The sequence below is a fragment of the Anas platyrhynchos genome, chromosome 2 (genome assembly GCF_047663525.1).
Source record: "Anas platyrhynchos isolate ZD024472 breed Pekin duck chromosome 2, IASCAAS_PekinDuck_T2T, whole genome shotgun sequence".
NCBI classification, from domain to species: Eukaryota; Metazoa; Chordata; class Aves; order Anseriformes; family Anatidae; genus Anas; species Anas platyrhynchos.
This window is the reverse complement of record NC_092588.1, coordinates 7254250-7398428: the sequence shown is the minus strand read 5'-3', so window position 1 is coordinate 7398428 and position 144179 is coordinate 7254250. Positions and strand designations below refer to the sequence as shown.

Sequence of the window (144179 nt, the reverse complement as noted above, 5' to 3'; positions counted from 1 at the left end):
AATTCCCATGGAAGAAAAATTTTCAGTAATTTGTTCTACACTTGACACTTAAATAATGACCAGGGCATATTTTTCAGTATAGCAGGTTGAATTTTACTTCTTACTGTCTTTCTCTATTCACCTTATAGCAGGGATTGATGATGGCTGCTCTCAATCAAAACACACTGAAGGTTGTAACAATATCTCCATGATTTTGATATCAGAACAAGCAACTTGCTTGGCTTCTAAGACTGTTGGTTTCTACATGTATTTCCTTACATTTCAGCACAAGGTGGCCAAATGTGCTTTAAAATGATTAGACCCTTCTCTCAGGCATATAGATTTATTTTGGGCAGGCAATTGAATATGAACATTTTAAACAAAAACTAAGGGCAAATATTTTAAAACTGCATCTTTGAGCCTGTGTTTTGGCAGCCCTTCATTGCTACCCCTGAATTCCTTAGACTGTTGCAAACTTTCTCTCCACCTGTGTCTCATCTCTGATTTTAGTAATGTAGATTGAACTCTAGCACTCCTATAGTTAATTGCCTTGTTGGCCTACCAAAATGAAGGCTTGGAGGAGGCTTGACAGATCACCCCAAAGGAGGCAATCACCAGGGTGTGAAATGAGATAGATAGCATTATTGTCATGAAAATAAATGAATCACAGGAAAACAAGAAAATGGTCAAGACAGCCCTGTGCTTAGTGGTGATGACAGCTGCTATCTTTGTTGCTGTCACTGTGGAGGAATTTGAAGCACTGAGATTGTTATACTGTGGGGGAGCCTTGTTATAAGAGCATGGCAATAAATAGAAGAACAGCACGAAAAAAAATGGAAATATCTGTGAACATCTAGAAGACAATGAAATGGCAGATGACTATGGACTTGGATTTGCCATGTCACTTCAGAGTAATCTAACACTTTTTGTGAACGACCAAGAGGTCCGGGCTGAAGGAGAAGCAGCAGGCACCACGTATCCTGACTTTACAAGGTTTTTTTTGATGGTGCCCTGCACAACATCCTAAAAAGGAGCTAGGGAAGCATACTCCTCAATAAGTCCTCCCAGCGTTGGCCTCAGAAAACACTACCCAACCAGCATGAAACAGTAGCTCACTGCTTAACTGGGAGTAAGTATCATGATCCCACCACCCCATCCCCTCCCCTGGAATCACATCATTTTTCCCTCATGTCCCGATGTCACAGAGAATACTATTCCCAAAGACTTCAGAAGTAGATTGCACATCACTATTCCCTCATCTACATTGTCTTAGAATAGGTTTCTGACTCTTCTCAAAGGATAAGTTTATTTATCAGCTCCACAGGTCTCCAGGACTCTCAGGTTGTTGTTGCCTTTTCATCTTTTTTTTTCTCCTATGCCAGTTTCCTAAGAGATATTATATGGTGTTTGAGAACAAAGTGTTTTGGGAGTCACACTATGGAGCTGTATTCTCAGATCTTCACTTTATGAACAGGGAAAAATATTATTGTCTGTGTCCTGGTTTCCCAGTGTCTAAGCAAGACCTACTAATATTTCTTTTGGCAAGGGTGAGGTTTTGTTTCTGGTTAGTAGAAGAGGCATTTGTCCATTTAAAGCCAAGAAATGGTAGATGTTACTCACCCTTTCCCTTTTTTTGTACATAATGCACAGCCCAAGAAGAACAGTTTTGCTTCAAGATTTCCTCATTGAAAAGCCACCGAACCAGATATGCTCTAGAAACTAAACTTTGGCCACTTAAGGAAACTTTTCATTCACTCCCAACAATAATTCCTTGGAAAATCCTTTTACCAACTGGCTTTTGAACTTTTCTCTTTTCTTAAACCTGCTTAGTTTAATTTTGCTTCAAACCTTTGCTTAGCTGAGGAAAAAATATCTTGTTTGGACTATCTGTAAAAGTTGAGTTAAAAACATTTGAAGTCTGTAGAAGCTTTTATGCTAAGTTTGGTCAGTCTTTGATTAGGTTTCCTTTTGGTCTACATCCTTCTTCTTCAAGAAGGAGTCATTCTCCTTTAATGACCTTCAATCCCAGGCTCAATATTTAACTTATGTAGCCTTTTGGGTCTGTTATCAGTACTCCTCACACTGCATGAAACATCTTCTCCTTTGACCTGACTTTCAGACACTCATAAGATTCAACAGATTCTGCATAATTTCTCTTCACCCGAGTGTAGTCAAAAAGACCAACCTCATTCATTCCCAGACATAAATAAGCAAACAGAAACTTAAGGCAGTCACAGTTGAGAGCATTTATCAATGTGGCAACAAATATTCAAGGAAATTTCAAGTCTATCATAAGCTCAGTGATACTAAGGAAGTTAATAAAACATATTTTTATGTGACTATCAGGGAGTGTAGTGAAAGGACAAGGAGTAATGGCTTTAAACTAAAAGTGGGTAGATTTAGATTAGATATCAGGAAGAAATTCTTTATTCAGAGGATGGTGAGGCAATGGCACAGGTTGCCCAGAGAAGCTGTGGATGCTCCATCCCTGAAGGTGCTCAAGGCCAAGCTGGATGGGGCTTTGGGCAACCTGGTCTGGTGGGAGATGTCCTTGCCCATGGCAGGGGGCTTGGAGTTGGATGATCTTTAAAGTCCCTTCTAACCCAAACCATTCTGTGATCCTTTATACCGGTTTTAATATGTGGATAAGGACAAACCTTAATGCTGCCCTTCATGCAGTCCACATAAAAATCTTTGACATTCTATTAGACTAGAATAGATTAGATGTGATTATATAGGTGAAGCTACTTTTCTAATATCATGCTCATATCAAACAGTACTCATATAAAACGCTGTATTGTGGAAATAAGAGTTTAAGTTCCCTTTAGATTTTTTTTTTAAAGTCCTTATTCTGCTTCAGAGTGGTATTTCACCATAAGACTTCAGAGTCCATTTATTTTGTGGGGTTGCATATTCTCGTAACAGACACACATTATTTACTTGACACCAGAGAGGCAAACACAGATATGCTGCATTTAATTAGGAATGAGCCTTTTTTAATGATTCAGTGCCTACCCTGAATAAATAATCTTGCATATATCATTTGCCTGAAGACGGATGAGCTACTACACCAATATTAAAGATAGTTAAGAATTGCCCTACAAAGTATAAATCATCCAGTTGCTGTGGGGGATGTCACCTTGTATGACAAAAGTGGGAGCAAAGGAAATTACAAAGGAGATTAATGTCATGTTCTGATGCTCTTGCATAGAAGTTATATATAGTTTGCATCTCTACCGCTTGATCTTTCTATACCTAATGTAAATTGCTTTATGAAACATCCAGATACACGTAATGAACGATTAGATACAGTAAACATTTAAATTAATCTGTCTACTGAGTGTGTCCAGAATCAATACAAGGATGTAGATTTTTAGCATCTGGAGCAAACTTTCTCACCAGTAAGAGGTTTATTTTTCATTTAATGGAACTCTTCTGAAAAGCAAGTGTCTGCCATCTCATCTGATCACAGCAAATGACCTTCCTCTTTAAAGATAACTTAAGCTTATCGGATTTAAACTCAAAATCCTCTCCTAACAAAGATCACCGATAAACACTGGAGTTGCCTGGAAGGAGACACTCTAGTGTGGCAGCCAGTGACACTACACAATATGCTTTATGAAGACACGACTGTTTTCTGCCTCTGCTTTGAGTTGACCAAAACCCCTTGACCATTTTAGAGTGGCTCCAAGCAGAAGCAGGTCAGGCCCAGTATTGTGTTAATGTAGACACACAGCTATTACAGGTCATCTGGGCTGGTGCCCTGGGGCTCGGAGCACAGACAGTTCATTGCACCATCATGCAAGCACAGTCACTTTCTGGATGCATTATAAAACTACTGGGAATGTGTCTAAGTGCTAAAGCCAAGGAGGGCCAAGAAATCTGGCTGGTGTTTGGGGCTAAAGTGCTGTCTCAAAAGAAACCATTCTCTAAGCTTTGCCTTTGTACTTACAGCTTGCCTCTTAAATATGCAGGAGCTGCACTCCAGCGTGACGTATCATACAATCTGCCAGATGCTACCCTGAGGAGAGAGACAAATCTGTAACACAAAGGGAAGAGTTCGTTTTCCAAAACAGTTTTACTTTTTAGTCCTTAGATACATTTAAATTAAGTTCAGTAAATGCCCATAAAGAATGAATTGAGTCAAAAGCTTGTACGTCCTCTCTCTAATTCCTTCTTGTTGAATTGGTCTGGTCTACCGAGTAACTCCATTTGTAATAGGACGTGGTCTGATGTGGCAGAAACTGCCTAGAAGGCTGTTTTAAATTGGGAATTATTTTAGAACTAGGATACGGTGGCCTTATCTATCTCAGATCTGCTTGGATCTGTAGTTTAAAATAAATTGGATCATTCGAATGTGTAGTATGGTTAATGCTAATGAGCTGCTTGGTTTAATTACATAAGAAAACAGTTCTAATTATTGGAGAGCTTTTTGTTTTGTTTTAAGCCAGGAGTAGCGAGGCTACTAATGTTCTCTGTGCTAAATGTCTTCTCATAACAGATTTACTATTTATCAGGTCTGATGATACAACCTTCAAAGTGCTAAAGAGAAAGAAATAAAGCCACACTGAAAAGCAGTGCCTGGTGCTGATTTCCTGAATAAAAACATTTTCTTATCTGTCTTCCTTGTCAGATGGAAAGCAATACCTAAAACTTCTAAGCTCAGAAAAGTCATGGAGATATGAGCTAACACCCTGGTCTATTTTTAAGTGGAGAGAGTGTTAAATGTCATCTAAGAAGGTGAAGCCTACTTATCATAGTACAGCTAAGCTGTTCACTGTCCACCTTTTTCATTGCATAGTGAAGTTCTTTTGAGTTATAACTATCTTATGAATATTAGAAAAGTAAGTAGAAATCATAAACATACTACAAAATTATAATAATGGGCTACCTGATTGCTAGAAGACACCTTTGTCAGCCACCTGGTGTCCTTGTGATGAAATCCACCAATAGGTGCACCTGCACTACACCTGACAAACTCTGTAAGCCCCATCCAAGCTAATGAAATACTGATGAGCCAAAGCAGTCACACCTGCTCCCTTAACAAATCAGGCCTATGTGAGAAAACATAAGGAAGCACCTAACACAATTATAGAATGGTTTGAGCTGGAAGGGGCCTTATGGATCAGCCAGTTCCAAGCCCCCTGCCATGGGCAGGGACACCTCCCACCAGACCAGGTTGCCCAAAGCCCCATCCAGCCTGGCCTTGAGCATCTCCAGGGATGGGACATCCACTGTGTCTCTGGGAAACCTGTGCCAGTGCCTCACCACCTTCTAAGTAAAGAATTTCTTCCTTATAGCTAGTCTCAATCTCCTCTCTTTTAGTTTAAATCTGTTACTCCTTGTCCTGTCATTGCATACCCTGGTAAAGAAAATGGATTAGGAAAGGGCAACTTGCCATGTACCCAGGTGCGATGCTGAGTCAAGATAAGCCTGTAGGCAGATGGGGATGACTAATGAACATGAGCAGAGAGGTGAGGTCACCTGGAAGTGAGGAACTAGGAACTTTCATCTAACATTGGTGTTCACTTTCATACCAGGGGTCAAATTATTTAATCTGATGGTCTAATCTTCCTTTAAAAAGTGTATAAATTCATTAAAATTCCTTATCCAAAGTAATGGGGGAGTATGAGTGCCTATGGCAGCAGCTGTGGTTTGCAGGGTCAGGCTACTCCTCCCAAGAGGCTGAGTTCTGATTTGCACTGCCTGCCCTGAGACACGTGAAACAGCACACAGCACTGAACACACAGTGTTGATGTTATCATGAGTCAGTCTATATCACTGGGGTTCCCCAAGAAAATAAAATTTGCAAAATTTGTGAGTTGTTCAGCCTTAGCCACCACTCTATCTTACTGGTCTCATCTCTAAATGTATCATTAAAGTTGTTATTATATGGTACAGACTTTAGAAATATGAATTATAATTACTACGTACTATGCCAAAAGGAGTATTAATGGTTATATTTATTCTGTATGGGAAGTGTTGGACACATACACCTCATAAAGTTTTCACTCAGCAGGGCATTAGGTAAACACTAACTACCTCAACAGCAGAGAGTATTAAATGTTAATCCTTGTTTGTGCTTATTAGACCATATGCTTGGCCTGTTGGGGAGCATGGAAGTAGCATGCTTCAGGGCTGAGGGCAATAGTCCAGCTGCTAATGCAGCTCCACAACAACTGACTCATATTTTTCATATGGACCGAGTTCTGAATGTCAGCAAGATCTCCAGTGCCTTACCAACAAATTAACAACTAACCCATCAGTGAGAGTCTCATTGTTTCTAGGATGTAGGCTTCTATCCAGAGTGTTTATTATACCTATATAAAGTATATACAAAGTGTTCTAGCTTTTTAGTAGATCAAGATGCATAACAGACCAGCAGCAATATTTTATGTAGTGTTTTGTTTTTAATACTTCAGAAGCAAAAGTGAAGGTTAGGAACTGATTGCTGAAGGAATTAAGTGTTTTGAAAAATGTTTTCTATACATCACATTTGCTGCATGTAGGATGGATGGATGTATATTTTCACTGAAATAGAATATGCAGTGATACATTTATTTATTTCAGTCAAATGTGGATGTCTAGCCTGCCATTATACATGATTAGAAAGCTGTATTTACTGCTTTGGAAGTATTCTTAATAACATCATTGCTTTCAACCTGCTTTTTAGTTCCAGAAGGGAAATTGGTATTGCAGCTAATTATTTTCAGCAATTCTGAATACAGTAAAACTGCACACACTGGAATTGCAGGTTTTTTATTCATTAAGGTACACACCCCACTGGTATAGAACAAGAATTTTTTTAAAAAACAGAAATCCCTCCTATTTTATCCTTATTTTATTACCTATATTAATGATAGGTATATCTGTGATGAACAGGGTCAGGAATATCTTACTTTTCTTAGCAACTGCTTTACTCACTTACTTTTAGAATACAATTCTTGCTAAAAGGAAAGAAAGGGACACCTATTCACCCCCATTCCCTTGTCCCCCCACCCTGGCTATTGAAATAAAATAGATTCCTACTTGTCATTTTCATTGCAGTGTAGTTAATTAAGGAAGAGATGCTGAAAGGTAATTTCTGAGTTGACATCTGACCATGAGACTCTCAAAATTGTAAGCATAGTGTTTGCGGTATCCAGCAGAATATGCCTCACATGCTCCCTCTGGAAACAGAGCTGGTCTGCAATATCCAGTGGGCTACATCCAAAGACGGATGAGCCAGCTGAAGTCAGAATTAATAACCTTGTTCATTTTTGGGGTCTTGGAACTTTCCAATTTAGATAATCTTTAGCTTATTTCAGGAATCCCAGAGTTGAGGACAAAAACTACCTTCTTCTGGAACAGGATAGATCATTTTTCTTCCTCTCTGCTGGTGTTGACACAACACATGGGAGCTGCATAGATTGGTCCCTTATTGCCCACTCAGACAAACTGCTAACACTGCTTGGTAAAGCATAACCTGCACTCCTGTATCTGTTCTGCATGCAGCTCCATGCTAAGCCAAGAGAAAGCTGCTAGGGAGTGCCAAGTCCCTCATGTGTTACCATGCAGAGGAAAAGCTGGAACAAAGAGGCACAGCCTGAATAAATAATAATAATAATAATAACAACAACAACAACAAACTGGAAAACATGTTTTCTTTGATCTGGATATTATTTTGTTCTGTTAACAAAGTAAAGGTTGTTAGTGGATGGGTCCAAACACGGACCTCTTTGGCCTGGATCTAACTTTATAACTTACAAATTTGACTGTTTGTTTGTTTGTTTGTTTTCTTTTCAGATTGTTCTGTAATCAAAGATAATTCCTCCCCTAAAACAGGTTTCCCTGAATGGCAGCTTGTTCCCTTAGTCATTTTATGTCATGTAGTTAATTGCATGCTGTTTTTTCTAAGAGACGGATGAGACAAATGCCACCGCTGGGGATCTGACCCACTGCAAATGAACCAGCAACAGACAAATCAATGTCATTAAAGTCCTTTGAATTTCTTTCTTAAAAATTCTTAACAGTAAGAGAGAACTACATAAGCTTAGAAATAACATTTTTACTTGTAATTATAAAGATGCAAAAATGATGCATTTCATGTAAGCCACCTGTTCTTGTGGAGTGGTTCATTTCCCGTACTTTCCCAACAAAAATATTTCAAGTTCCCATCTCTTCTCAGCACTAGATGGTAAGTTTGATAGTAGATATACTGTTTTATTTTTGTTTTTGATTTTGCACAAGTAGATGCATTCATTTATAAGGCTTTAAAATAATTTGTTTAGCAGCTTGATGTAAGCTGAAAGTATATGCATATTACCTATTCCTAGTCAACAAATACAAGGTATATAATTTACACAACGAGGGCAACATCTGGCACAATCCTTGCTGCTGGGAATAGTAGAAACTGCACAAGGTATCCCCATTATCCTATCAGCCTAATTTTGCTAAGCTCATTTTAATGAAGCACAGAAATGTGACTGCCTATTCAGCTTCTCATTGAGAACATATTGTAATTAACTGCCTGAGCAGCTGTACGGTGCTAGGAGAAGGCTTTAAATGATGTGACTCTGTTGATATTACTCGGGTTAAAATGATTTTGGAGATTGGAAAAGAAGCTCTGATTGCCTTTTATGGCAGTGTCTAAAGCCTAAATGAGTTCTGACACCTGAAGGAAGAAGAAAAAACCTGCTTAACATCAGTAGTCTGTGAAATGTATTTTGGGAGCTGGATCACTGTGACCCAACCCTAGCAATTATTTCAGCCCCTCCAGTTATTATTACATATTTGATCCTGAAATGTTCTTTAATTGATACTGTGAATGTTAACATAAACTCTACGGCAAAGGAACACCCATTCACTGTGTAAGCCAATATCTTCATTATCACAAGGAATGAAGATGCCACCAATGAATTTTCTCCTTCAGTAAGCAGCAATGGTTCATTCACAGCCTGTAAAAATGTACCAATAGAAACTAACTATTCTAATGTTTTACTAGACGGGAGCAAGTTGACTTAGTCATGCAGACAGGTACAGTCTGTAAGGCAACAACAGGACGACCCTTGAAGAATACATATACGATATTAATGAGAATGCTTAAAAAGATTATCTTCTGTGGGATGACATAATACGAGATGATTGCAATTTTTGTTTCTAAAAAGTAGATGGAGAGATTAAGATAAATTATGGAATAGAGTCAATCATGGTGAATTATCACTAAATTCAGCCAAAAGTTTGCTTGAAGTCTGTTGCACCTCTATGTTCTGTCCAAGTCACTTATGACAATAAAATGAGATTTGAACAGAGGAAGCTTTTCAGGTTACTTTCCAACCAAATGACAATCCAAAACTACTAAACTTTCACTGCAAAACAGTGACAGCAGATCATGAGAAAGCTTTATGTAGCCAGGCATAGGCTTCCCTAGGAGTGTCTGGGACATGCTCCTTCATGTTACTAGAGGCATGTGCTTTGCATGCCCATCAGGTCTGCGAAAGGCAGAGAGAGTGAGCTGGGGATGTCAAGTATGTGCTTCCAAGTGCATGATCAAGGGGAGGCTGGGGGAGCTTCAAGAAAGAGCATTGGAAATTTCATCCATCTTTAACACTGCAGATGCAAGCCTGCATCTTATTTGGGGGGCTAATCCAACCCAGAGGGTGTCAACAGCACATGCAGCTCTTCGTGATCCTGGAGCAGGAGCAAGCAAATCTTGGTAAGGCTTGAACATCTTTATGTTTGTTTCTATTTGTAAATTCAAGACATTCTTGAAACTCAGATTTACAGATAGCCTCATAATCATGTGTATTTGTTTCCTTTGGTTTGCCTCTGTGAGTACTTGTTTGCAAAAGTCACTTAATGCATCTTGTTTAAGAACATACGGTCCCCTGTGCAGAAACCATTTCTCACAAGCTAGTTTTGTATTGTTCAATCCAGAAGCTTCTGGGCCTTATTAGCGTTATTATTTGTATTTCAGAGAGCACCACGGAGATTTGAGAACAGTTGTTCTTTGGACGGTAGAATGGGTTTCCCCATGAAAAGTTGCTTCAGGGACATTAAAACTGGAAATGGAAATGCCGCAGCACAAAGCACACAAAGTGGCGTTCTGACGTGATTATGGGCAAATATATATTACAGCCACATTAGTGCTAAGTACTAAATATCAGCATAAATGTTTGTCTATTCCAGCTGCAGATTCTAACAGAGATTTAGACACATAAGCGCCTAATAGTACCACAGCATTTGTTCTAAGAATATGGATTCTCATATTTGTGCTGTTATGAGCAGTATTAATTCTTCATTTAAAGTACATTTGTCTTCATCATTCAGAGTATCCCTTTTCATTAGCACTGGAAATTCAGTCAGAAACATGCTGTATTCATTCCACTGATTATGATCTAAACTACCCTCTTGGGTGAGAAATGCAGAATACATTTATTCTGCTTTAATTAGATCTCTAGCAAATCCTTGGCAAATGGCAATTTCAAGCAGAAGATGAGAAAGCTATTTCCTCTAGCTTCTCTCTACCATGATAACAGGATGACAGAAGGAGCTAGGAGTTAATAGGGAACATTAACCAAAATTTGCCCTTGTAGCAGCTAGCAGTTCAGCTGTTGTTTCATATTTCTTCCATGACATCACACACACTTCCAGACTTCAACATTTGTCCGTGGCCTTCAGGGAACACATACCATGGCAATAAGATGAACTGCTTTTAAAAGATTGTGCTAATACCATCAGGGCTGACTCAGCATTGATGTCAGTGGAGGTAAGGGAGAGTGCTGAACTCCTCACCTCTGTTCCCATCGCAGGGAGGATGAAAAATACACACCCTGATGCTGCCAGCATTGCAAGCTGTCTCCAGCTGCCCACAAGCAGCTACTTGTTAAAAAAAAAAAAAAAAAGTGAAAGGTGGGGAATGCCAGGGCCCCACATCCAGAGTGCTCACGTTTTGAGCACTGGGATAGAGGAATAGAAATGGGGTGTAATGGGATAAAGAGAAGAAGCAACACTGAAATCTCACCCTCACTCTTTCCTCAAAAACCTAGATCTGGCCATCAGAATAAAAATGAAGCTTGCCAGGGATACAGGCATTTTCCAAGATTATTAAACTGTATTGGACCACCATAGTGGTCCTTTATGGATCTTATACGGTATGTTGATCTCCTGCATGAGAGCTGGCCATTGACAGGTTAAAGGAACACATAGTTTCTCGGCCACAATACTCTTTGTCCTAAAAAAGGACGCTAGCTGTTGTGAAAAGCAGTGACTAAGACACCACTGAGATATAATTCATTCCCAGGCCTGCCCTTTGCTGGCCCCATGACTCGAGATGAGTCACTGTCCTTTATCCTCTTTCTCTTGGATGCTGCATCTATTCAGTGCAAATCTTTCAGAGCAGGAGCACCTACTTAAATGGGTTTATCTAGCACCAGACACGACCCTGTTCCCCAAGTGCAACTGCAGTGTGTAAATAAGAAAGAGGCCAGCTGGCTACCAGTGTAAAAGACTTGTCTTCTGCATTGTTTGCCCTTTCCAAATTGTGTAAACTTATAAATACCAAAATGAAAGAATCCAAAGGCAAAGGAGGAAGGCATGAGGAGGAGGAGGGAGGAAGAAAAAGCATGTACTAGTGTATTATGATAAATCACTAGGCAATTCGTCATCTGGCTTCTTTGAGATAAAAAGCCAATATAGGGAAATCAAGAGCAATTATGTCCCAGCTTATGAAATGTCTTAGGCTATGCTCAAGCTGTCATTTTTGATTCTATATATTTTTCACTTGGTGTGTTTTGCCTCTTCTGTGAATAATGGGTTCTATCTTCATCATTAGTTATTATCTTCATTACAGTATTTATTACACTCTTGAAAGTAAAAGATATAGCTGAAAAGCTATAGACTTTTAACCAGACTGCAGTTGTAGAATATATCAGATTTTACGGAGTTCTTTCATGTCCCTAGTGAAGATATAATTGGGATCAGAGGGCTGAAAGCTGAAACTTAAAAATCCAGTCTGGAATTTTTTTAAATAACTGCTGCAGAAAATTCCCACTGGAGCCAAGAGAAATAGAGAACAGCTATCTCTCTGGGCTTATCAGACCAAACAGAGCATGTTTCCCAACAGCCCCATGGCCTTGACGACATTCGGCATAGCTGGGTGGAATATTGCTATCTTGGTGTGGGTTGCAGCAAAGGTCAGTCTAACTCATTACAGGCATCGTTTCTGGGCTTGAAAATAAAATACACATGGCAAAATAAATGCCAAGCCAGTAGAGCTGGGAATATGAGAGAGCTGTTATAAAAAATTAGGCCTCTTTTAGGTGTTGGTGTAAGGAAAAGTACATGCCTTATAGCAATAAGGTGAGCATTTTGTGCATAGGGATGCGTACAATGAATAACATGGAAAGACAACAGAAGAAAATGGATCCTGCCTTAGCAGAAAGAGCAAATGTCTGCCTGTAGGATATTAATTTAGTTTGAGAGTACTTCTGTCCCAGTCTTCTTCCTGCAGTTAAATCAGGCATGAAGGGGAGCTCCCTGCCCTGCAGAGCTCACATCATAAACGTAAAATGAGAGGCAAGGGGTAGACAGAGAAAATACAAGGAAATAAGCACACACTGTTGGTCAAGATGATAAGGCCACTGGTTTCAGGAGGGAAAAGCACTGCTCACACAGCAGACAGCAGAGAGGGATTTCAGAGAGGGATTTCAGAGGATATTCATAACAGAATAGCTTAAGAGCTATTTTTCCTGCCTAGCACAAGTGGCAACATCAAAGAAGGCATGGAGGAGCTTGCATGAAAGCTTTAAGCGAGCAACAGAGCCAGTGCCAAGGCCCAACTAAGGACAGGAAGGTTGAGAAAGGAAGTAAATGTCATCTGTGAAATATCTTCAAGTGAAAACAACTACTTTTTGTTCGATATGCTGCAGAGAACAGCATAAGTAGTGGGAAGAAAGAATTGATGTCATGAGCAGTAGGGTTTTGAATGAGTAGAGGGGGGAAAGGGAAGATGCCCAAGTAATGATGAAGAGGCAGATTAACGATGACATCTCCGTGATGAAGACAAGAGATGGAGCAGGCAAGAGGGCAGAAACAGGGCCTAGATTCAGGGCTATAGTGAGACTGCCAATCCACAGAAGAGATACAAGAGACAGGCCAAGATGTTTAGGTATGAGGTTGATTATGGTGTAGTATCCATCAACTGCCCAGCACAGGATTTATTCTTAAAGCAGCAGATAGGTCAGATTTGCTGTTGGCTGCTCTTTTTGATGGTTTTATAATACGTACTTCTGAAGTCTTGCAGCTAGCCAGCTGATTCAGCCTCCACCAGCCATAGGAGGGCCGTTGGCTCATTGCAGCAAGCAAATGCAACTCTATTGATTTAAAGATGTATGAGTCTCCTGCTGGAAAATCATTGCATTCAATGGCTTCTTCATTGCATTTAATCATGAGAGAAAGTTCTCCATTATATTCAAATGAATTTTTTTTTCCTTGCTAGGAGACAGATGGAAAAGCACATAACAAATGCGTTGAGAAAGGCACTTTTGAACAAGTCTGCACAATAGAAGCAAACTTTAGTGACAAGAAAGGTCAGTCTGCCAGGTCCTTTTCACGCATGGGTGTCCAGTAAAGAACTGTCCAGCTGCTAAACCATCATGATAGCAGTGCTCATGACTTCTGCTCTCTCCTTCAACAAGGTTTGTTAGCCCAAACAGAAACTCAGCCTGCCTTTCTCAGAGTAGAGATGTTATTGTTTCTCTTTCTGTTCTTCTCCTGGTGTGGCGTATTTTGAATTCCTAGTTGTGCATCTGGAGGGATGGACTGCATTTCCATGGAGCACAGTGGCTGGGGATGTGAGAGACAGAGACTCAAAACTTCTCACATCAAGGAGTTTTAAACCACTGCTTCCTGCTTTACCACCATGGGTCTGAACATCTGTGGTCTGCCAGTGCTACGGATGTATACATGGCAATGGGGCCCTACCAATACAGCAAAAGGGGCTAGGAGCTCTCCAAGCTCTTGGAATTAGGCATTGGTACCCAAACCTGAAAGGCAAAAGGGGTCTAGAAGGGTACATGGGCACCAACTTGATCTGAATGGCTGACAGCAGAGGTGTGTAATGTTTGCATTTATATGGGTGGGGAATTTGTGGACTGACCAAAGGGACATGTAGACAATGGACAGCAAAGAAAATATCAAGAGAAACGCCTTTTTGAAACAGTGATCTGAGCTGATGGCATCCAAATTCTGCAGTACATCAGTCTAAATACATTCTAAATTTAGATAGCTTCAATCCCCTCTTTGCTGCAATTACATGGAATTGAACAGTTTCCAACACTTACTTCTGCAGTAAACTCCTCAGGGACACCTAGGTCTTAGGATGGTATCAAAACACATTTATCATCCCTCTGTATTTTCATTAGTTTGGTGACGGTGCCTTCCTAATCTGATACACTGCATCCATTAGTCCTGACACAGAAAGAGTTGATCTGACAGAAGAGCCCTTGCCTATCTTCTTCAATATATATGTATATCTATATACATATTACATTTCTAGATCTTGTACTTGTTTTAACTTTGGAAGATAATTATTTGAATCTGTTCTTTCTTAACCTATTGTTATTTTTTTTTCATACGTAGCTCTCAGTGAAATTGTAGCAAAGAACCTCAGACTTGATCAAATCTGTTTGCCCTTCTCCCCCTGATCCTCTGGAGCAGTAATTGGATTGTTGTATAAAACTAGTGAAAATAGCATTTTCCATTTTCAAGCATCAAAGATCTTCACAAGTATTTATTGATTGCTGTCTCTCATGAATCATCTTTGAAGCAGGCAAGGTCTGTTACATCTGTTTAACCAATGGATAAACAAGCCTTGGGGTCTCTCATAGAGCTTGAATGACATTCTGGCATCGATATTTCCATTAAATTCCATCTTTCATGTCAAACTCTTACAGAAGACTTCATCCTACTCTGCCAAGCCTGGATCTGGACTCCACAGTCCATGACTATTACTACTGTCAGTGTTAGCTCAACACATTGCAGCAGAGTGCAGACACTGCACAACCAAGGACATGCACAATGATGGTTTTCTTCTTATCTCTCCATGCTGTCGTAGAGGTGTCAGCAAACTGCTACTGGACAGGCTTTCAAGCATTGGCTGGGATGAGCTGCACAGGGTGACACAGGCCATAAAATGTACAAGAAAGCCTTCAGCTGAAGTAAGTTGAGGCAGTCCCTCTGCACCCTCATGCAGTGAGAGACCAAGCAGCTGGGTTCCCATATACCTACTTGACCTCCCTTACCTCCTGCAGTTTAATAATTTCCATACATTACATAATTGTCCAGGAACTTTCAAGGGGAAATTAAACATTTTGGACTTTACACAACTGAAATAATTTGTTGGAATGATTTGAAATGTTTTCTTTTGAACCATTTTGGCTGTTATTCCCTCCCAGGTACACATAACTGAAGATGACCTACCAGTCTTCTCCATCAGGAACCATGTTACTTGGGTGGGTGCACACATATATCACAGATACATCACCAGAATTTTATCCATGTAAATAAATAAATAAATAAATAAATACATTTTTTGGGGAGGGGGTTCTCTCCAATAGAATAAACTGCCAGGTTATCTTTCTTTTTACCTGCTTCATTTCATCTTTCTTTCTCTTGGGCAGGGGAAACCAGAGTTCCTATGTTATTCTGGATAAATCCCTTGACTGTCCTGTATTTCCATATCTCTATAGGAAGCACCTTTCCTGGAAGTCCAAATCTTGGAATTACATGTGAGCGGATAGCTGTGTATGTCCCCTTTATGTTAGATGATGAGCTTCCACTCTGCAGCCAAAATTCCTGTTATCAAGGTCTGTGTGACTTACATCTCATTTTGATACATTTTAGGCCATTTCCAACTTTATGGCCATCTAACTCCTCCTGAATTATATTACTAGCCTCCTCTGAGATGAAAGTGCTGCCTAATTTTTCTCACAAGCAATTTTCTTCAGCTTATCCCTGCTTTTTTTGTAGAGGTTATTAACGCCTACTTCTAAATATTAGTTTCCAAAGCCAGAGACTTTTTTCCTTGGGAGAATTTAACTCTCATCACAACATATTGTTATATATATATATATATATTTATATATATTTATATATATATTTATATATATATATATATTTAATCCCAGATCTTTCACAGATCTTTACCAATAATCAGTTTATTCATTTTATATCATAATTTCATGTCATGTCAAGACAACATCTCAAGAGAAAAATCATTGTTGATTTATTTAGAGTATCCCATGTATTATGAAAACAGGCTTCAGATTATTTGGGGTATCCTGTCATCCTGTCTTGGAAAATGTCTTGTAGCATATTAATAGATTATGCTGTACATCTATGATCTATGATTTCCTTATATATATATATATAGCTGGCAACTGGCATCAAACTAATTGGGTTTTAATTGGTCAGTTCTTTTTTTTTTTTTCCACCTACTTGAATAAATGTCTAATCATCTAATTGGACAAGATCAAGAGATTTGCAGAGAAATTGTGCGGAGGAAAAGCACTTATCACAGTACCCACAGTAGGTCAGAAATTTTTCATTAGTCCATTGAAATCCACAAGGCTGATGAACGTGGGCTTGTGAATTCAGAGCCAGGTATTACAATCCTGTCCTTAAAGACATCTCTTTCACAAGATTTGGCAGGTCAGGCTGAGGAGATTTAACAGCCTGCCATCCCCAAATGTCCCTGCCAGATTACTGATTAGGTGATTTCACTATGGCCAGTAAGTGTAAACCACTATCAATCTCAGTTTACATTAGAACACCAAGCTGTAAACTGCGCAGGCTGACAACTCGGCTGCACAATCATCTCTGATTTAGCTGCATCAGTTGAAGAGCTTATCTTCCAGGCTGGTAACCTCTTCAGCCACTGCAGCTAAATCCAATATGAAACAGAGTCTGAATTGCTCTTGTTTTCTCAATTATCCAGCTATCAATGCACAAAGAGTCATGAGAACTACGCTCCAAATCTCTGCCCTCTGCTCTGTAGGTGTAAATCTTATCAGAAAAGACATGATTCAAAATACTGTGGGTAGTTTTCAGTTATTCCAAACATCTCCTCAAGCAATGACTATGCATTATTATTAATAACAATTTTATCAGATTACTGTATTCCAAAGCCTATGAAAGAAATATGTCAGGAAACAGATCCCTACTGTTCATCATTGAGGGAAAATTGTGACTGGGTATTGTTGCAGTTAATGTTTTTGTTGGCAGTTACATCAATGTCAGGCTGAGAGAGGTGAGAGCTGTTGCTCTACAATTAGACCACACCTCATGGATTTAGCCTTGGTGGGATCTGGGAGCTTTGTGTCTGCTGCTGAGTGAATGGATTAGCTCATAGCTGAGCACAGAGGTGATCTTGACATGCAGGAGGCAGGAAAACAGTCAGGATTGAGAGTGAATGTGGATTGCAATAGCTGAGATTTGAAATGGCAGGAACCACAGAGTAGCTGACAAAAGCAGGGAAAGGACATTGTGGGGTACACCGGCTGCCTTCAATTACAAATAAATGTTCCTGGACCTTGAGGTTCAGTGGCATAGATCAGCCCACATCCATGCTACTTAATCACGACAATCCCCAAAACCAGGTGGCTGCAGACAACCCATCTTTGGGAATGATCCCTGGACCATGCCATCTGTCGAGCTGTATCCAGGGACTGCTGACGAGTGCACAAGTTGGAAGAGGACAAAATTTTGAAAGGAAATGATTTGATGTGATTTATCAGATTTATGGAACTACATTTCTATGCCCAGGAGTATGCTGGAAATTACTGGGAGAGATGCGGCCCTGGTACACGGATGGAGAACTGGCACTTCACTGGTAGGGCAGAAGTGGAGATGGAAATGTCCGTGGTATGACCTTGTAGTAACCATGATATGGTTAAGAGGGCCACCAACAGGGCTGGTTGCTCTGGCTCATTGTTTTATGGAGTCACAACAAAGAGAAGACCGGAAAGCATGAGCTGGTCATGTGCTTTTTCTCCCTCCTCAGTGTTGGCACATCCAGGCTGGATGGGGCAGCCCCATAGCTCCCGATGCTGGTTGTATGGCTGGTGCTTGCTGACTGCAAAGGACCAGGCAAACTCACTGCCCTTGGAGCATGAGGTTTGCAAAGAACATCCTTTATGGGTCTATGCATCCTCATTCCTCCATTCTGCTGAGCTGGAGCAAAGTCTTTGGGGTGCACCTCCCATAGTCATGTATATGAGGAAACATTTACTACATTTTGACTGATTTTCACTCAGAATGTGATATTTTATCCTCTGAGCTTCCTCATCTTTGTATTGGTTTTGTCCATTTAGTAAATTCTCTTTCTGCTGAGAAAAACAAAAGGCAGAGTTTCATCATTCATGTGTCATATGTGACTTTCAAAAATGACCTTGAGGGCAGAGGGTTTTGATTTCACCTGGTTAAAGAAGCCAGGAGTTAGGAGAACCACAGTAATGCACAATCCTTGTGTAAGCCCTGTACCAAAGGCAACTTCTTTTAAAGGTAACGGGAGAAAAAGACAATCACTGTCCAATGGAAATGGATTTTTATAAAAGGCCAACGTAGGTGCATTTACAGGTGCAAAAATTGTATACATGCAAATGTATGGCAAATATTTTTTCTCTGTCTGACAGTGAAAATAAACAATTTAATCTTTCAAGTGACAAATGACTTCTTATTTGGTAGAGTTGATTAAATTTGTTTTGTGGCTAGAAAAAAAAAATGTTTTGTGCTGCAGTTCACTGATACAGAAACAATTAAAATAGATTGGTTTTGCTGATGCAATTCCAGACATGAAATAATTACCCCTTTATGAAATCACATCTGTAAAAGGATAATTGATTTGAATGAGTACAATATTTTACAGAGACATGAGTGAATACAGCACCTATTTTACCTCTACATTACTTTTGTGTAGTCTTTAAAAACGCAGTGTTTAATAGTTGCTGTTTTACTATTTGCTTATTTTTATTTTATGTATTTCCCCCATGGATATATATTTAGAAATAAAAATTTTGGCATTTAAACATTTAAAATAAATAAATAAATAAATATCTTGGAGCACTGCAGAGGAAGCAGTTTACTTAAATGTCACAATGTGTTTTGTTTTTTTTCAAACTTCTGTTAACTTTTCTTGCTTCCACAGACTGTCCCAGTGAGTTCATACAACATGAAGTGACTCGTATGTTTTTGGATATTAATTCCAAATAGTAGATGTTTGTTTCTCCTATTTCTTTTGCCTATCAGATGCTCTGCATGGACAGTAGGATTCTGTATGATGGAGCATTTCCTGCTGACCCTTGCAAACGTTTTGACATGCAGAAATAGGGCCAACATTGGCATCCAAAAGCCTGAGATAAAGTGGAATAATGCCAGACAAAGGCCACAGGTCCAATAGTAGAATTTCAAGACATGATGTGGGAAAAACAGTTAAAGGAATTTATAGCATATGGTGTAGAGGACAGATACAGCAATAAACAATAAAAGAATAAGTTAAAATAATGTCAGCAAGAGAGGAAATTTAAGTACACTATTTGGAAGCGATCAGTGACATTTAGTTGTCAGGTCAATTAGCTAATGGAATCATTTATATAGGATGGTAATAACTTGGAACAACTAAGAAGGGAGGGTAGTTTGTACTTGTCTATCATGAGTAATTGAGAGTCATTGCTGCTGCAGCTGTCTGAAAGGCAAAGGTGTTCCTCGGATGTATGAGGAGAGACTTTTCCAATACATGCAGTGAAATACAAATGTCATATTGGTGTCCTTATTCCTAGAGAGGCCTCATCTCCAGTGCTCTGAGCCAGTGATGGCCTATAGTCAAGAATCCAAACCAGGCTGGTACAAAAAAGGCCAATAGTGCCAATTAGCTGCTGTGAAAGAGGAAACTGGACACACAGGGTTTGCTCAGGCTGTCATGACATAAGGGAAAGATATGGTAAAGATATGGTTACCTTTTATTTAAAATTACTTCCTTCTCTGTCCCTCTCTTTTTTTTTTTTTTTTTTTTTTAATTCTGGAGTAGGAAGATTAAATTAATGCGGGACAAAAAAAAAAAAAAATGGACATGAATATATTTAAACAGAAACTGGGAGAAAATTTTCAAATCTCTGTGCATTGAAACCCTGGAACAACCCCAGCAAACACCGATAACAAAAGCAAAGTAGTTTTGAGACAGCTTACAGTCAGTTGATCACAGGGATAAGAAACTTAGTACCTGTAATAGCAGGAGGCGGAGTCTGATGATCCCTCTAGTCTGGCATTCCAGTGAAATAGCACAGTGTGATCTTCCAAGGTACCAAAGAACAGCAAACCCCGACTAAGGAGCTTGTTGTTATTTGTGAGTGACCTGAAAAATATACAGGAATTAAGTATCTGTTTAACTACTAGAGTGAGTTAGAGCTCTAAAAGGCACTGTAGGTTAATGTAGTTAATTAACAGGAACTACTTTCCATGATACTACATTGTGGTTTTAATAGAAAAAAAAAAAAATAACCATCCTAAAGCAAACTGAATATACCACCTAAAATAAACTGAATTTAAGATTTAAATAATAGCATAATTGATGCAGTACTGATTTTATTATTCTTTTTCATTGTATTTTATTGATATTTAAAAATGAGCAGGCCATATCATGCTCTCTGTATTTAATCTGGTTGTGCGTTTTATTGGTTTTGTGTTTACCCCTGTTTTTAAGCATACATGTATACTGTTAAAATTGTATGCCACTTCCATGGTGCTGTACTGTTGAAAGCTAGCCCCTTATTAACACAGAAGATGAAGGGTTTAACCAAGTATATTACTACCAGCTCTTTAAAGGTTCGTGAATATCTACTTGCCATGGATTTTGGTGGAAATAGAGACATTACTGCCTAGTATCAAAAACAGATTACCAAAACAGTAACTAAAGAAAAAAGAAAAGGGAAAAAGTTGGATGCAGTTAAGGAGGAAGGTCATTCTTTCCAGTCTCAAAGCACAGATTCCAGTGACCTAAAGAGTTATTAATACAGCCAGCACACTGATGATCAAAAGAAGAGCTTGAAAGACGTAAAGATTTTCAATATCATGCTGTTTTCATGGCCGCAGGCCTACAACCAACATAGTTATTTCTTCTGATTAAGTGCAAAGCAAGGTTAAAGCAATGAATTTTTTATGGAAGAATGTGCTTTCAGTTTTGGAGATGCAATGAAAACCAGTTTGCATTTGGCATTTCTGAACAGGTTGGAGCAGAGAACTTGGTTCAGTTTAATTATTGCAACTACTTAGATATTCTTTTATAATGAAGTAATTTAAGTCAGTTCTAACCAGCTACGTGCTGATAATCTTCAACACTTCATTTTCATGATTTACTTGAAAAATCTGATTTATAACTGCCCCATGGCACTGTGCTGTCTATCGGGTGTACTGGATTGGAAATGAACACTCTTTTATTGCTGCCATTTTTCAGCAGAGAAGCCCTAGATGAGTTTACATAGAGACAGAAAGAATTGCCACAGACTTTGTATTTTGACTGAAGGAAATGAAAGGAGTGTTGGGTGTCCTCTGGTTTCCAAGGCATGTCTATCTGTTCTCAAAACAGCAGCTTTCTCTGAAATTCAGTGCTGTCTCAAACCCAAAATATTCACTCACTCTGTCGACACCTTTGGCATTCAGTCTTGAACAATCTCAGGTACACAGCCAGTAATATTTCATAGGAGATAAGTCTAAAAGAGAGAAAATCTGAGGATGATTGGCAGTTGCTTAGAGAAATTACAGCAAAAGTATAAATGATCCCTATGGAAAAGGAACATAGAAATTGGTCTCTCTGCAGAAGAACAGGAAACAGGTCTACACTAGAAGTGTAGACTGAAGAGATTGAACACTTCTCAGTGGAGAGGGAAAACTGCTGACAAACAACGGTAAGAAAGTTAAAAGATGGTATTGCCTTTTTTGCTGAACACAGTGAGCATTTTATGCAAAGGAGAGAGAGCAGAAGGCAGGAACATACATCTGGCACTGGTGGCACTGCTTAGCCAGAGGTAGCTAGTGTTATTTTAGATGTTCTCCTCACCTCCAGCTGCTGGTACAGAAGGATGCAATATTCTCCACATATCATGCAGAACGTCAAATACTCAGGCATCCCAAATGGCACTCCATGTTTAAAAATATATATTCATTTGAGCCTCTGATATTCTCAAAGCTTGGCCTTATGAGGCTAAACTTGGGTTCCCTAAAAAAGCCATCTGAAAAGACTCAGATCTGTTGCTGGTGAGCTGAGAGAATTTGTAAAGGGTGAACTGACTACCAACAGAGTGTGAAGGTCAAAAGCACTGCCAGTCCTGAAAAGGTGGAATAGAAAGAAAAAAAAAATGGGGAAAATGCAGACCTTTCAGCTTGGCTTACATCCATAGTGAACTTCTGGATAAAGTCATCAGACCAGCCACGTGTAAGAATCTGGAAGATAACACAAAGTTGAATAACAAATGCCAATGTGCCAAGAATCTAATCATGACCAAACCTAACTAATTTCCTTCCACCACCAGATAAAAGTTCACATGACAGCAAAGAAGTTTTGGGTTTCATACAGTTTACTTGGCACCATTTTTGATACTAATTCCCATGACTATTTTATAAATAAGAAGGAACGCAGTCTGGATAAAATCATATTTAGAAGGTACAAAACTAGTAGGACACCATATCGTGTTTCAGACCAGTGTTGTTCACATTATTGATAACAAGGCTGTTGTTAGTTGGTCTTTGTCATTTTGAGAAAATGTACTGGGTCAGGTGCCATTCTTCTGCTTGGTGTTTGCTTTAAAAATTGCAAATAGTGCAAAGGCCCTTCTGAGCCTCTTTGAGAACAAGGTCAAAATCCCAAACAATCGTGATGCTGTCTGCAACAGGGTGAAATTCAATATGAAAGCATGCAATGCAGGAAGAATCCATTGCACAAACACAAGGTACGGACTAACTCCCCAGGCAGTAGCTACTCAGAAAAGGAGGTGAGGGACACAGTGAGTCACAAGCTGGAGATGAGTTAAGAATGTGCTGGTATGTGAAAAAGCAAACATAATCCTGGGAAGGCTGAGAAGCAGCATTCAGCACAGGGAAGATGTGAAGCTGCAGACTGTACTGTAGACATTGATTAGTGTTTCCAGCCATATAAAGGTTCTGCTGATGCAGGAGTGAGAGCACATTGCCCAGAAGATGTGATCATAGATGAACTGTTTGCCTAAGACAGTGCTAAGGAGTTCAGGAGGTTGTCGCAAGGTGAAAAGCTCCATAAAAATGGAGTAAGGGAGACAAATATGTTGAAATCAGTACATGGCATCCCTTGGCAGGACTGGAATCTGCACTTTTCTAGATTATACAGAATAACATAGGATCATTTAACCAGCATATAATATTAGGTTATATGATATAAAGTTCATCTTCACACAGATGTGAAGGAGCCCAGAGACACAAGGGCACTAGGGGAGCCCCAGTAACAAAGTCAGAGACATCAGTAACTTCCCCTGCTCCTGCCAGGCTGTCCTAGGAGAGTTCTGGCCCCATGAACCAGGGCTGTGGCCCAGCTGTGAGCATGTGTGTAAATGTGTGTGGGGTGTGTGTGGCTGTTAGGAACATGCTATTTTTTCACTGCTGCTGGAGCAGGAAGCCGCAGCAATTTCTGTTGAGCTTCCAGATTCAGCAACCCCTGACTTACACAAAGGACACAGAAAGTTTGTTAACTTTGTGCTGGCTTCAGCGTGATGTGATCATAGCCTGTTGTACTATGTGTTGGTGCCCAGGTGCTGGCTTGGGGCTGCAGGGACTCCTGTGGTTGCTCCAGTGGCCCCATGGCAGGGCCCAGCTGAGCCCAGCACCAAGCTGGCGGCGCCTCGGGGAAAACAGATTTCCAAAAGGGGAGAGCGGGCACAGGCCGAGGAGGAGGCCCAGGGCGAGGGAGAAGCAGCAGAGGGCCCAGGCCCCAGGAGGAGGAGGGCAGGAGGGGCTCCAGGCCCACAGGCAGCAGGGATTCCCCGGCAGTCCTGCAGAGCCCCCGCTGGAGCAGATCTCCACCCTGCAGCATGGGGAGGGCCCACGCCGCAGCAGGGGGACATTTCCTGAGGCAGCTGCGGCTGTGGGGAGCCCCTGCGGGAGCAGGGCCACATGTGAGGAGGAAGGGGTGGCCAAGAGGGCCTGCGGGGCTGAGCACAGCCCTCATCCCATCCCATCCCTATGCTGCTGTGGGAGAGGCGGAGTGTTTGGACTGGGAAAAGGGACAGGGATTGGAAGGAGATGCATTAAGAATGCATCTCTTTTAATTTCAGCATGAATGGTTCAGGCTGGAAGGGAGCCTACAAGAGCCATGAAGCCTATATTGCCTAGAGATGTCCACAAGCAGGTTAGATCTATTGCCAGGATAGTTTGACTAGAACTAATCATCTCTTCCTTTGGTGAGTCAAAATTCACTAAAAAGCTTTTAAGACTCCCAGTCACTGACAGATTACACTGGATAAAGACACCAGTTCCCTGCAACAAGCTTTCACAGAAAATGCTGATAGAAAAATAATCATGCAAAGAGCCAGGACTGACTCCTCCTGATGGGAAACATTCCTAATTATATCTGGTTTCAGACCTACCCTGCTTCATGAGGCAGGCTGCTTCCTTTGCCAAAAGCATTTTGAGAGCTACAGTAAATTAAAGCAAAAGTCTCTGAAGTTTAAACAAAGCAATTTACAAAACCATATTTTATGTACATCAAGCACTTTTCAAAATCAGTGACAACCATCTAAAGCAGACAAGGGATCATTCTAAAACTCACTAGTGACTGCAGTGGATTTATTAGCTCAAAAGCACATTGATAAGGAAATAACATTTGATGTGGTATAATATATTCTAGCAGTTTAATTTCTGAAGAAGTATATTATTTAAGTTCCAATTTCTAAATGTGAAAGAACAAAATACATAATAATAGATGTATCCCAATATTAAAACTAATCTGGCTTTTTGTCTAGGACTGGAAAGGCACATCAAAAGATGTGGTAAATGCTAGGGCAGCAGATCTTAATCACAACAAAGAATGGTCCTTTTCTTTAAAGAGTATTTTACGCATTTTAGAAGCAGAGTCCTGCTGCTACTTCTTTTTTAATCTTATATATTACAAGGAGAAAATGTTCAGTTCCAGCCTCAAGTGAAGTGATAGATGCAGCTCTAGAGACAGAAATATTAGTAAAATAGCATTACTGAGGTAGGCAGCAGGTAATCTATTTTTTACATAGTGAGTTAGTACCTTCCATCTTACAATGCAGTTACAGACTGATGAGGCTTGGAGTTGTCGAGAGGATTCTCTAGCCCTGTATCAGAAAGAAAAGGTTGTAGAGATGGACAATGAACTGTTGTAAAGGGGTTACTGTGAAATAGCCTGGAGTATCAGCTGCTGGAAGGGTCTCTGTAAGAGCGATCAGGACCCTGCCAGGTGTCTTTCACTTAATGTCACTGCATGAAGTAAGGCCTCCTGCTGTTTGCTGTCCCGTGTGGCTCAGTGGCTTTAGTTGTGAGACAAGTGACTTTTACTGAAAATGCCACATCCACGTGATGAGGATGCAGGTTTGATTCCTCTCAGTCTGGGAAAGGAATTGAATGGAGGTCTCCCAGCCCCTGGATGTGCTGTGCAAAGGATGGTCAACGTTATTCCTACATAGGTATCATCTCTGAGATACCTGTGCAGGAAACCCAAATACTCTGAGCAGGCAGCAGACTAAGGAAATGTAACATACAACACTATGCCAAGCACTTGTATTTCTTCTGTTTGCCTCCAGGCTGCTCCCACTCAATGAGAAAAACACCCTGCATTATTTACAAGAGATGCCCACCTTGTTTCACCTCTCAGGCAGGAGCCTACTCCCAGAAGCTGTATTTTATAGTGTCAGAGAGTGATCCCTACCCCCTGGCCATACAGATCCTAACGAATCTCTAACTATCCCATCCCTGGAGGTGTTCAAGGACAGGCTGGATGGGGCTTTGGCCAACCTGATCTAATGGGCATGGGAGTTGGAGTTAAATGATCTTTAAGGTCACTTCCAACCCAAGCCATTCCATGATTGTATGATCCTTAAAGTGGCTAATCACCACAAATGAGGAAAAATCTAGTAGGCAGGTAGTGAGGATGGGGACGGGTCAGAACCTGGAGTGAAAAGAGACATATGCCAAAGCAGCAAAGCAGGCACATCCCGAATTGCACTTTGGAAATAACCTGCTTTCATGTGAACTTGGGTGTTTTTTACATAAGTCATTTGCCCAAGGTAACATAGAGGCTGTGTTGCAGAGCAAGGATGGACACAGTGGAGCGAGGCCCTGTAAAAAATATATATTTGTTAAACAAGGTCCATCTCAATTTTGCTTATGGGTTTTGCTTGTGTTAATATTCCACTGCAGCCATCCGAAGCCAGGCACAACACACAGGTTACCGAGCTTCAGGAAATAAACCTTTTTAGCAATGCCTGGCAGCAAGTTAGGATAAATGAAAGTTCATCCTCTGTTCTCACCCACCCGGCAGAGAGAAATGGTGGAAATACAAAACAAAACACATACATGCTAAAAATTGAGATTTTTAAAATATCAGTACACTTTTAGTAATCCCAGGTGTTATTAATAGCATCAGTAGAGGCATTTATTTTCCCCGCACTAAAACTAGAGTTTTAATCCCCTATTGATTGAAGCCGAAGTGCAGGACACACTGCAATTTACGTGATTGATTCGTGTACCTTGAGGGAATCAAGTCATCTGTAAACCAAATTTTTTCTTCCCTTAGAGATCCCTGTTAGATAAATGTCTCTGTAAGCAAAATATGTTCTTTAAATTAAGGGCAAGAGGTCAAATATACTGCTCGGAAAAGCAGGCAGAACTTCACTGAAGTCCAGACGGAATACTTAACATGACAAACATATTTCCATAATTTATGAGAAGGAACTTGGATTAGGAAAAATAATTTTTTTTAAGAATAGGAATGTATATAATTCCATATAGAACATACATTTACCCAGAAAGTGGTATTTACTTGCTTATGTATATTAAGAATGCGTTTTTTCCAAAAGGAACACATTATTGTGGAAGTCTAGTCTAGTGTCCAATTCAAACACACAGGATGTGTTCTGATTTTCAGACAGCACCAAACATTTTCCATATTAAAACTGCTCGTCTTCACTCAGGTGTAAAATGACAAGCTGGAATATCCCAGTTACTTCATGAAAGGAAAACTGCAAACCTCTTCAGAAACCACAGATAAATCACCTTAGGAAGAAAGTCAGGAGGAGACAGCCCTGGACGTCTCTGGTGCATGTGCTCCTGATTGACACCTCCTTAAGCATTCTCTTTAAAAGCTTCATGTCAAAGTTTCTCCAGTCTCTTGACAAACAGAATTTTTGCTACATTCATCCCAGCGGGGGAAAGTGTGATAACTTAGAAGGATGAAACTCAAAAGTATTTCTAGCTCATTTGAAATATCAGCAACCATGACTAGGTAATAGAAAGCAAAGCTTTTTAGATATTGTCATTGCTGTGGATCTATATGATGCCATCTCAGACAGCAACAATAACATTTGATTTTTCTTCTACATTTGTCTTGCAGGGACGAAGTGCCTTGGGGAGGGAATGAAACAACAACTCAGAATTTGTACATGCAAATATTTATTTATATGCTGAAAGACACAGCTAAGGAGTTGAGGATGTACACATTAGCTCTCGGATACCCAGCATTCAAAGCCAAGAGCTAAGTAGTTCGCTAAGGCAAGGTGTTAGATGTGGTTTGTGTAAAAAAATAATATTTTCTGATTTCTTTATTTTGGGGTGACATTCAGTCTGGACACTGCATGTTTAGGTTGGGAGGAAGCTACTGTGGCCACATTTCTTTCATACCAATGGTTGAAATGGGTCGCTTTGAGTTGGCTGCTACGTGAGCATCACAGAAAGCCTGGGAGAATCACAACTGAGCTGAGCTTGCTGCCTTCTCCACACAGGTAGGAGCTAATAGCCGGGATGTCCTTGCACTGCTTATTCCTTGTTCACCTCCATCATCCTTAGCTGGTAAAAGCAGCGTATCGGCTCTCAAACCAACATGTTCAGGTCTCTGGGGTGAGTGTGAGTGGGTTACCACCACCAGCCCCAGGAGTGGCAGCTTGCCTTGTCCTAACAGGCTGGCCTGTTACCATCCTGCAACCAATATGCCACTTCAAATCAATGAAGTATACTGTCCTATTATAGAGACACCTCTCTGAAAGCTGCATAAGGTTGGTATGAGTAAAATATTTGTTATTATGGGCTTTTTTTCCCCTTTGTTTTGTATTATTGATGGCAGAGGTAGAGAGATTCACATCTCCCCTGTGCACACTGTCTTCCCAACAGGGTAAGTTGTAAGGAAATTATTATTGGAAGACACCTCTGTAAAACAAGGTAAATGAACCACTTCTTCCCCACAGAGAATGGCTTTTACTCATTAGGCTATTACAAAGCTCTCATCAAATTTAGCTCAGGCAAAACAATGAAGAGCATGAACTCTCCTTACACAGGGCCAGCAGGGAGGTTTGTGATGCAATGTTTGGAAAACTACTTCTGTTTCCAAAACTGCAGTGAGCTGTTGGAATGAACCTGGATATTTAGTTCAATACCTGCCTTGTTGGCTTCCTAAATACGTTTTTGTTTTCATGCATTCCTGTGCAGCCACATCTCAGCTGGATCTAATAGCACCACCAATTTGAAAGGAAAATTGCTTTTGGTTTCTTAACGATATTTCATGCATAAAGCAGCCCTCACAAACAGAAGATGCAATTGCTCAGCCTGTGCAGAGCAGGGATAGTTACTGAAGCCTCAGCAAACGGATGGGCTGAGGTCTTCTCTGGTTTTCCAGTCTCCAAACAAGCCCAATCCATGATCCCTCATGTCATGACTAGGGACTCCAGACTACACAGACACAGGAGACGACCAAGGAAAAGCACAACTATATTTCCAGATTTGCTTTCCAGACTGAGGACACATCAGATTTTAAAATTATTTGGAAAAACAAACAAACAAACAAAAAAAAGGTTTCTGCAAATCTAGTGCAGTGAAAACTAAGGTGTCAGTTGTTTCCACAGTTAGCTGCAGTGTTTGTACATTCCTGCTTGTTTGCCAGTCAGATATATGCAAGGAAAGGTTTATTATCTTCTACCCAGAATAGTTTATTGTATCTGTTTAAACGGCTATGAAAGAGCGTTTGGAGGAGCAAGAAGCTCTATTTATGGGCTGCATTGCGGTAGCTGAAGACATATTTCTATTCACTTGTGGGCGGTGAGGATTTTATTTTTCCTTTTAAGACGTGTTTGTACATAATGCTGTCGGAAGGTGCCAGACACCACCACAAACACCAGTCCTCTGTTCGTCTATCCTTAAAACAACCTGTTCAGTGCCCCATGCATAAAGGACTGCTCCTCCTGGGCTCCTAGACCTAGGGACTGGCAGCAGGAAGGCTGCAGGGCATCATGTCCTCTGACACTGAGAGCCTGTGATGCTATTCCACCATGTATCTCACTGTGTGCATCGCACTGTGAGGTACAGCCGCTGCCAGCTGCTCTTTTGTTAACGCGGATATTTAGCTCACATTTAACCTCGCTCAGATTTATCACAGCCTTTCTTGAAACTGGTGGGAAGTTTATCTTCACTGTTTCTAAGGGAAATTAATCAAAGCCCAGTAAAGAAAAAAAAAAAAAAAAAAAAAAAAAGCCTCAGGATGACTACTTAGTTATGAACCTAATAGTGAAGCATCACACCCAGCACTTCACTACGATCTCAGGTAGTGACACCAGTGTTCTTTTTCCCATCTTTTTTTCCCCTTTTGTTACACATTGGATGGGCTCAGCTGCCTATGGATTTACAGGGTACAAGGTAGAAGGGGTTGGAGCCAGCAAATTGTTTAGTAAATTGAGGACCAGATAGGGCCAGGAGCAAACAAGAGCTTGTCAGAAGAACAGCATGAACCAGGACACGTGAACACAAAGCCCCAAACCTTTTGCACCCCAGAAGGGTCCCAGCAGCTTCTCATGTCCTACAAAGCCACGTTTATGAGAACAGTGATTCAGAACTTCCATTTCCCAGTGCTTTGCCGGTAGCCCACTTACAAATCATCTCCAGCTCTAGAAGTGCATCTCACACACAAAGGAGGTGGAAACGGGGACTAATTTTAACCCATCAGGAATGTGTCCAGGCTGTCAAACCCAAGTTGTGTGTCTTTGTGAGGGGGGAAATAAAAGGAAGGGACCTAAGAGCACTTGAGAAAAAATTAAAGGCTAGCAGAAGCACATCACTAATTCACAGAAATTGTGCAGACAGGTTTTAGAAGAGCACTGGTACAAAGTAATAGGGTATAAACCCTTGATTCCTTTAAAAATGCTAGTGCCAATCATCTCAAGTTTGTTATTTACTGCCTCTCTGTAGAGCGGCCTTTCACTTTGAACACTGAATGAGAAATTTCTCTGGACAACAGGCCAGCAGCGATTAAACTTTAAAATCCAATTCATTACCTTAACCCCACTGCCTCTTATGTTTTGGGAAAGGAAAAATAGATTTTCCACCTAAAATTAAACAATGGAGTAGACCCCATCTTGCGACTTTACATGAGGATATGAACTTTTCATGGGAAGGGAAGGGAAGGGAAGGGAAGGGAAGGGAAGGGAAGGGAAGGGAAGGGAAGGGAAGGGAAGGGAAGGGAAGGGAAGGGAAGGGAAGGGAAGGGAAGGGAAGGGAAGGGAAGGGAAGGGAAGGGAAGGGAAGGGAAGGGAAGGGAAGGGAAGGGAAGGGAAGGGAAGGGAAGGGAAGGGAAGGGAAGGGAAGGGAAGGGAAGGGAAGGGAAGGGAAGGGAAGGGAAGGGAAGGGAAGGGAAGGGAAGGGAAGGGAAGGGAAGGGAAGGACCTACATGACTTTGAGGAAATGGGGAAATAGAAACTTCACCTTTAGCATTCAGGGATTTATTTAAAGGGTTCTGTAAAGGGAAGAAGACATGTCTGAAATATTTACTGGGAAAGAAAACATGCAGACTCTCCTCAGAGTCCATGCCGTGTCACTCCAACCCTGCTCGCTTATTAAATGGAAATAGAAGCAACCAACCCCAAATGCTCCATCTTCTGATTAAAAAGAGGAAAGAAGAGGGGAGGGAATTGTTATCACTGTATTTGCAGCCTGGCACACCGATGATTTTTTTTTTAAACTTACTTTTACAAGCACTCCATTAATAATTCATGCTGCTCCTAAAGGGCAGGGCAGACGCTGGTTCTTTGTGGCTTCTCACAATGGCTGAGTGACAACGGTGGCTCTGGCTCCAGGCTGCTATCTCTGACTATCTGCCGGAGAGACACAGCCGCTGTCCTTCCTTTGTCATTCAATCTCTGACACGGCTGTGACAAATGCTGCCATGCCCTGCCATTCCCTTCACCCTCCGATAACAGAAATCTGCCACTTCTCAATGTGCGCTCTGTGCTCCCGTCCCCTGAAGAGGAAGCTGGATGTTAATGACGCCTGGCGATGTGCAGGTCAGCTTCTGCTGGGTGCTTTTCCTCTGGTATATCTTTGGCTTAACTGTGCTTCAAAGAGCACGGCTTTTAAAGGCTGCTCTGGGACCAACACCCAGCTAAAGCTCATGTGGTAATGTTGTCTCCATGGGAAAAAACACAGGCTGTCTTTTTTAGCTGCAGAAACAAGAGGCAGAGCCAGATTTTAGGGCAGACAGTAGAAGACCACAGATGGAAAGAAGTGCATCTGTTGGTGCTAAGGAGTTTTGGGGCCTGAGCTAGCAGAGTACGGGGTAACCCCCAGCATTGCGACACCTGCACGGGAGAGTACATGCGGGACATGCCGCGTATCTTGCTTCTGTGCTGAAGCATCACGCGCTGCTTTGCAGAGGTTCCTAAAAGAAAACACCCCTGCTTCCCACCTCGGGTGCTTTGGGAGCGGTGGGTTTGTTCCTGACGGGCAGCACGAAGGGGTCTGGGGCTCGCTCAGGCTCTGACAGAAGCCTGCAGCCCCCTTCCTCCTCCTCCTCCTCCTCTGCAGGAGGGGGCCACACATGCCAAAACGACTCCATTTGCTTAACATGCAATATCCATCACAGCACATCCAAGCACCTGCTCAGGTTGCTAATTCCGGGAAGGGGCTGGGAGCCTTGATGAGTTTCCTGTTGCCCAGCCCTTTGATCTTCCCAGATAAACGTGTGTAGGTAAGTGCAAAACAAGTATTAAGCCATCAAAGCTGGAGACGCCAATAGCAGCCTAATGAGTCCCCCCTGCCCTAGGAGCAGGCTGCAGGGCCTTAATTCAGCCATCGTACCCTCTGAAAACATTCGCTACGTGTTGTTATTACAAACACAGGGGACAAAGATGTTACAAGGGCTTTCTTTTTTCCCATAGAGGCACTGAAAGCCGCTTCCTTCATCCGTAGCTGCAGCAGCGCTGCTACCAATGGCAGTCTCTAAAGGAGAGCAGCTGGCACTTGTTAGAACAGAGCACTCTCTCCAAAGTCCACTGAAGCCGATGGAAAAAAAGATCTCCTTTCTTTCATTGGATTTTGGATCACGCTCAAAGAGACCTGGTGGTTTAGAAAACAGCCTTTTTTATGAGGTTTTGGGTGTTTTTTATTTTTTTTTTTCATTTCTTTGTTACTTCTCCATCTCATGTTTGCAACTAGTAAACATTTCTTCCAAGCCATACATCCAGTGACAGGAGGTTGAGTCAGCGTTACACCCACCATTTGTGTAAAATAAGAGATGTTAATTAAAAAGCTGCACAGCAGGGCTGGAACTATTAGAAACTAGAAAGAGAGAAAGAAAGAGGCAGAGCAGCAAACAGGAGCAGACTTTTGATGTCCTTTGCACATGATGTTTTTTTCCCATTAAAGCACTTTGATGGCTGTTCCACACACTTCTCAAAGCTCGATTCGTCTTGCGTGCAGGCTTTGCTGAAAGGTAATAAGCAACTCCTAACAAGAGAATCAATTAACATGTAATCTTTGACATTTTGAATCATCAGCAGCTGCCAAATGGGTTTCTCCCTTATACAGAATAAAACCTATTGCTGGAGTGCTGAGAATTTGATTTTATGTTACATTTTTCCCTATTCAACCAGGCTGCTCGGCTTTCCAGTCCCATGGTGCAAAAGTGCTCTGAGTTGGTCCAACCCTTTTGATACTGAAGTCGTAAACAAAACTCTTATTGATCTCTGGCTGGTTATCAGGAAAAAAAATCTTTACTGTGAGGGTGGTCAGGCACTGGCACAGACTTCCTAGAGAGGTTGTCGATGCCCCATGCCTGCCAGTGTTCAGGAGGCATTTGGGTAATGCCCTCTTTAACATGCTTTTACTTTTGTTTTGCCCTGAAGTGGTCAGGCAGTTGGGCTAGATGATCTTGGAAGGTCTCTTCCAGCTGAAATACTCTATTCTGTTTTATATCTGTCAACTAATAATGTGCATATATCTAAATATAGTAGCTGCAATAAGCTCCATCTAGCTCACCTTTCTGCCATACCGTTGGATCCCCACCAGTCTCAATGAGGCTGAGATTCTGTGCCAGTTCAAACAGTTGTAATTATCTGTGCTTGAAAGATTAACAAGGGAACAGGAGTAGATAAAAGGCTTAAACATGCATGTAAAAGTAACAGATTCAGTCAGGTAAGAAAAATTGCAGGTAGACTAATCTCTAAATCACCTGTGAAGGCTGAAAAGTTGTAAATTTGCCCTCTCAAAGAGCTGCATGTATTTTACTTCTTGATAAGCTATGTAGAGCTACAGAAATAAACTCTGTCACCTGTAGCCAGATGAAAGGCTACAACAAGGTTATAATTCTAACATCAATTATTCTGGTCCACTTGCTATAAACAGTCACAGCTCTGAAGGTTTTTCAGTTCATCTGAAAGCTATGCATATATATATATATATATATATATATATATATATATATGATGTCTTTGCTGTCTTCTCTTACCTCTTCTGAAAACCAGGCAAGATAACAGCAACACTGCCATCAGCGTGTGATTATCATCACTGTACTAACAATGGCTAAGGAAGAAAGGCTCGTGTGAGCTCTGAACTGGAAATGACTTTTGCCAAAGAGGTAAGAAAGCATCTGGAACCAAAATCCATGAGGAAGTGATTTTGTGCAAAGTTCTGTGGACTACATAATCTAAGTAGAACAAAACTCAAGCCTTTTAACAGAGATCTTTGCCACACTACAGGGGGCAGCATCACCAGCTCAGAGTCGTTCTTCCCACTGGAATACACTGATCCCAGCCAGATGAAATAGTTCACACCTCAGGGTCACTAGACAGTTAAATCAGGCTGATGAAGCAGATGAATTCAGCCGAAGCACAGATTAAGCAGCACACCACTGGTGAGGCCACACCTCGGGTGCTGTGTTCAGCTTTGGGTCCCTCAGTACCAGAAGGACATCGAAGCCCTGGAGCATGCCCAAAGCAGGGCTACGAAGCTGGTGAAGGGCCTGGAGCACAAGTCCTGTGAGGAGTGGCTGAGGGAGCTGGGGGTGGTTGGTCTGGGGAAGAGGAGGCTCAGGGGAGACCTCATTGCTCTCTGCAACTACCTCAGAGGAGGCTGTAGTGGAGCGGGGGTCGGCCACTTCTCACAGGTAACTAGTGATAGAGGAAGAGGGAAGGGCACCAAGGGGACGTTTAGGTCAGATATTAGGAAAAAATTCTTTACTGAAAGGATTGTGGAGCATTGGAACAGGCTGCTGAGCCACCATCCCTGGAGGTATTCAAAAGACTTGCGGATGTGGTGCTTAGAGAGTTTAGTGGTAGACTGAGCAGTACTAGGCTATAGGTTGGACTTGATGATCCCAGAGGTCTTTTCCAATCTAAATTAGCAATTCTGTAACTCTGTGATCATTTTAGTGTTGAAAACTTAATGTGGAGTTTAGAATTGAAGTTCTAGCTTTGCATGACAAACCTAAAAATTGTTTTGGAAAACAACATTTACAAATACACATAATAAAGTTGGGATAGATGTGCTTGGCTTGCCTTGCATTTGTGCTTTACAGCTCCATAAAGGCCACAGAGAGCATGCTTAAATGATCAAAATGATTACTCCTAAATATTCATATTGCAGAAGCACTCACAAGCTGCGGTCACACACTAAGTCCATCTGATTTATTCAATTTGATAAAGTTAGATTCTAACATTAAGAGGCCATAAAGCCTCTCCTTTTTCCTCAGAGAAGGATCAACAGTACTTGAGTTGTCTAGCTTGTTTTTGAATCCCTGCACTGATGAAACCCTTTCCCAAAAAAAAATTACTTCTGTGAAGCTTTTCTTATGTCTGTTCTGCATCTTTCTTCCTGATATTTAAGCTCATTTCTCCTTGTCCCTTTCACCACATATATGCAAACTGCACTGATACCTTCTTCTTTATAGGAACCTTACTGCTTTGTGGGAAGCTCTTACATGAAAAATGTGCCCAGTTGTTCTCTTCTTTGTGTTAAACAACCCCTTGCCTTCCAGTGGTCTTTTCTTAAAGGAAATATTTACTGCACCTCCAAAGATCAGTTCTCCCCTGGATTCTTCCAGGCAGTGCACAGCACTCCCTAGGACTGGACACACAACGCCAAGCACTCAGAAGGATCACATTGTGGCTTTTACAAGTTACCAGTGAGTGGGTCTGAGGTGGAAGCCAAGTGAGACCCCAGCTCAGGCGGTGCCTCTATCAGTGTGCAGTCCCACAGGATCTCAGCAGTGTAGGAGAAGCTGGGTACTGACAACACGGTCCATCAGCAGTCCCAGACAAGGCAGGTGATGAATCTAGGGAGTCGTGTGTTCATCTAGGAATGCCATGAGGAACAGCAGACAAGGCTAGAAGGTCCAGACTAGTAGGTCTGATGTCCATCCAGAAGACAGGGACGTAGGCAGGTCTGGAAACAAGCTACCTGCATCTGAGGATCAAAGTCTTTCCAGGAAACAAGGCCAAAGAAAGAGCTCTACCTACAGTAAATAGATCCATGGGCAGAGAGTGTGGGTGAGGGTCCCAGGTAAGGCTTGTCAGGGACATTAAGGCCTAGCAGTGCCCTCAGGACCCCCAAAACCATACATCTTGGGATGACTTCTGCCTTTTTTCAGAACAATTTTCCAGCAGTGCTTTCTGATTCAGTACTATATACAGGTCCTCTGCTGTATGGCTTCTACCTAGAAGCCCCTATTTGCCCCTAACCAGTAGTCGTACAGATGACTCCTTCTTCCTTGCACTTGATTGTTTTGAATCGTATCCTATTTATTTTGGAGACATCAGAAATATTTTGGAAGCTGGGGTCAACATTCAAAATGTCATCCAACCATGCCTCCAAAATACACATGGCATTTTCAGCGTTGATCCCAGCTTCCAAAATACTTGTTATGTAGATTTAATAAGCATGCTGTTATAGCAGTCATGATGTCAGCAAGTACTCTGATACCCATGTTAAGAAAGGGGAAACTAAAACTCGTTGAGGCCACCATCCTGAAGCAATAACTTTGGATTCTGTCATTGGTGGAAGCCCAGGTTGTTACATACTGCTTGATTTTCAAAATACTTCATAATATTCAAAAACCTCAGAGGACATGCCAAATACTACTCACCTCTGAAGACCAGCCCTGGACATCTCACTCTGCTTAATCTTCAAAATCATCGTCCTCTGAATTTCATTTTTAAGATTACTGAAAATTCATCTATCTATCTAAAGGAATTGCAAAATTGCAACCTTATTAAAGCTGTAGTTGCCTGTCACCAGCTAGAGAATGATATTGGTTTCACCTGTACTATTTTTATCCTACAAATGACAAAGAAGGATGGCAAGAATAACCCAGTAGGACTGTAACACTATTTCCAGTCAGCAGATAAGCTTTGCAAGTTTCATGTAACTGAATGTAAAAGACAGTTACGTCTGGGGAGAAATGCTGTATTACCAGCTGTGGATTTATGCTAGATGATGTACGAGTTACTGGTGAAAGTTTTCACCTGCATATTTCGCTGGACTGACTTCCTAGAAGCTCAGCCCCTGCCCACAACACCATGAAAATGGCAATCATGAGGGCAGCCAGCTCAAGACTCACTGCAGCTCTCTGGGATCCTGGTGGGCTGCTACCTGCACTGAGAGCTGCTGCGATGCTCTGCCTTATGCTAATCAGACTTGACCTTTGGACGCCAAGAAACTGGCAGCACAGCTCTTCAGCAAGTCCTGAGAAACTGCTCTGCGTCTATTTATACAGCGGCTTCATCTCCTGTGCCAGACAGTGCCAGAGTCCTCCAGTCACCCGGTGTGCCAGGAGTGCAGGAATTACTGCCCAGCTCCCACCTGAAGGCATGGAGCCGTTGAGCACTCAATTAGCGGCGATGAGCTCCTAAGTTCCTTGGCATTGGAGAATTAGTCCTGTTGTTCAGGTGCTGATGCCTTAAAATCTCTAGCTATGCATAGCTAATTTTGTTTTTAACCACTCTAGCTGTTCCTCGCCATCTCTTAAGCCTCCCGAGGAGCAGTATAACCCCATTGGTTCCCATTTCCATGATACATGTTCCTAACACGTGCAATTACCACATCCATAATTGCCAGTGCACATAGGCTCAATTATTAGTTTCTAAATCAGGTATTTAACTAGTCCTTTTAAATCACCAGGAGGGTGATTTAAGCACAATTTCGTATACCCTTGTGGTGTCAGCCTTAGTGAAATGGTTTGAGCACGCAGTAAATCACCCAGTATCTAAGTCTTAGCACCTTCTGTTTTATAAGCAGGATCTATCGTCTCAGAACAAGTGAAGTCCTTCAATACAGAGAATCCTTTCCCATTTCTGAGTATCTGGATAAAGCTGTCTTGAACAAAGGTTGAAGAGCAGACCAACATATTCAGCATAACAAAAGAGCATCAAGAGCTCTGAGCACATAGCGAAAGCGGTAAGCACGTTCTGCACAAGGGAGTAAGAACAAACGTCCAGTTCGGATGGATCTTGGCTCAAGGAGGAAATATGCAATTACATGACAATCTGGCTTTACTCTGAGCTCTGATATAGGACATTCTGACATCTAGTGTAGAAGCCTTACTGATGCCTCGCAGCACTCAACGCCCTCAAGTCTTTCAGGAACAACTTAAGCATAAAGTACCAGCACTAACAGCTAATGAATGGGGCTGCGAAAAGACAGAATAAAGTAAAAAGCAAACCTTGTAGCTTAAGACAAAACACTTTGATTCCTTTGAAGAATGGGCATGGGGACAGGTGTTTGGTGGCTTACCCATAGGATAGTGTAAATACAGAATTTTGCTGCTAAACACATAACTCTTTTTAAAAGAAAGACTTGCTTTTCCTTCTTGTGATGCTACAAGTCTGGGCTTTTTGAAAGCATTGTGTCTTTTATATGTGGCTTTGCAGGCTGTGTTCATGCTTACCTTGGTGTTACACTCCTGTCTTGGTATCTGCTAAGCTAGACTGTAGCCTCCAGTGGCAAGCCAAAAAAAAAAAAAAAAAAGTAAAATTAGCCAATAGCGTATCTTGCTTAGTATGCAGTATCAGGAATAGATTTCACCCTGCCTCATTTTTTTAACATATGGCTAAACAAACACTAAGTTTTCTCAGAAGTGACATCTTGTATCTTTGTAGTTTAATGTACTGCAGGGAAAGCTGGAAGTTCTGCTGCAGCTTCAGGAAAAAGCAATATAAAATACAGTACTAGACTAAACACCAAAAGCATAACACAATCACTATGGCAGTCCCTCTGTTATTTACTTTCTGCTAAAAGTCCATATGCATTTAAATTTATTGTCAGCTAGCATTTTTTTTATTTTTTATTTTTTCCCATTCTGATCCAGGCAAATTAAAGCACTGAGACTGATTAATGTACATTATCTACAGCTTTGTCCATGTTTTTTGTTTGTTTGGTTTTGCTTTTGTTTTCTGGTTTATTTTTTTAATCACGTCTTAAGAAAGAGAGCTATCGTGGATCGCATTCCTAATGTAGATGCTGTTAAGTCAGCATAAGTCATTTTGCCAGGAAAAAAGAAATATATTATTCAGGCAGATGGGAAAAGAACTTTTTCAGCATAAAAATTATTTTAAGTAATACAGAACTCTGAAACATTTTACCATGGCACTCCCACCCTTAGTTATATAGTGCAGAGTTTCTCCTGTCCCCATTGCACTTTTTCCACAGCTAACCATAGGGGTTGGTAGAAGTGAAGTCCACAGACGCTCACAATTATCAGCCTCCTTGAGGCTGCCCAATAGCTCTGTGAGCAGAGGGATGAGGCGAAACCCTCAAGTATGACCCAAGGAGAGGGTATGGGGTTAGATTAATGCTCCTGTTTCCTTGGAGATGAGAGAGCTCCTAGGAAAGCACCTCTGGTGCTGAAGTAGCCTCCAGCAAATGGAAGAGAGCAGCACCCAAGGCCCATGCTGTCTTGAACACCACTAAAAGTGAAGCTCAAAAGTGAACCTTGTGTAGTGCCTCAGGAAGTCAGTGTGGATGTTTCAAGTGTTACCGTCCCCCAGCCTCTCCTGACCTCACAGAACAGCACAGCTAAGACAGCAGAACATACAAGGTGTAGGAGCAAGTTCTTGCACCATGGTAGTGCCCAGAAGTTCAACTCAACACCCAAGGTGCTGGAAGCATCAAAGAGGAAAGGAAAGCTCCAGAGGGACTGAACTCTAAGCAGACATGGCTCCACATGCAATTCATTGTTTAAAGGTTTCAGATGTGACCTGAATCCGAATAACTAAAACCAAATTTTAAATAGAACATCACTGTCTTGGCTACCTTTATGGCAAGGGAAGGGAGGATGCTTTAGCTGGATAAACTAACTGAGCTTTGATCAAGGGATAAGACATGTACCAAATAATCAAAAAAAAAAAAAAATCCAGAGTTAAAGATAGAGGATTGATCATGCAGGCTTTTTTACATCAGAAGATTAGAATTTGCTAGTATTTCTGAACATCCATCATGTCAGAAGTGGAGGACTTGTTAGTGTTAGGTCAGAGGTTGGACTAGGTGATCTTGGAGGTCTCATCCAACCTAGATGATTCTGTGATTCTGTTCTTTACTTCTCTTGAGCCACGAACAGGCACCTGTTGTGATGAAACAACACAAGCCACAAATTGAAATCAGCAATGATTTCATTTTCCCCTTGAAATTCAGGTGTGTATTGCAAGTCCTGAGCTTGTTTCGTGATGAAAACTGACATGATGACAACAAATTTAATTTTTTGATTTGACTTCCATTCTTTCTCCAGTCTGAAAGAGTAAAATTGCCCTGGGGTTATTTACCTCCCACTCAGACTCCAGTTACACCAGTGAACTCTTATCAGCAAAATGTTCTCTTATTTATTTTTCCCTAAATTCTAATTCTGGCAGCTTGGGTTGGTTGGTCCTAACACAAAACATCTCTTTACAGGGGGGTAGCTTTCAGACCAAATAAACTAAAAAAACAACTACCTGACACTTGTGTCATCATCAAAATTGCAAATCATATATTCAAAGAAAAGTGTCACAGAACTTGCATCACAACAGCCAGAGAAACTTTCCCACTTACTTACTAATGTATTTTTCAAGTGCTCTGGAGATGACCTAAATTCAGGCCCCACATGGCTGTTAGAAATATTGCTGTTTCAGCAAAAACTGATGTTACTTCATTTCCAATGACATGGTGAATTTTTGACCTGGACCTTTTCTATCAGATCTTGAAACTTATTTAATTACCATTAGATGATCATATCTTGAAACTTATTTAATTACCATTAGATGAAGGGAATACTCAATTACAACCATTTGAAGATGGATTTGAATAAGCTGTGTAGCACCCAAAAAAAGGTCTGTATGTTATTATTAATACCCTATCCAAGCTTTCAGGTCCCAGAAAGTATTTTCAGTCCCAATGATAGCAGAAAACTAAATGCTCTCAAAGCCTAAAAAAAAAGGTGGGGGGAAGTATTTCCAAAACAAATTGTACACATATTGACTAGCTCTGTAATCTATGACAATATTTTGTCCTGTATTTCATTACTAGCCCATAAAGAATATTGAATATTATGATTTAAGCAGCTCCTATAGTTTCAGTGTTGTAGATCTTAAGTAATTCTGTAAAATATATTTACACTACATTTCGTTCTGGGTGCACAACACAAAATGACCCCTTATTTTCCAGAAGATTCCTTGAACTGAAAGAAAAAAAAATATAACGAAGCTTGCTCTATAAATTTGTTTGATTTCATTCCAAATCACTGAAGATCTTTTGATCCTTTCTTATTTTACCTAGGCTGATAAAGTTATTTTCAGCTTTTCAGAAAAATTCACATTGGAAAAATCAAGCCAAACTCTGTGTGATGTTTTGACTCCAGTTTCCCTCTTCATCCACATTTAGCAAAGAGGACTGTAAAATATTTTATAGAGAATAAAAAAACTCATTTATAGCATTGCCAGAACTGTTTATTTTGTGTTTTAATATTTTATTGGTAACCACTACTCATTTCAAGCCCTGCACTGGACATTTCATAAGTGGCATAAGAAAATGGAAGCTGCAATCTTGCTCTTATTTAACAGCCCACCGATGCCCATCCCATCAATTACTTCAGAGTAAGCTCTCTAAAGCATCCTTGTTAGGTGTAGCTCGGAATATAAAACAGGTCATTTTGTTCTCCTTTGTTGTTATTAAACGCCTAGAAATCTGAAGTGTAAGAGAAACCTTTGAGGTCAGCTGCCCTACCCTTCCCACCAGGACCAGTCCCACTGTCTGGCTTTATTTCAAGTCAGGGCAATAATAAAGGAACCCAAGAAGGAACCTCAAGTGTGGAGGAAGGAGCAGCCGAGAGGGGCTGGGCTGGGCTGATCACCCCAGCCCCTGTGTCACAGGAGGAAAGCAGTCGAGTGTGGGATCAATCAGCATACAGGAGAAAGACTCTTTAAATAACTAGGATAACTATTGTCATTGCTTTCCTTCATCCTCACAGATGTGAGCTTACAGATTTAAGATGTATTAGGAACCTGAAACTTCATTTAGAGAGAGGTGAAAGGAAAATACGTAGCTGCTCTAAAGCAGCTCGAATTCTTCATCTGGAGTCCCTGCCTGCAGACAGTGCGGTCAGAGCAGGAATTCACTGCCTTGCTGGAGTTACTTGCAGACCAGATGCTGCCGCAGCAGCAGTGGTTTCCTTCTAGCATTCTTATGTCGAGCTTTTGCTCCCCTGTAACTGAGAGCTGCCTGTACCCCTTGAGAAACACATCGCAGCTGATGGCTTTGTATCAATCTGGCACGGCACTCCCATAAGCATCAACAGGCGCCATGGGCTAAAATCTCTGGCTGGTTAATTGGGTTGGTCATTGGTATCTCTTTCTCAGAAAGAAGCCATTCTGGGACGGCGAGTCTGCGGTGATCTGCTTCATATAGGACTGAGAGGAATTATGTTCACTTACAAGCAGTGCATTTTTATCCCTTTGTGTTTAGCAAGAGAGAAACTGGCATTGCTTTCCTTTTTCTCTGCCTCATCCACCTCGAGGAGTGACTGTGGAGAACATAACAGACTCCAACAGAAGCTTTTGTTAGGAACCTACAACAATGGCTCTGCAATTTGTGCTGCCCTTTGAAATGTGTGGTGCTGCTTGTAATCACTAAAGCCCAACATAGGCAATTTGAGCAGGGACACATGAAAGATCACCTAACCAATTACCTGTACCTTGTGGAATTATTCCCGAGATGAATATGATGCTACATATTCATGTCATAATATCAAGTTTGATGCTCTCAGGATGTGCCAAAATATAACTCTAAGTGAACATGAAAGTCTTCCAGGATGAAAAGTTGTCCTCATTTCAAGGAAGAAAAAAAAGACAAATGCAGTCGCACTGCTATTGATGGAAATGATGTCCGCTAATGATGTGAAAGCTGGAAATGCAAATTGAGAAGCTGTCAAGTCATGTGCGGTACAACTCAGTAACCTCCCTGTGATCAGATTATAAAAGGGAAAGGAACATCTGCAGTTTGTCATGTTAGGAGCAAAGACTGTATTAGCAGCCTTTTAGCAGCATTACCTAAAGAAAGTGCATTTTTGCTAATGATGCCGTCTGCAAACAAACTCATGTATAAAATTTCACATACAGCTCAAACACGCCTACAAAAGGCAGGAACTGTACTGTGGCATCAAAAAAAAAAACATAAACCAAAGAAAAACAATCTCTGTAATTTTGTGTACAGCATCTGCTTCACTCTACTCTACTACATGCACTCTGATAGCAACCATCGTTATTCTCACATCAAAAGAACAGCAAAATAAAAATCAATATTCTTTCCAATTACTACTAGTTGCAGAGGTCTCAGTTGAACATCACTATTCTTACAGAAATAAAACCCCACATTTAGGCAGGGCTCGCTGTCTTTCAAGGCATGAGTGGTTGACATCCCTACCTCCATGAATTAGGTGCAACTTTGAGAAAAAAGTTCTCCTGAAGCGAGACTTGGGTGTTCGGTATGCTTTTATCCCTAGAGTTTGATGTTCAGAAGGGCCAAGTACTTAAAACTTCCTCCTGGGTCTATTTCCACATCTCCGTGGACCTCACTGAAGCTTCAACAAGCTGGTGCAGCAAATGACAAAACTTTTCCATGGGCAGGCACAAAGAGCTCAGGCCAAAAGTCAAATCCTGATTTTGCAGTTGAACACAGCTTCAAAAAGATCCCTTACATAACAAATTCTCTGTCCACTAAGAGTTCATTTCTTTGAAAATTTGAGTATTTTGCAATATTATTTCCTGTACTTTCTTCCTTTCTCTACTGTGGTAACAATACTTGCTTATTCTTGAGATGAAGGTTTGGTTTGTTTGACATTTGTAAATTACACATCCATATGGTGAGCAAATTTATTGCAACGTGAAAGCATTTTCATTTTCATATAGACTAAATTCTATATGGCATTGCCAGGGTACTGTGAGAACTCAAAACTTAATAACTTTAGGAGATTATTCTGAAGAAATTCATTAAAACATTTTGAAAATCTCAAACTTGCAGCAATGTCATTTCTGTAAACTTGTTTAAAAACATGACACAAAAAGCATTTATTTCAAGTACATTTACATGAGGAGTGTTATTCCTTAACATTGTAGGAGCAATTTCCAGGTAAGTGATAAAGATTCAGCAAAAAGCCTGTATTGGTGCAGTTCCATGTAAGCCAGGATGCTACAAAAGCTGGTTAAAAGCTCGATCACTAATATCCAGCAATGGAGCTGGGATCAAGGGGCACCACAACTGACCACAGAAAACAAACCATCTGCCAACGAATGGCAGATCCCATCCTCTTTCTCTACGAAGGAAAGACAAATTAGTCTCTATGGATATAACTAATTAGAAAGGGATGAAAAAGAAAAAACAAAACAAAACAAAAAGACTTGGAACACCCAATTCCCAAGCCTTCTCTTCTGGCTTTTGTCCTTGCAGGGCTCACATTTTTCACATTTTCCCCTCACAGGGGTACAGATGTTATTCCATTCTGTAACACAAGCAGAGATTAGCTTCAAGCATCACCCTTACCTTTCATTAAATAAGACCTCGATGCCACTAAAATTATTTGTAGTTTCCTTCTTCCATTTTTTAAAATCTTTGCACGATTCCAAGACCTATCTCCCCTGTGCTCAACACCTTCCCGGAACCATTTGATGTGTTCTTAGCCCTGCACATCAGTTAGCCCAGTTGCTCGATTTGCGCATGCATAAACTTTCAAAGAGCAATACTTGCTAAGTGTTAGCCTAAAGCTAGGATAACTCCTCAGTTGTCAAAAAGGAAAACCAGAAGACTGCATAGAGTAGCAAATGCTAATAAAAATTAGTAGTGTGGGGAAGAATGTATAATTTTTAGGAGCTACTCAACTAAAAGCCATAACTCCTCGTCTCCCCTGAACAGGAAAGGTCATCTAATCCTCACAAAAGAAACTGGATAAAAGGATTTGAACCTACATTGAAAACAATCTGTGCTGTTTAGGTGATAACAGAAGCAGATCTTGTCATGCAAAAGAGTTAATTCTTACCTTCTTAGTGGTTCCCAGTTCAGACAAAAGACAATTGGAACAGCTGGGGCCTCTCCAAACAAATGACTGGTATGGACAAAGCTCTCTGTTTTCTTCCCTCCAGCAACCTGCTTCTGAAAGATAATTCTTTGGATATTCACTTTGTGAAGTGCAGTGACTTACATTCAAGAAGAATGTAAGTCACTCCTCATAGTATTACCACTGCATATCCTAGAAAGATGAAATCATACTAATTATGGCAACAAGAATTTGTACTCAACACAGTCCAAAATCTTTCCTAATTTAGAATCATAGAATCATCTAGGTTGGAAAAGACCTTCAGAATAATCATGTTCAGCCATCAGCCTGACCTACCATGTCCCATCACTAAACCACGTCCCTTAGTGCCACAATCACACGTCTCTTAAATACCTCCAGGAATGAGGACACCATTTTTCTGGGCACCCTGTTCCAATACTTGGCTGCCCTCTCTCCATGAGGAAATTGTTCCTACACATCATATGTTACTTTTCAATTCAGGTGCTTAAGTTATTTCTAAAACAAAAAGGTTATAGAAAATTAACACAAATATTTATGCTTTAAAGTCAGAATTCGTAAAATTTAGTAAAATGAACTGAAGTTTCTTCCTCTAACACAGCAGGAAGTACGGTACTTCCAGTGCTGTATAACAAAAGCAAGTCAAGCCTTAAATTACAGTAGGTATGCATGGCTATGACTTAGTGGAATTAAAATAAAGAACAAAACAAATTAAAAAACCACCCTAACCCTTCCTCTGGAAATTATTTACTTCAGAATTCTTGGATGATATATAGCAAAATACTTTTCCATTTTCCCCTCACAGTCAGGTAATAATACAATACGTTGCTGAATTGACTCAGAAAGGTTTTATGTTAAGAACACAGCTGTTACTACATACAATCACAACGCTTTTCTGATGCTTTTCCAAATGTAGTTGAATAGCAAATGGTCTATTTTCAATAAATTCTAAGAAAAGCATTTGAGACTGTTTTCTTCTCTTTTAGATATTAGAAAATTGTTATTGCATATCGACACTAAATGTTAAGCAGTAATTACAAAACCAAGTTTCTGTTGCAGATTAATCAAGTTGGTATGTTTGGTGCATTATTCTCTATGTTACAATTATTATTGAACACTTCACGGCTCATTTTATATAAGTTTAGTGAAATCAACACTGATATTTGTGACCAGGCCCAGAGTAAATGGCAAGAAGGTCTCTGTCCTACAAACCAAATGTCCTCGGGACATATAAATTTATTATCACCACAGATAAGGGAGAAACTAACACTAAATGTTTGCACTCTGATTTTGTATAACATTGATAAAGAATGGCAGAATTACAAGAGGTAGGCAACCAACTCACTGCATTTCATCAATGCATTTAAAAGCTTTTCTTCACTTGTCCACTCAAAATGCCCATAAATAAGCTCAGTCACAAAAAATTCCTCCTAGATTTCTTTACACTACTTTCTTGATTAGAAACTACTGAGTGCAGGAATAATTTGTCAGAGCAAATGCAAATGCAAAACAGCATTCTCTACTTAGCTTTGAAAGGGAAGTCAACACTTAAAAGAAAACAAGACAATTTTGTTATTAATTAATAACTTTTATAGCTCAAATTTAAAAATATTAAATCAGAAACAATTCAAGATTCATGGAGAAAAAATCTGGAACTATATACATGCATAATTAAGAATATCTAAATTTTTGTCAATATTAATTTTTGTACAAGTTCTTTCACACAGTCATATTTACAAACATCTGTTTAAAACATATGAACATACATCTTTAATAGAATTTACAAATCATTTGAATATATTTTTTTCTTAAAAACAGAAGACCATTTCACTGAGTTGACAAACATTTGGTTTCATCATATGGTGGGATGGAAAGTTATCATTATCCAATCATTTAAAAAATAATTATGCTATTGGTACCCGAAATTATCATATATGGCTTTAAATATCTCCCAAATGATCAACTCACGAACACAAATGAAACTCTATCTGTGGAATATTTTTAAGTGTTGAGCCTTTCTTTGGGTTAGGTCCACAACTCTGCAAACACATTCTAAGCATATACTCAAAAATAAGAAGTCCTTCTAATTTTACAAAAATAAAAAAATAAAAAAATCCCTGCTTCCAGTTAAGTCAAACACATACTCAGTATCTGTAAGATGGGATGAATGGGAATGAGACATTCTAGCTTCCCATATAGATATATATATTTTTTTTTATTGTGGTGTAACACTTTTGAACAGACAATATTTTGGGATATTTACAGGAATCAAATGACAGATTTCTTAAATAAGGATGAATATTTATTCCTCAAAATATGTACTTTTTCCAGGGGAAAAAAAAATCCAAGGAAGTTTTGTCCATAATGTCTAAATTACTGATGCAGTCCAACCAGATCTAGTAGTATGGTCTCACCTCACACATAATCTGAAAATTTGGCAGTTTGATTGTTTTTGGTATTGTTAGGAAAAGAAATGAAAGTTCTGGCTTTGGCAAATCAGTCAGCTGTCTCCTTTGAACACCATTCTCTAGAGCTCCTGCACAGATTGTTCCACAGTTTGTTCTTCTATGGGCTGCATCGCTTCCTGAACGTAAACTATGAATTCTGAAGCCTCTCCACCCTGTGTATAGACAGTCACTGTCTCAATTCCCTCCACTTCATCTGAAGAGACTACCAGGTGATGCTGTTCAGACAGCTCCACTGAAGCCTGCTGCAGAGTCTCTTGTATCATCAAAGTGTGATTGGCTGACTGCTCCTCTTCTTTTACCTAAGAAGAAATTGAAGAGGTTACAGAAGTTTCACCTTTCCAGTAAATAACTGGTACTGTGATGATTAATGCACACACAGCACAGAAATTAGAAATCAGACAGTTTTGAAAGAAAATATCAGTTTTACACAAAATTTGTAATGATCACTTTGAACAAGTATATAGCCATACAAAATACTGAAAGCAGTAACTCAGAGTCTCATTTACATGCATGGAGAGCTATGAAGCTACAGAAACACAGGACTTTGGGAAAAGCTTTAATCTCTCACCAGTCATTCACTCAAAACCAATCTTATTTAAATAAATCGGAAGTCAAACAGCTCCTCCAGTATCACTGATGTGAGAATATGTCTAAAACCACATGAAAAGACACTTAGAACCCCCGTTTTTTAATTTATTTTAAAGCTTGTTAAACTACAAAATTCATTGTAACACTACTCATTGTAACCTAAACTTAATGGACTTTTATTTAAAAAAAAAAAAAAAAAGTGAAATGCATTAATGAAATACCTCCCTAATACTGGTTTACAAGGCAGCAATTTTTACATGATTGAAAGGATATTTACAGTAGCAACTGAAAATAACAGACTTTTTAATAAACATTTTTCCTGTCAAAAAATGTAATGCAACATATTTTGGTATCAAATTTAAAATAACTATTAGTGAATTATCAGACTACAGTACTCACTAGGATTCAAGAACAGATCTTAATTCTTCACCCCGTCCAGACAACATTTCTGTGCACAGTGCTCCAGGCCAACAACAGCACACTCAAAAACTAAGTCATGTGAGGAAATGCATTCTTACAAATATTAATGATAAAATAAGGTTCTTTTGGGTAAAGAATGGGATTGCTATTTTTACACGTGCAAGAATATGGGAAGGCATTTGTTGAGTGTTTTCAGTACACCACCACTCTCTTTGTTCATTGAAGCTATTTTATTTGCTTGAGCATAAAAGCCGACCCACTTGCATCTGCACCACATGGTTAATCAGATCCTCTCTTCCTTTCCCATTTGGAAAACAGGTAGTTTTTATTAAGGCCTATTTCCCTTTCATTTAGGCTTAGCAAACGTTCTATGAAGTGAGCTTGCAGACATAAATCATATTCATTTCTCACCGTAAGAAAGTAACTTACTGAATTTGCAGGACGTCATATTCTCTACAGAAGTGCTTTATTTCACATCATCCAGTGTATCTATAAATCACCAGCTTACACAAACAACAGGGCACGAAGACAGCATCGGTGGCTCACCGACATACCTTCACAGAAAGCAAACCTCCACAGTACTTCCAATAACCACACAAGGGGTAATATGAGGAGAACAGAGAATCAATAAATTATCGGTTTACTAGATTTCTGTGTAAACCTTGTATTTCAGGGCAGCATATGTTGTGTTCCTGGCAGCACTGAAGTCGTAAGTGATTTTGAAAAAACAGGTCAAACATGGTAGATTCCAAAGCGTGGAAGTCTACTATATTACATAGATTAGTAACTTTAATTTCTATGAAATATTTCTATGTAGTAGATCATTTCTATGTGCTGCTTTCTAAGCAGTATTATTAGAACAATCAAGTCCAAAAAAATACACTGAAGTTCAGTATTGGTGCTTAGAAGGGGTATGGGAACAGTAGGGAAAATTACAGAGAAGTGTCCAAGCACGCATTTGACTCCTTGAAGACTTGGAAGGAGAAAAAGAAGTTCTGCAAGTTTATTTTCTAGGTGCTCTTTTTTTAACTTCATTTTTTTCCCTCCAAGCAAGCATTCCCGTTGCTGTACACTGACTTTCCTTATAACGTTTTTCTTCCACGTTTAAAATATCTGTCAGATCAAGAAGATTACAGAGATGCACAAACCCCATAGGACTCCATATCACTTTGAACTTTCACTCAATTCATCAGGCTATACAAAGCTTTTTCTTGAACAATAACAAGCCTGTTCAGGTGTTAAATTATTCAGAGGTCCCAAAGTCAGTATGTCTGTGGTACATTGATGAAATATAAGTGGATTTTAACTGGCGAAAGATTTAACTTCTAAAGAGAATCTTACCATTGTCATTGACCTTACTGCAACAGCACAGTTGTACCTACTGATGCTGACTCTGGCTTTGTTGCACAGGATTTAGATGATACGGATAAAACTATGGGAAAGGGATAAAGCCCTTTCCATGTTCTGTTTCTTTTACCAAGTGTACCTGAACATTTTAATTTGAAGTTATTTTAAACAGCGCCTGCTGGAATTCAAGCTCAATATCCTACAAAATTGGGCGATGCAGGTTGCTTTGTCTTGACACTAGAAAATTTGCAACCACCCTCTGAAAAACAAATTTCTGTTAACACAAAATATGGGAAGCCCCCAAATTATCCTTTACTAATGGAAGCTTTGAGTTTCTGTTCAAGATGCAACAGGCTAAACCATAAAAAGAAACATAACACACCTTTCTTCTCTTGATGACATACCTTTTAGGATTTTTTTTTTCTTATAGTGGGGGGGAAATTTTGTTAATTCAGGCAGAACTCCCCCTTTTTTAATTGCACCCTCCTCTTTCCTGAGGCTACTTGCTGAAGTGGCAGCTCCTGTTCAAAATGGAAGGATCCATACAAGATCTACTAATATAGGTTACAAAAAGTGGACAGAAGGTTCATCTCTGGTGGATTTAGGTAGGTAGCTGCAGTTAAAAATGTCAGGTAATTATTATCTTACAGTCCTTGATCCTGGGGATCTTCAAACATACACAGATAGGAGTCTTCTAATATCATTTGGCCTTTCAATTATGTCTTGTACAGTAACTCTTGTGTTAGTGCATGATACATAATCCTCTGACAATGTGCCTCAGGCCAGAAAAATTACACTAAATTTACTAAGAGCAGCAAGAATGCACAACACAGTCTGAAAAGAATCTTGTACAGTCTCACTTTAGTCACTTTAAATCAAAACCCATAAATAATTTCAAATATAGTTCTTTGAGTGTACATAAATAATGAACAAAGGAAGATAAATAAAGCACAGTTGACATGAAAATGAAATGAAACCAGAATCTCATTCAATTCAATAGCAGCAATCTAATACTTATTCAGTTTTATATGCTTTTGAAATGAAAATGGCCAATAAAGAAAGTTAATTTAACCTCCCTACCTACCTTTATCGATATGGTTTTATTACCCTTGTCATACAGGGTAAAGAAGACTAATGCCCCTATTTCTAGGGATTCTAGTTTCCAGTACCTTTTTTTTGGACAGCTATCTGTAATCCTTTTAGTTTGACAAATTACCACATTATTTTGGATATTTACATTTCAAATCAGTTCAATGTTTACATGCTTCTGCTTGGTTCCTATTAGATCGTTCCACAGGGAATCATCTCAAAACGCTAATTTACATCCCTCAATTTGATGAAACAGTGGGACAGCTGCCATCAGAATGAATGAAGTTACTACACTCAATTCTTTTTATTGGCATCTCAAATCTTTTGAAGAGTAGCATCCATGACCTCTTTTCTGTTTGAGAGCCAGCTGAAAAGCATCTGGCAGCTTATCCTTTGCTAAAGAATGGCAGCAAGAATCTGAAGCCATACACAGCTGGCATACTAAACCAATTCATTACCTGCATAAATATTTTTTACTGGCTTAATGTGCCTCTCATGAAAGTTAATGGATCCTCTGCCTTCATGTCTTTATAAAAAGCTCAGAATTTCTAAATTATCTAAAGTTCTAAATGCAAATATCTGAGGGCCATCCAAATGACACAAAAAGTGGGTACCTCTTACAGGAACCTCTTCCTCTAAAACCAAGCAAGTCATTTTTATTTTGAGATAAATTAATTTAAGCCATTGAGGAAAATAATGCTTCTTCCCTTCCCTGAAAAGTAGAAAAATGAAATATGTACAGTAAATTGCTGCTAAAGCTACTTCTTTATTCTGGAGCTCATCCTCAGAAATAATGATTATCTTCAATTTTCTTTGAAGTCAGCAGGAGTACCAGAGCCATCGTGTTTAAAACAGCCTTGTTAGGCTTGACCCCAAATCCTCTGCGGAATCTCTCCCTTGATTTCAGACTGAATGCTGCCTTTCAGGTTGCCACGAAGAAAAAAAAAAGTTAATCACACAGATTTTGCAGGAATTCAAAACCTTACACTAGGTTACAGTTGCTTCTATTTATATTGTAAGACACCACAGTAAGAAAATTTACATATTAGCTACACAAAAGCTGAAAAGGAAAAGTGGATATAAGCTTTCTAGATCCCAGTGAGCACCTGGATATGTGATGTGCCTGCTTACATCGCTGCCTACAGGACTCTCTCATTTTGTTTGGTGACGCTTGGTAACTTGAACTCCATCCTTTCTTATTCAAGTTTATGTATAGATATATGAAAAATACACACAGACATGCACAGAAAAACGCTGTAATTTGATCACATGAATCTCTATAGAGAGCTACAAAACAAAGACAAGCTGGCACACCATAGTTTCAGAACAATAGGAGAATTCAATATGCAAGACTCGCTTTGCATAAAATAAAAAAATGCAAAGTGGCAAACAAATCTTCCTACTGGTGATTTTTAAGAATCTTTAGCCACTGGCTGGTCGAATACACCCTGACAGAGGGGCTGTGACTGGCTGTGTCCCCTGTCTGGCAGAACTCTGTATCATTATAGATTTCCTTCTGAGGAAATAAGGCAACATTGCCACCATTTCAAGAGCTCTAACAGAGGGCAGTAATGTTGACAGGAGATTTTATCTGGATGTTATACAGGTGACAAGAACTCCACAGAAGCTAAGAAAGCAGGGACATCCTTCCCAAATAAAACTTCCCCTTACTGGCACCATCAAGTTAAACAATAAAGTGCTCTATGTTCTAAAAGAACATCGGTCTTGATTATCAACCCATAGAGAACTGCACGTACTGGCAAATTTTCTGGACGAACCCAGCATCAAGTAGGCACAAATCAGAGCCAGGTTAAAATACAAAGAGTGTTGCTGAGGTACAATATGCAAGAGCCCTTGACATGACAGCCATGCTAATATTATTAGGTGCTTATTTTTGAAGGTGTGTTATACTATAAAATTCTGTTCTGTGATCATCTTCAAGCTGATGTGTAATCTTTGCTGTGTGTTGCTTCTGCTGTCACTTTGAAGAAAGTGGCTGTTGCCATGGTAGGGTTTTACCAGAGCCTGAAGAGATCACAGAATAAAATGATGAAAGGAACTAAAATAAAGGGTGAAATGCATGAAATTCCAGTGTTTTCCTAAGCTTGATAAAGATCTGCTTGGTTAGTGAAAGAGTTGATATATTTATTCTGCAGAGCAAGTTATTTAGAAGTCCAGGTTGAAAACAGGTTACCATGCTTTTCAGGAATACACTTCATCCTAATCCTGCAACTCGAAGCTACAGAGACAGTAAGGTCAGTGTTGTTTTTGAATGGGAGAAAACAAGAAAGCGTTCAACAGCCAATTGCTCTTCTTTATTGGTAATATTAGTGTAGTGTTTTAGACCAGGACTTGGACTGTATCAGGTGTTCTACCTGAAAAAAGGTATTTTGTGCCCCAAAGGACTTATATTTTCAATATAAAACATGAGACAGTAAGCAGATGCAGAAGAAGGGAAATGGGTGAGTACAATATGAGGCAGCAATACCTTTGTGTAACAAGCAGCAGTATCAACAGACCAGTTGCCTAACTAGAGATAATTGGCGTCATCGTATTTCTGAAGACTAATTGAGAGAAGACAATGAGGTACAAATTGTTCTTCATTAAATATCCACATAACTAAGCACAATATGAAAGAAGGCGTTAAGAAACTTGTTTGGAAAAAATAATGAGCAATTAAATCTTCATGGACTGATCAAAGGTGAGAGTCAAAATCTCAACAGCTAACGAGAGACAGGACACTAGGTCGGAAAGGAGTACAAAGTCTTGGAAATGAAAATAAGGCTTTGTTGGATGTGGCAAAAAAGAAAGGAAGATCACGTGGACATCCTGTAAGACAGGCAGACTAGAGAGAAGTAATATTTAAATTGTTCTGAGTGTATACAAAGGGGCAAAGCAGCACCTGTGAATGTCAGAAAGAAAGAATATCAAAGTAACTGTAGCATAAAATAATGACAGCTTGGTCAGCCATTTTAGCAGAGCGAATAAAATGAGAACCCAAATAAAAATGAGCATGCACAACAAGTCAGCACCATTTAGCCCATCACCTGGATGCCCGAGCATCCTACCTGAAGAGGACACTAGCTTTCTGGCTTGATAAAAGGAAGGACTTACATCCCATCGGATTGAACTAGAGTCAATTAATAATGACCAGTTGTGCAGAAAGACTGGTATAATCACCTTAGTGACTAATAATATTAATTAGTGATTAATGCAATCACCTTAGTGATCATCAGAGTGAGCTTGAAGTGATTCCTCTACAGCCACAGGAAACAATTAGGTGATAGATGCAATCTCTAGACTGTGTAGAGTAGCCATGTAGTTTTGCAAAATGTCCACACAGACAAAGATCCTGCAAGTCAAACGTGTGCTGTATATTACTTAGGACATGAAGCCCTAAGTTTTTGACTAAAGCTTTTACATGCCAATGTGCTACAAAGAAAAGAGGCAGAAACAATTCTGTTAGTAGTGGCCACCCAGGTATATTATTGAGAAGAATAAGAAAATAAGGAAAAGTAGAGGGATTTGAGGTGGTGATCAATACCTTTGTCATAGGTTTGTTGGATTTTTTCAGGGGTGTTTTGTTTGTTGTTGTTTTTGTTTTGTTTGGTTTGGTTGGTTTCCTCTCTGAGAGAACAAAGTGTGCTGCTCTGCTCTAGCTGTTTTGTTTCTATATATCAGACAGGCAGGATTTGTTCTGAATGAAGATGGATCTCCATAGATTGTTCAGACAGGAAAAATAATATTGAAAACAAGATTTAAAGCTTTAAACTCTTATTTGTTGATAAGTTTCTTAAACCAGGACAATAACCTCTGCTCTAGTAGGACATACAAAATATATTGTGGGTCTAAAACCAGCAAATTAGCAGAACACTTGTTTAACCATATCTATGTGAAAATAGTTCAAAACATAGATAACACACAACTAAATTTAAATGGTATACTTTGAGACTATTTGCTGTTCTGCTCAATAAACAGGCAAAAAGAAAAAAAATAAATTTGGACAAAGAACCCTACATAGAACCCTCTGTTTTAAAGAGGTTTGGTAAAAATAATATACCCTGCAGTTAAGCAAAATAAATGAATTAAAACAAAACGTATCTTGTTACTATTACACATTTCTGCTAACAAGCACTGGAAATGGACAAGCAACAACTCTAACAAAAAATAGAGATGCTGGACACTGTCCAAAAAGGAACAACTCTCTGATGTTGCTGTCAAGACAGAGTGATTCGAGAAACAAGCATTCAAAGACATTCATATTATGAAACCGAGAAAATGCACCTTGAATCTTGTCTCTCCAGAGAATAATTTACAGTTTGTTCTGCAAAAATAACAAGAGTGCTCATTTCTGAGGGAAATGTTTCTTCAAAAGAAGCTCAGTGTTTAAAACAAACAAATGCTTAGCTTATCGTAGAATCATGAAGGTTGGAAGAACTTTCAAGATCATCTGGTCCAACCATCACCCTACTGCCAATATTGCCCTCTAAATTATTCTGCCTGGGAGCTAGGAAAATAGGTCTCCTATGTAAATAATGGACTGAACTATGGACTGGCTCTGCTAGCAAAACAAACAAAAACACAAACAATTCAGTCTCCACCCTATGGAGTGAGGACAAAAGTGCATCTGTAATAGGTCACAAGTCAAATCCACATGAAGTGAAGTAACTTGTTTTACCATGCTTGTCCCTCCTCCTCCCTGCTATGTGCTCTGTTCCTACAGAAGTGCTTTTCCCCCAATTTCTTGTCCATTTTTACTATCCACTATGAATGAGATTTCCTGTCTTTTTAAGCATTTATTACCCTCTTTCATAGTTATTCTTCAAACTTACAATTCTGTGCTTTCACATTTTCCCTACCTTGTTACATTTTTTTCTTTAAGCAGTTCAGAACAACTCAAATTCTATGCCATAAATAAATACCACCACTAGTTGTAGTGATCCAGACTGAATTACTATTAACTAAAATGGATTCAAACTGACAAGATTACACTTTTTGTGTCGTGCTGCAATCAAAGCTTCAGCGTGGATTTTTGCCAATCTCAGCCCATACTGGCAGAACTTCACACTTGGATCCTGGTATTCACTCAGGCGTGTGCAGTACTTTCCTTAGTGGCAGCATGTTTGCATGGCTGTCACACAACAGGATTTCTCCCAAATTAGATACCTAAAAGTTTGATCTTGATAATAGGGTAATATACTGGCTCTCAGGCAAGGAGGAGCTAAAGTCATTTCAAGTTCCAGACAGAACCTTTGAAAAGCCTCAAATACATGGCATGGTCATAGCCAACACCAATTCTCATTTCCCAGTCATAACGCAAATTAAATAAGACTACTTTACTTTTTTTTTTTCTTTTTTTTTTTAAGTTTAAAATCATAATGATGAATCCTGATTCAGCCTGAGATGTTTTATTGTTACACTGTCAAAGGATTTTCTTTTATAATATCATTCCTATGAAAAACAAATATAAAGTTTCCAAAGCCAAAATTGAATATGAATATATATATATATATATATACATACACATATATACACACACGTATATTATTTCAACACAATTCAGGAGCTGGGAGCTTCAAATGGAAAATCTGATCTTGAGTTCAGCTCAATAATAATTTGTATTCATGATCTAATAAACATGCCTTATAAAGGCGTACATCTCAGGGAAATAATTTAATAGAACACTGTAAACATGATAATGTTTCTGTCTTGTGACTTAACAGAAAGAAATTAAAAAAGGAGATATCAGTCAGAGCCAGCAAATGCACTCAACTTATAGCAGTGTACTGAGAAGGACTTACAGGCAAAAACAAAGCTTGTTTCTGCAGGCAGAAGTCTTGCACTGCCATGAAATACGCCAAGTACTGCACACAGAAGACACTTCCCCTAACCCATGTGCTCAAGGTGAAGATGGCTGTGTTACTGATAGGTACATCTAGATTCATGCACAATTTTAGGAATCAAGGGTCAACGGCACTTTTATAGGTGAAAGTAAGGACAAAGTTGGAGGGAAGAAAAGGTAGACAAAGACAGTAATGATGTAGTGTGACATACAGAGCAAAAAATACTTTGAAAATATATAGTAATTTAGGATTTAGAAGAAATTTCTTGGTGCAAATACAGAAATATGAAGATAACTTGTAAAGGCAGCTAAAAATGAGAGATGAAGGTGAGAAATGATGGGTTATGTATGTCCTTAAAGGAAAGAAAAAAAACACATAACAGCATAAAAACCAGAACAATAAATGTTGTTAAGAAAAAAAATGGAGCCAAGCTGCTAAGCAAGGACTCGGGGAGGCCACTGAAGAACAAGAGTGGAAATTTAGTGACAGATGATGCTGATATATTGCTGACACCCGGAATGATTTTTTTTTGTCTCACAATCCACAAGTGAAGCTGAAGGTCACAGAATAGAGTGTGGAATAAATTTTCCAGTGGGAAAGTGAAATATGAACATGTCTTACGATCACCTCAAGGTTAACAATTAGGAACTCAGCATAATTAAAACCTGACAAAGTAGTAGGTACAAGTGAGTGATACCCATAGAAAGCAACCTGGTGTTAAAGAAAAAAAAGAAAAGCTGTCAGTTCTAAATAGGAGAGGATTACAGTCATGTTAACTCCATTTAAAAACATTTTCCCTGAAGTTAAAAAAAAAAAAAAAAAAGGGATGTGGCTATAATTCTGAAGCCATCTTCTGGTGGGAAGAGAACTGTAAACAGTAACTAGAGCTGTGTAATAGGTCAAATGTTTGATAAAATATCAGTAGAAATATAAAAAATAAATAATAATAATAAAAGTGAAATGATAATAATAAAAAAAAATCTACAAAACTCCCTTCCTCTACTTCAATGAAGCCCACTCAAGGTAACTAGGAAGCCAGTCAGGTGTCAGTAGGCCTCCTGCCTCGTGATAGCCCTCTGGAAAAATCACAGATCTGCACACTTCTGCACACACAAACTGACAAGTCGCAAAGGCCACAGCCATTCCAGTAGCCACAAGAAGCAAGTTGGCAGAGGAACAATGCCCAGAGCATCTAAGTAAGGCATTAGTAAAACCTGATGTAAGCAGAGGTAGCACACAATCGCTCAGCATGAGATATACTTCAGTTCTGCACCGACTGATTTTGCTTCTCTGCAACTTCAAATTGGGGAAAAACGGCATTTTATAGCAACAGGACTCAAAGCGGGAAAAGAAAATGCAGCAAAGAGATTCTGTGCTCTGAGGATTTGATATTTGATTTGACATAGGAGTGGAGCTTATACCGGGCTTACGTTAGACCAATGAAAGTCATTAACGTATACAAGGCAAGGGAAAAAGCAGTGATCAATGCTTAGCAGCTTGCAAATTCAAAGTCAGAAATATGGATTTAAAAGTGACAGACAATTAATTTGTAATATGAATATTTACTTGCAAAATGCTATCCACAAATTCAGATGGTCTAACAAAGAAGAGGATAGATTTTAAGATGAATCAGAAATTGATCTGATTCCATACTTGAAAGATGAAAAATTGCTGAATGTTTTAAATTATGTTGTGTTGTTGCTGTTGTTTGTTTTTTTAAGCTTAACATTCCAGTATCACAAATGTAATTTCTTCTTCACTGCTGCCACTTACCTAGGTTCCACTTTCTCCTAGACTGTTAGTAGAGGGGCCTCAAAAGACACATTTTTAAGAACAGTTTTCAGTAATACTGACAGATAGCACAAACACCAATGCCTGATGCTGCATTCAACCTTTGAAACAGGTCATATATGGAAGTACAGCATACACATTGGCAGTGACTACAGTTAAAGTTGCTTCGAAATTTGCACATAAAAAGGACTGGAACATCTCTCCTCTTTAATGACTGAATTTACTTTCCAAATTTGTATCTGTTTTTCTACATTAGAGAAAAATCCCCTAAACTCTTACATAGTTTCTAAGCAAAATACCTGCTAAGTATTGCAAAGTAACATTTCAAAATGCTTTTCCTTAAAATTCTGCCTTGTCTCCCTCACATCTGGGTGACAATCATCTGAACACTGTCTTCACAGACTATGGACTTTCCACTTCTAGGGAGTTATCACGAATTTAATATCTACAATACTGAAAAAAATAAATAAATACTGAACTCAGAAGTTAGTTCTGGCATTCATCACAATCACACTTTTGGTTCATTTAAATAACAAGAGCTACTTAAACCCTTCAGGAGTTTAAGACTTCTCATGTACTTTCCTTCCCTGATGCATCAACCACATTGAGTGCGGGGACCCTGAGAAATCAAAGAATGTAAACAGAATGTAGAAAGGGATAATAAACTAGGGAAGTATAATGAAACTGGCAGAACAAACATAGCTTGGAGAACACAATGGGAAGAAACAAAATGTCAGCATCAAAATTAGCAGACACCTGTGAGGAAGAAATACTGGGCTTGATGTTCATACTCAACAGCCATCTCAAATTGAAAATGATTCACCTTCACTTGGTAATTATGTGTATCTTTCCGTTCTTAATTTCTAAAATGCTTTAGTAACACTGTACATTGCAAATATCCTTAGTAAAACCTGTGCAGTACACATATATATTAAAGTTACTTCTACCAGTATCTTGTAAGGTTTGTCTCATTTTAAAAGAAACTATATTGCCTACCATAATTTCTGTCACTTAATTCTTTATCAGTTGAATCCAGCATGTTTCCCACAAACAGAACCCTTGCAAAAGCCTGAAATTAACAAGTCTTTTTTTTTTTTTTTAGAATATTGACCTATATCATCTGGTCTCGCACAATTTCCCTGGGAACAACAAAATCAATTATGTATCTGCTCAACCAACTACAGTTCACTTGATTTTTTCTTTATCTTTCCCCAGTGTGGGTGATCACACTGGCTTCTCACATAAGCAACTGCTGTTAAGGAGCATCTGTAAATCCTCTTCTCAGAGCTGTTTCATGCCTGCAAACTGCTTGTGTTGCACCCCTCATTAGAAAGACAGGAGGAACTCAAACTGAGTATAAGTTTCGTTTGCTTGACTTTAGCCCGATATTACTTGACTTTAGTACCCCGAAAGTCTCTCTAGCCACAGGACAGCACTACAAAGACAAAGTGATGGTGGCTCATCACTGGATATAGTCGCATAGTTGTACACAAGCTGTAACCCTCCACACTCTTCTGTTTCTGGAAAAAGTCTGTCCCAAGGATCTCCTGACTCTTGACAGTGGGACTAAGTGATGACCCACAATACAGGTATGCTATCTTAAAAAGTCTGAAAATGCTTATATATATTTATCCAGTCACATTTTATGTATTTATGCTGATGCTTGTGTAATTTATACACATAAACACACAGGTGTATAGATGTATAAATGTCTGTGCGTGTGCATATAAACATAAGTACACACAACACAGAGCCAAAATTAGTTGAGAAGAAATTCTGTACACATTTTTCACAGTCATTCACAATTTAGTCCTTGCAGAACAATATGCATTTCACAACAAATATACAAAAATAAACACCGTTGTTTTGGAGAAGAGAAGAGCTCTTACCTGCTTCACCACCGTCACAGTTCCAGGTGCCATGGTAACTACAGAAGCAACTGCAGTGGCATCGTGGGTTTCTGAACCCAACTCAATGATTTGCTGCAGGATGTTTACAGCCGTTGGATCAAGTCTTTCACCTTATCAGAAAGACAGCAAGCATAAGATCATTACCGTAAAACAGCTCTGAGGGGATGTGAATCTATGTGCCAGAGACACTCTTTCCCCTCATGCTTTAACCCTGATTCACAGTTCTGTCTATAAATTTCAAACGGCTCAATAACCTGACACTTTAATAATAGATCTATGGGAGGAAAGTATTCACAAAACAAATTTGCCAGAGGAATGCATGAATCAGCAAGTGAAACCACACCGCTCATTTTTATGCCTATTTGAAAAAGATCTAAAGGAATACATTGATTAAACAAACAACGGGTACAACTCATAGCAGGAACTGTGAGTTAGGAAACTGAGAGACTTCCTAACTGAAATTGAGAACTGAAGAATGTTCGCTTGCTTTATTTTTTCCTATAAAACTGCCTTCAGACAATCTACTACTGTTTTTTATGCCTCAAGGGAATATACCAGAAGACTGTCCTAAGTTGGATGAATTAAAGTAAATTGTTCTACTTTTAAAATTACAGCCTCACGTTTAAAGTCAAAACTGTTATGTACGGCACATTCCAGGATCTTGCTTACATTAATTTAAATATTAATAACTTAAAATTTTCTCCAGATATTTTTACTCATTTGGAATTCTCACTGATTAAAGTAAAATAATACACACAAGTTGTCAGTAGCATAACTGAACTGCAATGTGCTTGGAAATTCTGATAAAAATGGGAGCTTGAGAAACTCATTTGTAGTATGAACGATACAGTTCACAATTACAAAATGCAATCTTCTGATAGTCACTGCATTTATTCATACATTCAAAATATATGAACACTGATTCTAGTCTCTGATGTTTTAACACTCTCAGAAACATGAACATTTTTTTTTTCTTTTCGTCTACTTTTTCTTATTCCCGACTTAGTAATCATGATCTAAATCCTCTCTTGTTCTTATTCAATGTGATACTGAAACAGCTTACTCTGTTTTCTGCATCATTACAATTAAGTTTGTTAGGACTGTCCTAGGAACACGGTAAATGAGCTATTCCACTGTGTCACTTCTGCAGGCTGGCTGACTTAAGCAGGAAGAAAAATGATAGCAAGGGAATTGCCATTAGATACACACCATCTACTTCGCCAAGACAGCTGATTTCACAATATATTCAATAATACAGGCAGGAAATTCCACACATCTAATAATAAAGTGCAAAGTAGAGTGTGATAAGTATTAATGACTTAAGGACACAGAAATTCATAAGCAATGGTCACTTCTCATTACTTACCCTTGAAGAAAAAATATAAAACCCCCAGAAATAAGTTCTGGATGACAAATTTCATCTGTTTTAATAGTTTCACAGAATATCACATATTGCCCAGTATATTGAAAAGGATATTTATGAAAAAAATACATATTTGGTATTCCAACCCCCAAAAAGGTAATTTACCATTTTCAGAAGTATATCTAAGGTTCTGCAATGCAGCTACAGCAGCTTGAGTGCCTTGAACGTCTTCTCCAGCCTCTGTGATATGGAGATACTGAGTGGATGCTTCTTCAGAAACTTCAGCAGTTAACTTGAAAACAAAACCAAGTCAATATATGGATAATCAGAGAATCATAGAATTGCAATTTTGTTAGCAAATTAAAGAAGAACTGAAGTTATGAGTTTAAAGGAATGAATTTTGGACAATAATTATTTTAACAAGAGTTACAGAAATCAGGGGTAAACACAATTCATGACAAATATTATCTAGAAGTTGGGATAAGTTTTATTCTTCAAGATTTTCCCCCAAGAGTTGTTTTCAACACACTAAATGATCTTGACTTCATTTCTGTTGCATAGTTATTTTATACTTAATAACAGACTTCTGCTGTGTCATGGTCTAGTAAAGACATTTTGGGCAAAATTAGGCTGTAATTCTTGTCTTTGACTTGTCTTTGCAGATCTGGTAAAATGCTTCTTACGTTTGAAAATGGCATTTTATTTTAGAAAAAAATATCTTTTCCATAACCATGTTTTTTTCAAGACAAGCTGTTAACATGTACTTCTCCTCCGATGGGACTTTTTTTATTTATAGCAGTTCCAATAGCAGAGACAGGCTCGAATCCTTGGAGCCCTCTTACTTTTTCATGTTTGGGCATCAACTGGGAGTGTGGATGTAGAACAGTTTGTGAAATGCAAATGGATACATTTTAAAATACTTGCCCTTTCATCTTTGAATAAATGTCCATACAGAACCTACTGTGATAGTTTTGAGGATTTTACCCTCTGTTCACGGATACTGAAGAGCTGTTGAACACAAACTTGCAGGATGGCCCTTCCCAATCAGGAATTATGCTTATGCTTAGGGTTAGACAGCCTGAAATCCAGAATGGGTCTTAAACTGTGGAGATCAGACAACTGCAACTCCTGGATTTCCCTGTCACTGGACACCAACAATAGCCTAATCAAGCATACTCAGCATGCTAACTGGGATTTTTAATATAAGATCTAGATAATTCTGTGGTTTTGTCACAGCTTCTTCATCTACGGTCAACCTTGCTTTATTAGAGTAACAGTTTTCATTTTAAAACGAACTGCTACCCATTTTACAGCTTAAAATGTTATGGCTGATTAAGGTAGCTGAACTACCCCACACAAACTGAGAAAACCCAGGTGGTGGTTTGATTGTTTTATTGTTTTGCTTTGTTTTCCTGACCTAACTTCTAAGGTCTAATTTAAATTTTTTAAGCTCTGATCTTAATCATTGATATTGTGACTCCAACATGCTTTGGACTGAAACTAGAAACACAGAATAAATGGTGGAAGACTTACTCTCTATAATACCATTTAATATAATTAAATATTTCATATAATACCATCTTTTAGCCAATTAACTTACAAATTCAGGTCTAACCTTCCATATTCCAACATTGTCTGGACCGAGTCATAAGTTTCTTTCATTAATTCAGTATAACCTCACAGCTTCATGCATCTTTGAACTAACATCAATGAATATTTGGCATATAGTAAAGACACTGAGTTTTTTCAGTTTTGTGATTTTTTGCTAAAACTTTTGCTCTTTGTGCAGCAGAGGACTAGAGCCCTCCAACATTGTTACTCCTACCAGTTATGAAAGCAGTCAAGATTAAGTGACAGCAGTGTATGCATTCAAAATGGAAATGAGACACCACATGACCTCCTGATGTTATAGAGTCAAGAACATATTTTTGAATATTTCTTAACTTTTTCTACATAACTTTTTAAAATCTTAAGGTCAAAGCCATGGCAACTGTGCTTTACCTCCCACTTTGTCTCCCCATCATGTTCCACCAGCTTCATGCCATGCTTGTTCTTAAGATGTCTGTTGAACTCCCATTTTGTACCATATACAAAACTGCAAACAGGACACTTAATGCCACCTACAAGGAAACAAAAATAAATCCTTTGATTATTTTTATATCAAGTATTTTTCAAGGCAGTAAAGACCCCTTTGTAAAGGAAAAAAAACAAAAACAAAGCAGGTGTACTCTTACAGAGCTTAAAAGACAACTTTGGATGATGGAATTTTGGTAATAGAGTCTGGAGCAATTCAACTACCTGGATAGTTTTAGCAATCCTGCTTCCCTGCCTGCATGCTTCCCTGTGATGGATGCAATGTTGCAGGAATGCTCTTCCCCCATCTTTCCCTCCCTCTACAACTCTCTCCCTAGGAAACCTCTACTACAGACCAAATAGAAAGGAGCAGGAACATGCAGCTGCCTGCATCTGTCTGAGATATTGTCTCATTTCTATAATTAGGTCCACATAGAAGGTATTGGTTTTAAAGTCTATGGAACTAGATGTTAAAGGATGCCAGGCTGCAACAGAAAGAACTTAAATTGCAAAGTAAATAACAACTTATCTCCTGGGCAAGAACTTGTGCTTGCTAGCTGTTGCTCTGCTAACAAAAGCCATTTTCCAAGGGAAAAGTTTTTCCAGTGAATGACAGAGTACTTAAGTTTGATCGACCTCAGCCCATTCTTTGGTTTGGCCACAAGCAAGCTCACTGTAAAAACTAGGGGATGTTTCAGCCTGTGCAGAATCATTCCCACACTCATGATTCTGCTTGAAACTCAGACTAAGCAGCACTCACAGAGATGACTCCAAGTTTCCAAGGAAAATGTCTTTAAAGACCAAGGGTGCCTATGACTTACGTTCTGCTTCAGGCCCAACACAAACAACACCTATCACATGTATTAAATAAATATAAACAAATACTTTGGTACTCTGCATACTCTTATTTCAAATCATAGAGTTCCTTAGAGACTGTTTTTAATATTTGCTCCATTACACATCGCTGCAGCTTCAAATGTAAATTGTATGCATATTCAAAAAATCTAGAGGACTGGGGCTTGAAGCTTTAGGTTTAAATATTGGTTCCCTGGTGTCTTGAAAAGCCCTGGTCTGCTGGCCTTCAGGATCCAACCCCAAACCATAGCACCATTGTACTCTTTCAGTAAGTTCTGGTAGTTGTTTTCTTTTGCAAGTGCTTATAAACAACAGTGAAATCTTAATATTTAACATGCACAGCAGAGAAATATTTTCATGATTTTGAAAAAAAAAAGTATCTCCTTGAAGACCATTGTTCTAGCTTTCTCAAGTTTCAAGCAAACGTTATTAAGTTTTCTGGCACGTTGTTAAAGCAAACCAGGAAGAGTTAACAACATGCCATCTGCACCCAACTACCTTTGCTTTTTAGGGTTTCTGCTGTTTACATTAACATACAGAACTGTAAACCTAGACTTTCTGCTTACCTACAAAGTGATAAATAGCATGAATTTAGCACAATGGTTAGTAAGTATGCATCATTACTGGTTAAAGGACAAAAGAAAAACAAAAACTGAGCATGATGAAACCATAAGTGTTCAGATTTATACACGAGATTTAAAAGCTTCTACTTCTTTTTCTTATGGAAGTCATTTGGTCAAATGTCAGATCTTGGTTTCTTCACCAGATGGCAAGTGATGGCTCTTACCCGTCACATTCAAATGCTTCAAACATACTCGCATAAGCTGGTTATAAACCGAGTTCTCACTGCACATAGTCTTTTATGAACAAGGCGATTAGAAAAATCATTTGGTTTTACAGTAATGGAAATTTACCATTTCGCATTCTACCGGGTGAAAAGAAACTTTCTATTTTGGTAAAACAGAAGATAACTACACTCTGTTACAAGGGTGTTTCCACTGACACTTATTATTCCTCTAGGATTTCCCGTCTTTGCTCTCCATCTAGTGCAAGTCTTCACCAGACTTCAGTATTACAGCAGATGTTCAATACTTGGTCTCTGAACAATACTAAAAAGTTTCTCTGTTAGTGGGCATAAAATTCTGCAGATCACAAAAGCAAAATACCTTGGTTCAGATTAGGACAAAGATACTATCGGTTAGAGAAAATGAAGTGAAATACTCATTCCATGCTAATCTGTATTATTAGAAAAAACACCATTGTTAAAGAGAGGACTTGCCCACATTATTTGATACTGCAACTGTTATAACAATACACCAGATTAATTAAAGCTGCCACTTTTGTTACTGGGACTTCAATTAAAGAACAACTCTGGAAGCATAGAATCAAACTGATAATACGTAACTCTATATCAGCGAACTGGTATCAAAGCTCAGGAAAATTAATTTTCACACAATTCTTTAAAATTAATTGGCAATGTATAGAGAGCCGATAAATGACACACCTTATCTGTATTTCATACCAAATCTGATGTGTGCATTACTGTGTTGCAGACAAATATTATACAGCTTATGCCTAACATTTTCTTAAGACAGCTGCTACTGTCTGCTAGAGTGGTGGCAGTGGCATAATAGAACACAGGGGCCACAAATGGATCATGCGTACATGCTGCACAAGTTGCTACATGAACAAAAGCAGAAAAAAACATCTTCCCGAGAATGTAAAGCAAGTGATGGCAGAGAAAATAAGTAACAAGAAAATAAACAATTTGTAGAAAAAAAATGTATGTGACTGTCCCGGTACTAGAGAGCAAATTAAACTAAAAAAGGAATCTATCAAATGAGCCAGTAGGCAGGACCTTGCAAAAAAAATTAGCAAGGGAATACCTGCATAACGGTTATCCCCTATGCAGACTGCATCAAATTCTTACAGTATATATTTTTCTTTGTTATTTTAAAATACCAAAATAAATGTCATTTTCACGTTATTTTCATTTCATGTGAAATAAAATTTCACATTTTCATTTAAGTGAAATGTCATTTCACTTAAACAAAACAAAACACCACCCCACCAAGGAATTTCTCTGATCCTGACTGATCCTAATCTCCAAGATAACCCAGAAATGCTGCTGCCTGTCCCTGGCAAGACAGTTGCTCACAGGAGCCTGTTTCTTCTATTCTTTGAGCACTCTACGAATCTAGAGCAGAAGCGAGCAGTTTACACTCCTGCAGGTGTTTCCAATAGAGGTATTTGGAATGTCTGCAATGCAGTCAGTCATATACCAGGTGATGAGAGTGGAAAATAAAAGATGAGCACATCTGAGATAATTCACTCTGGGCTCAGTAATTCAGAAGAGGCAGAACACAAGAAGATGAATAGGGATAGACAGTTTTCATTAGGTGCTAATCTTTGTTAGTTTCCCTTCTCAATTTGTTTCCAAACCCATCCATTCGCAGGTTCTCCTGCCTTTTCTTGTTTGTCTACAGTCCTTTAATTTCAAAGGACTTGTTTAATACTGGGTCTGAATGGTCTTTTTCCCTTATATGAATACATGAATAATTTTCTAAAATTGCTTTCAGGTCTATGAATATGGTAAATTGAAACTTGATAGAGGCTAGTTAGGTGGCAGGTTGCAACTGCTGAACCAAGCAGCTCAGAAACACGTACCTTGTCATTCTGCATAATACATCCACATTGATCTGTTTGTGCTGTGACCCAGATTCAGAAGATATTACCCCAAAATTAGGAAAAATTTTATTAACTTCAGTTGCATTTGTGTATATCAACTCCAAATGCAAATCCTAATTACCTCAGTCTCCCAAAAGGAACATTCTTTTCCCCAGTGTGATACCACAACATTTTAGAAGAAATGTCATCTTTTTGCATTCTGATAACAAATCTGCAGGTCTCCCATTTTTATTTTTAGTCCACAGGTAAGACTCCACACAATGGGTCACATATTAGGAAATGGAGCTGGCAAGGGTGGTTGGATGGAAGAAAAGTGCAGCCACTAGCATGGCTTTCTTCATGATAGAGCTACGGTAAGAAGCAAAGGCCTGGTAGCTACTACATAGGCTTGAAGCCCCTTTACTGTTCTTATACCCTACACAGCAGGTCAGTATCTGGAAAGCAAGCACTGAACTAGTGGTAGTACAAGAAATATGAATACTCTGTAGGGAAAGGAAGAGAAAGAAGGATGCAAAGTCAAAGATGACAATGTCTACCACAGAAAAAAATTAAAGGCTGTTCCCTTTAATCTCATTCCAATGTCTTCATTATCAGAAAACTCCTGCATTCTCAACTTTAATTATTTTCCACTGAAATGAAAAAACTGTATTTTCAGAAGAGCAGTTATCTGGCTCCCAAAAGGGAAAAGGAAACTTAATAAATGATTAATTTTATTTGTTCAAAAACATTGTTAATACAAAATTAAGGATCATATTTATAGAATTCAATCTATGGACAAATAATTCCTTTCACTGCTCAGAAATCTGATAAGTTAAACAAAGTTCTGGAAATTCTGCTTTTGCCAACCCTACTACAGAACAGTGATTTTGCACACTGACCAAGTAGATATTACATCTTTGAAACAACTGCAGGTTCTCTGATGACCTTCTCCATCTGTGAAAATAATTGCGAAATTCTACAACACATTTCTGCTCAGAAATCAACAGACAAAGATGTACTATAAGTTAATTCTGATTTCAGAATTCCTGAAAATTTCTCTTTTTTTTTTTTGATTAAAAGGAGAAAGAAAAACATCTTCCAAAGAAGCAAAGTAATAAAATCAACTCTACCAAACACTAAAATATTTTCAACACAATTTTATATTTAATTTGGCTTTCCATCTTCACCACCAGGCATGAGAACTGAAGAAGTTTTGTGCTTCATGAACTGCTAAGTATATTTTACACTCAAAAAAGTATCTGACTGCAGAGTCAATCGTTTGCTTTGGTTCACCTGCCCAGTGAAAAGCAACAAAACTACTTACAAGAATCGGACAACCAGCACATTTTCTTTACCTGCACTCAGACACTGCAAGGAATGAGTTTCAGAATTACTAGAAAGTAGTAATGATTTATAGCATAACACCCAATAAATAGGAACACATATCCTGCAAAAGCTTGTATTTAAATCAAGTTTGCTTCAGCAAAAAACAATAACAAGTCCTATATAGGGGAGCTATACCTTGTTGGAGAAGGGCTTCTGCTGCAGGCTCCCCAGAACCTATGTTTACATACTCCTCATTAGGATGCTTTCTGTTGTAATGCCTCTTCAAGGACCCAGATATGTTGCAGGAATAGTGGCAGTGTGCACAACGGAAAGGCTAGGAGCAAAAAGGAAAACATTAGAAAGCATTTCTCGACTTCTTCAGGAACAAGGTCTAAGCCACAATGTTTAGATCCAAAGAAACCCTGCTGAGTTCCAGATTGGGCATTTTCCAAGGAGACCTTCCAAAATTCAACGTAAATGGAAGTTGTAAAATCTGACCTAGAATTTAGTACTTGTCATTATATGCAGAGCACCACATATTGTCAGGATTATAAGATTAGTATTTACTTTTCATAATTCAGTAAACTACATATTTTCATAATTGACAATCTGACCATGCAGAGACTTTTGACTACAAGTAAATGACTCAGCTGCCGTGAGCAAAGTAACTCTTGTCTGAAAAAGGGAAGTGAGAAACCTAAAATAAATGAAGGTACAATGTGACTGTACACCCAAACTAATTTAACAGACACCCACAGCTGACAAAGCTGATCGCTTCCCTTTCCTTTCCTGCTCTCTTCAACATGCTCGCAACTACTTCCCTTTCACTGGCACTCACATTCATACTATTTAGAACCAGAGAAGCACAGAATCACTCAGGTTGGAAAAGCCCTCTAAGACCAGCTGGTCCAACCTCTAACCTAGCACTGACAAGCAGTACTGACTTAGTGGTATGAATTAAGTTTGGGGATCTAAATTAATTAATTTTTAAGAACATGTCTCCCTCCAGCTGACAGCAACAGACATTGCTAAAGAAAACATTTAGGAAAACAAGCTCTCGTGCCTAAAGCTAGTCTTTGAGGAGCTACTGAGTGAAATAGGTAACTTACAGGAGGCTGGGCAGAACCATTTTAGGCCTGAAACAGATCAAGGACATTGACTGAAGTCCTTCAGGGAAAGTAACATTCCTCACAATGGGATGCAAAATGCTTCATGCACAGCAACCAGACCCACCAAAATGTAGTCATCAGGAAACAGCTGGTACAGGAATGCTTATTAAGAAGCTGAATTTAAAGCTGTGAAGTGTCTGCTGTGTGGGCCTACTGGCCAGAATGTTCTGCTGAGGTTATTGCTCATGAACTTCCTTCAGGCTCCAAGCAGAAGGAATACAGAAGAAAACTGGTGTTCATATTCCCTTAACCTTAAAATTCAGAGTGTACTGTAACACTCAGCTATTCATTTTTTCAGAATCATCCAGATGCACTGGTTTGCTCTTGTACCAGCTGTAACTCACTTGCATGTACCATGTGTTATCTGCTACTGGACAGTGTGCCTGCAAATTCCTGGCACAGTAGGGACGGGCAGCATTTTTTTCTTTAATCTGGTTTTGTAGAGTTGAAGGCACAATCCCTATAGCTTTGTGCAAACAGAATCCTTTAGTACACATAATGCACACAATAAACATGAAGAATATATTGAATTGTATTAATTCTAGCAGTGGATGTGGTCTCACTGGTCTTAAAGATGATGAAATAAGTACAGAAAAACTTGCTTTGGGGCAAGTAGTACCATGGATATATATCTGTTTGTGTTGGCTAATGATTCTAATTATTTCTTTAGAAGTATTCAGAATAATCATCCTTTTAAATTCAATTCAGTTATTTCAAACATGTCTAATGGTAATGAAAGGTCTGAACAACATGCAGTCTTTTATCCTATCTGGAAGGCAACTAATTATGATTACTTCACACAGTTCACATAAGTACAGAGTAAGAAATATGACAAGAAACAAACAAACATGGGGAAATCTCATCTGTGGCAGAGAAATCTTTCCCAGACTTCTATTGTTGCCCATGACTATTCCAGTTTCACCACTTTCTGCAACTTTCGTAAGTGTCTCCAAGCCCTGATGGAAAAGGGCTGTTTTCTGAACGTCCTGTTGATTCCTTTGAGCTGTATGATACTGGAGCAACAGCAGCAACTTCACTGTACTACTGCTATCTACAGTGCAAACTGATGGAGCTTGATAGAAAAAATTGCTAAAATGTCAAATGACAATATTCTTGACAATAAAAATTATCTGAATGTATCTTACAAAGCTGCCCAATATTGATATTGCAATAAATCTGTCTAAAAGAATGAGTGCCAGAATTTGAGAACAGTAAAAAAAAAAAAAAAAAAAGAAGCACATGCACGTATCACTGCTAAAGTTTTCAGCAGCTACAATGCATCTACATAGAGAGAAATTAATGAATGATACTTCTGAATGGATGTTCTCTGAAACACTGTCTGCAATTTTAATATTTGTGAGAATACACTAAATGATGAAGCGTATGTTGATTAGAAATGCTCTTTTCAAAAGAGGTTTTAAAAAAACACTCGACTAAAGGTACACTAAATGCTGAGAGCCATGCCAAACAAATTGCATTTTTTTTAACTGACCAAAAAAATACACTGAAGTCGTGTAACAGCACCACTTTTAATAATGTGGCAAGCATTAGTAAATGGTACGTATGAGCAACAAAAAAGAAAAGGTAATATTACCAAATCTTTAAATTGTTTTATATTAATGCAGCATTTTTTATTTTGATCTATTCTTCCCTTGTAGCATTTAGCTGCTTCTGAATATCTTTTAACTCACTTAGTCTCCGTTGCCTTTCATTTTCATGTACCATAACCCAAATACATTCTTAACCTTTAATTTGTTTTCTCTCTGGTTATCCACATCTACTCTACTACTTTCTATGTCATCCTGCATCTGAATATTTTTCTATCTACATCAAGATGTCATTTTTTCTTCAGATTCTATGTAAGTACTGACTGGTTGTTCACCAGAATAATGCTTGAGCATTTCCTTTCCTGTGTAAAGGAAAATCTCTCGTGACCTGCTTTGGTTTAACTGAAATGAAATCAAAAAGTTCTATACAACATGATGATCTGTAGACTAGAAAAGCAGCGGAACAATAGTCACCAAGATCTCATCTATCTTTAAATGTACATATAAAGAAAACCCAAAACCCAATCCATTTCAATTCCTCAGATACCTAAATTTAAATTGATCCAATCAAATGCTGATAATTGCTTTTTTAATACACATTCTTTTTCTTCTAGTACATCTTGAAGTAACCAGAAACGTGAGTTCATGTGCTACTTGGCATTCTGAACTCCAGCTATCAGCAGTAAGTCGCTGTCCAGTTAGAAGAAACAATGCTCAGACAATTAACAAACTAACTTTTGTCTCTGCAGCTCTGGAATTCACTTTTGAAAGTGTCCTGATATCCAGATTCTCTATAGGTACCTGTGAATCAGCAGGGCCTTGTGACTCTAGTGACACACAGCTTGGAAATAGGCTGGATTAAATTATTATTAGGTCACATGACTACTGATATACCTTTTTGAGTTTGATATGCATACAAGCAACTATCCCAGAAGGAGGCAAAATGTTACTGAGAGACGCAGTTTTTGAATTCCTTTTCAGCGTTTTGCAGTTCTCTTAATAATGCATTGAATAGACACATTTTAATGCTGCAAAAAGGTGATGGGTCAACAGTTCTAAAACCTATCCCGAGGTCAGAATCATCAGCGTTTCAAGAGCTGCATTATGAGTACTTTCTTCTCATCAGCCATTAAAAAAAGCTAATGCATATGTCCATCTATGAGAAAATATTTTAAATAAAGGATATAATTATACAATAAAACCACGTACTTAAGAACGAAAAATTATTTGTTCAAAGTTTGTTATCTCTCTGAATGACTTGCTTCATTTTCTGATTTGTTTTGTCTTCCAAAATTCAAGTCATGATTCAAAAGACTGTCTTCCTTTCTGCCTTATGGAGGAACGGTTGAAGGGTACTCTCTACAGAAGCAAACTAATTTGTCAGATAATGAAAAATGTTGCCTATCAAAATAATATGACATTTTCTATAAGAAATATGTTCATTGCCAAGATAAAATGTTACATTAAAATGAACATTTTCATATCTACAAAATACTGGATTTTTCTGGAAAAGAAACTAGGATCATTTCTATTTTCTGAATATAACATTTCACAATTCATTACATCAAGACCTATCATGCTGAGAACCAATATGAAATATAGGAGTAAAACCATACTACAGTTTATTAATAAAAAACATATCTCTCATCTAAACACTTCACAGAAACATTAACAATCTTCAAAACTCTTTCCAAGACACATTTCAGATAAATGAGGTGTTTTAAAATTAATTCTGTTCAATTTTCTTCAAGTATATGAACTCATCTACAGCACATGAGACTGGCAAATTTTCAGAGATTAAGGTGTGCAATGAACAGTGATGGATGGGATTTACTTTCCTGCTTCCCTAGGACACTTTTTAGGTACATATGAAGTTAGATATCTCAAGGAATGACAGTCAGGAAAAAAAAACAGTGATACTTGTTTTATATTGCAAAACTTACATAAGTTTGGCAAGATTCTAAATATAAATTGTCTATGAACAGAACAAATCTATCTCAGAAGCCTGAACAAAAAGGCAAAATTCCTAAAATATTAAATGCATATGTATTTAATTAATAAGAAGGAAGAAAAGGAAGAGAAGGAAGGAAAATGTGTTATATTTAAAACTGTTGTCTGAATTTCCATATAGTTCCAAATGTTATCAATAACCATGATTAATATGTTTGGTTACCTTGAAAGAGACATGTTGTTCCATATGACGTAGGAGCTGTGGCTTTTGGGCAGCTGTATAGTCACACACCGTACATTTAAACTGCTTTCCTGAAATGGGAGTAGAAAAAAAACAGAATCAATTTATTTCTATTTAATTTCCAAAACCTCCTGGTAATATTTCCTCATAAAGATGATTTCCAAAAGATTTCCAAAATGGTAACAATGAACACTATAAGTCTGGCAGCTGTTCTCCAAAATTTTGGTTATATTTTGGGCTAAGAGCAGTAAGGAAGAAAAAAGGCTTAAGTGTCATCTTTAAATTATAGGCATTAATTAGTCCAGATGCTCCTGGAACACTCTCTTGGGCGGAAAAAAAGAAAGAATCACTACAGTAGAGCCTAAATGGAAGAAGGAAATGGAGGATTTACAACTGCAGGCACCTTTATTTTGCTACTCTTAAAGCAGATTTGTAAATCTTTAAAACACCGATGTTTGGTCATGTGTTTACCCTACTTCTGTCTCCGACACTGAGTTGTTACGATTCAAATACACTTAAATTTTCTCAGTTTTCTCTGCATGTTTTCTTGGTGTATTTCTGGTAGGGTATGACATGATGTAATATTTTTACCACAAGATTTCCTTTTATATTTAGCTCTACTCTTCCAATAATGATTCAAATGACTTTAGAAGCGATTTCTACAGAGGCTTAAGGAGAAATAAAACGTGTCATAGAATGAAATAGGATTAACACAGCGAATAATACAGAAGCCTTGTGTTCCCACCTTTCACTTTTGTTTACACAGTTTTAAAAACAATGGGCACAAGTTGCTCCATCAGCAGCAGATTGAATGATGCCTGCTTGCCTTGTTCATTATGACTTTTTGTCCTTTCTCATCTAAATCTCTGCAGTAACCCTCAGTCTCACATACAGTCCTACAAGGCAAGAGAGAGCACATACTGGGACTAGCTCATATCTCCTATGTGGTGACTTGCAGCTACCAAACAGAAGGGAGAACAGTCAGATTCTGTCACCTGTCCTTGCAGTGCTGATTCACATTTTTTTATTTTACAAGGTGCATATTTCCTTAAAATGTATGGATTTAAAATAATGATGGAAGTTCTTCTCTACTGAATAAATTAATTAAAAAGCAGTGGACAGGAAGTCCAAAGACAAGTGGTTCACATTTGCACACGCTGCTCCCACAGATACCAAGCTACAAAGTCACAGAAAGATTTGAGATGCTGTTTCTCAAGTACTTTGCAGATGGGAAGTCTGAGCTGTAAGCAGGTCTTCCACACAACACAACACAAATAGTCAATGTAGTTTAAAGGTTGCTTCTTGAAAAAAATATTAACTCAGTTCAGAAGTGTTACCCAAAGAAAGGTGCTTCTTTACATTCTATAGAGAAGAAGAGAAGACTACTATTGACTGAAGACTACATATTGCATTCACAGTATATTTTAAATTTGTTTAAGACCTGCTAAGTCAGGCCTCAGTACTGCAGGTAGTGCCCTCCAACCTGAAACAGCAGCAACAAAAAGGAAGAACAAGAATTGGAATTTCAGCTACTGAAAACTGATGGTCAGAGGACTGAGTCTAAAATAAAGTCAACATTTTTAACAGGGGGCATGATTAACATCAAAGAGAATTTCCTCAAAATCAGATGGATGCCTTGTCATATGAAGTCTTTCAATCAAGTCTGCTAAACTATTCCTAATAAAATGTATTACAATCCAGCTGAAATGAGACGCAAAATTATTAGATTAAATTATGGCCTGTATTCTGCAAGATATCAGACTGTGTGATCATAAGAGATGACTTTTGGCCATGAGAACATTACTCTAACAGGAAAGAATTCTGACTTTTTCAAGAACCATCTGTTGCTGCTTGTGGCTCTGCGAAGAGTGAAACTCACAAACTTAAAACCATGCTGTAGGTTCCCCTTACATTCCCACCCAAATCTTTCCCTTTTGATTTAAAATAAAATCTCTCTCCTTTTACCGTCTTGCTTTCATACTCTCTTTCTCTGTGTTTTAAGATTGTATCAGTCCTGCTATGTCCAGCCAAATTGGAAGCTGTACGAAATACAGACTGCATTCTTTTCTTAAATGTCCATGGATGGCAAACTCTATTTGATCAAAGCAGAACAAGCGTGTGTTAAAGCTAGCCAAAAAATAAAAGAAGCAAAAGAAAGGACTGAGGAAGTATTGCCTTGCAGAGCTCAGGTTTCTTTAAATTCTGAATCTCACTCAAAAAATTCAAAGTGTTTTACACTGAGCGTGAAAGCTTCCATAAACATAGCTAAGAAAAACCTTGATACTATTTCTGATATCTAATTAAAATAATGAAAACCACTTTTTCTGGTTTATTTTTAATCACAACCAGTAATAAACCTGGACTGCAGAATTGTTTTCTATCATGTCACCCTTGAGTGAAATAAAATAGACAGAAAACTACTTTATATTCCACCGGTTAAATTGACTTTGCAGGGCTGATATTTGAACAAAAATTGCCTAGACTCGTAAGTCAGGAAGACAAGACTCGTAAACAGCAGAAACATCTTTCAAATTCATTTATTTGTGAAATAACTGAAGAACACTAGATGCGTGCTAACAAGAAGTTTTGAAGTGCTGTCACTATGCAAGGAGATGCTGGGCAAAGAGAAACTGTCAGCATTCAAGCGGCTGAAATTCACTTGACAAATCATACAGTACATTCCTGGTGACAAAGGTTACCATATTTTTAAAAAGTGTTTGAAATACACAAAGAGTTCACTGGGGTGGGCTTAGTGTAGAAAATGACTCTAAAGTTCCATAGTGAAATCTGTCCTCACTTGGAGCCAGTGCAAAATGCGTTTTCCAAAGGTAAGAGGGATTCCTGCAGCACTGCATTTGTACCAGTCAAAGAGGGAGGTGCAGCAATAAGGACCATGCACTCACCTCAGCCATTACAGCCGATGATGGGCTGAAGCCAGATTAAAAAAGCTCGAGAGTCAAGGCTTCAGCCTGACTTGGCAGTAAATGATAGGAGAATATAGCTCCTTGCACACCAGTGTTGGAAACCAGCTTCACACCTCTCAAGCTAATCCCGACAAGACTAACTCCAGCACTACTACAGAGCTAAAATTTCCAAAATTCCACAGTGCCAAATTTCCAAAGCAGCCTCAGCTGAACTGCAGTACTTACTTAAAAACCTATATACTTGTTGAAGAAACAGAACTAACAGGTAAAACAAATTCAATGTTCATTGCCAAATTTCACTATCTGGACATGAGAGATGGAGAAAATGAAACAGAAGGGTTTTGAGATGAAACTCAATGTGGGGATTTTTTTTTTTATGGCACCATAGGAAGAGATCTTTGTCTGATTGTGCTCCAGCTTCCCGTTTTTATTCAAATACAGCTTGCTCTCTCCTCCTGCCAGGAACCAGTGAAAGATTCAATAACTGAACCCACTGATTCCTGCATATGTGATTTATACAATATGTGCGACATCTGCATGCCACGGACCAAGTTACTTGAAAATACTGGAAAGTGCTTTCTGAATAAGAAAGGATTTACTGACTTGGTAATACTATATATGCTTCCTAAAATATGTACCACTGTAATGTCAACAGAAACGTCTCTTCCGCTAGTAATATATACATTGATGTAAGTGCATATAAAAATAAATAAGTATTATTGGAGCAAAAACTTCAAATAAATTCTAAAGATGTAACAGGGAACATGTGTGCTTATGAGAAAGGACAGTGCTAGTGAACAGGCAAATATTTTATGAAAAAGAATTTAAATGACATGGTCAATAAAGAGTGGAATTAGGTTTTAAAAGGTTGCATGAGTAACAAAGATTAAGGTACAAAGTCATAATGAAGGTCAGCACAACTCCCCCTGCTAAATCATTTAGTTCAGTTTGAAAATCACAGTGGAATGCAGTACTGTTGTGGCCCAAATTCTGAAATAAAGGACAAAGCTTTCTTCGGGATTTGCATCTCATTTTTTTCTGTTATTATAACAAAAATATTAAAGTCACTGAGCAAATGCATATGCTGTGCATGTGTCTCTTAGAAATATATGCCCAAACTTGCCACTCACTAGACCTGGGAACACAGAGCTGCAGGAGCCTTTCCTCTTTTGGGCTACTGGACTTGGCAACTCCTACCAATATTCTCCCAGAAGACAGTAAAACTAACCATGGAATTATTTGTATTTTCAAATGTATTTTCAAATATTGAGATCAACAGTTCTCTGAAAGGATCCAAAAGGATGTAAAGCCATCACAAAATTTTCAGAAAATTCCAGAGACAGTCATCTTTCACAGAAATTATTTTTGAAAACTTTTTGGATTGTGGCATGAATGGAAGTATCTCCTGGGAATAAACAAACTTTTAAAGTAGCGCTCAGTGTTCAAATGAAGAAAGCTTATAAGGTCCTATAGTACAGACAGTATTTATTGCCCTAAAACAAACTTGGGTTTATTAAATATGCACTTACCATCAGCGGTATGAAGGAGTTTGTGGCTCTTCAAAGTGCCTTTTGATTTGAACTTTTTCCCACACATATCACAAAGGTGCGTTTTCTCAGTGCTGTGACGATTCATGTGTGCTTTCAAGTTACTCTTGCTGCGAGTGGCGTACTCGCAGAGAGAACATTTGAAGGGTTTGACACCTAAAGAGAAAAAGCGCGCTATGAAACAAGCTATACATTTTGATGAGAGGGTAGACATTGCCCTGAAAAAGAAATAGAGACATTTCAAACTGCGTGAGCAACATAGGCAATGAGGTCAACAGTTTAAAATTTGAATGTTGACATTTTACACTTTGGATGTTGACAAGGGGTTCCATCCTGAAGGACCCTGTCAGGCTTAAGTAGTGTGCCTGTGCAAACCTCGTAAGGGTCAACAAGGCCAAGCATGAAGTCCTGCATCTGGGCCAGGGCAATCCCAAGCACAAATACAGGCTGGGCAGAGAATGGATTGAGAGCAGCCCTGGGGAGAAGGACGTGGGGCTGTTGGTTGATGAGAAACTCAAAACAGAATCATAGCATCATTCATGTTGGAAAAAGACCTCTAAGATCATCTAGTCCAACCTTTAACCTTGTCCTACAGTCCACTGCTATTCCATGCTACTTAGTTCTAAATCTGCACGTTTCTTGAAGACCTCCAGGGATGGTGACATGATCCAGCAACGTGCGCTTGCAGCCCGGAAAGCCAACCGTATCCTGGGCTGAAGCAAAAGCAGCGAGGCCAGCAGGGCAAGGAAGGGGATAGTCCCCTCGACTTCACTCCTGTGAGACTCACCTGGAGGCCTGCATTCAGCTCTGGGGCCCCCAGCACAGGAAGGACATGCATGGACATATCAGAACAAGTCTGGAGGAGAGCCATGAAGATGATCAAGAGCACCCCTCCTATGAAGACAGGCTGAGGGAGTTGGGGTTGTTCAGCCTGGAGAAGGGAAGGCTCCAGGGAGACCTTACAGCGGCCTGCCATTACCTAAACGGGGCTACAGGAGAGCTGGGGAGGGACTCCTTGTCAGGGAGTGCTGTGATAGGACAAGGGGGAATGGCTTTAAACTAAAAGAGGGTAGGTTTAGATTAGACACCAGGAAGAAATTCTTCACTCAGAGGGTGGTGAGGCCCTGGCACGGGCTGCCCAGAGGAGCTGTGGATGCCCCATCCCTGGAGGTGTTCAAGGCCAGGCTGGATGGGGCTTTGGGCAACCTGGGCTGGTGGGAGGTGTCCCTGCCCATGGAAGGGGGGTTGAAATTAAATGTTTTGTAAGGTCCCTTCCAACCCAACCCATTCTATGATATAAGAAATTTAATCTGTATCTTCTAAGTAAATGATACTGAGCTCTTGAGAGAATCATTTAACTTACTAAGAGACTGGGGTGTTAGGCTGGTCCTTTTTTGAATGAAATACTTCTCAACTGAATGGCAGTACTGAGTTTAGACTCAAATATGAATATTTGGTTTTGACATGCTCATCCTTCACTTAAAAGTAGAATCTAGTCTGCCTAACCAATTAGTCAAGAATAGTCATGACTACCTGACAATGAAATATACCTCTAAAAGTTTTCTGATAACTCTAATTCTCTATTTACTGCAATAAAGAATGTCCTTCTTTTAGGACCAGTTCATCAAGTACTTAATATATAAGCAAAGGTTGAATGTTCAAAGCTGTGTTTTATTGTTATTTATCATCAAGTTTGCTAGTGGCTCACACAGTGGTACCTTTTCTCCAGTCTAAGATGCAAGCACTTAGAATTTCACCTCTTTCAAACCATCCAAACCACGTAACAGAGAGAGACAGACAGTATCTCATCTAGCAAAGGTATATAAGGACAAAGTAAATCCTTCAAAGAAAAGCTGGATATATCAGAACTAGCGGAGTAGTTCAACAGTTTCGTGAGGCTCTGGCAGTTTTAGGTTGATATTCATGATCTTAAAACTAGATTTACAAGCAGGAGGAATTATAGCCTACTTTTAAGCAGACTTGATTGTATGCTTTGATTTTGGAATAAATGTTTCTTCACCTCTCTCTCCTGCTAGTTACGATGAGATGGGTAGCAAGCTTTCTTGGCAGCATAAACTCTATCTACGGAATCCATAAGCAATTATTCTGAGCTTACAATTTGCATTACCTCAGCTCTTTAATGGAGTGAAAGCTATTGGAGACCACTACTGCAGTACTCAGGCAGGTAAGCTCACAGATAAGGCTTTCAAACAAATACACAGTTCTAATATAAACATCAAAACTATCTGCATGGACAAAAACACTTTGGAACCAAAATACCAGCTCAAGCCCACCAAATTCCATTATCTGCTTTATGAAAAAGAATGGATGAAGAATCCAAAATAGTGCTCAATGGTCACACACAATCTGTTGCATAGATTAGCTGAAGAGCATATGAACAGTCTTCCACCTGTTAGAATCTTAGATTGAGTAAACAAGATTTTAAGTCCCAGGGATTTTTAAACTTTGTGCTACCATCTTACTATTTTTTTTTCCTTAAGTCATATACCTTATATATGATCAGCATTGCCTTATGGGTTTTTCATCACTGTTTATGTCCCCATCAGCTAGATGCCACACTGATGATGTAATTAAAATACACTCAGAAATTGTATGTACACATCAAAACAACAGGATTTCAGTTTCTTTTTATGCCACTGAAGCTTGTGAGAAATATGAGACTGAAATGGCTGAAACTTAAAACCAGAGTTTTACCTTCATGAGCCCAAATGTGACGCTGAAGGTCTGAGCCATTCTTCATAAAATAAAAATCACAATAGGGACATTTCACAGCTCGTTTTCCAATAAGTCCTTTCAGCTGAACTCTTCTGCCAAGAATCTCTGAAATTGTAGTCATTGAAACCTCTGAGAGAAAAGTAATAGATAATAAAAATCAGAAGGACATCAGGGAATTTGTTCTCTGTTATATAACTAAAACTGAAGAGCTAGATCCTGAAGTGTATCCTGATACACTTCAAATTTTTAAAAGCTTTACTTTCCCTCCTGTCACTCAGATAAAACCTAAGCAAAGAACACAGCACTTCAAATTTAGGACTTTTTCTTTTAACGTTTTTAGTGTATTTTCACCTTTCTCTCCTGATCTGTGTACTCAATGTTCCCACTGCCTGATTAAAACAAGTAACAGTTTGGGTGTGCCACTGGCTTACAAACTGTTTTCCATCAATGAACCTCCACAACAAACCAATTTGGTGCCTTTTTCTTTGGTATTTTCAGAAGGCTTTATTCAGATTTCACCTTGGATTTCCAGAGATGTCAAGGATCTCCAGACTCCATTCACTTCAGTCACTGCTATGCTCTTCAGAACGCCTGAATATCGGAAGGAGACTTGTGGAATAAATATGATTGGAAGACCTCTAAGGTCACCTGCTCCAAACAGGGCCAACTTAAGAGATCCAATATCAAAGGTAAACCAAACTGCTTGGGGCACATCCAATCCTGTTCTGAACATATTCAAGAACAGTCAGTCCACAACCACTCTATTCCAGTGCTTGTCCACCTTCACAGTCAAAGTTATTCTCCTAATATCTGATCAGAATCTCGATGTTTTAACTCATGTCCCTTCACTGTGCGGTTCCAAGAAGATTCTGGCTCTATCACCTTCTTACCCTTATACCAAATAGCTCAGGACAGCAATTAAGATTCTTCTCCTAGCCTTCTTTTATTCAGGCTAAATACACATAACTCTATGTTTCTACTCTATATGATTTAATATTTTAGGTGCCACTGTGAAAAAGCTTGAAATAAGGAAGATTAAATTTAAACATCCCAAATACGCATAAAGAAAACATTGCCAAATGCTTCTAAAAATAAAACCAATTTTTCCATGTATTTCAAAAGAATCAAAGTGACTCAATGAGACTATAACACTCTCTCATGCCATCTAAACGTTAAGGCACAGAGTCTTATAGTCAGAAAATGACTTATCATGCTACACACACACCAAAAAAAAAATATGAAAATTTGAAATTTACAATCTAAGCACAGATTTTTGCCAAATATGAACTGCCATGACTAGTGTCCTAGTAACTGCTTCCACAGTGAAAACAAAAATCCTGCCTGAACTCATTTTGTACAAGGAAGACAGCCTCAAAAAGGAAATACGTAAGCCTGTGGACTGAGCAAGGTTATGTTTTAAAGCACTCAAACAAGAAAAATCACAGACAAGTCTGAACCCTGACATACCTTCCATGGCTTAGATCCTTGATTCACGACTTCAGGCTAGTGTCTGCTCAGTAGGCATCTATGAATGTTGATACCTCTCACATCTCAGGACTATTAAATTTCATGTTAAATCAGACAGTGGGTGAAAAGGCAGGTACTTCTGACATGGGGCCAAAATCCAAGACTCCTTCACTGCTGAGCTCCCTAATCATTTGGCAATAAAGCCAAACTCTCTCTCTCTCTTTGGTTTGAAATACTGCTCTACAAAAGTCTGAAGATATGGATTTTTGTCCCCCTGCTTTCATGGGACTGGAATTCAACTCCTATTCTGTGTAAACCTAGTAGAGGAAGGAGTATTGGAGTACTGGTTAATAGCATGTTTTCTACTTGATGAAAATGGAAGAGATGGGAGTGTGTGTGCTGAATGTTATTAAGAGAGGAAGAGTAGGGGAGCTACAGAAATAGCATTTTAATGATAAATATGTAATGACTTCATTTTAAATTAATTTTTGATGTGCCATTTTAAAATTCAATTCCTTTTAACAGTATCCATTGTTTTCTTCCATCTTTATTATTTTCCATTTACATTTTTAAAAACAATTGCACTCATTCTGTTGCAGTACTTGACAGTTTATACCAACAGATCCCTTACATTTACTTGGCTTGTAATTAAATAGGTTGTAAGAATAAAGGATTTCCTCCTGATTACAAGGACAGTGTGCACAGGGGAAAGATCTGTGCATTAATGATTGCTCCATATATTAAAACAGTTGTTGCATAACTACTGCACAGACATAACTTAGACGTATTTCTTTAGCACCACGGAGATAAGGCAGGAAAATACCAGATTTATTAGATAAGTTCTATTCACATATATGAATTAGAAATGAGGATACAAGATAATAGGCTGTACTTTTTTTTTTCTTTTTCTTTTTTTTCTTTTAACCTTAGTTCTATTATAATCCAGAGTTCTTTAAAAAAAAACCCTTTGCCGGATCAAAAAAATTTATGCTATGCTTTTAGAGGGATTCAGATATGAAATAAATTGTTCATTGTATTTAAATTCATGAGTTTAGCACAGCAGGGCGCCGTGCACAGTACAGAGAGTACTGCTAGTTCGCAGACTACATTATTTAGCGAGACCTTGTACATTCCCCGGATGAGGCAGCACAATAGCTTTACAGGCACAGCTCTTGAGCTTTAATTTCTATGCCTACTGGGTGGCATACCCACTGACTACAGCACAGCAGAGAAACCTTTCCTCACCTCAGTTTGGTGCACTGGACATTTCCTGGATGTATGACAAGCCCTCCACCAATCATACTGCTGTAGAGTGATCTCCAAATAAAGAGGTTTGGAAACAAGACAGCTGAAGTGGGAGCTAGTCTGAACTCAGAGTAAAAGAAAATGTTAAAAAACACGGGCCTAGCACTATCTAGTGGCAGTAGGAAGATAAGGAACTACTGCTTTACACATTATGTTATATTTCAGAAACAAAAAAAGATATTTTAATTGGATTTTTCCTTTCCAAACTCAGTTTGAGCATGGCTGGTATTTTTCTTCTTAATATCAAATTATATTGGGTGGTAAGTATGACTGTAAAATGAGCTAATTAACGTATGTCACCCAATACAGTCATCTCTCCATCATCCACAGCAGCAGTGAGCCTTTCTATCCAACATCACACAAATACTGAGAGGGAAAGTATGGACATTGTGCTTGAACAAAATCAGGGCACTGTAAAGCAAGGTGTAAACAGAGTTTGAATGAATTCTAGTGGTCAGCTTGGATCCAGCTATGTTTGTCCAACCCAGCTTAATACTGGCTGTAGAATATGATGGCAGGTTCTAGTCTGAGCCCTTCTGAAGACTCCACTTGCCCCTGGAGTTTAGCCCAGCCACATCCCAACTGATTCGGCCTGGGGACATCACCTGAATTAGCCTACAATCACAACAACCTACTTACAGACACAGTAATGTGCAATACATTCATTTCTGTCAGTTTACATATGGCCAATACAAATGTTATGTCTCATGTGCTGTTACACGATGTCTGGGGGTCTAATTCCAGACATCCCAATACTTAATTTTGAATTCACCTTCCTATTTTGCTACCGATTTTGGATTGACATTAACTCTTTGCAAGGTGATGACAGACTGCTTAGCACAATTACCTGATTTACTACACAACACACAAGCTAGAACAATAACTCCTTCACTCTAACACCTGCAAACCCAATAGTTAGATTATAATAGATTTTTTTTTTCCTTCAATGTAATCACATTACACTGCTCACTCTAAACTTTATACTTTTATTGTGAAAGACTGAGAAATTTTCCCTGATTTTTTCTTACCAGGGTGATTTGTCTTGATGTGTGATTTTATAAGTCGATCTTCAGAAAATGACTTCTCGCACACAGGACAGGAATAACTCTTTTTATCCTTAAGCAAGCAAGAAAGAAAGAGATTGCATTATCAGTCCACTAGTGTAATCACTGCAGCCATTATTCAGTAATACGTAGTTCTCAACAAAGTTATAACTGACGGTTCTGTTTTTTAACAAAAAAAATAAGATATTTATAGTGAAATAATTGAAGGAGAAATATGGAAGAATTCTAAGCACGTCATTAATCCTCATGAATGTAGGGTTCCAAGTTACAGCACATGAGAAAATGCACAATAAATGTAAGCATTATCCTCTTTAGGGAATCAGGAGTTGAAAGATAAAGGCACATAACAGAGTAAAACTTATTTGATAGAAGCAGGAATATTCAGGTTTTTTTCAGTGATTTCACAAATCCACCCTTCTGAAACCTAAGGATCAGATCTCATTATTCTGAAGACATCCACCAGTATATGAATTTGTAATACTGCTTAATGGCCTGGAATTGAGCAGAAGAGTTAACAATGACAGATGCCATTACTTATTGGCTACATTTTTAACGTTTTATAAATATTCAGCATTTCACATATTACCAATAAAGCATTATTCTACTATATTGATTTAAAGACTTCCAGACTCCTCTGGCTTTTATCAGTGTCACCGATGTTATAAAAGCATTAACACCGTCCAAGAAGTTGAACTAGAGAGCTTTGATGCAATTCTATCTATATGCAATTTTAATGTAATATCTATTGTAATCTTAGTGTTATTCCAGAAGCACCTGGCTCCACACAAAAATGCAGGACTTTTCTCCATTAATTGGAGAATTACCCAATTTAAAATATTTTTTGCTGCTGATATAAATTGAAGAGAGTGCTCTTTCCAGAAGCAACTGCTGACACAACAGATAGACACTCTATCAAATACATGGGTCACCTACTCACCTCTGCACTGATCAGATTAATATATGAGAGAAGTATCAAATAACAAATAGAGTGAAGAAAGTCTAGCAAGTCTTGACAACTAGGCAGATAACCAGATAACGTACTACCTTGTGGGAGATGTGTATCTACAAACCACTCACTGGGAAAGATGACTTGAAGCTACAGAACAGATATTTCACTGGTTATTTCAGGAAGACAAATAACTTATTGAAGAGCGCAGGAGATTACTGTACCAAAAAGAGAATGACTTCTGTGTTATAAAAAAGAAATCTGGAAGTAAAAGGATAATAAGAATTCTGGACTCTACCAGTTTCTCACCTGCGACCACAGAGCATCTCTGAATATTAAGGAAAATAAGACAAGGAGATTAGCATTGTCTGTATGTTACGGTTATACGTTTACAAATGGACTTCTCTCTTAAAAGAAATGCAAAAAATGAAGAATTCTCATGGTAAATGGGTTTTGGAACATTATGCAGGTATTTGCATTCAGTATCACATACAGAGCTCTAAGGAAGAAATAACTCATCGGCTGAAAACAGCGATAAATAATTTCCTGACAGTAGGATATGGGACATGAAGCTCTTGCTGCAGTTAATATGGCAATGGCACAACAAGAATTCTGCCTGCACTGTTAGAAAGTCACCTGCTCCTGTGAGAAAATCATGCCCAGGGACTGGAGATGGCAGCTCCTGAAGGATTAACACCTTGAGTAGTATAAGTAGAGCATCTCGCTAAGACAGAGTTGGGGCAGTCACCATTTTGAGCCCTGAGAATCTCAAGTGAAGGTGGAACAGCAGAGACCACTAGCTGGTTTCTGGAGGAAGAGATTCAAGAAGCCTGCAATGCTGCCAAAATGCTCCCAAGAAAGAGCTGTTAATAGATAACATAATTTGAGAGATACTATTTCCTCAATTATCCCCAACCTGCTACTGATGATTTTGGACTTCTACATGAATACATTACTCAAATGAAAATTGACAGATGAATTCTACTTAAACTCTTTAGCAATATTTGTACTTTCTCAGAGGCTGGGTTGCATGATCACGTTAATAATTTGACAGGTGTAAGAAAAGCATAAGCACAGTATCCTTTAGGGGTTAGGTTAACTTTATGTTTACAGATCCCGGTCTATTCCTCAGACTTGCTATGTAACTGGTTTCAAAAATATATTCTAAAACAACAAAAAAAATCAACATAAATTTAATTTATAGTTATGCATGGATGGTCTTTTTAAAATTCTTCTGATTGTGCCCAGAATAAGAGGACAAATACACCTTGCCTCACAGAGTTAGATAACAAAAGATAAATCCACTCCACATACTACTTTAATGCTGTAATTGTGACAACTTTACTTTCTTGCTATACTCTTCTGGAGCAACACGACATTACAGGCACCAAGAAACATATATTTCCACATGATGATGGTGTAATCTCAGAGCTCATGATGAGGGTGTAATCTCAGAGTTCATTCAGCTCTGAGGCCTCTAGCACAAGAAGGACATGGACATACTACAAAAGCCCAGAGGAGGACTACAAGGATGAAAGGGCTGGAGCACCTCTCCTGTGAAGAGAGGCTGAGGGAGTTGTGGTTGTTCAGCCTGGAGAAGAGAAGGCTTCAGGGAGACCTTACAGCAGCCTACCAGGGATTAAAGGGGGCTACAGGAGAGCTGGGGAGGGACTCTTTGTCAGGGAGTGCAGTGATAGTACAAGGGGGAATGGCTTTAAACTAAAACATAGCAGATTTAGATTAGATATAAGAATTTTTTTCCTCAGACGGTGGTGAGGCACTGACACAGGCTGCCCAGAGCAGCTGTGGATGCCCCATCCCTGTCAGTGCTCAAGGCCAGGCTGGATGGGGCTTTGGGCAACCTGGGCTGGCGGGAGGTGTCCCTGCCCATGGAAGGGGGGTTGGAATTAGGTGGTCTTTAAGGCCCCTTCCAACCCAACCCTCATGACTCTATGATCTTCACAACACGTCCTTTGCAGCGTAACACCTTGCACTTCTGAGCAGAGCCAGGCTCCAGCACCTCACAGAATGCACACAGCTGCAGTCAAACCTTTCACAGTTGTTTGTCCAGGTCAGTGTCACGGACTTTCAGGGCTTAAGTTACTAGTTGTTGACTGTTTAAGCATACTTCTGTCACTGCCCTGAGAGCTTGTTACAGCACTAGTCCTTCAGTGTAAGCCCATCACTCTCAAAGCTGGCTTGTAAGAAATCCTCTCTTGCAAATTGAGTATTTCAGAGCTCTCCCAGGTCACAACACAGGGTCCCAAAGAAGGTTCCCCTAGCACAGCTTGAGCTCTTCAGAGTGCCCTTGTCACAGGCAATGACAGAGGCACTTTGAAGAACTTTTTGCCGAGGCGATCGGCAAAAAAGGGCCATTTGCCGAGGCGATCGGCTCCGGGGCAGACGCGTTCTGCAGCGGAGCGGGGGATCGGGCCAGGCAGGGCTAACTTTCCGGCATCGAGCCGACTTCAGGGAGCCGCCAGGAGCCGGCAGCCCTCGTGAGGGAGGCTGACGAGGCGAAGGCGGAGCCAGCAGCGTCAGCGGCGGGCTATTTAAACCGGGCGCCACCGCCATTTCACTGCCATTTGCCGAGGCGATCGGCTCCGGGGTAGACGCGTTCTGCAGCGGAGCGGGGGATCGGGCCAGGCAGAGCTAACTTTCCGGCATCGAGCCGACTTCAGGGAGCCGCCAGCCCTCGTGAGGGAGGCTGACGAGGCGAAGGCGGAGCCAGCAGCGCCCCCTCCCCGGTCGTTCAAAAGCAGCGACCAGGAGCGCGGCGACCAGGGCGGGCAAACAGGGCGTGGCGCGTCAGAAGGGAGTGGCGCGGCAGTTCGCGCAGGCAGGGCGGAGAGCAGCCCGCGCCCACACGAACGCCTCTTAACGACGGTCTTTAGCTAGGCGATAATGGTCTCCACCAGGCACGGAGCGCTCTGCAGGAGGTCGGTACACACCCAGACCGACTGCCCGTTAAAGAATGCAGCGGTTCAGGTCACGGGATGCAGGGAGTGTCAGAGCCTGCTGCTGCCATCAGCGGGAGGCAGAGACGCTGCGTGCGTGAGATGTGAGCAAGTGGATGACCTGATCCGCATGGTGGCGGAGCTCAAGGAGGAGGTGGAGAGGCTGAGGGCCATCAGGGAGTGTGAGCGGGAGATAGACTGGTGGAGCAACTCCCTGCAGGGCCTCAAGGAGAGGTACCGGGGTGAGACACCCCAAATGGGGGTGGACCCCCTGCCCTGTCGCCGTCGGGCAGAGGGAGGGGATCTGGGAGTTGAGGAGGAGTGGAGACAGGTCCCTGCGCGACATGGCAGGCGATGCCCTCCCCTTCCGGCCCCACCTTCCCAGGTGCCCTTACAAAACAGGTTTGAGGCCCTGGAGACTGAGAGACCAGCAACTGAGGAAGAGATAGAAAGTGTACCCAGGAGGATGCCTAGGGCGAGGAGGTCGACTCCACGCATCAGGACTGCCTCCACCAAGAAAGACAGGAGGGTGATTGTTGTGGGAGACTCTGTCCTTAGGGGAACAGAGGGCCCTATTTGTCGGCCTGACCCTACCAGTAGGGAAGTCTGCTGCCTCCCTGGGGCCAGGGTCAGGGACGTTGCCAAGAAAGTCAAGCGCCTGGTACGGCCCACTGACTACTACCCGCTACTGGTCTTTCAGGCTGGTAGCGATGAAGTAGCAAAGAGAAGTCCGGAGGCGATCAAAAGAGACTTTAGGGATTTGGGGCGACAACTTAGAGGTTCAGGCGCGCAGGTTGTGTTTGCCTCTGTCCTTCCGATAGGGGGGTCGAAGCTGAAAGGCATGCTGTTCGCATAAACTCGTGGCTTCGAGACTGGTGTGACCGGCAGAACTTTGGGTTCTTTGACCACGGGAAGGTCTATGCTACGCCGGGCCTGATGGCACCGAATGGGATGGGCCTCTCTCGGAGAGGGGTAAGGATCTTTAGTCAGGAGTTGGCAGGGCTGATAGATAGGGCTTTAAACTAGAGTCAAAGGGGGAAGGGGCTAAAACCAGGCATGCCGGTGAAGACCTAAGTACACTAGAATCAGAGGGGCTGTGTGCCAGTGAGGTCCTTCGGTTAGATCCACAAGGTGCTGAGTGTAAGGAGACGCACCTGAAGTGCTTCTACACAAACGCACGCAGTATGAGGAATAAAATGGATGAGCTAGAAGTCCTGGCCCAGTCCCGCAACTACGACATCATCGGCATAAGCGAAACCTGGTGGGATGAGTCCTGTGACTGGGGTGTTGCGATAGATGGTTACAGGCTCTTCAGGAGGGACAGGCAGGGTAGGCGAGGTGGTGGGGTGGCGATGTATGTGAAGCAGGGGCTGGACTGTGTGGAACTTCAGGTCGGCGATGGCAAAGTTGAGAGCCTCTGGGTAAGGATCAAAGGACGAACGAATAAAGGGGATCTCGTTGTGGGAGTCTATTACGGACCGCCTGGCCAGGACGATAGCGCCGATAAATTATTCTTTACAGAACTAAGAGAGGCCTCGAGATTAACTCCCCTTGTCCTTATGGGGGACTTCAACTTGCCAGACGTTAACTGGGAGTGCCACACGGCTGACACGAGCAAGTCCAGGAGGTTCATGAAGCACCTAGATGATAACTTCTTGGTGCAGGTGCTAACGGAGCCAACTAGGAAAGGCGCCCTCCTTGACCTGTTGCTGGAAAACAGAGAGGGTCTGGTGGCAGATGTGGTGATTGGTGGCCGCCTCGGTCATAGCGACCATGAAGTGGTTGAGTTCAAAATTTACGGTGACAGAAGGAAAAGTGCCACCAAAACCTCATCCCTAGATATGGGGAAGGCGGACTTCAGGCTCCTCGGGGAACTAGTCAGCAAGGTCCCCTGGGAAGCTGCTCTTGAAGGCCTTGATGTCCACCAGTGCTGGTCACTCTTTAAGCGATGCCTCCTAGAAGCACAAGATCAGGCAATTCCTAAATACCGCAAGTCAGGCAAGCGCGGCAGGAAGCCGGCGTGGCTGACCAGGAACATTCTTACGGAGATTAGGCGGAAACAGAGAGTGTTTCGCGACTGGAAGGAGGGCCAGGTGACATGGAAAGAATACAGGGATGCTGTTCGTGTTTGTAGGAAGAAAATTCGGGTGGCTAAAGCACACCTAGAGTTGAAGCTGGCTGTGTCTGTGAGAGAAAATAAAAAGGGTTTTTTTAGATATGTGAATGGAAAAAGGAGAACTAAAGAATACATAGGGCCGCTCCTTGATAGGGAAGGTCTTCTCACAGACGATGACATAGGCAAAGCAGAGACGCTTAACGCCTTCTTTGCCTCTGTCTTCAATGCCGATGATGGGCTTTGGGACCCAGGGTGCCCTGAGCTGGAGGACCGGGACGGTGGGGATGACAAACTCCCAACCGACCCTGAACGTGTGCGGGATTTGCTACTCCACCTGGATCCCTACAAGTCCATGGGTCCGGATGGGATTCATCCCCGGGTGCTGAAAGAGCTGGCGGACGTTATCGCGGAACCTCTCTCAATTATTTTTCAACGATCCTGGGAGTCTGGAGAGGTCCCAGTAGACTGGAAGCTGGCAAATGTTGTGCCGATTTTCAAGAAGGGTCAGAAAGAAGACCCTAGCAATTACAGGCCTGTCAGTCTCGCGTCAGTGCCTGGTAAAATCATGGAGAAGATGGTTCTCGAAAGTATTGAGGCGCACCTGGGGGACAAAGCAGTCATTGGTCCCAGCCAGCATGGGTTTGTGAAGGGCAGGTCCTGCCTAACTAACCTGATTTCCTTTTATGATAAGATCACCCGTATGGTGGACCAAGGGAAACCAGCTGATGTGATTTTTTTGGACTTCAGCAAGGCTTTTGACACGGTTTCCCATAGGATCCTACTGGACAAAATGTCCACCATACAGCTAAATAAAAACATCATACGATGGGTGAGCAATTGGCTAACGGGCAGGGCCCAAAGGGTTATGGTGAATGGCGCTGTGTCAGGCTGGCGGGAGGTCACTAGTGGGGTCCCTCAAGGCTCCATTTTAGGGCCGGTACTTTTCAATATTTTTATAAACGATCTGGATGTAGGAATAGAAGGTATTTTGAGCAAGTTTGCCGATGACACCAAACTTGGAGGAGTTGTGGACTCGAATGAGGGTGGAAAGGCCTTGCAGAGGGATCTGGATAGGTTGGAGAGCTGGGCGATCGCCAACCGCATGAAGTTCAATAAGAGCAAGTGCCGGGTCCTGCACCTGGGACGGGGAAACCCTGGCTGCACATACAGACTGGGCGATGAGACGCTGGAGAGCAGCCTAGAAGAGAGGGATCTGGGGGTCGTGGTAGACAGCAAGTTCAATATGAGCCAGCAGTGTGCCCTGGCAGCCAGGAGGGCCAACCGTGTCCTGGGGTGCATCAAGCACGGCATCGCTAGTAGGTCGAGGGAGGTGATTGTCCCGCTCTACTCTGCGCTGGTGCGGCCTCACCTCGAGTACTGTGTGCAGTTCTGGGCACCACAGTATAAAAAGGACCTGAAACTGTTGGAGAGTGTCCAGAGGAGGGCTACGAAGATGGTGAAAGGCCTGGAGGGGAAGACGTACGAGGAACGGCTGAGGGCACTGGGCCTGTTCAGCCTGGAGAAGAGGAGGCTGAGGGGAGACCTCATCGCAGTCTACAACTTCCTCGTAAGGGGGTGTCGAGAGGCAGGAGACCTTTTCTCCATTAACACTAGCGACAGGACCCGCGGGAACGGGGTTAAGCTGAGACAGGGGAAGTTTAGGCTTGACATCAGGAGGAAGTTCTTCACAGAGAGAGTGGTTGCACACTGGAACAGGCTCCCCAGGGAAGTGGTCACTGCACCGAGCCTGACTGAATTTAAGAAGAGATTGGACTGTGCGCTTAGTCACATGGTCTGAACTTTTGGGTAGACCTGTGCGGTGTCAAGAGTTGGACTTGATGATCCTTAAGGGTCCCTTCCAACTCAGGATATTCTATGATTCTATGACTTAGACCGAGGTTGTAGTAATACCTTCATCACATTCTCAGCATGCAAGTTTTCCTTTGCTATGAATAAAAAGTTATTTATTCTGTGCCTTATCAGACTGCCTGCCTTTTAAATGCCTTTGAGGGTTTGTTTTCTATTAAATAAAGTAACAAGTGGGATGGATCTAGCTTTGTTAGAGCCAGCTGCATAATCTAATCAAGCACTTCCATTTCAGAGTCACATCCATACTTCCTGAGGCTTGCTTAATCCCCCTATTAGCCAACTCAAAAATATACAAGAAGCTAAAATAATTCCAAAGTAGTTTGTTTTCTGACTGAAATACTGTTCAAATTCCACAAATCAAGAATTAATCGGGTCCATAACTATTTTTAAACCCAGTGAAAAAGTAGTCTGCTCTTATCACAGAGTTTTCTTGTTTGTGCTACAGTTCATTATGAAATAAGGCCACTTACACAGGAAACACAATGCCTTTCTCTTCATGTAAATGAATTGTGCTAAGAAAGGGCAGCAATATCTATGTATCTTATAACATACGGCTCTCTGAAGAGAGTTCTGCTTCTCTGAGGCACGTGTTTCAAGATAACTCCATGGGTAGCTGTACACCGAAAACAACCAACAACGCAAACAAATCCCACAACCCTCTGGCTATTTAAAACAACAGGCCACTATGAAGTTAATATTTAATGAACCAAGCAGTGCCAAACACAACCAACACGGTAAAACATCATAAATGTTAGCAGGTGATTAGAACGCACTCACCCATAAAGTGACATTCTGAATGACACAACTACCTTATCCTATGAACATACACAGAGTAACAGATGATAGTGAAATTATATTGATATATAGCACCATCTATGTGGCAGTACTGCCACTAATTTCAAAAGGGACTGTGTGAACTCTTAACTGCTTTGTAAACAGGTTCATTAGTAGTGCAAAATGAAGATCGCAGACATTCTAAAATTGTTCAAGCCCAAATGAGACAGATGTGATACGGAAATCAACAATACACTCTAGTCCTTTTAGTTGTACTGATGTTATTTCATGAGCGGGAAAAGAAACAAAGCTCTACCAGATCTTGGTGCTCACTGCCAAAACTGAATGCTTCTCATCTGCTCGAGGCCTCTGAACTTGACGGCCAGGTGAGCACAGTACTTGGGCCAAATGCACCACACTGGCTTACAAAACAGCTCTTGGCCATCACCACTCCCCTTCCTTAAACAGCTTCTGTGGAGCTAACAGTTAGAGGAATTTTCTCCTGATGCCAGGCACACTGTGTTGGTGAACAAACTAGGAAAAAGAGACGTTTAGCATCACTTTCTCCCCATACTGCAGTATTTGCCTGTTTCAACTCTTCCTGCTTTTTATATCGCACATATATTAAAAAACAAAAACAACTGAACAAAACAAAGGCAACAAGATCTTACAGAAGATGCTGCGAGGAATGCTGAAGAAGATGCAACAAGGCATAATTGCTTTACACAAGCAATAGCATATACATGTCAGAGAAGCATAATAATAAAAAAGGAGAAAAAAAAAAAAAGAGGCATGAAAAGCAAGGTACTACACAGAAACTGATGACAGAAGAAAGACAAATTACAGGAAGTGTCTAAGCTAGCATGACAGTAATTTTATTTGCCTCAGGACCAAGTTAGAATACTGTGAAGAGCAAACCAGTACCTACAGTACATAAATATTCCTAAAACTGCTTTCTCCGTGTTTAACTCTCCTCCCACACTGTTTTCTCTTTTCTTCCTAGTATTTCAATCTCAGTGCATTTTGATAGTTTGATACTTGAAAATACTTGAATGTTTTGTGTTTTTCTTTTATTTTTTTCCATAGCTGATACAATTAATCTTTAACGTGGAGGAAAACACATGATGAGCTTTTGGAAGCTAGCCATAGTCCTGCAAATCACAAACACTGTCAGGCACCTGTCGGGGTTATTATATGCTCAGCTAAAAATCCTGCAATTATAGCTCCAGGTCTTACTCAGACATACAATTGCAGGCCTTCTTGTAGTAAGGAACAAGCTAAACTGAACTCATGCACATCTTCCCTTGACTAAGAGTATTTCTAGCAAAAGTTTCCACAATATGTTAATTAACAAAAAAAAAATCACTATGTAATTTTGTAAAGTAATATAGAGACAGAGCCTGCTTCTGCACCTGTGGAATCGACAGAAGTTTTAAATACTAACATTTGGCAGAACAAAACTGGGCTTGTGGGTTATACTTTTGAGGAGTGAAAAAGTTCAGAAATCCTCACTGCAGTTGTTGTGATGCTCAAATAAAATTAAAAATATATATATATATCAAGAAAGGTTTCTGAATTCAGCTGATGTTACTATCAAAATGCAACTTTGTTAAGCTGGTCTGATGTACCCAGAAAGTGGTTAAGCAACAGGAATGAAGGAAGCTACAGACAACTTTGTAAATGGCTAGACAGACTTCTTAGTCTGTCAAGTGGCAGAAATCACAACTCAACAAACGTTAAGCAACTGCATAGAGTACTTTAAAAGCAATTTTCTTGAAATAACTCCTAGTAAAAATTAATGGCTAACTGACATTTATTTTGGAAGCCAGGTCCAAAACCAAAAGCCATTTTCCAGCTGAGTGCCCATTTTTCAGTTAATTCTTTCCCTGTCAAGTATCTTGCGCTCTTTACTTTGCAGTGACAACACCCCAGAGGTAGAGGTATCACAGCCAGATCAGTGACAGTGTAAAAAAGACACTGCTCAGGAAGGGGAAATAAGCAATCAGAGCTCAAGTGTCTCACTTCCTACCCAAAGCTCTAACCACACTCTTACACAAAAGGTCAGCAGCATAATGAATTTTCTAAGCATCCTTCCAAAGAACAGAATCATTTGCATCCAGAAACGTATGTGAATGCACGGAGGCACCAAAGAGCAAGGAGCTGTTCCCGGTCTGCACTCATTTTATAGAGGTGCTTATCTTCAAGTATCACTTATGTATAGATTTAAAATGATTTCAGACAAACCGTTCCGTGATGTTTGCCTGCTCAGAGCAGATGATTGGTGCAACATACTGAGGGACAGGGATGAACAGAAAGCTGCTTTTTAACAACCATCATTTACCCTGTTCACCAAATACGACAGGAATCCAGCTGAAGAGCAGTCAGGAACATCATAATAAAATATGTTCATTTGTATAAGGAGCTGAGATTTTTATATTGACTCTCACTGGGGACGCTTTATTTTTAATATGTATTAATAATTTTTCAAATGAAAATTAACATTAAAGTAGCTTTCCATATTTAATTATGCCTAGTTTGTTAAAGTTCTGTATTTTGGAATGAGCATCTCTGTTTACTAAAGGTAGGCGTTAAGTAAATATAGCAAGCAGAGGGCACAGAGACCAAGAGAGCTGCCAAGGTTCGTTACTGAGTAAATGCCAATACATGAATTTTTCAATCCATTTGAATACTCAAATATAGATGACAGTAAGCATCAGTAAGCATAATTTTGAAAGATCTCACGTTCACACTAATTATGAAATGAATTTTCTCAATTCTGTTTAGGATCATGAAAATGATCCTCCTGATGGGAGCTGGCAGACGTTTATCACACTTGAAAAGCAGGTACTTACACAAGGACATGGGATGTCTCATTTCGGCCTCTTTCTTCTAACGTGCTCTCACACATCATCTACGCAGATTTCTTACACGATTAGGAAGAATGTGCACATATATGGTGTGTTCTACATTGGGTTTATGTGCCAGGATTTTGGTCGCAGGGGGGCAAGTAGGGGTGGCCTCTGTGAGCAGAGCCCAGCAACTGCCCCATGTCAGATCAGAGCCAGCTCCGGCCAGCTCCAAAAGGGACCTGCTGCTGGCCAGAGCTGTGCCATAAGCAATGCTGGTTGGGCCTCTGGGAGAGCAGACTGAAAAAGGGGAGACGTGGGTGGCAGAAACTGTAGTGCAATGGTAGCTTGGAGAGAGAAGAGTGAGAACCATCCCTGCAGCCCCCCACATGAGTGCAGCAGGAGGGCAGGAGGAGCTGCAGGCACGCAGCAGCAATTCCCCTGCAGCCTGTGGAGAGGCCCCTGGTGGAGCAGGCTGTCCCCCTGCAGCCCATGGGTCCCACATGGGGCAGATCTCCACGCTGCAGCCCCCCCATGGGTGGAGGAGCCCCCGGCGGAGCAGGTGGATGTGGCCTGGAGGAGGCTGCAGCCCATGGAGAGCCCCTGCAGGAGCAGGACCCGGGCCGCAGCTGCAGCCTGTGGAGAGAAGCCCACGCTGGTGGATGGGGGGGAAGGTGGTTTTCATTTGCTTTTCGTTCTTACTGCTCTGGTTTCCTAGTGACAGACAATACATTTCATTAATCCCCCTATGCTGACTCTGTTTTGCCCGTGACAATAATTGCTGAGTGCTCTCCCTGTCCTTATCTCAACCCTTGAGCCCTTTTCATTGTATGTTCTCCCTCTTTCCCTCTGAGGAGGGAGAGTGAGAAAGTGGTTGTGGTGGAGCTCAGCTGCCCAGCAGGGTAAAACCACCACAATATCAAAGGTGTGTAAGATTTATTTACAAGACAATGCCAGTGAAAACTACAAAGTTGTGTAAAGAAGAGAGGACTACCTCTGCAGGTGTTTCCTTGTTCTTACAAGACAGAAGAGTGAGTGTTGTTATTAAATAACTGTTTTTGTTTGTCTATTTGCTTTCCCTCTGAAGGGTAAATTAACCTTTGGAGGTATTTTACTGCATGAACTATTAAAAAGCTAAATTGCAATGACATAGCCCATACTAATTTTCAGGTATTATAGTCAAGAAAGTTTAATTACAAACAGCTAATGGGCTTTATGAAATCCTCAACTGTACTTTACTCAATATCAGTATCTTAATATAAAATTATAGAAGACAATACGCTCCACCTAAGCAGACAGCCTCCAGGACTGACTACAGTCAAAAGTGGGCTAAATTCATTATTCCAGGGAAGCAGCCTTCTGCCAAACACCCTTTTCTAGAGGTCAGTTTGGAACTGGAAGGCACACCAGTGTTCATACAGGGTATAAGTGTGTTATAACCTAAGTATACACAGGTCTAGCACGCACCTGAGCACTTGACCTTGCAAGCAAACAGGATCCTGCTACGTGGTATGAAAAGTCAGCCATGGTACACAGACCTTTCCTGACAGCTGCTAAACCTATTTGGCCCAGCCATGCAATGTAATAAAACAACAAGAAAACCCTAGGCAACACTGATGTAAAGAAAGGAATTGTTTTTGCTTAATCTTAAAAGAAAAAAAAAAAAACATTCAAATGATTTCAGCTGTAAAAACCCACCATCGATAACAATGAAAAATAAAAATCTCTTTCCTTAGATGGTTTTAAATTCCTTCCTATTCTGAACACCACAATCAGTTTTTGAAACATACGCAAGCAGGGTTGATGTAAAAAACTTTTTTTTTCCTTAAAAGATTATTTATCTGATAATGTTGAATCAGAGAAACATCACAAAGCAGTGTCTTACTGAAAGAGGGCTTCCAGTCTGGCATGAAGTCCATTACACAGTCTCAAAGAAAAAATGTAAGAGGGCACTGAAAAACAGATCTGGTACCTCTTCTAACACAAGAAGCAACTGCAATGGGCATTCAGAGCTGGAAGGCTTACCCAATAAGATCGGAGACTTTAAAACTAGAATTCTTTATCTTTATAACCACTACAGGAAATGGGAAATGGATGGTAAATGAGCTACAACTAGTTAGACCTCTTGCAAAAATTATATATATTTTTTTCTCAACAATTTAACCTTGTTAATTAAAACAGAAACAGATTTTCATTTTATTATACTCACCTGTAAGAAGGAAAAGATTCAGTTCCATGGAATGAAGTGAAATAAATAGTACTAGACGTACTAGACATCATTTTACTCTATCGAGACCCAAAGAATCTGAGAATATTGGGAAAACTGAAGAAAATGAATGCAGCCATACCCTACTGGATGCAGCACACCCTACTGAAGCTACAATGAGAGAGATCAAATCTATAGTTGCTCTAACTCATGTATTCCCTCCAGAGAAGTCTGTAGAACATGCTCAGGACTCTCATCGATGTCTTAAAGCATTGCCACACAATTCCAAACATTAAAAATATGACACTGAATTGAGACAAACATAGTATTTCATTCATTACTTACCAGCTCTGTGTGAACTTTAAGATGTGCCTGGAGCTTGTATTTATCTGGAGTAGAGTAGTCACAGTGTTCTGTAGGGCATTTCAGCAAAATATTACTGTGTTTCTGAATGACGTGACGCTTAAGGCAGTTTTTGGTGATGGAAGAGTAATTGCACTGGGAGCAGTAATATAAATGTTCTCGAGTGTGAGTACGAACATGCATGTCATAATGCACTTGGTACCAAAATAACTTGCCTGAAAATAAAATCAGACAGGAAGAAAACAATTTCTAAGCAGTTGTTAGTGAAAATTCCAATGCATACCCAGTTTTCTTTTAGGGCAAAGCATGCTGCTTGAAATCTGCTCCTTTTTTCTGTAATGAAAACTTAGCCTAAAGACTCTTCACTAATGAAAACGTTTACAAATGTGCTTTTGTCTAAAAAGGTCGTGTTACATGTCCTGAAACAGCCTAAAAAGGGCAACTTTATTATATATCAATGATCTTTTTTTCCTAATGAGGAAGTCCTTTCAATCTCATTTCCTATACAAAGACTTTGAATCCAACTACACAAGTAAAAGCGGTTATCAGAAATCTTTGTAGTTACTTCCTTTCATGTTACTCCTTCCTAAAGGCTTTTCTGACATAACAACACCAAAAAAAAGTAAAATGTATATAAACATACAACATTACAATGTTTCAAAACCAACAATTTTTAACTTCGACTCCTTTCCTTTCTCAAGAAGGGGGACCTACAAGATAAATCCCAAGTTGTTTCATCCCAGTTATATAAGCATAAAAAATTACAGCTGAAATGTGGGGATGGTATATTCTTTCTGCTTCCATAAATTCAAGAAACAATTAGAACCAGAACAGTCTTAATCTTAAAATTAAGTAATGGAAATTTTCATCTCACAGGAACTGGTTCAAAATAAGTCACAAAAATATACCAGTACATGTATCTACTGTGCAAGAGATCATACATCCTGCCATGCTATAGGAGAAACACTGATTCTTACACTAAGCTGATAATGAATGTAAACATTAAAGCATAAACTGGTTCATCGCAGATGCCTAAATCTGATGAGCTTGGTCTCACTGAAAGTTCTGAGGTGGGGAGAGGCAGGTGGACAGCAAGAATCTGTCCAATTCTATCAAGTTTGATATCAACAGAAAATTGAGCAGGGCAAAGCTTTGCTTTGCTATATTTTACTAGTGGTTTTTGAGACTTGAATTATTTCATACTGTTTATACAACACAAAGCGAACCTCCCTGAATCCATACTGAACTGCAAAAAATAGTACTGCTGCAAAGATACAAAAGCATACCAAAAACTATAAGCCAGAGGAGCAGGAAAAAAGATAGCCCACAATATAACATTAAAAAGAAAAAACACAAAGCAAAAAATCCGACGTCATTATACTGCTCCTTACCACAATATTCACATTCCAAATCTCCATAAACCTTCCTTATCCTCTCACACAACTCCGTGTTCATTTGTCTCTTCTGTAAGCTATCCAAGATCTGCATAAAGGCAACAGCTCCACTCCGATTATCTGATGGATCTGCATTAGAAGAGGCTGCCTGTGGGCTGACGGCTGCGTTAGAATCTGGTGCTAGCAGAGGGGTGGCGGTTTCTGCTGAGTTCTGAACTGACTGATTGCTTGTTTCTGATTCACTAGAAGGAACAGACTGACTTTGCTCTTCAGAACCTGAAAGCTTCTCGGTCACTGCATTGTTCTGATTTAGATTTAAACTTTTGTCTTCAGAGAGCAAAAGCTGCATTTCTTCACCCTGCTCATTTACAGAACTGGAGTGGTTAACTTCCTCTTCGTTTGCAGGAGAAACTTTCAGCTCATCAGGAGGAGAGGTACCATTTTTCAGCAGAAAGCAATCTGATGCTACACAGGACTGAACGTTTGGGGCAGGTGTGTCCGTTGATGCCTGACACAGAGTCTCTCTTACATTCTCCACCAGAGGATTTTCAAATTCTAAAGAAGGGACAGTATCAATTTTTAAGTCACCATTAGGCTGACCATTATGGTTTACATCTGCAGCTGTTGCTTCACCCATACAGGTAGGTGTTTTTGGTGTGTTAATAACATTACTATTCATGATTGTCAATTCATCTGTAGTTTGTGGAAGCTGTTCACCAAGGGCTTCCGGCTGGATATCACCTCCTGGCTCAAGCAGGCAGAAGCTTTGATTGATAGAACTGTTAAAAACCGAAGTTTCCTGCATATCTGCATGTACATCTTTGATGTGAGCACGGAGCCTTACAGAACTGACGAATTTCTTCAGGCACACAGAACACACATAGACAAATGGGTGCTTTCGAACATGAAGCTCGAGAGCTTGGTACTTGGTGGCTCCATGACCACAGAGCTCACAAGCAAAGGGCCTTTCATCACCGTGAACAAGCATGTGACGGTCTCGATCAAGCTCGTTTTTGAATTTGCGCTCACAAATATGGCAGTCATAAAGAAGTTGTCTTTTGCCCTCTCGTGTCATCAAGCGGAGCTCATCAAAAACATCTTTCACCTTTTTATCTTGAAGGTCATGTGTTTCCTTGATATGCTTGATCAAGTTTTTAACATCTGAGTATTTCTTTTTGCAGAAGCGACAGTGCTGCTTGATTTTCTTGTGAACTCTTTCAATGTGGACTTTGAGATGGCCTTTGCTGAGACAAGTGAATGTACAATAATCGCAGCTAAACTTCTCCCCTGTATGTTTCCGCATGTGAACATTGAGGTTGGCTTTGATTGCACTGGCGTAACTGCAGTATGAACACTTGTAAGGTTTCTCATTTGTATGAATCCTCAAATGTGCTTGGAGGGAGTGTTTGAATTTGAATACCTTGTTACAGTATTCACATGTAAAGATCTTCAGCTGAGTTGGACCCAACCTAAAAGGAAAGAAAACCATCTGCATTTACAGTATTGAAACTCAGTGACATAACGTGTCAAAAGCTTTGTAGATATTCATAATGGACTTACCTATATTTATTATACAAAGATATTCCCCATGGCTTTTTTTTTTAATTTTGCAACCTATGCACAGAATATTTTCAGCTGTTCCTTTATTAAAAAGGCTCAGAAAACATGAATGAAATGCTTCTATATTGAATTTAATGAAAGTGAATTACTTTGCATGAACATAAAGGTAAATATTTCAAAATTACCTGCTGGATTTCATTGCCTGTTCATACGGTGTTTGCTGAATTGCATATTCTTGATATCCTCGTCGTTGTGATGGGTCTTGAACTGTTGTCTCTGGAGTTGTGGGTTCAGTTTCTTGGGGAGCAGCCTCAACTGGAACAATTTTTGTGGCTCCTAAAAACAAAGACAATATATGTTCATTAAAAATATTTTATTAAAATGTGCATTGTCTGTAATAAAAACAGAGTAAATCATAGAATACTTTAGCTTGGATGAGGCATCTAAAGATTGTGTAGTTGTAACCCCTTCCTGACCTGGGCAGGGACATCTCCCCCCAGCCCAGGTTGCCCCAGGCCCCATCCAGCCTGGCCTTGAACACCTCCAGGGAAGGGGCATCCACAGCTTCTCTGGGCAGCCTGTGCCACTGCCTCACCACCCTCTGAGAGAAGAATTTCTTCCTGATGTCTAATCTAAATCTACCCTCTTTCTATTTAAAACCACTAGCCCTTGTCCTATTGCCACAGCCCCTGACAAATAAAACATTAAACTCCGTAATCATTAGTTCAGCTATTTTAGTTTCATTTTTTAAATTCATGTGCATAAAATGATAGATACAATTCCAGAAGGCATCAGTACTCAAACCAAACATCTGTTTAAATATCATTACAGAAGTGATGGTTACACAGAGTAATAAAAATGCTTGATGCCTACTACTGTGAGATCCTATATCCAATTACTTCCACCTTTAAAAACTAAGTTTTAGAAATTAAATTTTGATTTTTCTGTTTCTGCTCCATGCTTCTGCTGAAAACTTCAGCTGAGCTATTTAATCAATTCTACAGTGAGGCTGGGGAAAAAAAGACACTTTTTTCTATATTTAAAAGTCTGGACATCTTTTCCTTGAACAAATCTTTTACATTTTTTGTTTTGGGGCTTGTTGCCATCTCCTCATAATAAGAGAATATGCTCCATGTGCACATCTCAATTTCCCTTAGAAGCAGAAGTAAAAGGGCTGTGCAGAAAACAAAAAGATCAGATTCTATCCCACAGAGCTTTACAGTTAATTGAGGCAAAACTAAGCACATTCTGAGATGTGATTGAGTTGAGATTGTTTAGCTGAGTGCTCTTTTTTCCCCCCCCCGAACAGTTGACAGTAGTCAAGAAGAATTTATTGCCAAGCCTCTATAGTTAGCACTGAGGGTAATTACAAATCACATAAATATTAATTTATACTGGAAAAAAAAAATCCAAGTATCCATTATTGACTGATCCCCTTTTTAATTTCTTAGTCCAACCATAACTCATCTACCTATGTGTTAAACAAGGGAGTTACTGTGCTCAAAAGCTGTAATAAATTTATATGAACATTTATTAATTCACATATATATTACAAAGATATACATATGTATTTGTGAAATCTTCATATTCTACTAACACGTACTATAGAAGAATCTCTGAAAAAAAACTGCTTTCGGAGCAGTATTTCAGGGTATTGAAAAATGAACAGTAAACAAGGGACCATACACTGAATAACAGAAGAAAACAAAAAAGCATTAAATATGTAGTAATACATAACTACCCACACCTCCTAGGAAAAAAAGGAAAAAAAAAAAGAAAAAGAAAAAGCCAGACTTGTAAAAAAAGACTGTTCTGTGGGACAAGCGAGCAAGCAAGGTTGCACATGAAAATAGTTTTGAATTAAATAATGAGTAACCATTTCAGGTAAAACTGGAATCCAGTATGTTCTACTTTGTTTTCTTTTTCTTAGATATTACATTAGTATTCGATCTCATTTCAATTCACCTGATTAAAATAAAAGTAAAATTTAAAAAAAAAGTACCATATGCCTTTGTGACAGAGAAAAGAAATTATAGTAAGAATCAAAGTAATTTTACAAAAAGACATGGGAACCTAGAAAGCAAAAGACAGAATCAATACATTTTTAACAGGTTCTCACCGTTTAATCACGGACATCTTTTCCAACCTAAATGATTCTATGATAAAAATGACACCCATGAATAGCAAAAAAAGTTTGAGGAATGAAACAAGCTATTCCTTTAACATGGGGATGAAATTAAAATCCTTCTTGTTCCATCCAGAGAGCAGGTTTCTGAAGACATTATGTACAAAATACAAGAGGTATAAACACAAACCCTAAGAAACAACAATTATAAGGAGAAGAAAGCTAAAAAACAGAGACAGTCGACAGTACAAAGGTTTACACAGTCCAAAGCTAGATGGAGAGTATATTGCAAAATCTCATTTCTAAAAACAAAACAAAACAAAACAAACAAAACCCACGCCAATGGTATACAGGAAAAACAGTAACAGGTGGGGGTTGCCCAACAGCATGCTTGAAAGCCTCATGGGCATTGCAACTGAGGAGAGCAGCGTCATAAAAGAGACAAAGGGGAAAGCCAGAGATCCCTTGGGTCCCTCATTAATGATTTAAAGTGGGAACTGATGATATTTTGAGAAGAGGCACTTTGGGAGTATGTAAGCTTTGATATCAGATGGGGCACCAGCAAACCCTGTATATAAAGAGACTGTATTTAGCTCTGTTGCTCACCGAACAGACTGCATATAAAAATGGCCTTTTTGACTACTGACTTTTTAATGTTTTCTTTTCTGTAGCAAAGATTCTGCCAGTTGATCAGAATTCAACTTCCAGGTTTTCAAATGGAATGTCACCAGAACATTTTAGGTGCTGTTCTTCCTGTCCCCACCTCTCCTCTCTTCCAGATGCCCAGGCTGCTCCTCCTGGCTCACACCATCATGGCCCTGGGAGATGGGAGCTCGGCACGACAGTGCAGGGGATGTGCTTCAATCAGTGGGTTTGGTGTAAGAAAGATAACACTGATATTAGACACCAGACCAATATCGCCTTACTTTATTATTTCAGAAATAGAACCAAAGTTTTCTTTATTTAAAGCAATTCAGATGAAAGAAAATAGATCTTAAACTGCTCTATAAGCTTGGCTATCTCTTTCCAGCCTCCTATTTCCTGCACACAAGACAAGGATCCTCATTAAACGCTCTTCACTGAACCTCTTCTGTGCCCTTCTGCCTTTCAGGATGTTTGATGGTTTCCTGAACACGCTGTTGAACTGTTTAATAGACTTTTGTGCTACCAGTGTAAAATGTTAATCACTTAAATTAGGCAAGCTAGTTAAGTACTGCCTTGCCAGCATTTTGCATACTTGGAGTGGACAGAACACTCCAGGTCATCCTAGCACTAAATTCCCTACGTGGTTAACAGAGTCCACAAACACAGATGATGTCGAGATGATTCTATGATCCTTTGATCATAACCAAATGACAAAGATGCTTACCCAGCAAGTGAAACTTGATTTCCAGACTCTACCCAATGTAAGATGTACTGAACCCACTACCCATTAAACCCATTGAAAATATTACATGCTAACAACTAAGGCAAAAGTTTTCATAACTGCTCCCTGAACAATCATTTTAAATTGTTAAGAGCATACAGATATAAAAAAAATAAAATAAAAAGTCAACTGCTCTGAACATACCTTTCCAAAACTCCTTCCTGTAGCTCCAACCACCTCGTATCTATTTTATTTTAAACTCAGAATTAACTTTAATTTACTAGACTTCATTTATGTCTCTTGCTTTCTTCTTTTCAGATGGTATCACCTAAGTAAACTTGTTTTAAGAGTAGTAAGGTTTGAGTTCCTCGTGACATTCTGACAGCTACTTCTACAAACAAGTGTTATCCAGCGTGCCTTCCCATGGCTCAAACACAGCGATGATGGGCTCTAATCTCTGACGCTCTGTCCCTTAGAAAAAGCCAGCTTGGCCTTGCTACAGAGTTCTCCTATAACAAGGCTCATCAACAGATTACAAGGTAAGCTAGTGGAAGGGATTATTAGAAAGGAGCAGAAGTAAAATAGGAGATGACATTAACTAAATTTGTGCTACCGAACAACTAAGTTCTTTGAACCTTCTACAATTTTACATACAGACAAAAAAAAAACAAAACAACACAAAGCTATAGAAGAACAATAAACAAAATCAAAATTGGAAGAATTTCCCTTGGAAAAGGGATAAATAGCTCTGAGACCTCCAACTTGGAAGTGACATAACTGGAAGAGGAATATCAGAAAGACCTCTAAAATTAGGAATACCATGAAAAAAGTGTGAATAATCCTCTGTCTCGTAAACCATGCACAAAAAGCATTTCAAAGATATAAGCAGTCAGCAGGCTTAACATGGAACAAAAGAACGTATGGTTTCACCCGGTATGTAATTAAATTATGGAACAACTACTGCAGGATCTTACAGAGACTGAAAATACAAATATATTCACAAAGGGATTTAGACAAATTAATAGATGTGTATTAAATATGATGATCTAGAAGCAACTCCCAGCTCTTGGAGGCCATGCACCGTAAGGTTCTCACTTCTTTCCTATGGGAATACTGCAAGCTGCCTCGTCTGACTAGACCTGCCTTTAAGCTATGACTTTTTTTTCGTTTTTCATTTTGAATTTAAAAAAAAAAAAAATCGTAGTGTAGGTACCTGTGTATATTAAATAACTGAAGTGGATGAAGTGAGTACCTTCTTACAATCTTTTTGAATGAACGTATTTCTTTCTGTTTCTGTAATATCCTAAGGAACGTGTTCCAAATGTACACTGACCCCTGGTAAGACAATTCTGAAAATGAAACCAAGAGAAACTAACCCTAAGTTCCACTGTTCCCCATGAAAACCTACCTTACACCTCCAAAATAAAGCATAAAAAGGCAAAATCATCTTTAATCGTTCTAATAATAAGGAGATTAAACACATTTTAACTTTCAAAAATAAATAGAAACACAGAGCTACGTATGTTGGGATGAAGATTGTCCCTTTCAACACAGCTGGCCACTAGCTGACCACATAGCTAAATCCATTCGTACAAGATACCTGCAAACACACTGAGGTCAAAGTGTAAATTTTCTTAACCTTGCTTAATTTCACATTTGCTTTAAATCAACATAAGGCTTGTTTCTTTTCTCTAGCCCTTCACTCAGCTCCATGTTCTTGACACTTTGAATGTGCCAGCACAGGGGTTCACGAAGATGCAGAAAAGCAGAGAAGGGATCTGGCTGAAATTTAAACCATCTCTCCCCTCCTGCAAACAACTGGGTTACTGACTTGGTCTAGCTCATAAATACATAAACATGTGTAATGGTCCAAAGAACAGGAATCTGTGGCCAGGGGCTGGGGAGGGAGAGAAAGATAGCACTGCCTTGGTGACAGCAGTCTACGCATACTGGGCTTAATGACTTAAGGGCCTGACCCAGCTACTTTACAAAAGGGTGGTCCCAAGCCTAGCCTTACCCCTGGAAGACCCATTTTGTCACCGCTGTCCTTCTTCACACTTTTGACACCTTCATGGCCCCAGTGTGCAATGGCCCACTAAGCAGAACTGGTAGAAAAACAAAAATTCTCTGATAGAGAAAAATGAGTATGTGCGTGTGTATGTTCACGTTTGTATATTTATTTTAGCAGCTTCTGAATTGGCTTGCTGCAGACTGACACAAGAACTAGTGCCGGTACCAGAAAGAAGTGAACTAGGAAATAAGAGTGATGAACAGGAAAGCTCCTTTGGCAACAGGAGGGTATTTAAACCATGCAGATGTGTTATAAACCTAAAGCCATAGTTCTGGGAGCTACAAAAGAAAAGCCATTTACAACAAAAAGCACTGTTACTAGTTTAAAGGGAAGTGTTTACATTGTCACTTGGTCCCAAAATATTAAGCAAAAATCCATTCTTCCGCTTCTTCCCACTTCACAACACCTTCACAGGAGAAGGATCCAAGCATCTGTAAGATTACAGCACAAGGAGAATGCAGTTGTTCATCAGCTGAAGTTGAGGAGACAAGGACCTGCACAGCCTTGTGTTAATTTGCAGGAGAAAAAAGTCAACTCCTTTAGAAATCAAGTTGCTAATGAGCCAAATGTTTAATGGAATTGGCAAAATTACCAAAAAATGCTACCATTTTCCATCTTTACAGAATCATAAGACATCTCTCCTAGTAACAACCTGAACTTTTAAAGTAGTACAGGACTTGAACAAAACAAGAAAGTAAACATTAAAAGTAGAATCACTTCTGAATCACACTAATTGAGCATGAATAATAAAATTGGTTTCAGATGCCTACAGAATTTATATATGGTAAATTAAATACAGAAGATTGAATATTTGGCACAGAGTTTACTCACTGGTTCTTAAAAACAGGCTATGAACATGAGTATCTGTTATTCAAAACAAAGTATTTTTAGACGTGTAGAATTATACTTATTTACCCTCATTCTTTATTGCAGTACTTAAAAACAAAACCCACCTGCACTCCATTTAACCTGATACACAACCTACACATTCATAAGCACAACTTTCTCTCTCTTCAAGGATTTATGGTCCCTTCAGTGATGGCTGAAGGTAATTCAGTGCCTGCACAGGGAGAAATACCTACTACTTCTACACAGACTGTACTTGGTGGGCTAATGCAAGCTTTCCAATTCTGAAGGCTGTAAACCTGCTACCTTTCATGTGCCTCCCAAGAAAACACTACAGAAAAGGAGCATGGGGAAAAAAAAAAAAAATCAATCTTGTCTGAGTGTATTTTCTGAATTGTTAGAAGCCGAATTGTTTGTTCAAAGGGATTTTGAAGAGATCAATTTAGTCATAACCTATTGAACACATGATGTGGAGCAGTGTCCCAAACCTAAATAATGTAAAGTGAAATTAAAGCAAACAGGTAATGTAATACTCCTAAAAGCATCTTTAAGTTAAGAAAGAGAGACATACAGTCTGAGTAGGATTTCCTCTGTGCTGTGGATAAAATCCAACTAATTCTTAAAGGCTTCTTAATTTATCTATTTGATAGAATGTTTACAGATCTTCAGCAAGATCTTAGTGTACTATGCATGAAAAGGGGATTTCTAAGTGACTTTAATGCTAGGTAACAGGTGGCTACAGAATGCTACGGCTTGCTGGAAGTTGTGCGTTTTTAATTTTATTTTCAACCTACTTTTACAGATGATTAACACACAGAAAGCAGGGGAGAGGTGGGAAGTGTTTTATCTATTCATGTTCATTAAAAGCAGTATAAAGAAATAATTCAACTCTTCAGCAGGTGATAAATCTCCAGGGAAAAGAAATGGAATGGAAGGGTATGAAATGTCTTCTGGAAGTCAAATTTCAGACATAAGAGCACTAGTGAGGAAGGGGATCAGCCCAGGAATTATGACAACACAGTAGTTAGACTATCACAGAACGGTGATTAATGGAAATTAATGACAAAATTAATGACAAAAACAGAAGGGTAATCAATTAAAAACAAAGTAAAAATAATTATAGTAAATTAAACACTTTCCTCTGAGTCTTCAAAGAATTATCCATTTGGCTAATATCTTCCAGAATGTACAAGTGCTGAAGACCCGGATGATAATTCATAACTGCTGTAACAGCAATGACTTTTTTTATTGTAAATATTCTACCTGGGAACTTCCAAATTAGTCGGATTACTGATTGTCAATCACATAAATTAAAGGACTTTCAAAAAGAGCCGCAAATTCACATCTGACTGTCAATTTCCCTTCAATCCATTACAGCCTTTTGAATGCAACATGTACTATGCACAAACGGCCCCAAAGCTGAAGTTGTTTTTAATATTTTGAGCCATTCAAAAAGTATACATGTAAGGAAAAGACAAACTTTTTGTTGTCCAAAGAAAAATTTTATGAGGTAGCAATTAAGGTAACCATCATCCCTAAATTTTCATTTCCCTACTCTCTGCATATGCTTACTGTATTTTCTTCACTGTCTGTATTTACCATTATTTCATTTGCCTCTTTGGGCACTGCCTGCCATGTCTTTCCTTCTCCTCTTGAAACATCATTCTAGTCCTTGACAGAAAGGTAGAGATCTCAAAGATAAAAATTCTTACTGTGTTCATAAAATGTAGGACCTGGATAGAGAAGATTGAAATTACAGCTCTTCCCAAAAGCCCTGCGGAAGTGCATGTACAACTCCATTAACCAAGTAAGCCCCTTAACAATCACAAGAGGATGCCTCATGGGTGGCAGTGATGGGAATGGGCCCAGGATGGAAGAAGCTGAATGCAGTGGGTAAGAGGCAAAAGAGGTGAGAAATGAGCATTTAGCAACAGTTGGTGATGTCTAGGGTTACATCACACAAGAGGAACAGGCCTGTGGTTAGCAAAACCAAACCACCACAAAGCCAGGTTTCCATGGTTCCAGTGCCCTCAGGTTCTCCTCTAGCTGTCCCCATATTTACAATATTGCAAGACCAAATTTTTTTTTAATTTGAAAGTGATTCTTACTTCCCTTCTAAGCACACAGGACATCTGTAGCTCATCCAGCATCCTCTATCATTGCTATGAGAAACGAATCTTAAAAAATAAGGCCCAAACATATCACAGATATCATTATCAAAAGACAAAGAACATAGAAAATCCAGGGATGTTCCAACCCACAACATTAAAAGAAATAAATGCATTCCAATTGCTCTAAGATCTGTAAGCAAAACAACTATCCAGAACTGTTAGCAACAAAGAAGAGAACGCCAAAGGCTACAAAGCTGAAAATAATGCACAAAACTATTAAAAAGGCATTTTGTCAGTCAGGTGAGTACCTGGTTTATATTAAGAGACAAAACAAATCTAGGTTTAAAATGAGAACTTTGAAATTGCTCCAAAATAGTTTGATTAAAAAGCTCTAGAGGAAGTTAGGAAGAATCCTTTAATCATTACACTTGAACTTGATTTGATTTTCAAATATAGGTACATATTTTGTCAATCTGTTTCTATGCATAAACATTAAGTTATGTATACACTAGGCTGTTTGTGTTTTCATAATCAAATTAATACTTACCATAAAAAGATATATAAATCAAGAGCTGAAATAAAGATATTACAGGAAAGAACTATTTTCCCTTTCTTTGCTCACTGATATTTCAATTTCTTCTCTAAAAGAGAAGCCTAATCATAACTGATGTTAATGCAGATAAATACACCCAGGTCCACAAAGTTCTTTCTTTTCCAGCATTTCTCACACCTATGAAGAAATGTAATGGTAGTTCTAAAATCATGTAGGTGCCAGATGCAGAGATTCTGAATCAAGATGACCAAATAATACTAAATACATGATTTTTTCACGTAATGTACACTCTAAGGCGTTCAGTCTTAGACTGATGACTATTTTATATAGTATCAGCATTAAATAAATAAATAAACGGATTGGTGATTCTGATTACCTGGTATAGCTTCATGGGCTGTCAAAACCACGCTTATAATAGGATTTTTAGGGCCTGGAACCTGTTCAGTCTCCTTAGTTGATGGAGTTCTCTCTGTCTTCTGTACTCTGGGCCTCTTTGGAGTTTTTTCTCGCTCATCTTCCTTCCTGTCAATGTCAACGTCAGAATCATTACCTAAAGAGCAAACACCAAAAAAATACATATATAACTACATACAAAAGCAATGCAGGTACACAGTCACTACTGCTACAAAAAAAAAAAAAAAAAAAAAAAAAAAAAAGATGAGAAATTAATGCTGCTGTAGAAAGAACTGTATGTGATCAAAACAAGGTGTGCTGCATGAACTCCTAAAGGGAAACTTCTTTTCCTCTCCTTAATGAACCCAGGGTGATACTTACACAAACAGAGAATAAAGGGAAAAACAAAAATTGGACTCTCAGAAACACTTGTGTTCCTAAATGATCCTTAAATTGTCACAGATTTTTGTGGAAATTCTACAAACTTGGTATAATGTCTTGTGATTTCATCATGAAATAACAAATTGGTTTTCTTCTTTCTGTACATCGCTGTAACACAGACTTTAGGATTATTTCTCCTAGTACCTGATTCATTATGCATCCTATTTAACAGAAAAGTGTTTCAACAATCTCTTAGGATTAGGCTTTTTCCCCACAGTTGTACTAAATCAATAACCAGAAAAGTACTTTTATTTTTCAGTGTTGATCTGAGAAAAACTAAGGTTAAAAACCTGTTTATTTGGTTCTGTGTAACACTTAGAAGTGCAGGCCCTTAAAAGTCAGACTTTTATGAGTATACTCATAAAAGTCTGACTTTTAAGGGCCTGCACTTCTAAGTTATCCCCTATTTTTTGCTATTCAGAATGTCTTCATCTTCATAAATTGGATAACTTTTGGACCTGTTATCCAAAAGGCAACACAATAGTTGTACTCAAAATCCTCATCTGAAATAACAAATATTTAGAAATTAACTCAGTTCTTCCCTGAAGTTCTTCTTCCTTACAGTAAATGAGGCTTTCCTTACTCAAATTTTTAAACTGCTTATAAATAAGGAATTACCAAATAAAGAATAAAAAAAGAGAGGGTTGCAAGTTTATACCCAGAACTTTCTTTCTATCAGATGAAGTGGTAGGAAATGCAGGCTAAAGAAAACTCTCATGGCAAATTAAGGCCTTATGCAAATATTCCAGAGGTAATGAGTAAGGAAAGCAAAAACTGATTGAAGAAAGAAAATTATAAATGAACTCAGTGAATTTCGGAAGGTTTTTTTTTTTCCTGCACCTGAAGCAGCTGACACAATCTCCAGCATAAGTCATTCAATGTATATTCATAACATGCTGTAGCTGCTCTGCTGAGATAGGGAAATGGTATATAAATATACAGCAGTAACGGCAGAAGCTGTAGTGTGTTGACTTGTTTATGACATGCAAATAGCAAAAGCAGCGGCAAGATATGATGCATGGAAATGGCTGTGTTTTAATTTTGTATTCTGTTAATGCTCGACTGAGATTCTGGACACCCATTGGTCTTGAAACAAGGGATTAGGCGAAGATGACAGTTAAAAACAAAGAACAAAAAGGGCTAAGCACAAACCAAAGTAGCATAGTTAGGACCACACCTGTAAACAGTGTTTGGCTAAACTACAAGTCCTCTAAGCAGATTTAAAAACAAACACACACCCCATGGAAGAACACAAGGTGCATAAGAGTTAGCTTAGAGTTCTTTAGAAAAATTCCTTGATACGTTCCTCTCCTCAACTACCTTTTTCTCTGTAGATTTTCATGGTTTTAGAAGATATTCCTGCTTTGGTGGGAAGGGTCTCCATTTAGATCCTTAATATAGTTATTGACTGATACTGAAACCAAGAAATTCTGACAGCAGTATTTGACAGCAAAACTTGAAAGGGATATTTGGATATAAAGAAATAACCCCTTTATATTTGAGTATAAAGAAATAAGCCAGAAACTGCTTGTGTAGTGTTTTCGTTTGGTGGCATGTAAGCGGGGTGGGGGCAAACAACATTTTTCCACATTTCCTTTGTGAAACAGTCTCCATTAGTTTACTATCAACAACAGATCCTCACAAATTTCAGAGCAGGACTGGGCCACCAGCAGAAGAACGTACTCTCATAGAGAATCGCAACACACATGAGTGTACACTGCCTGTTGAACTGTGTTTCCTTGGGGCTATTTTATGCCCTAGTGAACAACCAATACAGAGATTGATTAGGTTAATTACATTGCTTATATTCAGTGGACAGCAAGTTAGTGACAATTTTTGAAAAAAAATGTTTTGATATTTTGCATGTTTAGCTAACAAAAATCCAGAACTACTGACTGAAGGGAAAGGTGCAATTAGGACAGCAGAAATTTCCCCATTTTGCTTCATATACTGAATTCGTTGTAGGAATATGAACAGATTCCAAATGCCCTACTCATAAGTCGTCTTTTCTAACCATTACAAAGGAAGAGTTAATCAGTTTAGTGAGAGAACAAAAACATTTTATGTACTTTTCATGCTTAACTTGTAACTCTATTAACTTTAGAATATCAAGATTCTACTAGAAAATGGAAAAGGAATAAAAGAGTTAAGTGTGTCAGTGATAAACACTAATGAGTAACTATTACCACATTAACAGCTAACAACAATTTCATGCTGGTTTTCTTCCTATGTCCCTCTATCAGGCACAACAGTTTTCTAGTTGCTTGAGGTCAACCAAGGGTTCGAGCTGCAGGAAAGACCAGGCCTGTTACAACAGAGTTGACGATGACTCCCTGCCTTCGAAAAAGAACTCCAAAAATGCTATTACAAAGTGTTTTTATAATGATATGCAGAATTGCAACATAAAGTTCTGATAGTTAAACTTTAAAATCTATCCACTAATCCAATGCATGTTGACACAAGTAGCCCGATTCCTTCCCTTTCTGAAAGCAACAAGCATCTTCCAGAAGTGATTTGTTGATAAGGAGCTTGGGCTGCATGCATGGGCAATACTTTTTCCTACACGCACAACAATGTCACAGTTTGTGCATAAACTGAAAGAGATTGAAAACAAAAACAAATGAAAAAAACAACCAACCACCCTCCATCAAACCATCTTACCTCCCAATGACAGCTGCTTTCTTCCTGAACTCTTTGTAAAAAAAAAAAAAAAAAAAAAGACTTATGAAAGGACAGAGGGAGAGGAAAGAATGTTTTAATGAAAAAGATAAGCTTCAGCTTTGACCCCTGGGCTCACAGTGCATTGCCACAATACAGGATGCTTTTCCATCTCAGTAATTTAGGTGTCTTCAAGGAAAAAAAAAATTACTTGACTGTTCCCACTGGTTTGGAGTCAAATACCCGTGTTTTATCTTTCACAACTAGTACAATTCACCTGTTACTGTTCTTAGTGTATTATAAAGGAGCATCCATCAAATAAGAAGATTTAGGAGCAAATGAAGTTATACACAACTCAGAATAGCTAAGCAAACTTCCTCCAAGTGGAAGGAAGTCTTTTGCTTGCTCATAAACAGATTTATTTAGACAAACTGCCTCACTGTGTCTCTCTTGGTAAGCAGTCAGCTTAGCACCTCGTCAGCTGGCACCTCAACAGACTAATAAACTGACCTTCCCCAGCTAGCAACAGGCATTTTTAATGTCGGTTGTGCTTGTGCAAGAAACATAACACGGTGCCTGCGCCTTCTGACATGTTTAAGGAATGGCTGTGTCTGCATCGATGAGGAAAACTCCTGTCAACTCTGAACGAACTAGTACCTTCACAGTCCAGTCAACTTAGGCTGTTCATCTGTCCCCTGCCTCAGTCTGAGCCCTGAACTGCGAGTACTGCTCGCTGCCTTCATAATTGGATGTACGACACTGTGCAGGCACAGCTACACATTCCTAATTGGTATGTTTTTAAACTGCTCTTCATTTGAATTATTATTCTTCTCCCTAAAGCATACCGGTATTTCATAGCAGCAAGAGTGCAGTTTGAGGAGAAAAAAAAGTAGTGAACTGGTCATTCAAAACGAACACATAAAATTGTTTCTTCTGCACAGGTTGACACGCTACAGACAGAACAAAGTCATGTAAATAAGAATCCAGTTGATGGCAAAAATATTTTAAACTAAGGTTTAAAGTGACACTTCTTAAGAATTACATAGGCTCCTAATTCACTATGAATCTCTTCAAAGTGTCTAAAAGAATATCTGGACTGTCTGCAATAAGATCTGAGCAGCAGAAGAACCACCTGGAGTCAATTTTACGAGGTCAGAAAAACTTATGAAGGGTGTTAAGATGTACAATGGAGAGGTGGTAATCAGAGGAATTCTTAAACTGCTTGAATATGCTAATTATTTAATACTAAAAGTTGTGCTGTTTGACATAAACTGCTTTAAATAATGAACTTGAACTGATGCAAGCCTCTCTGCTTTGACACAAAACTGATCTGAATCAGGTACTTGTTTAATCAAGATTAAAAATCCTTTTTGTTAGCTCAAGGTGGTTTATTCCAGAGAAGAGAATCTAGCCTGACCACTTGCAATCCATCTACCACCCAAATCCCATTCCCCAGCCATCAAATGTTCACTCTGGTACCTGCCAGAGATTCACGTGTGCTGCAACGTGGGAGACAGGTTAAATTAATGACCTGTTGCCTCTCTCAAAAAAAAGAGCGTAGAGGCAGCTGCTGGGGAACTGATCCAATCCAGCAACAGCCAAAACACTCAAACCCATCCCATCCTGGAGGCACAAGCTCTGGTAGCTGCATTTTTTTGACTGTTCAGGCAGATTCTCAACTCATCCAGTTTTGTTTTAGGACATAAAGAATGGATGGCAGTCCCTCCTGCCAGCCCATTAACCAAACCATCAATTTGGCTTAATCAATAGGAACAAAAACAAGCGTGCAAACAGCTCTGCTTAAATAATCGGCAGAGAAACCCGCTAGGAAATTTGTGTATATACACATGTACATTTACCGAGTGTGTATATGGGACATTTGAGGAAAAAAAAAAAAAAAAAAAGGCATTTTTTAATTCTGTGCAAATAAACAAACACACTTTTTTTCTTGCTGTTCCACTGAACGGGACCACAAGGTGAAGGCAACCTGTACTCATCAAGGCAGTAAATTAGCTGCCCAGAGGATGTCAGTAACCAGTAAGGCTTGGTGACTCCTGAAAAAGAGGGGAGACCACCTCAGCAAGAAACTGATCTCACAGAAGTCATGTGGCTCGCTGGTCCCAGAAACAAAACAACAGCAGAGGCCAATTACATTCACCAGTTATTTCTGGTGAAATGGTATTCAGCCCAATACGTGCTGTTGTTTCCATACAGTTTTATAGTTGTTTATCCATTGCAATTTTAGACATCCATTATCATAAGTGTTTCAATACCTCCCTTAGGGATCTATAAAAAGCAACAAATTTTATTATTTGGAAACCTGATCTCTTAACTTCACCTTCAGGTCAATACGCTTATTATGTTTCTCTCAGTGAAGAATATCACAGAGAATATCAATATACACTGTCTCAATATTTAGCCTATTTTTGCAATATTTAAAATATTAGTGTATTATCAGCGTTATTTTGGTCACAAATTTAAAATGCTGCACCATATGAAGAAAACCAATTCCGTCCCAGCCAAACCCAGTACTTTATTTTTAATCAGATACCCATACAGTGATGAACTCTGCACGAAATTAAAAACATGAGAAAGCAGATGAAAATAGAAAAAAAAATCCAAGAAGTGGAGAAAATGATAAAACTAATTTAAAGTTGGAATGGCAAAAGCTTAAACATTGGATATAAAAGTGGAAGAACAACCAATGCGGATTAGGCAAGAGGTCAAAAATTACGGAAGAACTAGCTGTCAGAGATCCTTATGATTTTAGCCATCTATTCTTAACTGCTGTGTCAGAAATGAGAGAGGATATTTTAATTCAGAACACTTCAAAGAGCCTCAGCAAAATTCTCCATCCAGCTCTTAGAATTCCAGCAACAGAGAAATGTCATCATATCAGAAGTTTCAGTCCTGCTTTTCTCATACACACCAAAACGTGTGTGATTTTTAAGAAGTTTTTGTCTCATAGACACTTTAGTCCAGAAAATGTTGGTGTCAATCACATCTATTCAAGTAACTGAAATATTTTTTGAACGTTATACACACAAAAAAAAACACAAGCAAAATAAATACGTTTATGCCACTGCCTAAACCAAGGATGTTCTTGCTTTTTGAACACCCCTTGTATTTGTAGTCCTCTATCTCCAAACAGATACAGCAGAGCTGCTGAGAGGAATGATATGACTGCCTAGATATATAAGCAATTTCCATATCGTCTAGTTAGTCTGCTACTTAAGACTCACACCAAATACTCACACCAAATAAGAATAATCTGATTGCAAACATGAAGATTTCTAAATTATGAACCTTTTGCAAGAGGTCAATGAGAATTATTAATAACCATTTATCAGAAGTATACAGCAAGATGGCAGCCAAGGAAAACCAGGATCAGGTTTGAGAAACAATCCGAAGAAGCACCATTTCACAAACAGTGCAACAATGCTCCGAAACTCACCAACACAGAACATACTGACAAACAGAAAACCAGACAGCTCTATAACCCACTTAGATAAATTAATGAGCTCAGCAGCTGTCATTGTGACTGATCTGGGTGAAATCTCTAGCTCACAGGCTCTGCCAACAACTTCAGGTCTTGGCAAGTTCGTGCAAGTATTTTTAAGTATGAACGGGTCCCCATGAAATTACATGAACAGATTAAAAAAAAAAAGGCATTTACAACTACATTATTTGTTTGCCTGTTTAATGTTAGGCTTTTTTTCGTTCACTTTTACAAGTTTCACCCATTACCCTCAAAACTTTCTTTGTAATAAAAATTGTGTCTGATAATAATACAACTCCAAAAGCCCCAAGTTTGAAGAACGTATGTTCTGAGCTGGTAAAGCAACAAAACTATGACCAACAATCCTCGGTGTAGACCATATTGGTCTTGTACATGCATAAAAAGTTTTGAGCTACTCAAGGTGATCACATTTTCCTAAAGGATAACAGCAACATGCATGCTATGTTTATCTACACATTCAGAAGTTGGAAAGTTTTGCCAAAGCAGTTCATGTGGCAAAACCAGAGATGAGAAGTTTCCTTCCGATGGGTTGGTTATCAGCAGATGGCTGAAGACAGAATTTTCCAGGTGTAATCCAAGAACAATTATCCCTTCAGGATAAAAACCAGCCGCCAGTAGCATTACAGTTGGCCACCAAAGTACGAAGTTTTGGCTGGAGACATTCTAGCTGCACTAATCATCAACAACTGAAAGCCCTTATTATTTGCTCTGCAAGAATGACATTTTTCTTGATTGTTTTGCTTTTGCCAGAAAGTAAATAAAAAATGTTCCATTCACATGAAATTGTGGTTGGTTTCTTTTTTAAAGGAAAAGACTGAGCAATTTACTTTGAAAAATCTGGCAGTGGGTTTTCTAGCATAACAGATCTAGATAAGATTTAGCAGCTCTAATGAGCTAACAGGTAACGGACAGCTAATTTAAGCTTATATTCTGATTTCAGATTATATTTTAAAAGGATGCTTAGGAAAGGCAACACTGACAAAATAACGCAAATGCTAACATGGTACCTAGCACAGACAAACAGCAAAGGGTCCTGACACTTGTGATGCCAGAGAAAAGACTGCTGGAGTGAAAGTCTCTGCACGTAGCTGAAAAATCCAACCAATGATGACAGTAAAAGAAAAAAAAGATCAGGTAATTTATGAAAGCAAGAGTTTCTGTGCTCTGTCAACATATTCTAAGCCCATTTTATTGTTAGCCGCAGAAGTTAAATTCTGCAACACACTGGAAGCAAAATGAACTCAGACTAGTTGTGCAGCATAATGATAGAGTGGACAAAAAACAGAAATGGAAAACAGGAGAAAAATCAATGGCAAATTTTTGTGTAAGTAGAACCAACCAGATAATATGCAGTGTAACTACAGCTGAAGAAAAAAAAAAGCACTTAATTTTAACATAAACACAAAGCTCATATAAGTTTAGATAACTTGGGCTACTGTATTATTTTGTTTTCACATGAAATTCACCTTTGAGAAAAATTAAATAAATTTTCAACATTTTCTTTTTAGAACTTTTGAGAGGTTGAATGTATTTAAACCTATCTTAAAGCTGACAGTGAACTCTCATACTTCAAAGACAATAAACCGTATGAACTTTGGTGAAATAGAAATGTGAGTTTTGAGTTATTTTTCATACAGTAAAACAAGCCACTCTGGAAGGCACTTATAGATTTATCAAAAGAAAAGAACTGAATTCAGGTTTCCCAGGGTGCACAACAGAAACATCTCTAAGGAATCATCCTTCTTCACCAATGGATGATTGTCCGTATCACTTCTCATTTGAAAAGTGTAATCCTCTGAGAAACAGAATAGTTTCTTACCTAAAATAAGCATTTCAGTGAGTTTAAGACAACTTTAATGCAAGTGCAATAAACCTTTTGACCTTTACGGGAAAAAAAAAATAGAATTATCTTGTCTAATTATATTCTCAGTCGTGCTTCGACAGCGTTTTTCTGTTAAAAGAAACAGACGACTCCTTTCAATTGAAAATTAACACTAGGGCTTACAGGTTGTTATCAATCAAGCTACAGGACAGAAACGCGCTGATTCACTTTGCGTCTTTTTATTGGGTATTTTCTTACCTCCATCTCCTTCTTCTTCTCCTTCATTTAGCACAATAATGCAGATATGCTTCCTCAGCTGTCGGGTGTTAGAGAACTTCCGATTGCATTTCCTACATTCCAAGCTGCCTGGTGAGACTTCAGCTGGTTCTGGTCCTTCTTCTGTCCCCGGCTGAGTTTCTTCATTTGGAGTAGAGTTACTGTCTGCCACATCCTCGTCTGCACAGAACTTCTTAGTAGACCCTTTGGGCCTGCCCCTTTTCCTCTTCACTGCAAGGAGCTCTAGAAACAGAAAGTTAAAAAGAAGCTATAATGAAATTTCACGGGGTTACTCTGGTAATTAGCTAATATCCATCAGATCTTTGAAAGCTACGAATATTAAATAAAGTTTCAGAGCCTAAAGCTTAAGAAAATGTTAGCTTCACACAGCCTTATTTTTAAGCAATGACATTTGTTGGCATTTCTGCTAGCCACAAAGCAATAACCAAAGCAATAACGTGTGTTATTGAGATCGACAGATATCAGAGTGCTACAGTTTTACGGAAATTACACTGCAAGCATTATTTTAGATTACTGCATAATTGTATCAGCATGCAAATTCTACAGAGTTGCTCTGCTGTGTTCTGACACTCCAACAACAACAAAAAAAATTAATTTAAATTAAAATCAAAGAAATTGCTTAAGTATTTGAGATACATTCTGAAAAAAAAAATCAGTTTATATTTTAAAACAAAAATTTATCTTTTAAACCTCATTGTCCTTGTAATAATTTGAGCAATTACACTCTTAATAATTCAAAGCAACTTGATCTAGTGGGAGGTGTTCCTGCTCGTGGCAGCAAGGCTGGAACCAAACCATTCATGTTTCTAAGATTCTGTAACTCACATGATTTCTTATTCCTAGCACTTTCTAGCTTCACATCCATATCTCTTGCTGGTGATCTCTCATCCTTACTCTGGTTACTTCAAAAGCAATCTTGCTATCAGCCTCTCACAGACAAAACTTTTGAGGATTGACTAAGCCAGTTAAACTAGCAGAAAACTTTTAGCTAGCAAAAGCAAAAACTCAAAGAGGGACGAATTTTCCAGATGGTGACCGGGTACCTTTAGGAGACTTCATCCTAGCTCTCAGTTCCTCTCATCTGTTAGGTGATGCAATGAAAAGTATCATTCACTTTCTTTTTAATCTCAGAGGTTCTCTGGTTTTTGTTTTGGTTTGGCTGTTTTTTGTTCTTTACTCTGAAGTACTTGAAGAATTATCTGGTTTTGTATACGTTTTGGTTTGAACCTGCTCTTCTGCAAGAAACTCAGTTCACCGAGAGCAAAGCATGCTCACTTTTATAGTATCTTTTTGAGTCTGAGCAGACATCTGGTGAAAAAACAGATCTACTTCTGCAGAGCTCAGAGAGAAAAATCTGTGCGCATCTAGAAGAGTTTGCCTGATGGTGTATGGAGAAACAGGACAGAGTTAGGCTACTTCCATGCTTTTGGCATTCATTTTATCCAATGTTAGACACCTAAGCTCTGAAACTAGTCACTATTTGTCTTCTGTATTGAATGAACACAGAAAATACTCTCCAGAATGCAGTGCCCAAATCATTCTGGACCCCAGAGTGTCCAAAGTTCCAGTTTAAGAACTTTCAGCTGTGTGCAATGGATTTAAGCTTTCAAAATTAAAAGGCAAAATATCTTGATACAGTCACAGGAATGGCAAAAACAAACAAACAAAAAGAAAACAACACTGTATAACATGCGTTAAAATGTGAAAAGTGAAATAGAACAGGTATGGAGTGCCTGTCAGCCATCACACTTGTAGTATGAGAGAAAAACAAAGGACTGGAAAATATTAAAAAATTGCCAACCACTCTGTTTTTGATGCTCTGGGAAGGAAAAAAAAAAGTATCTCATACATTTCAGCTTATGGTACTCACATTTTTGAGGTCCCTTAAAGATTTCTTCAAGGGAAAATTAAATTGGTTGACTTAGAACATAAGGAAAAATAAATGACCCCAAGGAATCTTAAGGCGAGAGAACAGGAGGTGGTGGCAGCATCATTTCAGAATCTGTTAATCGCTTCCCTTATGTATTCCAGACAAACAAAAACCCACAAACAGAGACAGCAGTTTTGAGATAAATCACATAACTGGTATCAACTGAGCAAGAAAGCATTTTGTCTTGTTAGAGTAGTGACGGAGCACCTGCCTACTTAACCATGTCATAAGAACACTAAAAGCCTCATTGTGAATGGGAAAAAAAATAAATTAACTCTTTCACTAATCTTTTTGCAATTATTCAGGAGCAGCATTCTGAATTTCTTTGCTACTGCACTCCAGTGAAAGCAGTTTGGTGAGTTATCAGCCTCAAAGAGGAAGGTCATTTCAGTGCTCTCAAAACTTCTCTTTGCTACCATTCACATTATTTTGACGTCCATCAACTGTGGCAAACAGTACCTGGTGCCTTGAGTTAATGAAATCAACATGAAATTAGAACAAACAACATATCAATGTCAACCTGTAAGAAGGTCAGATTGCTGTGCATCAAGCATGGTATCAGGAAGACAGATGCTGCTCAAGTTGCCACGAAGCAATTAAATCTTAGGATTTAAAGAGTGGATACAACCACCACATTCTCTGTTTATGACATTGTTTTCATTTGTTTGCAATTCCAACTCTACCAGAGTGCCCAGCATATTTTCCAAAAAGAAACTGAACAGAATCAGGTAAAAGAGGTTCGTTCACCTCTCGCTGACTGGTTTTAATGTAAACTTAATGAAAAATGGAACAGCATTTTTTCATTAAGACACAAATGGAAGAAGTCCTGCATACAAGTGAAAATGTGAGAACTGCTCCTTTAGAAGGTTGGTGATAGGTCTTTTTCTGCGGGCTACCAAATAGTAGTTGTTACCAGAAAGATTTCTAATGGTGCAACCAGTACAAAGAATGTGTAAATTTACATCGGTTTGTAAATGAGTCTACCAGCAGCAGAACTGCCAGCAGCAGAATTACCAGCAGTTCTCAGACATTCTAAAAGGCTTAACAGCAAGTGCTGGGAAACAACATACATTGGAACAGGAGGCCTCCTGGATAACTGATGTATCACCAAAATTCCTTGCTTCTTTTTTCCCCTCTTTTTCCAGAGCCAAACATACCTCAAGCTACTTTGAATTAACAATGCCAGAATTCACTGTTTAATGATGCACAGGACTATAAATGCCAGCTGTCTCTCTGTACCCAGCTTGCCACTAGCTATCCATTCATTGTACTAACCACAGTTCAAAAAGCCACCTAAGAGTAACAACATGCAGTAATTGAACACTCTATTCATCTGTTCACACAGAAATAAGCCAATCAGAAACATCACCCCTTGCTAAAAGAAAGTATCAGACTAACAAGAAAAAAAAATACAAATAAAAAGCACTTATTTCAAGGATGATTAGCGGGAAGGTCAAGTTTTTAATTTGTCATCAAAAAGATTTTAAAAGTGAAATCTTGTTCCCCCCAAGAACATCTTTGTGGTTTGTAGGGATTTTTACACCCATCACAGATTCACTAAAACTAACCTTTATGTTAACTGGCATTGGATGCACAATGGCAATATTCTAGGAAGACTTTCTCTGCTATGCTATATATTATGTACTCAAAGGCATTAAAAAGGGCAGTTTAGAAAGAGAAAAGTAAAAACAAACAAACAAACAACTACTATTTAAGTCTACTCCTTCACTGTTCCTCCACAGGAATTATTCACATAAGCTTCCTCAAATCAGCCCATTTAATAATCAATCATCTCAGAAATGTTCAGAATATGAGTATGTAGTGGGTTTATGTGGCAAGGTTTTGGTAGCAGGGGGCCATAGGGGTGGTTTCTGTGAGAAAGATCTAGAAAGCTGCCCCATATTTGGGAAGGGCCCCATTGTTTTCCAGAGCTGAGCCAATAAGCGATGTTGTTTTGCGCCTCTGTGAGAGCAGATTTAAGACAGGAAAAAAACGCTGCGCCACACAGCAGCTGGGAGAGTGAAGGGAGTGAGGAACAGCCTTGCAGGCACCAAGGTCAGTGTAGAAGGAGGGGGAGAGGTGCTCCAGGTGCCGGAGCAGAAGTCCCCTGCGGCCTGTGGTGAGGACCATGGTGAAGCAGGATGTCCCCCTGCAGCCCATGGAGTACCACGGTGGAGCAGGGTTCCACGCTGCAGCCCGTGGAGGAGACCATGGTGGAGCAGGTGGATCTGCACTGACGGAGGCTGCCGCCTGTGGAAGACCCCTGCTGGAGCACATTCCAGGCCGGACCTGTAGCCCGTGGAGAGGAGACCACGCAGGAGCAGGTGACCTGGCAGGAGCTGCTGCCCGTAGGGGAGCCAGGTTGGAGCAGTTTTCTCCTGAGGGATGGACCCCGTGGTACGGACCCATATCTGGAGCAGTTCTGGAAGAGCTGCTGCCTGTGGGAAGCCCACGCCGGATCAGTTCATCAAGGACTGCATCCCGTGGGTGGGACCCCACAGCACAGGGGACGAGAGTGACCGAGAAGGAGCAGCAGAGAAGTGCTGTAGACTGACCATAACCCCCATTTCCCCGTTCCCCTGCGCCGCTCAGGGGGAGGAGGTGGAAGAGGGTGGATGGGGGGGGAAGGTGGTTTTGGTTTCTTTCCTTTGTTTCTCACTTCTCTGGCTTGTTAGTAATGAGCAATAAATCTTACTATCTATCTTCTTATGCTGAGTCTGTTTTGCCCGCTACAATAATATTGCGTGATTTTTCTCGTCCTTATCTCAACCCTTGAGCCCTTTTCACATATTTTCTCCCCATTACTCTTTGAGGAGTGGGAGTGAGAGAGCGGCTGTGGTGGAGCTCGGCTGCCCACTCGAGTGGAACCACGACAGAGTAGCATGCAACATTTCTATTTATGAGGCCTTCATGTTATTATACAGCAGAATTAAATGCAATTATTCCCTTGAAATTTAACTAAGCAAACACACACACACACAGTTTTTAACTCTTTGTAGGTTAGAGTGAAGAAGATGGCAGCACTCCAGGACTTTGGATTTAGCTGGGCTCAGTGATCCTCAGTGAAGGGGTTGTGTATGTTGTATCAAAAATCAAATTTAACCAAAACTGCTTCACTAAAGGACAACACCCTTACAAAGTAGAATCTTCTAAAGTTAGTTGTTTTGGTTTTTTGTTTGGTTGGTTTTTTTTCTTACTAAAATAGATTTTTCTCTGGTTTTCTAGTTCTAAGGTTTAACTCAATTGCATGGGTATTTAGAGCTAATGATGTAGAAAACAACTGGCACTAAACTATGTTAAAAGGCAAATATCTATGACTCTGGAAGAGTAGGAGACATAACAGATCCCTATCAAATGGCTCTTTTTCTCCCAGAAAAAAAAAAAAAAAAGGAGCTGTAGCACAATTCAAACAAAAAGTTTGCCAGAAGTCACAAAACACTTGCGAAAGTGTTTGCATAAACATCCTGACCGAATGCTACTGGCTAGATGTGTTCTGCAACATGAACCCATCCTCATCTGTCTGATAAACAAACAAAAAGCTCATCTTCTTTTATGTAAATAATTCCAACGGTACATGGAAGTATTCAGGATCTGCTGCACAAGGCATCAGACAAAAATACACACATAAATTTTGTCTGCAGCTTCTTTATGCAGTTGTTGTTCCCTGTGCACATCACAGCACCTAGGCTCTTAGCCCTGAAGCTGTTCAGCCTGCTCTAGTTACAGCCCATCCTCAAGTCATGAGAAGGCTGATGCATCTGCTGCATTTTAAAGTGACCTTAATGAGTTAAAAATCTCTGGAAAAAATTACCATAGGCAGACTGTAACTTCCTTCCAGGTCTTAAAATCAGTAGGTCTTAAAATCAGTGAGGCCTGGAGATTGTGTTGCAAGGAGCACGTATCCCATAATACAGATACAGGCTAAAAAATCCGTCATGGAATAATACAGACAGCTGTAAAGTTGGAAGTTAGGACCATGTACGCTGTTCCTCAAAGCATTACCAACGTAAACCAGAACATAGCTGTCCGTTCCCAAACAAAGATGCCACATCAGACAAGTCATAACCTATACAACAGCAACATCTGCCTGGTACCCCTGGTTCCACAATTCTAACATCATCCAATCAAATCAAAACGTTTTGAATGAATCAAGTCTAAATATATCATCCCTTAATTATTATGGGAAAGTGGCGTGACTAACTAAAATTCAGCAGAGTACTGCCAATAAAATAACTTCAGAGTAATAAACACTTATTACTTGCCTAGTGTTTTACTTTTTCACAGTACTTATAAAATCATTAATTTAGTATTCAGGCAGAACAGAGCCCCATTAACAACATTCACTCATCCATACTAATTCTGGAGGAACTACACCATTTACCTGTACTTGGAAGAGAAACTATGATTTCAAAAGACAGAAATATGTTCATCTATCAGCCAACAAGTACCAAAAGGAAGTTGTAATTTCCAGGCTGTCATTCATCAATCGCTTCTCCCTTACTGACAAGACTGAAACGCTACAAAAAAGTACAGAGGAGTTCACCAAGGGGAAAAAAAAAAAAGTATATTAAAAACTTTTGTGTTGCTGATTCTATAACAGGAGGGAAAATTTTCAAATTCCTACATTCAGCTGTGAAGTCTCCTAATTTTTTTTAAGCAGAACATAGGAAAAATTCAATACGACTTCAGGACACACTCTCCTCTTTATCCAATCAACAAGCGATAAGAAAGGAAAAAAAAATTTCATTTCTATAATACAAGTTGAAATGATGAGAAAGTAATTCACCTTGACATTCCTACTAACAGTAGGTGTCAAAGAATTGGGCTTCATAATCTGAAAATGGTGGCACCACATGATCACGGCAGATATATTCACCAAGAACAATAAAAAAGGTAACTTAATATGACTTTTTTGCATAATTAATTTATGAAGTTATTCTCTTCAAAGCTGGATAAGTCTAATTTTTGCTCTTTCAGATCATAACCATAATTATAAACTAGTCTGATAAATACAATGTTTGCTTAATGACATATAATATAGTACAGATAGTCCCTATCACAAATACAACAAGCACGCTACAGAAGAGTCTATTTACTTAAAGGAATACGAATATGTTACACAGTACCATTATCACAAGGCTCAGAGTGAAGTGCTAACAGGAAACAAAATTTTAAGAAAGGCACATATATTCCATACGCCTGAAATACTCTTTCTTTACTATTAAAATAAAATGAGAATGACATTTTAAAATTGGATGCAAATCTAAAATGTATTTATCTTCTAATGTACCATTAATTTTAGGCATTGTGTGAAATGATGGTCTGGCACAATTTTTTCCTCACCAGCCATCCGAGGAGATAACTATAAGTTGAATACTATATGACCATTATTAGAAATATCTTGTTATGTTGCTCAAGTCAATATAACTACTGAATTGTTCCTGGTAAGTAAAGGAAGAAATATCACACACATATAGTAATGATAAAATATGGTTTCAAGTACGATATTAAGAGCGTAGGTTTTTTTTTTTTTGGTTGATTGTTTTTTGTTTGTTTGTTTTGCTTTGTTACTTATAAACATACACTTTTTAAAATCCAGCAACCACAATTATTAGGTACTTTGGAAATCCTCATAGGCATGTTGAAATAAGAGGTTTGCCAACAATATAAACCCATTGTTCAATAAGGGTCTAAAAGAAGATATAATTAGAAAGTCCGAATTATTTTGAACCCATAGCTGACATTACAAGGGATTGCAATTATTATCAGTTAAACATGGTCACAAATGTAACTGCTGCTGCTGCAGAGGAAAATCATTCTGCATGACTAACTCAACCTTTGACTACCAGATTTTTATTTATTTATTTATTTATTTATTTATTTATTTACTAGTGCCAACACCAAAGCACAATTATAAATTATGAATCATGCCACTGCCTTTTTGGACTAGAACTAATTTATATTATCTAAAACCTAACAAGCAAGGAGTTAGATTACTCAAAGCATGCCACTCTTACAAAACCTCCAGACCTCCCCCCAGTCCATGGTGCCCTGGCTGCTTGCCTAAGAAAACTTAATTGTCTAGCACTAACAACACTCTTCCCACTCTTGTTAGGGCTTCAAATTAAAGCTGTAGGAAGCAGCCTTTGCTATACTTGACATTTAAAATTAATGGAGCACTGTAATCATCCCCTGTCGCATGCTGAGTTTATCCACGTCCAACCCCTGATCTAATCTGCACTGAAATTCAGGCTGGCAATGTACAGCGACCATCGCAGAAACAAGCTATGTAAATCATTCCACACACAGTGAAAGCCCACCACGCCACAGGTTTCATTAAAAAAATGAAATGACTGTTAGAAAATGACACGTCATTCAATTTATCAAAAGTACCTTCTCCGTTTCTGTTTATGTTTGTTGGTGCTGTTAGAGGCTGGAGTGGAATAATGATGTCATTGACGTTAGTCCCTTCTTCTGTGTGCTTCTCAGAGACGTGAGACAATAGTTCTGACTGATTCGGTGAAAACAAGTTACAAAGCTTACACATGAAGATGGAATTGATCCCTGAAAAACAGGTTTAAAAAGAGAAGTTAATATCTCCAAATTTTAGTCATTTTTTCGTATTACCACTAGTTATTGAGATTTTGGTTAACACATTTAACAGGCAGTGAGTAGCTAAAACAAATAATATTGCATCATTAAATGAAAGCATTCACAATAAATCACAAACAGAATTGAAGAAATGGTGAGACTTCCACCCAGATCTATACAGGGCAAAACGTTTCACCTGACTCAAATCTTGGCAACAACAAGACCTAAAAGGAAGCGGGACAGACAAAGCCAGTTTTTGCCCTTTCAGCCTCAGAAAATGTTATGATTTCACACTTTTTTAAAACAGCTGATAAACACAAAATTATATAAGATAAAGACATTGTCCGTTGTTGATGTGCATCCTGTTGGTACAAACACCGAACATTTTATCCTTTACAAAGCAGTTCTGCAATACAGATGCTGGGCTCCATGTCTAATACCTGGTCCTTGACCTTGCTGTTCTTGAAGTAGCAGCCAATGAAGAACTACATTAACATATTTCTTGGTCAATGCTTTAAACTGAAATTTTACATATTTTTTCAGACTTTTGTTTTTTTTTTTTTTTAGTTCAGTTCCAAAGTAGTTGAAGTGTGATGTGAACACAAACACACAAGAGACTATGTAATAAAGAAGGGTTACTATCAAATTAATAATTCAGAAAACTTCAACTAAAAAAAAACTTAAAAACTTTTGGCAGAGTTAATTTGAGGTTCTTTTTCTGCTTTCTAAGACTGCTGTCATTCAATTGAACGTTTTGATTTTTCAACATGTTTTTTCCACAGTCCCTGCTCCCTTCTGTTTCCAGTAAGAACTAGTAACAGCCAGGAACCAAATTTAACAACATGCCAGTTCCTCAGCTCTGTATATAAACCCCTGGCCCAGACATCAGTTTCAATTCCTCCTCTCCCTCTGTTCCACTAAGGAAAAGTAGGAACGTATCCTCACTGAAATCAAACCAAAACAGCCAATACTATTTAAGGTACAAACTAATCCACAGGTTAGCCGGGTAAGTACAGAAACAAAGTGATTTTCTGTGAGCCTTGGGATGAATCTGGGGTGAAAGAGAATAAGGAAGCTGTACTTTGGAACGTAGTCCCAAAACAATCCCAAACAAAGATCACTACCCCTATTTGACGTTCCTCTCCTCCCTCTGTGACACACTAATTGTATGGTTCACCCCACTCCAGAAAACCTTTTGAATGTTCAGAATAGTGAAGCTGGCTCTCATTTACAGTTGTTTGCAATGAAACTGTAACAAAAGCAACCTAATCCTTAGAAATAATACAACTACTTCAAAAATAAAAGGCAGAACATGCCTTCACCTCTTAAAATAGCTCTGAAAAGTAGTCGAAATACTATTCCTGCTGTACAGAATATGCTGTATCCTCTACACACACAGATATGTAAAACGTATAATATACTCAGCATGGTCTTTTGAGCTTGGTAGGGATCCTTTTCAGGCATTCTGTTGTCTCGAGCACACACGCATTTTTATTTTGGTTGCAGTAAGTTTATAATGGAAATGTTCCTTTGAATCATTTCTGCTCTAGTTATTTAGCAGTATTCTTTTTATTAAAAAAAGAATGATGCCTGTTATTAACACAGTGGATGATGATTCTTCTGTCTAAATATGTGTTTAATGTTCCCACTACAAGACCTACGAGCATCTATCAGAAAAGTTTAACCACAGCCGAATGCTGAAATCCCGCGATGCAGGGGACACTTCTGTTCTGAGGCTTTCTTTGCCACTGTTTCTGCTTCCTAACCTTCCAGCTGCTTTCTCTGCAAGTTCACGCTCACTGCTTTGTGTCTCCTGTCTCCTCCTTCAACAACTGTGCTCATAAACCATTTTATTTATCGTTCCTACCAGTGAGGACCTGCAGAGGGGCTGAAAACCAGAATGCCCAAAAGCCAGTTTGTTTTTTTTCAAGTGCCTGATTATACAAACCTCATCTTAAGGCTTTTCTAAGAAATTTGTGAGATTAACACCAAGTAATAAAAACATGGGAAATAAACAGGAATAAAGCTGAAGACCAGAAGAGAACAGTGCAAGTGGCAGAGCACAACAGGAGTGCTGGTGAAGGCACAGAGAAGATGCATGAGCTCTACTTAGAAGTGAGATTGAAACAAAATTGAGGAAAGAAATGATTTTAGGAAGAATAACTGGAAAAGGAGGTCAGAAACCAGAAGATAAACTGTGCTCAGTTTATCATGGGCCTAAACCACTAGATTAGGAATAAGCAAATGATAATTGATTACCTGTTTGCTAATTAGGTAGTATAGCAATAAAGCAATGAATTATAGGCAATTAACTGTAAAAATCAAATAAGCAATAAGTCAATTAACTATGCAGGGAATCAATGATTAAGTAGTGGATAATTAATTATGTGGGAAATCAACAGAGCAATTAATTAGACAGCAATTAAATATGCAGAGAATGAAAGGAACAGTAATCAAGTATGCAGGTAAACAAACAACAGGAATTTAAGCCAAAACCAATTTGGAGCATTCCAGTTACTGAGCTTGCCTCATGTTAATTCGTTATCTTCACTTTGCCCATGTAAACCCTGATAAATGTATCTTGAAATAAATATTACCAGTGACTTTCTTCTTACACGTAAAAGTGGCAAATTAAGCTACAATGTAAATAAAGCCATTTCCTTTTTTTTTTTTTCTCCATTCTTCCAAAAAATCTCAAGGTACTTCTTAAATAGACAAAAAAAAAAAAAAAAGTTACACTGAGCCATGTAGACAGAGAAGGGAGATTTATGAACAGATCACTGAAGACAAATAGGGAGCTGCAGACTAGGCTCACCTGTTCCCAATCCCCTTCCCAAAATATAAGAGTCCACCCTCTTTTTCTCTAAAGCAGTAATATTAGAAGAATTCCTGAAAATAGGATTATTTATGCAAATAGGTTATTATCTAATTGCCATATATGTTTTTGATCATTATATGACAATAACTTAAGAGTTAATTTTAACAAGTCACAAATTTTCCTTTAGCACAAAACACAGGCTGGAGGATTATTTGTTTTTGGTGATAGTTTTTTATTTGTTTTTAATATTTGTTTTCACAATGAACACAAATCAGGTAAACAAAAGGGAGCTTTGCCACTTAATAGCTGGTTTTTGTTCACTTGATAGCTAGTGGCCCAAGGAATAAGAAATTTGACCACGAATTTTCTGGACAAAAAAAAACAAAAATGAAAACTTATATTTAAGATGCTCAGTCGCATCACCCGATGTGCAGGTCCAAAATGCTGCTTCCTCTTTACCACTCAGCTTTCCCAATTCTGGAATAAGTCATGTCGTAGCACACAGGATTTGTGGCAAAATCAATTACTAGGTGAGTTATTTATTTTTTTAAAGGTCCTCTATATGAAACCTTTTAGAAGCAACTATATCAAAGTTCTTCTGTTGCCCATCAGCCAGGAAATAGAATATGGTGAGCCAAGAAACATCAATTTCTTAAAAAAAAGACCTCAGTCTTTTTTCAGTTTTAAGGACACGTGGGACGTGCGAGTCAGCTAAGGTCATCTGATCAGGGACATTTTCAGTGTAGGAGGTCAGTAAATTAATGGGAGAAATGATGAACAGGAACACAGAGACACAAACCTGGCAGCCAACGCACAACAGAGCTGATGCCAAGGACCAAAATACTCCAGTTACTAAATGATGGGCCACCAAGAAACTGCAGGCACAGCTGTGGAGAAGGCCTCCAGAACTTTGGAACTGGTAAGAAAAGGGAAAGGAGGAGCAGAAAGATTTAGGATATTTGAGGAGGGTCTGTGGAATGATGTTAAATGGATGAAGGAATGCTTACATGGAGGGGGAAGGAACGGAAAATGGCATAAAAGGGACCTGTTGTGTGTAAACTGTTACTGGAAAACATGCTTGTCTGACCAGGCCCTGGCCTGATCACTGCTGTCTGTCCTATTTCTCACTAAAACCTTCCATAAGAGCCCCTCCGTGTAACCTCACTGTCCAGCCCACGTGTGAGTCCCATAGTCCTTGCACCAAGTGAAAAAGCCACCGGACTGCAGGGCTGCCACTGGCAGCAGCTGCTCCTAACACCCCCTGACAACAGCAGTGTTGTTTCTGATCTTCTTCCAACAAGTTTAACTTCCTCAGATATTGTGCTACCCTCAAATCTCCAAGCCCACGCTTACAAAACCAGCTACACTTGTGGACTAAGGAAAATCAGTTCCCACCCAAATGTATCTTGGCACTAGAGTATAGTCAGCGATAACCAACTGCCTAAAATCAGTGCCAACTTAAAAATATTTCTAAACTAATTATTATTATAAAAGAAAAACTCCTGATAACTAACAGCTGATCGATGTCTGTATCGAGCTAACACAAATGTTACAATAAACTCAGAAACAAGTTGTAGCCTCATCTACTAGCAAAGCACAGCACTACCTGGGGCTACAAACAAGCTTATAAAAGATATTCATGGTACTTCAGTGCCTGACCTGGTCACTATCTTGTCACTTCTCCCTGTCCTGGGCTATGTTCCGCCTTGAAACCTGCAAGCATTTGATCACGGCAATATTAACCACAAGCTGTCTTTACGTAATACAGTTACATTTTCCAGTAGAGTTAAATTTATGACACAAAACATTGTAATTACACACTAACATGAAAATTACTGAGAATATGTAAGGGTTTCTGCTCAAGTTTCAAATGCAATAAAAACAATACTGCCTATCATATCAGAAGTGGGGCACAATTCTTCCCATAAAACGTTTTTATTAAAGATCTCTTCTTAAACAAATGCTGAGTACATAAGGTATCATAATGTCCCAGAAAAATACACAATCCTTTTCCTTGGTATTTTCTTTAGGGAGAAGTATTCATATAGTGAGGTAACAGTTAACATGAAAGCAACATGTAAAAAGCCAGTAATTTGTGTTTAACACAGGCAGAATTATTCCTCTGTATAAAAAATACTTTGAACCACATATAAAGGAATTGGCACAGCCAGTGCACTGAATTCTGATGCCTTTCCTATATTGACATTATTTTCCACAGGCATCAGAACCTATCACTCTGTGCATGTCACACGATATTTCAAATATATGAAATTTTGAAAAACATATTAGTAATATGTTTTTATTGCTTCACAGAAATGACACTTTTTTGGTTTTTAATTAAATTCTACTTTAATCTGTTTTAAAAAGAAAACAGTTTTTTAAAATACTCTGAAATGCATGATTACATGTTCTTAATACCTTCAGGTAATCAGCACTACTTCATAATTCCTGTAAAAATGTAAATAGCTCTCAGCTGCATTTTTCTATCTCATTAAAAAAAAAAAAAAAAAAAAAAAGATCTCTAAATGAATGCAAGTTTTGATTCCATATGCTTTAAATCCAAAAGGCTGTAATTTAGCCACAGCTTTATTCCCTAGACCTCTTCCTCTACCTTATAATACTTCAGTTATCATTTTAATAAAGACAGTAGTATAGACTAATTTTATTTCTCTTCATTTGATGGAATTAGAAGAAAGATCAATACTTGTTTCCTGCTGTTTTCTGAATTATGATTCACCAAGAATCATTGGGTGGGGGGGTTATAGCACATCTCCAAATGAAAAGCAGGATCCTCACTAAGCATTTAAAAAAAAAAAAAAACTGTATAAAACATCCCACTGCCTGCTACTGCTCGGGAGCTGTAGCATCCCCCAAATCCCCTCTATAATGGCTAAGTACACTCAGATCCACAACCAAGAATTCAACTGCACTGAGCGCAGCAGGCCAGAGAAAAGACGAAGTGGTTTTAGGGCTACCTTCACCTGAACCCACTCATGTTAGCGATTGGTTTTGTGCAATTCACCAGTGCAGGATGACCATGGAGGAAGAAACCTGCAGCACAGCACTTCTCAGGAAAAGGACACCTGGACGTGTCTGTTTTCACTTCTAGCTGCTTAGGTGGGAATAATTCATTTAATTATTACACACCACAAACATTTTTCATTTTGATATAAGAGAGAAAGTTACAGAACTGTAATTATAGAAGACATTGCTGTAAACAACCAAATCACACTAAAATCAATACAAATTAATATGATCTTAAGGTAAACCTAATCATGTGCAGTCACCACCTTTTCCCAAGACAACCAGAAATTTACTTTCCAAGGCAAATTATGTCTATAGAGAATCTCAGATGTTACAGAGAGGTACACAGTATAAGACTAAATTACACTGAAGTGTCTGAATATGTCTGGTTAATAAACAAGCTGCCTTTAAGAAAAAGATATAATACAAATATACCAAGGACAGAAAAAGCAAAAGCTGTGGGAAAAAAAGCAGCAGTTATGGGGGGTGCTATTAACCTCCTGGAACACGAGTGCTGTGAGCTGGGCTGACAGCTTCATCTCTGCCTACGGGAGCATTACAAGATGAGCAAAGAACACTGAGAGGTAACAGGCTACACCCAACCCAAAACTTATTATGGAAAAGTTTTGGAATTGAAGACTGAAGCAAGTGCAACAGACCACAAAGATGAAAGAGATTCGCCTTGAAGTGGTAAAGTCAATTTTCAAATTAAGGATAACAGAGAAAAAAGACTTTAACAGGAAACAACAGAGAGCACAGAGTTGAGATAAACTGTTGTTTTTGTTTTCCATTTCTTTGTAGTTGCTTTAAAAAAGGAATAAAGAAATCTACATGGTACCACAATAACGTGCTACACTTAGGAAGGTGTCAAAACCGGAACACTGAGCTGTAAATGAGGATGTTGACAGATACACATCCAAAGTTTCTGATAAATATTCTTCTAACACCAGTGGGATACCACAGCCTGCAAATAAAAATTAAAGAGAAAAGAAAGTAGGAAAGTAGTTGGTTGTGAAGCAATGCCCTGTTATCCCAGCCTTAGCATCAGCCTCAGCTAACAGGCCATTTCAACAAGGAACACAATGTCTGCAGGTGGAAACTCCTGCGCTGTGCAGAACAGCAGTGGCAGAACCACATCAGCAACAGCCTGACCGTGAGGGTAGGAATGGCCCTGGCACACTGAAGGAGATAGAAGAAGTTACAGAGATGAGAAATAACGACACACGTTAGGTTTCAATTATCCTTATGCAAATGTCAGGTCAGGACAGGAGACCAAGATTAAATATTTAGACACCATGAATAGCTGCTTCGCTCAGCAGGGAAGCTGCAAGAGGAGACACAGTTTGGGATGTGTGACCCTCCTTGGGTCTGGAGCTTAAAGAAGGACTCTGAAATCCTGGGCAGGAGTGATAAAAAGCCAAACATTTAACTTCAACAATGTGAACCACATAAAGATTAAAAACATCCTTAACAGAACAAAAACAAAACACAAAAAGGGCTCCAAAAAGAGCTAAATCAGCATGAAGATTATTTAAAAGTATCATACTTGATACTAATTATCAAAGGTTTTAGAAAGGCCAAGAAAAAAGAATATATATAATTTTAATTGCTGAGCATGGTACGTAGCAGTGAGAAGCTTTAGTAGAAGAAAACATTCTCAGAAAAGAAATGAGGAAAACAAACAGACTGCAAATGGTGACGAATTAAGAAATAAAACCACAGTAACGCAGGTCAATAAAGATTATTTTAGCAATGTGAGAAATAAGAAAGCAGAATGCAGCCTTTTTTTTTTTCCTAAACACCTCACCAGTAACAGGCCTGCCTGAGAGCCTCTGTAATACAGAAGTAATCTGTGTATGAAAGGAGCCTTCAAAGGAGGTAAGTCCCTAGCAAAATAAGCTTTTCAATTTACTTTCACTCCATAAGGGCTTGGAGAGGTTTCTGTGAAAGCTCTCTTGACAATGGCAAACAGTTTAAAGACAGCCTCAAAATAAAGGTAAGAAGTGCACTACTCTAAAACAAAAACTTCAGAGGTACAATACACAGCCCTACAACGAGATGGTCCTAAAACACAGACCAACAAACAAAAAACACCACAGGTTATTGCTGCAGAAGTCCATCTCCAACTTAGAACTCCGAAGAACTTGAAAATCTAAAAGAAGGGGGAAAAAAAAGTTCTTTTAAAGGTATAAACATAAGTACAGCCAACTACACAGCACAGTTCAGTAGCAGATGCAGATGAATGAATCAGAATCCTCCTAGCTGGGAAGGAGGGAATTGGAAGGTGGGGAAGAATGAAGAGTAAAACAGTTATGAAGGAGGAGGTGACCAGCAAGGGGCACTGATTAAACGTCTGACACCTGGTGGCACTAAGGGACAGGGCTTACTGAAGGGCTGCAGTAGGCCAGGTTGCTGTTGGACGTGGTGATCTTGAAGGTCTTTTCTGAGCTAGGGGATTCCAGGACCCTGCTGTCTGCTCACGTTAGTGGATCTGCCCCCAGTGCTGAGTTGGAAAAGGCAGAGAACAAACAAGGGGAGGCACTTCTTCGTATAACTCTGGGGCTGTAAGGTGAGTGAACATCCGTAGTGATAGCAATGTGGTACACAAAGCCTTGGAAATATTTGACATAATGATTTCACATCATCATCTCCAATAAAGAGGTAGAGAAAGAAAGGAGTAACAGGCTGCGGTACTGCCTTTTGACAGATGCAACAGCTTCAGGTGGTTAACGTGAGTTACAACAGACTGAGTATTCCAAATTACATCGACTTGCTTCAGAGCTGTCCAAGATATCACCAGAAAGCAGAACCTGCCTCGTCATGAAGCTGCCCCAACAGGGAAAACGCACAAGGCTCTTACCCCTCTTCCTTGTCTGAAGCACATCCTCACAAAACCCAAAAGCACTGTATTTAACCTCTGCATTACTAGGTTTGTCAAAAGAAATCTGACTTTAAAACTACTGATGTTTAACCCATGACGGCAGATACAAGCATACAGATTTTTATTAGTTTCTACACACGCTAGCTTTCTGTAACTTTTTTTTTCCAGAAGTATTTGTAAAGTTCTTCAAAAGAAGACACCACCTACACATACTTAAGTTGCCTAGAATACAAATTCAGGACTGGATTAAAAGGGATCTTCTATTAACAAGTTTAGACCACTAATAAAGGCAACAAGTTTTCTCCACAAATGGCTCTGTATGAAAAAATAATAAGGGAAGAATCTTACCTGAATAATCAATTTATCAAATATATAAACAAAATAGCTTTTCCATCATTTAAAAAGATACATATCCATAAAGACTTGGTCTTGTTTAACGTTCTAAGATCGCCCTCATGTGATTAAATGCAATACTGCAGGAATCCCAACAAAAACATTAGGGCAAGGTACTGTAATACCCCAAACATGTGGAACCTCAGAGAATGAGCGAAGAGGATGCACTCGGCCATCACTTTCAGGATGCCCTGGCTGAAATGCTCTGAACCTGGCTTCTGGAAGCACACCCAAAGGAAATGCTCACTTTGGGTGCAGCACCTATTGGGCACTGGCCACTCACAGCAGTTCTGGGTTCAACTACTCTAACAACACTACTTTTATTAAGACAAATGTGCTTGAGTAAATGAAAAATTATTATTTTTAGTAATAGAATTAGTTTCCCATCTAAATCACAGAATCATAGAATAATTAAAGCTGGAAAACACCTTCAAGATCAACTGGTCCAGCCATCCCCCTACCACCAATGTCACCACCAAACCCTGTCCCCAAGCACCACGTCCAACCTTTCCTTGAACACCCCCAGGGATGGTGACTCCACCACCTCCTCGGGCAAACCGTCCCGGTGCCTGACTGCTCTTGCTGAGACAATATAAAGTGGTCTTGGAATGCTTTTACAAAACAGTACTTAAGCAACACAACACTTGTTGGGTATTCCACTGGTTAGATTCAAGTTATTCTCCTGTTCCCTCTCTGGCATAAAATTCTGAGCTATGCTGTCTATGAACACTGTCCAGGCGAGCCAGAAATAATTTGGGATTCTAAATATCAATTAAAAATTCATCTCCAGGAATGACAGCTGAAAGCCAAATGTCAGTCTACAGGGCAATTAACCGGGATTAAAGCATTGCGACATCACCTCACAAACCCATACAACAAACACAGGGTTGTGAAATGCAGACAGCACATACACAATATTATTTTGGCTGTCACTTCTGCGCAACTTCACTTCTTGGGGACATGGTTTATTGGCGATGCTGGTGGCAGGGGGATGGTTGCACCAGATGATCTCAGAGGTCTCGTAACGTCTCTGTGATTCCGCACGTAAATTCCCCACAAACCCCTGACCGACACACGAAGGGCTGAGGTGACAGAACGCAGCTTTAACGATCACACCCCGCTGAATACGGGGGGCACAGCAGCTCCAAGGAGATGCCGAGCGCAGCCCCGGGCCGCTTCAGGACGCGCCGTGCCTCAGCCGCCCCTTCCCCCAGCGGCCCCCTCAGAGCCGCAGCACCTCAGCAGCGCGTTATCCTTCCGCCGCCCCACTGCTCCGCGCTGCACCCCGCTGCTCCCCGACCCTTCTCGAACATCCCCGGCCCCCCACTGCCCTCAGCGGCAACACGATGGCTGCTAAAAGTGGGTAAGGGGAGGTGGCTGCCCGCCTTCCTCGGGGGACTACTTTCACACGCGGAGGGGTACGCGGCCGGGACTACTTTCTTCCCCCTTCCCTCAGCGCTCGGCCCCTGTCAGTGGCTCCGTGCGCGCTCCCCCGCCCGGCCCGGCCCCGGCCCCGCTCACCTGCAGCCGCAGCCTCCATCACCGGGCGGGGAAAGGGGCTGGGGGCGGCGGGAGGTGAGGTAAGGGGGGGGGGTCTGCGAGCTGACTGAAACCCCAACGCCGCGGCCTCGTCGGGAAACGGAAGGACCCAAATAATAATAATAAAAAATAAATAAAAATCGCTCCGAGACGGAGCCCCGCGGGCCTCCCTGCTTTAAAATAAATAAATAAATAAAATTATTTTGATGGATTTAGGGGCGGTGGGTGGTGGGGGGGTGAGGCTTAGCCGAGCGGCGGGTTATGGCGAATCTGCGGCGCCCGACACGGCGGCTTCTTCCGCAGCGACGGCGGGCGGGGAGGGGGAGAGGGCGGGGCCCGAGGGAGGGGGGGGGGAAGGAGGGAGCGGGAGGGGGGGGGACGCGCGCGCGCCCCGCCCAACGGCTGAGCGGCGACCGTTGGGCGGGGCGCGCGCCGCGCCCTCCCCTCAGGCGGAGCGCGGGCTCCCGGCTCCCCTCAGTTCCCGTCTTTTAAACAATTTACTTCTAAAGCGGTGACAAAAAAAAAAACCAAAACACAACAGTTTATAAGAACACGTGTGGCCCAACTGGAAATTCAGTGGCTGATAATACTGCCTCGTGTCTACTGGGGCGTAGTTGTACAAGTTTAACGTAAATGTCCACAATATTAAGTGATCTGTAAATAAACATTAGTTCTCAGGGATGTTTCACGTACTGTTTACTACCATGCTGTGTTTTTTAAGTTTATTTTTTTAAGTGCACCTCAACACTTTTTTTTATTATTATTTTCTGCATATGCCTTAGCCATACATCAGCATGTGTTAGCTGTGGTGAATCACACGCTCATTTTTTTTCACTCAGCTCCAAAGTGTTTATTTAGGTAGTAAGTTATTTCTTTAGCTTTTTATTCTTGAAAGGAGCCTGACGACAGATACTTCCATGAGGGAATGGCCTCAAGTTGCACCAGGGGAGGTTCAGGTTGGAAATGAGGAGACATTTCTGCTCAGAAAGAGCAGTCAGGCACTGGGACGGGTTGCCCAGGGAGGTGGTGGAATCTCCATCCTGGGGGTGTTCGAGGAAAGGTTGGACGTGGTGCCTGGGGACATGGGTTAGTGGTGACGTTGGTGGTAGGGGATGGCTGGCCCTCCTTGGAGGGCTTTTCCAATCTTAATGATTCTATGATTCCATGACAAAATGCAACAAGTTCTGTCGGAGTACTCACAAACACACACTTTTGCCTCATGTTTTTCTATTTTGTTGCTTTTCTGCTTTGTTTCTACACTAATAATCACCGAATATCAGTTTTATCACCTTCACTCTTAAATCATCATAAATGTTGTATGCATTCAATATTAATTAATTTAGTATTGAACTCCATAGTGCCTGTCACTGTAATTAATTTCAGTGCAAACGTCTTCATAGAAATTGCATTATCCTTCCTAAACATTGATGATATTATATTTTCTATTTGATTTTTGTTGTTGTCATACTGCGGATGTATTCAATTAAGCATAGAGAGCAAAACTTGTGAAGATAAGAATTCATTTTGGCATTAATTCCAGTAATAAACCTAAATAATTTCCTGCTGTAAGAGAAATAATGCATACATATTTACTGAGAAGTTGTTTTTAAAATAACTTACAAATATCACTGCTTACATGGAGTTATGATGAGCAAAATTCAGCCATAGGTAGAAGGCCTCAAAACCTATATGTTCCTTAGACCAATTTTTAATTAGAAAACAGCTCTACAATGATCCACATTTTCTAAATATTCTTAAATATTCAAAAATTCTTAGTTGCAAGAGCGATCGGTCTCAGTGCTCTTTTTGTCTTTGTGGACACAGCCTCTGTACTACCACCGTGTCCTTAAAGATGGTGGGGCTGATGTCTGCAATTTTGCTCTTTGCATTGCATTTTTTTTTTCCTAGCCTCCTCTGCCAGACATTGAAAGAATTAGGGTTTTTATCCTAACAACCAGCTTCACAATTTTACCCCATACTTTATTCTTGTAGGAGCCTTCTCTCTCAAAAGGAAAATCCCATCACGGATAAGGATTCATCGAAGCCAATGTCCTTAGATTGCATGTAGAAAGTAGACATAACAAACTACAAGGCTGTACCCCAAAGGAAGAAGGGTCCCTGTGACTTAAGCCACCAGTGCATATGGAAAGCACACTGTTCCTGATGACTTACAGTGGTGGGGCAAGATGAATGCACAAAAGATGAAAACTACTGGGAACCCCTAAACAACACAAAAGACACATCCAAACACCACATATGCCTGTCGGGCAAACTCAGGACACTCAGGCCACGTGATGGGAACTCATCCTCCGTGTCACAAGTAGTTTAAGCATCCTGGTGCTTATGAATATGAGAAGGCAAGTGTGAGGAAATGAAATAATTATGGTGTAAAACAAAGTCACCTCTCCGAGCTGGTGCCTCATTCTTAGGCCCTAGCAGAAGGTCTTGGAGAATCTGTGCTGCACGAACGTTCACCCACAGATGCTTCTCTGGAATGACTTTCATAAGAGAGCTAATATAGAAACGAAGTGGTTTTGTGTGGGTGGGTGGGTGTTTACATCAGGTGCCCAAGTACGAGGCATCAGAGAAGGAAAAGACAACTCTTTGTGAGCTGTGGTCCCATTCCTCTGCTAACTTATCTCCTCTGATCGGAACGACAGAGCAACATTTTAGCAGGATGGATATCCTGACCTGATGACAGGAGACATTTAGGATTATGCCTTTGTCTTCAGCTGTCTTAATTCCCACTTTTCACTTCCTGGGCTCCAGCTTCACGCGCCCTTTTTTGTCCTTCCTGACATCCCTGCTTTTCAGTGTATCCACCAGCTTCTGGAGAATGTTTTCTGCTTGGAGCAATAAAGATCAAAGCACGTGCGTGCTCAGACACTCACCTCCCCTGAAAGGAAGGGCTTGTGCTCTTTTTAGGACATGAGTAATATTCATCCTTACCTTGGCATTGAAAGAACATTCTCTGGTCCTTGAGTCACCAAGCCTCACAACAGCAAGTAGGGTGGGCTCTCCTGCCAAGAAAAGTGCTTGTCCCAAATCTCTCACATAGTTGGAGCCACTGCTTGAGCATCAATACCACACATGGTGTGTTGCTGCTTCCATGTGGTGGTTTCGTACAGCTCTGCTTTGCACGATCAGAAGCCTGTGTTAATAAATGCTGCTTCTTTACCAAGGATGAAAGAGCAGGAAAAAATCAGAGCTGGAGCTTTGGTGTCTGGCCTAGTCAAAACATTTTGGGAGCTCTGTCAGAGGTCAGGAGCGAAAAGAGAGGCGCTGTGAGGATGCTTGGCCAGGTCATGGAGCCAGATTAAAGAAAAGTCTTCGCAGCTCTGACTCACAGCTCCACAGCCTAAGCAAGAACACCCTCGGGTGCTTCCAGAAATTCTACCGCATGCTGTCGCATTAAAACCCACATCACTCAGGTGCGTTTCAGTGGCACCCTCTGAAAACAGAGGAGCAGTGCAGTCTGTGCATCAGGTCACACCCTGCAAGGCACTACGGGCCCTGCGCCCTCATCCTGTCCCTCACCTCGTGAGGGAATCTGATCCTGGCCTGTTTGCTCAGCTCTTTCTGCCCTACTTTCCCTATTTACTAAACACACGATCCACTCTCTACTTGCTCATACCTCACCTGCCTATCTCCTTGTCTGACCTCTGTTGCTATCTTTCTTCTCTCAGTCCCAGTTTTGTTCGCAGGTGTATTATTTTCTTTAAAGGCTTTTTCCAGGTACTTTCTGCAGTTACTCTCTTGCCCCAGCTCTTGTCTAGCTACTCTCAGGTAAGTTCCTGCATGCACCAACATTTCTCCAAGTACAGCTGCCAGCCTCCTTCAGTCCCTTGAGTGGTCTCCTGTTTTAGCCACCACGTCTAGCCCACAGCAGCTGATTTCCTCTTAAACAAATCTCTTAAAATAAAAGTGAGGGGGAAAAAAATAAAATAAATGGACGCAAAATTCCTGTGCAGAGGAGTTAAGTATCGCACAGGGCTTCAGCCTACTTCTGGAGCTGGGGTCGATGAAGAGATGCCCCTTACCTGGGGCACAGGGCAGATGCTGACTCCTTTTCCCAGCTACAAGCTGGGCTTTACCACCAGGAAAAGGGCAAAGCACTTTACTGAAAAAGCGTTTTCAGACATGTGAAACCATGGTGCACCTTGCTAAGCTGTTCAATAGACTGGCCCCACAGAAACAAAGCTGTAAAAATCAATTACAAGTTAGAATTAATATTGCCCTGTACAGCTTTCATTTCCTTTTGGTTTTGCAGAAGTTCTTTCTGGGGATCTTTAACATCATGTATTGAATTTCTGCAGGATCTCTGACTCAGCACTGCAGATGGACCTGACCTAAACATGAATTAGGGCTACACAGAAAATGTGTTTGCCTGTAAAATAAAACTACCTCTTTGCTACAACAGCTGAAAACTACTGAGAGGGAAACATGAGCCTTGGCTATTCTGGAAAATCTATTCTTACTTTTCCCAGAGTTTATGATTTACACCCAAGTGATCATTAACTGTGTGTTCCTTCTCTTCTGATTGCTCACCACGGCATATTGCAATTTGCTTTAAAAGCATTATGTGCATGTAAAGCTGATTTTTTTTTTTTTTTTAGAATCTGTGCTTTTAAAAACCATCATTTAGATGTCTTAAATTGAACGTATACAACCAGAGAAACTTTTTACCCTAAATTCCAATGCATCACTTTCCCTTTTTTCCCCACAAGTGTTTTGTGAAAACGTTTTGTTGAAGAAGCAAATCAATAAAAATGCCACATAAGCACCCACAAGAAAATTAATTAAGCCACAGGGAGGCTGCAAAACTCAGTATAGGACACAAACGAAGTGCTATTTAATTGCCTAAATGAAGCAGTAGTCCTTTGAGAGAAACCATAAATTGTGTTCACAGACCTAAGGCTCTGAACAAAAAATATTGGCAGGAGGATAAGAAGTACACCGAGTGATGCCTTTAATACTTACCAGCTCCCAGTGCTTGACTTTTAAACCTTGCTTATTTTTATTAT

General features: G+C 39.6%; 1 protein-coding gene and 1 long non-coding RNA gene across 4 annotated transcripts in view; both read right to left on the bottom strand.

Moving 5' to 3' along the window:
* The window catches only part of LOC110354099 (uncharacterized), a 7835-nt gene extending 2708 nt beyond the window's left edge, over positions 1-5127 (bottom strand). The window contains exons 1-2 of the long non-coding RNA XR_002405589.4: positions 4871-5127; positions 3932-4000 (exon numbers count right to left, since the gene is read on the bottom strand). This is a non-coding gene — a long non-coding RNA (uncharacterized lncRNA). The remainder of the gene's footprint in view (positions 1-3931; positions 4001-4870) is intronic.
* A 41483-nt stretch (positions 5128-46610) lies between these two features.
* Positions 46611-139460, bottom strand: ZFAT (zinc finger and AT-hook domain containing). Of its 3 annotated transcripts, none has more exons than XM_072034287.1 (16): positions 138528-138846; positions 128303-128473; positions 119941-120201; positions 111225-111398; positions 101962-102112; positions 100214-101685; positions 98805-99037; positions 84710-84797; positions 80889-81038; positions 78156-78329; positions 73685-73773; positions 68991-69129; positions 63876-63994; positions 62040-62166; positions 60491-60621; positions 46611-47822 (listed from the first exon to the last, which is right to left on the bottom strand). In XM_072034287.1, exons 2-16 carry the CDS (start codon positions 128454-128456, stop codon positions 47583-47585), a joined length of 3702 nt encoding a protein of 1233 aa, XP_071890388.1. In that variant the 5' UTR covers positions 128457-128473; positions 138528-138846; the 3' UTR covers positions 46611-47582. The 3 variants fall into 3 exon arrangements, with proteins under 3 accessions (XP_071890388.1, XP_071890389.1, XP_038030889.1); XM_072034288.1 differs by lacking the exon at positions 138528-138846 and adding an exon at positions 132118-132137; XM_038174961.2 differs by lacking the exon at positions 138528-138846 and adding an exon at positions 139138-139460 and having other exon boundaries at positions 46612-47822.
* Between the last annotated feature and the right edge of the window lie 4719 nt (positions 139461-144179).

Coding starts and splice junctions, on each gene's coding strand:
- ZFAT (XM_038174961.2), bottom strand. Junction 69,130..73,684: donor AACAACATGTCTCTTTCAAG/GTAACCAAACAT, acceptor TTTTGCTCCTAG/CCTTTCCGTTGTGCACACTG. Junction 47,823..60,490: donor CTGTGACGGTGGTGAAGCAG/GTAAGAGCTCTT, acceptor ATTTCTTCTTAG/GTAAAAGAAGAGGAGCAGTC.